Genomic DNA, 117,874 nt, shown 5'->3' with positions numbered 1-117,874 from the left:
TGAAGGTTTTTCCCCACACCACGCAATTCTCTGCAACACCAGCTATATGTCCTACAATTCAATTCTGACATTCTGACGTTACTGACATTCTGACATTACTTACCGGAGAGAGCATCAGATCCCACGGGTGAAGGGCTCAGTCCCGTAAGACTGCCTCCCTGCACCGCCCCCCCTCAACATCACATGCCAGCCAAAAGCCCAGGTTATCATCTGTGCTTCTGACCAACCAACCATAGATCAGATGTTCCAATGACCCGCCCCCCCCCCCCCCCGGGTTCAATTCATTTGTGAGAGCATCTCACAGAACTCAGGGAAATGCTTACTTAATTTTACTAGTTTATCAAAGGATATGATAAAGGATACAGATGAACAGCCAGATGAAGAGATATATGTAAGGCAAGGTCTGGGAGGGTCCTGAACACAGGAGCTTCTGTCCCCGTGGAGTTGAGGTGTATCATCCTTCCAGTGTGGATATCTTTGCTAACCTGGAAGCTCCCCAATCCCTGGACTATTGGGAAGCTTCCTCACATTGGCATGATCACTTACTAACCCCATTTCCAGCCACGCTCCCCTTAGGAGGACGGAGCGGGGTGGGTAGGTAGGAAATTCCGAGTTTCTAATCATGGCTTGGTCTTTCTGGTGACTAGCCCTCATCCAGGAGCCCACACAGTCACCTCCTGAGAACAAAAGATGCTCCCAGTGCTCTTATCGCTTGGAAATTTCCATGAGTTTTAGGAGCGCTCAGCTAGGAACCAGGGGCAGAGATCAATATTATTTTCTATTATCTCACACCCTTAAATAGAGCCCATCCTTGGCTAGCAACCTCCAGATGCATGTGTTAGTTCTCAAGGTCAAGGACCTTTACCTATCTTTTACTCTCCTGAGGCACCTGACATCATAGTGCAGGGCACAAAAGTGTCTGTCACTGGAACGTGCTGAATGAACGAAGAATGAGTGAAATGTGTGAATGCTCAGTAATACTTATTAAACTAGACTGGGAACTTGGTTCCCTAACTGAACAATCTTAACAACCTCCTCACTGGTGGAGGAGTCCCAAGAGAAAGCACTCCCTGAATTGTTCTTAGTTTCAGTCCATCTTCCATCTAAAAAGTCTTTCTTAGAAGAATCCACCCCTATTGACAGATAGAGTTCTTTGAAAACAATGAAACCATTCCTTTTGTTTTCCTTGAAATGGGCCTTCTTCCTGTTCCGCTTTCAGAGGCAAGGCTACATTGATAGGGATGGAGGATACTGTACACCTTTCTTTGTGTCCTTCTGTTTAAACTCTTCCCATAAAGTGTTGCAACATTCTGAGTGGCTTTTGTGTGTTGATTTTTAATATGTTTTTAATGTTTAATGTCTTTTATTCGTTGGAGCAGATCTGAGGAGAAAAATATAATTGGGTTGACGCAGATAACACTGCTGCTTAGATTTCACTATCCCTATTCTTTCATTTGATAGAGATTAAATCATTTAATCCCTGTCTTAATCCCTTTTATTCATCCTTCCTTCAGGGCAGTTTACAAATGCTTGGTGACTCAGTCCAGCCCTACCTCTTAGCCTCACCTCACCTTCACTACGCCCACCACACATTGTTGACCTTCTGAATTAATTGCTATTCCCTAAATTGCCAAATTTGCACTTCTGTTCCCCTGACCTCTATTTTATAGGTTCATCAGTTGACAAACGCATGTTCATGCAGCCGAAGTATCACCTCTTCTGGAAGGTGAAACTTTATAACATCCATCCCAGAGTGAATTAGGTACCCTACCTCAGCCCTCCTGCCAGCACGCATCCATATCTCTGTCATGGCCCCTACACAATAATTGTAATTGTTGGCTTCTTTTCCCTCTTCCTACTAAACTCATTCTATGTGAGTTACCAATAGACAGGAATTATGACTTCCTGAGCACCTAGCATAGCACCTGCCACATAGAAGGTCCTCAAATATTTGTGGAATGAATGAGAAAAGAAAAATCTTTAAAAGAATATGAACTCTTAGAGCACTCATGAAAAAAATCTCACAAATATAAATGGTCATTTGGATAGAAAGGGGTAGCAGACAGATTTTCAGCCTTAGAAAACAGAAGCCTGTACATAGTTATTCATTAGTTTGTTCATGTGCTTATGCAACTAGCAATCTTGATTACCCATGGTGTACCAGGAACAGTCCTGAGCACTTGCTTCAGAGGGAAGTGACCTTTCAGCAGAGCCATAAACGCTCACCAAACTTTCATTCCTTTTCCTGAACTTTAAAAGCTAAACTACTTGGTCCATTCCCCCGTACATGTGGTCAGTTCTCGCTGATGGAATTTGAGCAGAGGTAGAATTTCACTTGTGGGTCTAGGCAATTAAGAAGCGGTGAGTCCTTTCCCCACTCTCTCCTTCTTCCCATTCTTTGACTACCTTAGACCATTGCTAAAGCTGAAAATGCAACCAGATGGAAGTCCAGGTCCCTGACTGACTTCAAAGAACAAGGCTCCCCCTACCACCCACTAATCTTGACTGGATTATGGGCACCTGGGTGGCTCAGTCGTTAAGTGTCTGCCTTCGGTGCAGGTCATGACCCCAGGGTCCTGGGATCGAATCTCATATCGGTCTCCCTGCTCGGCGGGAAGCCTGCTTCTCCCTCTCCCACTCCCCCTGCTTGTGTTCCCTCTCTTGCTGTGTCTCTCTCTGTTAAAAAATAAATAAAATCTTTAAAAAAAAAATCTTGACTGGATTGTGATTGTAAGTGAAAAATAAACTTTATGGTATGAACTACTAACATTTGTGGATTTTTCCCCCCAGCAGGTAACTTTATATACCCTGATTAACACAGTCATAAATGACTGCATATAGATTAAGACACTAGAAAATTGTTGTCTCCTGCTCTAGGCATTGCATGGGAGACATGGAACATGAAAATCTATCAAAGGTATTAAGGTCATAGAGACTTTAAGTTTGTCCCAAGTGGACAAATAAATATCTTTATGGATACACAGCCCTCTGTGCTCTCTCTCAGGTGGCCACCAGATCAGAATGTTGACATTTTGGGGCACCTGGGTGGCTCAGTCAGTTAAGCATCTGCCTTCGGCTCAGGTCATGATCTCAGGGTCCTGGGATAGAGCTCTGCATCAGGCTCCTTGCTTAGTGGGGAGTCTGCTTCTCCCTCCCCCTCTCCCGCTGCTCATGTGTGTGCGCTCGCTGCTCTCTCTCTCCCTCAAATAAATAAATAAAATCTTTAAAAAAAAAAAAAAAAGAATGCTGACATCTTGACCTGAAAGCTAGCATAGAATCAGATTCATCACATCATCTCCATCATCTTTTTTTTTAAAGATTTTATTTATTTGAGAGAGAGAGAATGAGAGAGAGAGAAAGCACATGGAGGGGGGGAGGGTCAGAGGGAGAAGCAGACTCCCTGCCGAGCAGGGAGCCCGAAGCGGGACGCGATCCAGGGACTCCAGGATCATGACCTGAGCCGAAGGCAGTCGCTTAACCAACTGAGCCACCCAGGCGCCCTCATCTCCATCATCTTTATCAGCCCTTGTGAATCTCCTACATGCACTTTGAAGAACTTCCTTGAGTGAGCTGCAGGAGGTCCAGTGTCCCTCAAGTGGAGTACAGAGTTGACTCTTGGACAACACGGGTTTGAATTGCACAGATCCACTTATACATGAGTTTTTTACAGTACAGCACTGTAAATGTATTCTCTCTCTCTCATGATTTTTAGTAACATTTTTTTCCTCCAGCTTACTTCATTATAAGAATATAGCATATAATATATATAACATACAAAATATGTGTTAATTGACTGTTTATGTTATCAGTAAGGCTTCCAGTCAAGAGTAAGCTATTAGTAGTTAAGTTTTGGGGGAGTCAAAAGTTATACCCAGGGCGCCTGGGTGGCTCAGTTGGTTAAGCGACTGCCTTCGGCTCAGGTCATGATCCTGGAGTCCCAGGATTGAGTCCCACGTTGGGTTCCCTGCTCAGCGGGGCGGGGGGGGGGTCTGCTTCTCCCTCTGACCCTCCCCTCTCTCATGCTCTCTATCTCTCATTCTCTCTCTCTCAAATAAATAAATAAAATCTTTAAAAAAAAAAAGTTATACCCAGATGTTTGACAGCTTAAGGGGCTGGCACCCCTAACCCCGCCTTGTCCAAAGGTCTACTGTTTGTGGAGAGATATAAAATAGGAGTGAGAAGATAAGCTCTGAAGGCTTAGAAGAGAGGTTGTATGTTAATCTTCAGGACACATGCTGAATAAACGGGACTGTTTGCAGTGGGGTGAGTTTCTTCCTTTTTCTTTTCCTTCTCCCGTCATCGTTCCTGGGTAACTAGTACCCACTACAGCTAAGGAAAAAGTGGGAACATGGCTGGTCATAGATGTTCCACCAAGAGACCTAACATGATGGAGGCCTCCTTCCTCAGTGCCCTTGCCCCAGAGTCCTTCCCCAACACAGGACCATCCTCCCCCTCCAAACCCTGTTAATCAATGAAACTTCATAGCACCAAAGGCTGAGGGTTTCATGGAAGCCTAAATGAAAAATATTCAGCCCCTAGGACAAGAGCAATAGCACCAGTGAGATCAAAGGATGGTTACAAAAGAGGATAGGAAAAAAAAAAAAGACGATAGGAAGAAAGAGAAGATTCAGAAAAAAAGAGGATTTTCTACCAACTATAATATCAACTCACCTGGATGGAAAGCTAGTCCAGAGAGGATGAAAGACAGGTAGAGCACATCATGTGGACCTGTGTCAGGATTCCAGAACAAATGCCCCCAGACTCACTGAATAAAGCGAAGAGATATCTAAATCCCTACTTCCTGTGAACTCTGCATGGGTTGGAAGAAATGATTCGAACCTGAAGAAAATGCTCTGCATTCTTCTGGACTCCATGTACAGTGGCTTACACTGTGCCAACTTGCTTAAGCTGAAACTACATTTTCCACAATTTCTTTCTCTATATGGTTCTATGTTAAGAGTGACCAAAAGAGGAATTTGGACAAGATTTGGAAGGTACAAATGAAACAAAGATTTTACTCTTGAAAGATTCCCATGATTACAGGGGCAGAAAAGCAGAGATGCTGTCAGGTTCTAGCTTGTCCTTGCTCCCCATGTCTTACTCGTCTTCCTAACCACTGGCCGTGCTGACTACCTGAGTCCCAGGCCCACATCCAAAGCTTAGCTGGGGATCTACAGAGCTGACAGCTGTCCAAAGACTTTTCCATAGCTCTTCTGTGGATTCTACTTGAGGGGCTAGGTGTGCCCAGCTTTCTAGATGCATTCTGAGTTCTGACCCTCTAAGTTCACCTACACCAGGGCTTCTTGGGGGCAGGTTAGACTTTGATCTTTCAATCTCACTTCCAGACCTTTATTTCCCCCGTTTCTCCCACAGTTCTGTAAGATCTTATTCTTACATTAGTAATACTCTAATGGTTCCGCTTCCCTGATGGAAGCCCTCTGATTTGCCATGCATGTACTTGGCTGCCCAATGGGAAGATTACATGGATTGTACCTTTCTTCCCTTCCCCTATGAAAGACAAAGTGCTGGTGTTATATATAGGACTACAAACATTTGGGTAAAATTACACACTGGGAGAGATCTCTCCAAGAGAGGGTAGTTATTTAGTTGTCTTCTGGTATGACTCTACTGTAGTATAGAAACTAACTCTCCACTTTTCAAACTTAGAAACTTGCTTCCTTTCCCCTTTAGCATTCTAAGTTAAACTCTGTTGAAGAAGAAGTCTCAGTCAAGCTCACTAAGGGCTGAGCTAGGCAATAGGGTCTATGAATATTAATAGGGCCTATCCCTGAATATAGCATGAGGAAGAGAATTGTTGCAGGTCCCAGACATTTCTATCTTATGGTGCAAACACTGCACCCTGCAGAAACAACCACATGGGAGGCTGAGTGATCATCAGAAGGTTGCTTGGGGTGGGAAGCAGAACCAAAACTAAAGGAGTTAGGAGAAATACCGAGTGATTAATAGCAGCAAGTTATGATAGCCATCGTCAATACCACAGAACAGACTGGCCTGCCACAGTTGCAGACAAGCTGTGTGGTTTCACTCACCAAGGGTACAGTCCTACCTATACAACTCTCTGTGGTAGATTACAGTCTTGGCCTCAGTTCTTCAACCCTTACTGTACCCAATGTCTTTGCCCTGACTTTGAATTTCTTCCCCTCAAGGAGTGGAATATATTTCCCTACCCTTTGACTATGGGTTCAGCTATTTGACTTGCTTTGGCTAATAAGGTGATACAGAACCAAGAATGCGAAAGTTCTGAGCTTAGCTGAAGAGGCCTCGCATGTTTCTGCTTACCGTTCTGCACTTCTGTCAATGCCATGAGGATATTTTGCCTGAGCCAGCCAGCTGGTCCAAGGAGGATGAGAGACATGGAGTGGAGTCATTCCAGATAAGCCCAGACTGGATGAGCTAATCCCCAGCTGACCAGCAGACACATGAGAAATGAGAGATGATTGTCATCTTATGTCATGGCAAATGGGGACTGTTACACAGTAATAGTTGCTTGACACACACCCCCAACCGTGATTTTTCTCTCTCTCTTTTTTTAAGATTTTATTTATTTATTTGACAGAGAGAGATAGCGAGAGCAAGAACACAAGCAGGGGGAGTGGGAGAGGGAGAAGCAGGTTTCCTGCAGAGCAGGGAGCCTGATGTGGGACTCGATCCCAGGACCCTGGGATCATGACCTGAGCTGAAGGCAGATGCTCAACGACTGAGCCACCCAGGCACCCCCCAACCGTGATTTTCTGTGGTGAGGTGGGGGAGGTGCTCCCAGCCCACTGTGGCCCCAGAGTTCCATGCCAGTGTGCCCAGGACACCCTCCAAGTCACTAGGGGGCACTAATTGGGCCAATAGTAAGTAAGAGGATTTGGCCCCACACCTTCAGTAAAATTCTGTTTGACATTTTCTATCCTTTTGGCCAGACATAAAATCTAAATATCTGTCACAACAGGAAAAGAGAAAGATTTCAAAACTCTTCGGAAGACTACGTCTGAAGATTAGTGGTTGTTTACAAATGCAACTCAAACTCACTATCTGAAATAAAATTTGAAGCCTATCATTTGTGACTTTTGTTTTCATCAGAGTTTTAGGAAAACTCATCCGCCCAGCAAAATCCCCAGGCAGTGTAGGATGCCAAGACTTTCTTTCCTTCTCTTTAAAATTGCTCCAACTCCATAAGGGAAATTCATGAATAAATGTGGTTGGCAGATGAACCACATATCCAAAGATGTATTCTTATGACAATTGCATCTTAATTTGTTAGTTCGAAGTATGCATTGATCTTTATATAAATTAGAGGCATTGGACGGAAGGGGAGGTGTCCTCAAAATATTTTACAGTCTTTTTTTTTTTTTTCAGACATTCCTTCTTTCCCCATGACTCCCTGCCTTTCGCTAGCTTCCCCCACCCTTCTACTTTACGAGGGGATGGATGAAATTGGGATATTTTTTGAGGAAACGTGGGAAGTCTGCAACCCATTTCCTACTTGATGTGAGCTTCACTTACCAGAAGGAAAAAGAAAAACAAGGCAAACACACTTCCAGCAAAACTGGACAGCAGTTCCACGGACTGGCTTTTAAAGAGCTATTGTATCACTCTGTGAGGTGACAACACTCCAGGGACAGGCCGGGGTCTGTGAGGGCCAGTGAAGTATACTCTCCCATTCCTAAAAAACATCCCCTCAGGAAACAATTTGGTGTTTCCTGCAAAACATGAACTAGCTTGGCAGTCTGACCAACTCATCACCCCTGTTCATCTCATACCACATGCCTGATTAATAACAGTAACTAGTCCGAGAACATAGTGAATACAACTTCAATAGGAAAAGGGGGCAGGAGAACAAACAACACCCTTGCCAAATGGATACGCATGCACACATGCCTACACGCTTATACGTATACTTAGCATAGACATATACTTAACATATAAAGCCACTTAAAAATGTTGAGAAACATAAAATGCCTCAATCAAAACCACTTGAGAACAGGGTTAAAAATTACTTCCCCCCTCCCATCCAAATACATTTGGAATGATAATAGCTGCCATTCTCTGCTGACCTATCATATTCCAGGCGCTGCGTAATGGCGGGTGTGTGTGTGTGTGTGTATAAATATATATATATATATTTTTTTTTTTTTTTAATTCTTGCAACAACCCTGCAGAGTGGGGATTATTATCTAAACTTTATAAATAAATAACTTTTCCGAGATCACAAGGAAGTGATGAAGGAGTCAGCATTTGACCCCGAGGCTGTGTGTGACTCTAAAGGTCAAGCTTCTTTTATTAAATCACAGGCTTGGTCAGCAAACTGGGAAGTCCAGACATAGGAGTTATGTTTATATAAATCCAATTCATTACTTAAGGCCCATTGAAATCGCCATCTCCTCTATGAATTCTTGACTTGTTCTAGACAGAACTCTGATGGTTACAAGAAACAGAAACCCACTCAAATTAGTTCAAGTGAAAGGAGAACACAGTATTCTGAGCAAGGAGACAAAAGGAACAAACTTTTTCAGGAATCTCAATGAATGAGCCCCAGGAAGGACAGGACCCAAGATAGACCAGACATGCCTCTCATCTGCAGTGTGCTTCTTTCTGCACACCTGCACATCCAAACCCACCTCTTAGAGTCTCTAATCCCTCATAGCTGCAATCTGCACCCAGTCCCACAATGGCTGCCTTGAGGGCAACTCTGCTAGACCTTTGAGCTCAGGGCCCATGACCCCAAAGGAAGTAACTGCATGTCCCTTTCCAGATTCCTGCCATCTGATAGGCTCAGCTCAATGTTTCCACACACAAGACACAGGTTGCTGGCTGGTCTTCCTCAGCTTACAGTTAGGCACCCTTGGGTCAGATGTTGACCTTGGCCCAGTCAGAGGCAGTGGGGAGGGAGGATCACATGATCTGCTGCTGCACCTCCTGGGCAGGGAAGCCCCCTGAAATCCAGTAAATGCTCAGCCCTTACTCTCCTTTTCTTTACAAGGCTGGCTTATGCGCCTGCTTTAGCACTCAATTTTAAGTTGCCTCCTCTTGTTCTCCAAATGTCTTTTATCTTCCAGGCTCCTAGAGAACCACATCTTATCTCTATGTTGCAATGCCTCGGGGAGTGCTAAGAACACAGTGGACACTTAAACATTGTTTGCTTTGTTAGAGTTCATCGTGGGGCAGGACAATGCAGATGACCAAGAAGAACGTCTTCCCTCTTTTCCTCGCCCACAGAAAGACCAACAGAACTAGAAAGAGAATATAAAGTGTGATCACAAGTCTTTAACCTCACTGGCTTAGCTTCAGCCTAGTGGAGAAGAAAAAGAATTTGACCCTGAGCACACAGACTATCTAGAGGTCCTTCTAACTCTTATTTAAAAACCATCCAGGCCAATAGCTCTGAACCTAGAATTAATGCTTCCATGTAACATATCCTTGCTCTGATTCCATCCGTTTATCACCCATTCAGAGAAGTCTACTAGAATTGAAATAAATGCCTCTTCTGCTATTGTAGCGGTAAGTTTGATTCTGCTCCAATTTGCAAAAAGAAAAAGAAAAAAAAAGTAAATAGTTTCAAACCTTGGTATTCAATTACTGGTAACAAATTACTGGAAGCCATGCTACAATTGGCATTGTAATTGAAAGCTGTTAATGTGGGACATTCTGCTGCCAATCACTGAGATGACGCTAACTGTATCAATGAGGATACTGTCAGCCACAAGTAACAAAAAGACCCAACTGAAATGGTCATAAAAATAAGGAAATGTATTAATTTGTGGGGTGGCTTAAATCATGTTCATAATTCTTTGAAATTCCTCTCATCAAAGGTTGGGCTCCATGTCCTCTCTCCTTTATGTAGGCTAACCAATAGTGACTGGTTGACCAAGAGAGTACTATGGAAATTACAGAATGTGGAAGTAAGGAAATAGGACCTAAAAAGCAGTACAATTTCTACTTGGCTGTCTTTGGGTGCTTGCTCTTAGAATCCAGCCACCATGCTCTAAGGAAGCCGCAGCAGTCTGTGGAGAGACCCACAGGGAGAGGCCCACACAAAAAGAACAAAGGGCCAAGACCCTCAGATCCGATGGAGCCATCTTGGAAGTGGATCCTTCAGCCCCTGGTTGAGCTGCCCCAGCCGACACCTAGTGGAGCAGAGACAGCCTTCCCCACTGAGCCCTGCCCGAATAGCATTCAGAAGCTAAATAATGATAAAATGCTGTTGCTTTAAGCCTCCACATCTTGGGTGGGCTAACCGGAAAGGAAGTGTAAAGGTAGGGGGGACTCCAGAGTCATTGCTTTAGCAATCCCATTGTGTACCATTGAATGTTTCCCTCCCTTTTGCTCTGCTCTAGATTACATAAACTTTATCCTAAATCAACTTCCCTTATGTTTGTAGAACGGCTTCCAGGGACAATCAGACCCTCTTTCTTCAATTCAGATGAGTGGGAGAGAGTGAATTCCCCCAAACTTCTCTTGGGAGATCAACTTTTCCAGACGCCGGCAAACATCTCTCCCTATCTCTTTGGCCAGAACTGGGTCACATGCTCATTCTTGAATCAGTGACTGGTATAGAGAACGAGATAACATTTTGACTGAACAGGCCTACCCCTTAAGTTGAGATCAACTTCCCAAACCATACTGCTGCTACTAATGCGATAGCATTGATGTTGGGAAAGCCACTTCACTGATTGATCTAAGACTTCCGAAAAGAGGGTCCAGTACATGGGAAAGCCCTCATGTTGTGACAGACCCCATATATGATAACTAGAAAAAGATTCACAGGGTTGGAACTGTCCTGAGTAAGTTACACAAGAACTAGCTTTGTACAGATCGCGAAGGACTTAAAGTCTACTTTCTAAACCCATTGACTCAGAACCCTTCCTTTGTCCCCTGTCCTGGCATCTCCCACTTTTATCATCTGTCTCTCCTTTATCAGCCATCTGCATATTTACACCTACTCTCTGGCAAAGGTTGGCCCAGCAGGAGAAAAAATGCACTATTCAATTTCTGGTAACTTTATTCCAATCTCCCTCAGAAGACTAACCCCCCTGAATAGGAACATGTTGGTGTCATAATTTTTCCTATTTTTGCTGATAAAATAATTAAGGCTTTATGGCTTGGGCAGATTACTTCTCCCTGCATCTATCTATTCAAATGAGAAGTGAAAAGAGTCGTCAGAAGATTGATAACCTTTCCAGCTCCAAGAATCTCTGCCTTCTGCCTCCTGTCCTCTCCAAGATGGCCAGCGCCATGCTTGAAAATCCATGTCATTTTGTGGCAGTCATGCTCTATGCTCTTCTTTAGAGTCACCATCTCCCCATCTTTAGTTTGCTTTCACTGCTCTGGGCCATCTCCAAATTCTGCCTTCCTTCTTCACTTCCAGGACTAAATGTAACAAGGATTCCTTAACTTTTCTACAGGGAGATTTTCCGGCTCATAGCTATTGGCATTGTGCTGACTGCTTTAAACACAGTACAATGTTGGGATGGAGTCCAGAAAATATTTAATTTCTGAAAATTGAGTAGGATAATTCTTGGGGAAAAAATACATGTGTGGATTAAATTTAGGGTGCTCAAAGTAGACATCTACCTAGAATCTGATCCTAAGAACCACCCTGTCCTCCACTTCAAATGTGTACTTCTAGGGGCTCCTGGGTGGCTCAGTTGTTAGGCATCTGCCTTCGGCTCAGGTCGTGATCTTGGGGTCCTGGGATTGAGCCTTGCATTGGGCTCTCTGCTCTGCAGGGAGCCTGCTTCTCCCTCTCCCGCTCCCCTCTGCTTGTCGCTCGCTGTGTCTCTCTCTGTCAAATAAATAAATAAAATCCTTAAAAAAAAATGTGTACTTCTAGAAGTGGCTACTATATTTTCCCAGGATGTCACCCCCTCAGTCAGAGTTCATTGGCTCACAAGAAGGCACCTGAACCAAGGAGTGTCCACCAGAATCTTTCTCTAGAATTTTTTTCTCCAAACTATAACCAAGAAAGAGCAGTCAGTTCTCTTTTTAGTGATGGAAGAACTTTTGGTGGACATATCTCCAAGGGAGAAGTCAACATACAATAAAATAAAGTAGATATTCTGAGAGAGGTAAATATGGTATAAGAGGTTCCAAAGGCACAAGATTTTTTGGTTACATTCATTCCTGAGGGAAGATGCACCCTGTTTTTTCCACTGTTCTAGTACACAAGCCATACTGGGTATAAACCCACAAATTACATCTTTTGTCTAAGTTAACACATGTTTAGTTTCTGTCACTCAAACACAAGACACTTACCGTGAATTCTCAAAAAAACTAGGTCCCTACAAGATTCTTTGGAGCCGGGTCTTTGGCTTTTTCATTTGATAGTGATTTACATACATTTTCATTTGCTTTGCATGCTCACCTCTCAGTATTTGTTTAAGGCATAGGGTACTGGAAAAAAACATGGGATTTAGTGGCAGAAGACCGGAGTTTAAATTCTGGCTTTAATATTTTTTGTGGCAGTGCAAGGACCTACCTGAGACTTGATCTCTTTCCTGCAAAGTGGAAATAATAATAGTCTTTGCCCTAGCAACCTCTCAGGGTCATTATGATGATCAAAATAAGAAAATGGGAAGGGACAGGTCATATTCATCTTTGCACTCCTAATGTCTACATAAAGGGTTGGACAATGGTGTAGATACTGAACAAATCTTCAATGAGTGAAAGAAAAAATATCAAAGCACAAAGCATTCTGTACAATAAAGCACTATTTTAAGTATGAATTGAAATGATTAAGACCATTTCACAATAGTGGAGTGTATGTATAAAGATTTATGTTGGCAGGTTAAGTTGATCTTTGGGCTGAATGACAATTTTGTAACTTCCTATAAGCTTCCTATAAACCAGATGTGAAGTGAATGGAAACTGTGTCCAGTACCCCTCTATTCTCTTTGGTTATTCTCCCTCTGTTTGGTCCAGACAGGGTGTCAAAGTCTCTGGTCCTAAGTTCTAAAAGTGGCCAATGCTTTGGAGCTGCTAGATGCTGTTGCAGAAACATCTAGATGGTGATAATGGTGAAGAAAGTGGTTATTAAAATGATCTAAGGCCCTTTCACTTATGATAATTAGCACATAAACTTAACTCTCCCTCTGGAGCATCAACATACCTAAGGCTCCTACCAAACTCTCAGGATGGAAATTGCCCATTTGTGACTCCTCTTTCCCTTCCTAAATGCCTATTGCAAAAGTATACAAGGAAGACATGAGGATTCAAGAAGCACCGTTACCTGGGGCCATTCAATGTAGGGGCAAACAGATCTATACACTGTATTATAATACAGCAGAGTGTGGCCACCAATGTTTATAATGATAGTACTGAATCATCATCAAGTCAAACTTTAATAGTCTGGCTACCAAGACAAGAAAGTGGGTAAAATTTAATTTTTAAAACCCACCAGAATGACTAATATTAAAGGTTTAGTGCCTCAAAAGGTATATTCTCAATTATCTGAAACACAGCTCCCAAAATGATTTATTTTCCAGCTATTCAAGAGGGCCTTAAAATTTGGGGGTATCTTTGCTCATTCAATAGTTCAATAAGTTAGTTGCAGGTAGTAGATGCCCATAACTTAAAGCTCCTAACCCTTACACATTGTACAGTAGGTGAAAATGAACAACCTTCCAATAGTAAGTGTATGCTGTTGGGATAAAAATGCTTTGCCCCACTAACTTTGACTTCTTCCATTTATAAGGGAAAATTTATCTTTAGCCAAATTTCCTACAGCAAAGATTGTTGAAAAACAAATGCATTCTTGTGGGTTTTAGATATTTTTGTAAATCCCCACCAATAGATCACTAACTTATTGTTAATTGTTTGAAATAAATTATCTCCCACTTTCCTACCTTAATAGATATAATATTATAAGTGTGCTTTAACCCCTGCTGTACCGTACAATGAACCATACAGAAGAAACTTCCTTGGCATATTGAAGGAGCAGTGAGAGGGCCAGAGCGACTGGAGCAAGAGAAAGAGAGGGAGAAGGGGAAACCTGAGGACAGAGGCGCACAGGGCAGTGTTCAGGGTAAAAGAGATTGCATGGGCCATCGTAAAGACTTTTGCTGTTATTCTGAATAGGCTGAGAAGCCACTGGAAGGTTTGGAGTAGAGGAATGACATGAACAGATTTAACTTTTATTCGGATCACTCCAGCTGTTGGGTTGAGAGGGGATAGCAGGGAGCAGGGGCAAAGCTGGAAGCAGAGAGACTGGCTAGCCATCTCACCATAATGGAGGCATGAGAGGAGGGTGGCTGAGACCAAAGTAACAGCCATGAAGGTGATGGGTGTGCAGGCTGAATGACAGAACACGAGGAAAGACATAGCACAGTGACTGGCATGGTCAGTCCCCAGTAGATGAGGGTTATTATTAGTATGATGGCTTTCTGAGCCCCAAGACTCATCAATAAATGGTTGGCTGGTCAAGTGACAGATCCAGCTGCGTGATCACAAGTCAGAGTCAATGTCAGGATTAGAAAAGGAACTTTTTGAACATTTCTACAAAGATCAGCCAAAATGAACTGAAATTGAGTCAAAACTAAAGTTTATGCTTCCCCTCCTTGAACTGTCTGCTTGGATCATTTAAAAAATTACACACACACACAAACACATATACATACATATGTACACATGAAAAACCTGTGATCAAAAGGGTTGTTGAAATGTTGCAGTTGCCCAGAATCCAGCCTGGCCTTGCAGCACTCATAGATATTAAAAATCATTTCTAGGCTCTTATATTTTTTGGTTTAACAAGCACAAGAGGCCATGAACTCCAATATCTGAAGCAAACGTGTTAAACATCTGGGATCTGGCGTAAGTTTCTCCTGTGGGATGCATTGTTTGTGCAAACTTTTATTGAATAAAAAAAAAAAAAAAGGACTGAGTTTCAAAATATTCGTGTAACCTAGTAAGAATATTTCTCTGAAACCAGAGTCAAAACACAGAGTTCTTCAAACCACCGAATAAACTTAATTTAAAATCAGGCTAGATATCAGTTCTTAAAACAGAGAGTGTCTAAATGAAATCAAGCTTACGGATCCCGAGCCCTCACGCTAACAAGAAGATGGCTCGTGTAAATTAAGTGGATTTTTCCAGGTTAATGGCTGAGGCTCACAACCACTCTCAGAAAGGCATGGCAAGATCTGTCACTTAAACACAATTGATCTTGGGCAATTTACTTCACCTCTGGGCTTGGTTTTCCTTATTTCCTATAAAAAAAAAAAATTGGGAAAAAAAATACTGCCCCACAGGTCTTGGAAATTTGTAAGCATAAAAAAATAGAATACTAAGGGTGACAGAACTTGTAAAGCTCTCTAAAAATAAACACATAGAAGAGGAAATATAGACAGGGAAGAGGAAGAAGTAGAATGTAAGAGATTGTTGTTAGAATATGGGAGAGATCAAACCAGCTGAACAAAGCTCTGAAAGAAGAAAAGCTAAGGGGAATCTTCTGGAACATTCCTCAAGGATGGGACAACCTCTCATATTCTTTATCTCCCCAAAGTGCCCAGGGCAGCATCTACTGACTGACAGATGGACAAGTCCTTCTGATTTCTACAACCCATACCCTGAGCATTCTAAGGATGGATGCAGGTAAAGAAGCCCACCCCACAGTCTGTCTCTGGCAGGCTGAAGAACAGGAAGTAGAAAAGATATATGTCTCCCAACAGGGGAATACGTGTGACTCTTTCAGTCCACATCTCCCTTCTGAGAGGGGCTGCCAGTCCTTACAAAGTATTTTCATGCAGCTGAGCATCAGGAGGGGTTTGGCCTGAATGGTGGGCTGGAGGGCTGAGTTTGAGAGTTGGGAGTTCTGCATCGTACGGTAAGATGGATTTGGAGTTTGGGGACTTCACAGGCAGAAGGGATGTGGAAGCAGGTTGAGCATGGAAGAGGGAGCCAGTGAAAGAGCAGGCACAGAGAGCTAAAATGTACATTCCTCTCCGTCTCATGTCCCCTCTCAAATCCTCGATAAAGCGGACTACACACCCAAATGAAAATGTTGTCTTAGCTTCCCATGGGTGCTGTAACAAAATACCACAAACTTGGCTGAAAACAACAGAAATTTATTCTCTCACATTTCTGGAGGCTTGAAGTCCAAAATCAGTGTGTCAGCCGAGCCAAGCTCGCTCCCTCTGAAGGCTCTAGAGAAGAATCCTTCCTTGCCCCTTCTAGCTTCTGATGGCTCCTGGAAATCCTCAGTGCGTTTTGGCTTGTGGCCACATCATTCCAGCTCTGCTTCATCTTCACATGGACTTCTTTCTCTCTCTGTGTATCTTTGTATGTCCTATATTTTTCCTGTAAGAACATTCATCATTGGAACTAGGGCTCACCTTATTCCAGTGACCTCATCTTAACTTGATTAAATACATATCCAAAGACCCTATTTCCAAATAAGTTCACATCCTGACGTTCCAGGTGGACATGAATGGAGCAGGGAGGACACTGTTTAACCCACTAAAGCGTTGTTTCATCTTGTCTTTGTGGAAATCAAGCAAGAGGCAGAGTTTTATGTCAGGGTCAACTTGGCAAGGGACTGGGTTGGTAGTAAAAGGCCTTGTGAACCAAGTGAATTCAAGAGAAGTTCAGTGTTCGGAATCAGAGGTGACTATGAAAATGAAAGCTCCTCCGCCTCCCATGGGAATTTTCAGAAATCGGCAAGGCGTTTGGAATTCCATAGGGCATGGAATGAGGAGTTCAAGGCAATATTATCTAGACCTTGCAGACCAAGGAGACCACAGCTGGCTTTTGGGTTGCCAATAAAACAAAGACACCTGTGAAAGGAGAAAACAGAGAAGTGGAAAAGAAGAAAGAACAAAAGCAAAAAAAGGTAGGGAGATGAGTAAGACAGACAGATGAGTCTTTGAAGGATGACCAAGGAGAAAGAAGCACAAGCTCTTTAGAGTCGGGGTTAAGGATCTAGCACAAGATCTGCTATATAAAAAATACTCAAGATATCTTAAGTTTGGGGAAGAAAGAAAAGAGAGGGTGTAAGGAGGGAAGAAGAGAGAGGGGAGGGAGGGAGGAATACAGAGAGAGAGGGAGGATGGAGGGAGAGGACTCACGGCAGGCATGGCAGGCCTCATGCCCGATCACCAAACCTTGCCTCTGCCATCACCCAGAGCTGTCCATGCAATGGCTGCCTACTCATGGTCCTACATTAACTTCAAAGGCCAGAGCACCACACGGGAAGCTTTTCTACTTCTCTCTCTGTTATCACTGATCCTTAGACTAAGAGGTAGCTGTCCATTTCCCACCCAAGGCTTCTGAACTCTCCTTTTCTGATGAGGCATATTCTATCTCAACTCTAGTTGGAGCTGCACACTTCTGGCCTCTGTGTGGTCTCTTCAGCCCCTCACAGTGCCAGAATTCACCTTTACTGAGTCTTGTGAAATGACATGAAAGTACCCTCAATTAGTGAATGTTCTTCAACACAAAAGGGCAAGGAGCGTCCTGTGGATTAAGTAAGTAGCTTTCAGATTACTTGAGATACAAGCAGTTAAGATGGTTTAGGACGGTCTAAGGTGAAAAGAGCTAGAGCAGGAATCAAGGAACCTACATGCCTGTCTACCACCAGGTCAAGGGGGCTAGTCCATCCCCCAGCCTCACCTTAGATCCTTCATTGTAAACAAAGTAATTGGAACTTGTGACATAATCTCTAAATTGTTTCAGACCTATATGGGGCATTATCAATAAAATTCAATAAAACTACCTCCCTGGTACATCCAGAGGGTATTGGATGAGAGGAAATGTTGCTAGAAACCATATTCCCAGTTTGTAGAAAGTGAAGATGATCTTGGGGCACCAGGGTGGCTCAGCCAGTTAGGTGTCTGACTCTTGATCTCGGCTCAGGTCATGATCTCAGGGTCATGGGATCCAGCCCCGCATCAGGCTCTGCCCTCAGCTGGGAGTCTGCTTGAGATTCTCTCTCCCCCTCCCCCTCTGCCCACCCCACCCTCCACCCTCCTTCTCATGCATGCGTGCTCTCTCTCTCTCTCTCTCACTCTCTCTCAAATAAATACATAAATCTTAAAAAAAAAAAAGGAAGTGAAAATGATTTCAAATCTGAAATGAAATAGAAATTGCTAAGCGTATGCTTATGCAAATGGGGCCGCTCTGGTCCTCCAAATTCCAGGGAACTGTTTATAAACTGAGTTGTGGCTCAGGCGAATGGCTTAGATATTTATAATATTTGAGGTGAAGAAAGGCATGGGCAATTGCTGCTTGCTAGGATAATAGGGAAGAGAAACACCAAGCATTTCTACGTGCATCATCTTATTTCTCAAAACAACGAGGTAGCATTATTTCCATTTAACAGATGGGGAAAGTGAAGTTCATAAAACCTCAGCAACTTAGTCCAGGTCACAAGCTGGTAAGTGGCAGAATTGGGACCCAAATCCAGCTCTGTTCAATCCCAATCCCAGTGGTCCCCCTGCCTCACCAGACTGATACAATTACACCCAGGTGTCTGAATTTTAGAGAGCAAAATTCCTATAAAGAACCTGAGTGGTGTCCAGCTCACTCTTCCATCCTCTGGTGTAAAGAAAGCAGACATGCTTTGAATTGAGAGTGATGGTTATCTGGCCAGGGGCCAGAGCAAAGAGTTCTGTGAGAGCAGGGATTCTTAACCAGGTCAGAGCCAGTAACAGAGTAGAAGCTGGATAAAGATTTGTTGAGGAGTTGTGTAGGAGCACCTGTGTGGCTCAGGTGGTTAAGCATCTGCCTTCGGCTCAGATCATGATCTCAGGGTCCTGGGACCAAGCCCCGTGTCAGGCTCCCCACTCAGCGGGGAGTCTGCTTGTTCCTCTGCCCCTCCCCCTGCTCATGTTTGCATTCTCTCTCTCAAATAAATAAATAAAATCTTTTTTAAAAAAAAAAGTTGAGTAAATACAGGATTCAGGGTTAAAATTTTCTATAAGGTCACAAAAGAAGGATCTCAGGCTCCAAGAGGCCACATGACTTGCCCGAGGTCAAGAGAACCTAGAAGAGTTCTTTCTTTTTTCCAGAGAGAGCTGGGAAAAGAACCAAGGATGTCTAGACTTCCAGACTAGAGCTCTTCCCACCACATTACCATAACTCCTTAGGTCAACAGAATTTTTCCTATACATTTAATTAAATGCAGTATACTTTGGGGGAAAATGAACACTAACCTCCAACCAAGAACATTTATTTGCCTAATGGGTTAACTAGAAAATGACTCTGCTGCTTCAGGAAGCTACTAGGTGGCATGGTTAGTGCAATTTTCAGTTTTCATGTTACGCTATGAGTCACTTTTGTTTACCGTAGCATTCTTTCCTCATATGTGGTATGTGCAGACCATAATCACTGAGAATAGACACCCCATCACTCACTCAAGGAAGTGACTGACTCTCTGTGAGTGGATGACTGAACGTATTTGATCATCGAGGTCAAAGACCGGATCCTCCATCAAGGTCAAAGACTGGATCCTTGGGTTTCTCATCCCCAAGGGGCCACCTTCTCCTCATCCCCAGGGCCACTTTTCAGAAGGACCCTCAGAACTCATCAAATTCTCTCTTTCCACACACACACTTCTGACCATCTTTGGAATACCTCCAACTGGATGTCTTACAGTCATTTCAAGTTCTGTCCAAGGTATACGTGTCATTGAGACCTATGTATTTACTCCACTGTATGTAAATTATACCTCAACAAAAAATAAATAAAATAAAATAAAGAAGCAGGCTTAAAATGGAATTCATCTTCCCCCACTACCGACACTCCTCCTCCGGAAGTATTTTTTAACCTGGTTCCAGGGGTCCCTTAGCCTCCACATCTAGTATGTCACCAAGACCTATTGCAATTCTCTTGAATTTTTCCCCTTTTCCTCCATTTTTCTCTTGCCCTTTTCCTCCATTTTCTCTTGCCGGTTTCCACAATCACATTCACTCACATGACACTGACCCCCCCCACTTTGTGCCAGGCACTGTGCCAGCCCTTCAAGGACACCGTAACCTGAAGGAGTTTGCAGTTTCTGTGTGGTAATCACAACTTTGGAGATGCAGGTAATGCACAAGGAGCGATTCACTCTACACAGAAGAAGGGGGTGGGGTGGCAGGGCAGCTGGAGTGTCAGGCACGGGTCTGGAAAACTCCTAGAGGAACCGACCTCTGAGGGGAATGTTGACAGATAAACAGGCAACTGCCAGGTGGGTAAAGAGGAGAAATGGCAAGGAGGACAGCTCTAGCAAGAACATTTGGAGAGACTATATAAGCCTTTCAGGTTGGGGGGAGTTTGCTTCTGAACTGATTATAAAAGAGGGCAAGCGGTGGGAGAAGGAGCTGGGAAGCAGGCAGGGACCAGACCGTGGAAGGCTGTGTCAACCACGTTCAGGTGTTTGAATCCTTAACCTGTGGGCAGAGTGAAAGTCAGCAGAGAGTTTCAAGCAAGAAACTAGTCAGCTTCACTCTTTAGAAAGATCAGTTTAGAGATAATGATCTCTTATGTGAACAACCGCAACAATTTTCTTGACTTCTGCCTCCCCCATCTCCACATACCATTTCCAAAATGTTCTTCCTAAAAATGAGACCATATCCCTTCCCTAGTTAAAAAGCAAAACAAAGTGAAATAAAACCCCTACAATAGCTCCCCGCAGCAGACAACAGCAATTCCCAAACTCTAAAGAAAATTGTTCCTGGAGATGCTGATAGTTGTTCTAGCAGGGGACACGTATCCCTTGCAAATAAGTTTGATTAACTTTTATACAAAATTAAACATTTTTATTGCAGAACTTCTCAGAGCCTTTAATTTTCTTTTTTTTTTTTTAAAGTTTTCATCTATTTATTTGAGAGAAAACAGAGAAGGGGAGCATGAGTGGGGAGAGGAGCAGAGGGAAAGGGAGAAGCAGGCTCCCCGCTGAGCAGGGAGCCCGATTCAGGGCTCAATCCCATGACCCTGGGATCATGACCTGAGCTGAAGGCAGATGCTTAACCGACTGAGCCACCCAGGTGCCCCAGAGCCTTTAATTTTCTAATGTCAATTGTGAATCTTTAAAGAGGAGATTCAGATTCCCCAATTTATTACACAAGTGAACTCTTCCATCTGAGCACTGGCTAGCACCTCCACGGACTAGTGTTCTGTGAAGTGATGGCCTCTACACTAAGTCTGAGATCAATTAGATGAACAGAGACATAAATAACCAGGCCTCAACCTCCATCACTCCCTGCCATACACATGTCTCTTCATCCTCTGCCCTGACCACACTGTCTTCTAGAACCGTTCCCTTCCTATGCTTGAGGAGTTCTTGGTCATTCTTTAAGGCATAGCTGAATATCAACTCCAATGTGAAAAAGTGGTGTATGGGTGACAGTTGCAAGGATATACAAAAGACTAAAAAGACTAAAGGCTGCTGTCCATAAAACCACACTGTGTTTCTTAAATTCCACATATGAGTGAAGAAACAAAACAGATGAACATAGGGGAAAGGAAGGAAAAAAAGATGAAAACAGAGAGGGAAGCAAATCATGAGACTCTTAAAAAAAAAAAAGATTTTTACTTTATTTGAGAGTGAGAGCATGAGCCAAGGGGAGAGGCAGAGGGAGAGGAGAAGCAGACTCCCCACTGAGCAGGAGCCTGACTTGGGGCTCAATCCAAGGACCCTGGGATCATGACCTGAGCTGAAGGCGGACACTTGACTAAGCCACCCAGGCACCCCTAAGAGACTCTTAACCATAGGGAACAAACTGAGCGTTGCTGGAGAGGTGGATAGGGGGATGGGGTAACTGGGTGATGGGCATTAAGGAGGGCACGTGATGTAATGAGCACGGGTTGTTGTATGCAACTGATGAATCATGAAATTCTACCTCTGAGACTTAAAAAAATAATAATAATAAACAAAAAGCTGCGCTATGTACCATTTTGGAATTGTTTGGGTGAATAATTCTGTAATCTGTGAAGAGTGCTAGACTATGTTTTACAAAGAAAGGGAAGGGCTGTTGCTGGCACAGAGACCCTGGTCTTTGGAAACTGTGCACTGTCCTGTATTTAAAGGGAGTCTGGTTTTTCCCAGCCTCTCTGCTGCAGATTACATGAAGAATCTAGGCACCGTGTCTAGCCCCTAGATGCCATGATGGACTAGGGACAAAGAGAGGGAGGGCTAGAAAGATCTTTTTTTAAATGTATTTCTGGGAATGAGTGGGGGTAGCCTGGCCCCTGGACAGGGGGTGTTGGAATGAAGGAAAATGACCCTAGAATGGAGATACTGGAGATCAGAAGGAACCCTGAGAAGGAATCCTCATGAAGAACCACCACAAGGAAGACCCAGGGTTGGATCACCAGATGAAGATACTTTCTTTTTTGTGCAGGGACAACAGGAAAAGAAGCAGCAGCAGCAGCAGCAGCAGCAGAAGAAGAAGAAGAAGAAGCAGCAGCAGCAGCAGCAGCAGAAGTAGAAGAAGAAGCAGCAGCAGAAGAAGCAGAAGCAGAAGAAAGAAGAAGAAGAAGAAGAAGAAGAAGAAGAAGAAGAAGAAGAAGAAGAAGAAGAAGCAGCAGCAGCAGCAGCAGCAGAAGAAGCAGAAGAAACAGAAAAAGAAGCAGCAGAAGCGGAAGAAAGAAGCAGCAGCAGCAGAAGCAGAAGCAGAAGAAGAAGGAAGAAGAAGGGGAAGGGGAAGGAGAAGAAGAAGGAGAAGAAGAAGAAAAGAAGGAAATAGTCCTGGTTCTATTCAGGAAAGGGATGCTCTGGAGCCTGGGGAGAAATTCTGTGTGCTGGGAGGAGAAGACAAGAGGAGCTGGAAGAGCTGTACTTTGCCCCTCAGACCCTGCTGTGCTTTCACTGGATGGGTCCTAGCCCCTGACCCCCTCCTTCTGACTTGGGATGGAGATCCAATGGTGGCGGTGGAGGGACAAGTCAGAGAAGGGAAAAGGAGAACGAAGAGAGGACAGGGAAGAAATGGGAAGAGACAGCAGAGGGGCAAAGAACTCCCCCCAAGCCCGTGACCCCACTGAGAAGCACAGCAAGCAGGTGGAGTTGAACCTCCGGAGGAAGAGTAAGACCACCAGCTCCACGTCTACGCTCCACCCCTTCTTTCCCACCTCAGCCTTCAGCAGGCTGTTGAAGAGCTGAGTGAAACCTGGTGAAAATTAAGAATGAGAGCCGCCTTGAAGCAGTTTCCCAAGATGCAAGCACGTAGGGAATGTTTGTGAAGAGCCCAGTATTTATTAGGTGAGTATCAGCAGTCTTAGCTGGAAGGAGCGACCACCGCTCCTCCCAGGCCTGCCCCATCTAGAGACGTTGCTCCAAATGAGGCAACCCGCTCCTTTTTGGTGGGCCTTATTGTCCCCAGATCCTTATAGAATACTGGGAACTCTTTACCACCTACTTGTGAGAAGTCCTGACTCGTATGATGAAAAAGATGCTGTGGAATTTTTTAAAACCAGTATGGAGGACCCTAAGAAGATAATACATTCCAAAGTCCCAACAGGGAAAAAGCAGGAGGCCGGGGGGCATCTAGCTCTCCCCAAATATGCATAAATTCTGAGCGGAAAAGATCCTCGTGACTAACCATGATTTTCCTGGAAGAAGTAGATTATGATTTTGATACTGCCTCTGCACGTAAAAGTTCAGCGGGTTACTGAACCGGGCGTGGGTCTGCTTTTCAGAAAGACTGGCAAGATGCTGTGTGGAAATGCCAGGCTTGGGGTGGAAATCTCCATGGGGCATTTTTCAATGCAGAACCAGACAAAAACAAAACAAACCCAAAACATAAGACTACAGGTTACTGTAAAGAGCTATGTTATTTGCAAATGACCCAGCCTTGTATCACACCCACGATGGCTGTTTTGGTAAACATTTTTAATAGCAGGGGGATGTTGTATGTCACAAATGTAACAGCAATCCAGGCTCCCCTTTACAGATAAATTACAAATGGTTTCGTACAATGAAACACAGAAGAACTCAAGGCACCTGTTTTAGAGTCTTCAGAGTTGCTATCTGGTGACACAAGCCAGTTCTGCAACATCAGATGCATTCTGTAGAAGGGTGAATAGCAAGAATTAGGAAAAAAGGCTAGGTTGAAACCAGAACGATCCTCCCCAAACAAAAATTACTTCTACATGACATCAAGCCACCCAATGACTCTCTGGCTCTAAATCAGTCATAAGTAATTAATTAATTAATCTTGATAAATGTGTCATAACTGATGTAGGAAAGAACATCAGGGTTCAAAGCCTACAGCCAAGAAAGAATTCCTGAGACGTCTTTGGTGCAAACACGTGATTTTATGAGAGCACGGAGACAAGACCCCTGGGCAGAAAGCTGCAGCAGGGTCATGAGGAGCGGCCCATTATGTACTCAAGTTGGGAGGGGTCTAGGGAGAGGGTAAGCCTCCCAGATATTTTGTAAGCAAGATTTCCAGGACCCTGAGGGGCTTGCTATTGTTAGGAAAGGCCATTTACTACTGTTTAGTAAACCCTCAGTCATGAGACCCTTCAGGTGTATATCTGTGGGCCATATGCTTGGACGATGATTGCCAACACGTTATCTGGGGGAGGGGGGGTTAGAGATAAAGAGTTTCCAAAGGAATTTTTATATGTTAAAGTAGACTTACAGGATCCTTGGGGGGGGGGGGCAGGCTAGGATTGCCTTTGGCCCTTAGCAGAGTATTAACATTGAGGCAGTTGAGTCCCTAGAGGAAGGTCACTCTGCCTGTTTCAAGGACATGTCAGTGGCTGTAGGTAGTCAGGAAACTTAATAATTTTTCTTCTGCCTTTGTTTCCCACATCAATAATGACCTTGATGTTTGCATTTATGTACAATTTTCCACTACCTTCATTTTACATTATTACTCAAGAATATCCCAAATTCTGGGGCTCCTGAAGGGGAGGGTTCAGTAGGTTGGCCGTCTGCCTTCAGCTCAGGTCATGATCCCAGGGTCCTGGGTTGGGCTCCCTGCTCAGCAGGGAGCCTACTTCTCTCTCTCTCTCTCTCTCTCTCTCTCTCTCCCCCCTCTCTCTCTTCCTCTGCCCCTCCCCCCCGCTAGTGTTTTTTTCTCTCTCTCTCTCAAGTAAATAAAATCTTTTTTTTTTTAAGATTTTATTTATTTATTTGAGAGAGAGAGAAAGAGATAGAGAGCATGAGAGGGAAGAGGGTCAGAGGGAGAAGCAGACTCCCTGCTGAGCAGGGAGCCCGATGTGGGACTCTATCCCAGGACTCCAGGATCATGACCTGAGCCGAAGGCAGTTGCTTAACCAACTGAGCCACCCAGGCACCCAAGTAATAAAATCTTTAAAAAAGAATAAAAAAAAGAATATCCCAAATTCCTGAAAAAAAAAAAGTGCTGTTAGTCACTGCCTGTGAACATGTAATTCCCCTCTTTGAGAAGACACCAATATCGGCAACTTAATAGATGATTCCCAGGTTGAAAGCTGTTTTCTCACCCCTATAGTTTATTTCACTGATGGCTGCAGGCAAAGATTCATAATGAGGAAGTATTAGCAAGTCAAAGATTCTAACTGGCACTGTCCTCACAAGAGCTGCCAAAGTGATAATAAATCTTTTTTTTTTTAAAGATTTTATTTATTTGAGAGAGAGAATGAGAGATAGAGAGCATGAGAGGGAACAGGGTCAAAGGGAGAAGCAGACTCCCTGCTGAGCACGGAGCCCGATGTGGAACTCGATCCCGGGACTCCAGGATCATGACCTGAGCCGAAGGCAGTCGCTTAACCAACGGAGCCACCCAGGCACCCCAAAGTGATAATAAATCTTGCCTTTCTGTGCTCCCTTTGTCCTGAAGCCTCTTGGCTTTTTGTTCTCTTTAATCTTTCAGTTGCTCACAGATTCTAATGAAGACATCAGCCCTTTGTTAAATAAAGGCACTAAGAAATTCGAGAACAAAAATATCAGTAAGAAGGAAAACTCTGTATGTTTGTGGTTGATGAGCATCAGCCAGTTCCAAATTAATGAAGAGCTTTAACAAATGTTTGCTTTTTTTTCTTTTCTAGAAAAGAAAACACCGCATTTCAAAGTATAAAGTCTGTTGGGGCGCCTGGGTGGCTCAGTTGGTTAAGTGTCTGCCTTTGGCTCAGGTCATGATCCAGGAGGGGCCTGAGGTCCCAGGACTGAGCCTGCATTGGGCTCCCTGCTCAGCAAGGAGTCTGCTTCTCCCTCTGCCCCTCACCCTGCTCATGCTCTCTCTCTCAAATAAATAAAATCTTAAAAAACAAAAACTAATAAAAAAGTACAAAGTGTATCGGGGCGCCTGGATGGTTCAGTCAAAAGTCTTTTTTTTTTTTTAAGATTTTATTTATTTATTTGATAGAGAGAGAGAGAGCGAGAGCAGGAACACGAGCAGGGGGAGTGGGAGAGGGGGAAGCAGGCCTCCCGCTGAGCAGGAAGCCGGATGTGGGACTCGATCCCAGGACCGTGGGATCATGACCTGAGCCGAAGGCCGACGCTTAACAACTGAGCCACCCAGGCGCCCAAGAGTCTGACTCTTGATTTCAGCTCAGGTCATGATCTCAGGGTCTTGAGATCAAGCCAGGGGTCAAGCTCCACACTCAGCACCTGACTCAGCTTGAGATTCTCTTTTCTTCCTCTCCCCCTGCTCATGCTCTAAGTAAGTACATAAATAAATAAATAAATAAATAAAATCATTAAAAAAAAAGTTCTCAAAGTACAAAGTGTATCAAAAAAGAAAGAAAATTTTCACCTAACGATTGTTTTCTTTCAACGTATTTAATAATTGTAGGCTGAGGCATCTTATACTAAATTTCAAATATGTATCTCTAGATGTTCATAAGAATTTTTAGTTGTATAAAATAGATGTCTTAATAATTACGACAATCTAACCAGCTGCAAAAGGCACCGATCACATTGTATTTCCATTTTGTCCCACGGGCTGCATAAACCCTTGGGAAACTATCTTATTTATATAGTGTTATCGGTCTCATTAAGCTCTCTGAAGCCAGAAACTGGCTGAACCAAAGTTGGGTGGGTGGTTGCTCAACCAAAGCACGTCCCCCTCTAAAGACAAAAACCTTCTGCAAACAGGATTTCATGTGTTGAGAGTGGAGTAGAGAATACCTGCTCCTTTGTCGTGTCATCTCTCTCCGGGCTCATGGCTTACCCAGCTGAAGAATTTATGCACATTACAGTAAACAATCAGGCCACAAAAATATATTTATAACCACTGCAAATGAAGTAATCAGACCTACTTAAATGTTTTCACCATCTGGAAAAATAACACCTCAAGGGCCCAGACAGTTACCTAAGAAAATTTCTAAGTCCATTACCGAGGCCTGAGAGGCAACAGGTAGGTGGATTCCATGCCAATTAGAAAACGTTATGATTGGCAAACCACTGTGAAACCCTGAAATTGCAGTTTAATGGAAATGCTGGCTGTCATCCCCCAAGTACATTTCAAGGAATCACAAAGCTTTAGCCTGAGAGCAGCTGAATGGATGTTTTCATCCATGTTGAACCCAGAAGATTAGGAGCTAACACAAGGACTTTTGCAGGTGTCCCAGCCCGTAATCCGGTGCCCCTTCTACCAAAGAACCTTCATTCTTCAGGACCTGATGAAGCGGTCCAGAGCAGGGCTTGTATGACAGGCTCGCGGCCCAGCTCGGGGATGAGGCAAAGCCGACAAGCACGGAGTCCAAGAGTCCAGGTATCTGAGCCCAAGGGAAAAGGCAGCCCCATCAGACTCCGGGGAAGAACAGAGACTTCTCGTTGCTTCTCTGTGACTCAGAGAGCAAGCTTATCCCCAGTCTTGTGAATGTAAGATTTCCCAAGGGGTGGGGGAACCCAACAGCTTTTCCGGTCCTAGGAGCCTCTATAATGATTTCCCAAATGTTTTGGGTTTGGCCTTATGATACACACTTTGCCCCAGGGCATTTTCCCCTTAATTTTTAGGCCCCAGTGCATTTTAAGGTAAATTGATCCCACATGCTTCTGATTCATTTACACTGACCTCATCAGACCATGTTTGGAAAGAGCCAGCTGAGGTCCAAGAAGCCCTTTGAGCCTGCTTTTATGAGTCTCTCGGTGCCTTTTTTTTCTTAGAAGCAGGAAGCCACATTTTGACGTGGACAAATAAAAGGTGAGCTCCAGAGACTCGGGTCTGGTTCCAAATGAGGCACCTCTGAACCGATGGGTCCTCAAATCATCAAGACACAGGCTGCCTTCCTTCCTTTCCTGACATTAAAGGAAACCTTACCCTTGTGCTGGGTTGAGCCGAAGTCGGAAATTCAGAGCTGCCTCGTGCCGAGCTCACATAAACCATCAGCATTCCAAACTCCACACCGATCCCTGACACCCAAGCCTCCCACACGAGGGGAGCCCCAGGCTTACGACCACCTCCTGCTCTTTTGCTCTGCAGAGAGCTGAGTGGGGGCCCCAGCGCTGGCAAGCCTGTAGGAAACTGTCCTTACTCTTCCAAGCAACGAAGCCGAGGCGTTCTGAGCCGTTTGTTGTTGATGTTGTTAGAAACATCCCTTGAAACTGACCGCCCGATGGGAAGTGGCTTGGATGTGCTTCATTTTAGTTAGAGAAAAAAGAACCACAGCCAACAGCAAAGTCAGGTGTGTAGTAGTACGGGTGAGAGAAATGCCATCTGGGCGCAAGGGAGCCAAAGATGCTCTTCCCTCCGCTGAAGACCCAGCTGTGAAGGATCCATGAAACCCCTACTTGCACTGTTGACTCTCTTTGCCCTTGCTTGGGGTTCTGAGTCTTGAAGGAAAGCCAGAGTCCCCGATCAGAAAAAGGATGATGAACCCCTCATATAGCCAAAAAGATGCTGAGGGCAAGGTGACCAAGTCAGGGCCATATTTGTCCCCCCTCGCTTTACGGGGTTTATAACAATGCATTCTCAACTCCAGCTATTTACTAGAATTTTTAAAGTCCCAAAGCCTGGGCCCTACCAAAAACCAACTAAACCAGAATCTCTGGGGGCAAAGCCCAAGAAATCAGGTTTTTTTCTTAAAAGCTCCATGAGTTATCCTACTATGCAGTCAGGGATGAGGACCACTGATTTAAAGTAACGTGAATACACTTGTGTTCTGGAAGCATACCTAGAAATAATCTACATGCCAGAGGGATGGGTGTTTTCTAATTGAATGAAATAGGATTCAGGCTGATGCTAGCCCCTACCTTTCCCCACCTGCAGCCCTCTGCCCCGCCCCCCAACTCGCCTGAGTTCTAAAGGAGCTCTCCAGGGAGTGTTCAAGTCAGTGCACAATCAACAGGTTTAAAGAGAACTAGAACCAAGCCCGAATGCTGAGCCATCTATGATAGTCAAAATGAACCAAACACAAGATCTCTTCAAATATTTAATCAGTTTAGAGACCTCTGCCTTCCAACCCAGTTGGGCAAAAATTCTAAAGAAACATGATCAAGGGGTCCTTGAAGAAAACACTGGGGTAAAATGGAGAGGAGACTGGGTTTGGGAAGTCAGAACATAACATGTATCTTAAGGCCTTTTTAAGGAATCCTATCACTTAATTTTAAAAAAAAAATACTCAAAATGCACAAGAAAGGATTAAACAGTTATACAAATTTAAGGACACCGATAACTTCTTTGATGGCCGAAAATGCCACACATGGTTTGGAAATAGACTCTTTAAAAACCCTTAGACCCTGCTGGGGTTTCTTTCCATAGCCTTCTCTGTGCATACAAGAAGCTAACTAGCTACAGCCAGGGGGCCCGGTGAGCTCTCTGGGGGCCTCGGCAAAGAAGCGATCGGCAAGGGACAGAAAGAAGGCGTGGAACAGGTGACAGGAAGCTGTTCACAGTCTTTGAACATGGACTCAGACCCCAGCGAGCCTAATCTATTTCCTTCGAAAAATATGAAAAGAAACTGAAGGCCTTGAAAAATCACCGTCGATCTCAGGTCAGGGTGCCAATAATACTTTCCGATAACTGCGTCGTAAGAACTAGGGGAAGCATGTCCTTCAGAGTGACGGGTCTACCATGCTACAGGCAGGCTCAGGACATCGGGGCCGACTCCTCGGGAGACGGTCAGCAAGAAAAGCGTAACATCTGTCCCACTTTACTCTCCCTCTCGTTTCTTCTCTTCTCCTGTCCCTTGGTGCTGTTGAGAGGCAGTGTCAGCGGCCCCCCAGCCCGGGGCTCAGAACGGGTACTGGGACACGTATATCCGCAGTCGGATCACGGAGCTGCCTCTGAAGTTGATGACGGTGTTGACAGTGATCATTTCCAAGTCCAGCTGGATGTCCCTTGGCCCTTTGATGGGGCGTGTCATCACCAGGGTGGCACTGATGGGACCGGTTTGCTGTGGGCAGAACCGGGGATACCAGTTAGATAAGGCCTGGCCGACGTAAGGGGACAGGTGAGCGGGACCCCAGAAGCGCTCAAGCAACATGAGAGAAGGTTGGTGAAACCTGTCGGTTTGGGGGGGGGGGGGGGCCGCGGGTGGCTCTCGTGCAATCACCAAAGCAGAGGGCCAGGTGATCTGGCCGCAGCCTGCCTCTGCAGCCCCAATCTGGGCGCTCCCCCTACAGCCCTGCAGTCAAACTGGACCCCCTTGGTGCCGCATTCTCCCTTTGGCTTTGCCCACGTCCCAGCTGGCTTTTTCCTGCTAACTCTCCAGGGCTGCCCTGAACTGTCACTTCCTCTCCAGGGCTGCCCCGAACTGTCACTTCCTCAGAGGAGCTTTCTCTACTTCCCCCAACCTCATTCAGGTCACCCTGGGACCCTCTGCCACTGCGCCCAGTCTGCCTAGGGTGGAAGGTTCTCATCGCTGTGCATCATCGTCCACACTAACAGGTCTATGTCGGATGTCTAAGTCCCTACCAGACTACGAGCTCTGTAAGAGCCAGGACTGGGATCAGGTTTTTCACCGCTGTCCTCCCCCAGAACCCAGCCTGCTGCCCGGCACACAGTAGGTGCTCAGTAAATCTTATCTTGAATGAAACAATGAGGAATTGATGGAACTAACCGCATGTCATAGGGCTGTCACTTCATTGCTCGGGGGGCTCAGCTCTATAATGAGGGTTTGTACCAGATCACCAGTTCTCAAGCAAACAGCCTCCAAAGCACCTAGGACATTTTTCCCTAAACTAACAATTCCAGGGACCCATTCCAAGATTTTCTGCTCGAGTGGATGTTTGGATAATGCCGGGGGAAAGTGTAATTTGTTTACAGGCCTCCAGGTGGTTCTGACGTGCAGTCCCTGTGGGAGCTCCCATTAAACACCCTGTGGGTCCCTCCAGCCTCACCACCCCGTGATCCTAGTGCTATGGCCCTAATGATTTCGTGTGAGCTCTTCTCCTCCGCTGACTCTTGCTCTAACACTTTTGAGGAGCTCAGCAGGGAGTCTGCTTCTCTGCCTGCCGCTCCCCCTGCTTGTACACGCTTTCTCTCTCTCTCTGACAAATACATAAAACCTTAAAAAGAAAAAAAATGAGAAGCGCTGATCTAGAAGCACAAGACCCAATCTGGGGACACTGGCTGTCATATTAAAGGTATGTCTCATTATTTCCCCATTTTCTAAATAAGCAAACCAAGGCCCAGTGAGGTTAAGCCATTACATAGGGTCACCTAACTAGTAGGGGGCAGAGCTGCCCAATCCCAGGCCTTTTCCATGGCACACAATTATCAGAAGAGACTGGTGTGTGTTTTACTTCTTCTCCCTAGCACTGCCCTTCAGGAGGGATGCTCACGGGTCCGTGCAGGCCAGATAGTGGGCTCCTGGAGAGGACATGGAGTGAGAGAATGAGGAGATGCCGGGCTATCACTTTCTATAAGCTGCAGAGCCCAGCACAGTGCCCAGAAACTGAAAGCAACAGGCTTGCAAAATCAAGAAGCCTGGCTTGCTGAAAGCCACACCAGGTGTTTTATCTGTCTCCATAGAGGGAGGGCTCCCCATAAAGATCCGACATCCCCAAGAGCTGCCACAAATACAAGGGCGGGGCAGGCGGGTAGGTGCTGGCCAGGTACTAGGACCTCCCCTGTGCACTGGGCTATCAACAGCCTGACACCCATGCAATTTCCTCTTGGCATCCGCTGCCTCTGTTCCCGTCAGCATTGGCGCAATTGGCACCTCCTTACGCAGAGGATCGCTCGGACTTCCTTGTCGACTCTTGCAAAACCTTGGAGCACCGGGCCAGCATTTCAGAAGGGACAGTCACACAGAGAAATGCCCATGGCATTTACATATACAAACATCTCACCAGCTTTCACTGTTTGCATCAATGAAGGCCAAGGGTCGAGGACCTTGAGCTGTGGGCAGCCTTCAGGAGGGAGACCTGCAGAGCCAAGGTCCAGGAGGGGACTGGAATGACTGGGACCTTCCAAGTTGTTCAATTGGGCTTTCCTGATAAAGATCTCCGGAGGGTCATTGCCCCTCCCATCTGGAAGGAACCCTAGAGGTCAGCGGGTCTGAGGTCCAGCCGGGGCCAGATCTGCAGCAGCCTGAGGAAGGCCTGCCCATAAGCCCATGGGAGGATTCAAGCACCTGACAGGGGAGCTGGGGCAGCTACCTCCACTACTCATTGGGCTTTTAGGGCATAGTCAGGGCATTGATGAAAGAGGCCTCCCGAGAGCCCCTGCTCCCTGGGAGGCTTCATGGTCATTGATGCAAAATGATGCTGATGTGGGGGGGTTATGATCCCAGGCGTTTGGCCATGACCTTTCGTACATCTCTTATTTAATCCTCATGACCCTACAACGTAAGTAGGTGAAGTACGCTACAGAAAGTCACCAAACTAGCCCATGACACCGGAGTATCTGAACCCCCCAAATCCTGCTCTGACCACTACGCTCTGTGATAAGGTCTCAGGTCCTCTCAATTTCCTGACCACCCACCGCACAGACTCTACGGAAGAATCACCCCCTTACACGTAAATGTTTGCCTGGTTGCGTGTCCCCCTCCCCACCGGTGTGGGTTCCTCAGGAACGGAGGCCACATCCTGTTTGCGCCTGGACTCTCAGTGCCTGACTCAAAGCCGCATATGACATGCTGCTGAATTTATGTTCGTGCTGGAAGAAGGGATGAGTGCGGCCAACTGCAGCGAAAGCAGGTTGCAAACTGCCCACCGACGTGTGTCTTCTTGGCCTCGCTCTCACGCTCAGGGCTGTTCTCAATCAACCCACAGGACGGCCCTGTCTGACTCAAGCAAGCAAGTCAGCTTCCCTTGGACCTGCCACCTGATCCACACGTGTCATGGAGGAAACGTGTTTTGGCACAGTCTGAACCCCATGACCGTGCTCCTTCTTCTGGCCCTAATTGTGTCCCCAGGGCACCTGGCCAAGGCCAGTCAGTCACCAGTCCTCTGTCCAGGGCTCTAAGCGAGACAGGCTGCCAACCGTGCTTGTGAAAGGGGCATGTGGGCGTGTGTGTGTACACATGCCTGTGTGTGCACGTGCGTGTGTGTGGTTTGCCTGCTGTGTGCTTGTAACACACTCCGCGAATCTCAGGGTGGGGAAGCCTGAATGGCCCTCGAGCCCCACCTCCCACACCATGCTCCAGTCCCTTGGGCCGCGCTGCCAAGGCTCCAGGGCACGGGAGCTCACGGCCTCCCGACAACAGTAGCAGCATCCGTCACAGCAAAAACAACGCTATTGGGGGGGCCTGGGGGGCTCAGTCGGTTAAGCGTCTGACTCTTGGTTTCGGCTCGGGTCATGATCCCAGGGTCGTGAGATCAAGCCCCATGTTGGGCTCCAGGTTCAATGTGGAGTCTGCTTGAGATTCTCTCTCCCTCTCCCTCTGTCCCTCTCCCGCTTCGGCTCGCGCTCTCTCTCTCTCAATAAATAAATAAAATCTTTAAAAAAAAGAAACAACATTATCAATACAAAATAACTAATACTTATTGAACACTTCTACTATTACTAGAAGTTAAACTACACTTTTCTTGTTATCTCAATTTCTGCTGAATCCCAAAGCTAGAAGAGTAGGGGAAAAGACCCCACATCCTAAAGGGAAGTGTTAGAGAATGTATAGATTTTGATACCCATCTGCCTGGGTGTGAATCCTGCTCAGGTGCTTCCTAGCTATGAGACCGTGGGCAAGTTCCTCAGCCTCTCTGTGCCTCAGTGCTCACATCTGTAAGTTGGGACGGTCGCGCAGGCCCTATGTCACAGGACTGTTGGAAGGATGAAGGGAGTGATATATGGGAGGCAGTTGGCGCGATGCCTGGCCCACGCCGAGCACTATACAGGATTTGCTGCCGCTGCCGTTTGGATAGTTCCTGTAGCCACGACTTGCAAAGCAGTGGTCCAGCCTGATCTGTTTCCCTCACTCTCACCGCCATGTTGCATTAAACACGCTTACCAGCCCCCACCTCAAGCCAGAGAACTGTTCAGGGATGTGGGTCCTCTGGTGTTAAAGGGTGCAGACAGTGGTGCCTGACTCTCTCCTGGAGAAGTCTACACATGACAGCCCAGATACCCGGAACCATGGTGGGGGGAGGGGCTGCTGGGGAGCTGCCTGTTGGCGCACCTGCTCTGCTGAGGCGCCACCTCCCCCTCCCCATCCACGGAAAGTCTGGGTGAGACACAGCACCAGAAAGAGGGTGGGAAGTTTCAGGGTGGCAAGTGGCCATCAAGGGGCCTGACTGCCCACACCAGAGAATGCAAAGTGCAAAGTCTTCAGGGAAATCTCCAAAGAATCCACAAAGCATCCCTGGTAAGCATGAGCGTTTGAGTCTCGGTTCCAGAGACCGCACCAACGTCTGCTTACAATGGCAACAAGGCAGTAAGACCCCGGTCTCCCTAACGCTCCCCTCCCATCATCTGCACTCCTCGCTCTGGTCCTGAAGAAGGAACCAGAGGCAGCACGGTCAGTAGGGGGACGGGCAGAGGAAGTGGGCACAGAGGCCAACCACCCCTCCACCCCCGCCCCACCCCCGCGCAGGGGAAGGGGGAAACTGTACACTGAGTGAGAGACTGGGAGGTTGAAGTTTCCACTGAAACCAGCTTGGACTTGCTACGGCACCCAGGTGTGCACAGGTTTGGAACTGAATGTTTCACCTCTGCCGAATCCTACGTGCTGGATAGAAACAGTCACCCTGTGTTCCAGGCGCTGGGCTGAGTAGATAATGTCATCTAATCCTAAAGTAAATACTATTATTATCCCCTCTTTACAGATGTGGAAATTGAGGCCCGGGGAGGTTAGATGATGTGCCCAAGGTCACACAGCTGGTGAGCTGTGGAACTCGAGTGAAGCAGGTCAGCCTGGCTCCAGAGCCCATGGAGAACAACTATGGGTGTCCCCTGGTGATGGAGCCACAGCTTGGACAGACAGGAGTGTGGAAGGCCCGCCTTGTCTGGCAGGTATCTCCCTGTCTTCCTGTCCCCATACCCATGGCTGCACAGGGCCCCCCTATGGAGCCTGTTTTCTCTTCCCAGGTGCAGCCAGAAAGAGAAGCCAGGAGTCTAAATTCCTTCAGCCTTGGAGTCCTGACAGCCTCTTCTGAATAAATACTAAAGAATGAGGGCCCTTCCCAATGTCCTGAGAGGGCACAAACATACAGCTCAGCTTTGTTGAGTTTCAAGGGTTGACAATGTGAGTCCAAGAGGAAGCCTCCAGGAAGGGTCCTTCCTCCTGCCCACTTCACCTGTAGGACAATCTGCTCCCCGCCCCCCATCACTGGGTACCTCTCACAAGTCAGCCACACGGGGAGCATTTGGGTCTAAAGGGTTTTCAGCAGGTGGTGTTCTAGTGAGTGAAATCTTGCCCAGGCAAGGTCACCTTCCGAGGATCTGCTTTTCTGCTTGGGGGAAAAAAAAAACGCGAAGCAAGAGGTATCACATGGTATTTTAAATCCCCAAAAGGGTCATCTTTGCGCCCTATGGTTGGGACCCGCTGTGTCTGTACAAACGAGAGAGGCCAAACTGGAGGATGCCAAAGGGCTAGGCTTACATTCCCAAGGGCAGCAAGGCCACCGCGGCTCACAGGATGTGGGTTTCTGCTGGACAGCAGGGAAAAGGCCGACATAAATACAGCTCTAGCCTTCTCATTTTACAGAAGCTCCTCTACTTTTAACTCATTCCATCTTTTCCCAAAGCCTTTGGCCCCACCGCACTGGTCTGTAGATGTTGGCTCCATGGGCTATGTTATTACACGTGACCTGGTCCTGTTAGGGTCTTGCCAAAAACTTATTAGTGAGCATACAGACAAGATACCAGCCCCTGGGACCTTTTCTAATCTGTTCTAACCGGGGCTTCTGACACTCCCCTGTTTTTAGACCATCCCAGCCCCAGAGGCAAGGACTGGAAGATTCTGCCTGGGGAGAGGGAGAGGGAGGTGGAGACCTCAGATAACGCTGTCCTCTCACAAGCCCTGGGGGCGGGCGGCTCCCTTCAAAGTGGAGAAGCTTCCATGGGCCTATAGATCCTCATAATGCCCCTGGAGGCCTGCATGCTGTATTTGTTAGAAATGCAGGTTCCTGGGTAGAGTGGGCTGAATAATGGCCCCCAGAGATCTCAGGCCCTGTAAATAGATCCCCAGAACCTATAAATATTAACTTCTAAGAAAAAGGGATCTCAGGGGTTGCCTGGGTGGCTCAGTTGGTTAAGTGTCTGCCTTCGGCTCAGGTCATGATCCCAGGGTCCTGGGATTGAGCCCCTCATTGGGCTCCCTGCTCGGGGGAAGCCTGCTTCTCCCTCTCCCACATCCCCTGCTTGTGTTCCCTCTCTCGCTGTGTCTCTCTCTGTCAAATAAATAAATAAATAAAATCTTTAAAAAAAAAAAAAGAAAAAGGGATCTCAGCCTGTGATTAAGTGAAGGATCTTGGCGCGGGGAGATTATCCTGGGCAGGCCCTCAATCCAATCACAAGCAGACGGAGAGAGACAGGGAGATTTGACACACACAGAACCAGAGCAGTGTGACCTCAGAGGCAGACACTAACGGGAGATGGCCACGAGCCAAGAAAACGCTGGCCGTGGCCAGAAACTAAAGGAAGCAAGGAAGGGTCTCTCCCCTAGAGCGCTGGAGGAAATACGGCTCTGGGACACCTTGGTTTCTGCTCGGTGAACGTGATCTCAGGCTCCTGGCTTCCAGAACGGCGCAAAAATAAACTTCTGTTGTCTTAAGCCACCAAGTTATGGTAATTTGTCACAGCAACAATAAGAAACCGATACACTAGGCCCCAACCACCGTCTTCTGAAAGAGATTCTCCGGAGAGGAAGCTCAGGAATCCGTTCTTTGGACAAGTGCCCCAATTCACACTGAAATGTGAAAAACCTCGCTCTAAAGCAGGGGTCTCCAAAGAGGAGCGGCCACCCCAGGGTGGCAGGCCAACATGAAGTTCAGAGACGTAGGGGCACAGGATTATGTGTGTGTAATTAACAAAGAGGCAAGTATATTTTAGGACGTGTGTTCTAAAATGTTTTCCTGATATGCTATCCAGTCAAACTTCCTACGATCACAGAAATGTTCTTTATCTGAACTGTATGAGCAGCCACAGATGACCACTGAGCACTTGAAATGTGGCTAGTGCCACGGAAGAACCTAATTTTTATTTCATTTCATTTGAATTCATTTAAATCCCAAAAGCCACCATGGCGACTCTGCTGGACAACACAGATGGCGCCCACTTCCCGTGAGGCAAGCCTTTATATTTGCCAGTTTCTGGAAGCACGTAGTAGGCAATAAATATTTGTCAAACGAGCGAATGGATAACGAAATGTGAGTGCCTCCTCCAGGCAGGACAGAAGATTGCATCTTGGCCTAACTTCTCATGATGCAGAAGATGAGGATCCGGAAGCTCATAAAAGAGAAGCAGTTTTCACAAAGCTGCCCAGAAAGTCACAGGGTTCAGAACCTCGAAGTCCCGACTCCCACCCACTCCCCTCCTCGCTCTTCACACCCGCCCCTCCCTAGTTGCTCTCTGAGCTGTTCCTAGAAGCACGCGCCGGGCTAACAACACAAGCATTGTTAAAGACGGTGACCATCCCCTCTTACCCGCATATAGAATTCTCTGCCCTCATTCCCAGACTTGATCTGGAAAATGTAATAAGCCCCAGGGTAGCGGGTCGTGGCTTGCATTTGGAAGATGTCAGCAGGAACGGAGCGTCCTGACACCACATCCATATCCCGGTACAGGATGGTAAAGGGCTGGTCTCTGCAGCCAGGATTCTCAGCAGGACACATACAGCGGCTGTTGGGAAGGGAAATCATGCGAGAATGCGATAAATCCTTTCCAGATGCTCCTTGTACCTACTTCCTCCCTTAAAACACTGAAAAGGAGGCCACCCCATTTTTATCATCTGAATGCTGTAACTGTAGATCCTCTCTGCCCCCGGGTCTCGTCTAAAAACTCACCAGGGTGTAGGTGAGCTCTCTGTGTCCCGGAGAGTGGCCTATTCTGACCAATCAGATATTCCTGCTACTAGAGTATTAACCTTAGACGTCTGGTTTGCAGAATACTGGCACATTCTCTAATGCACTTTACATCTGTCATGTATTTACTTGGCAAAATGCGTCAATGGTCACATCGCCCTTCACTTCCCCAGACATACATACTCATAAAAAAATTCTAAAAGTAAGAAATCACATGAGATTGACAGGAACTGGGTGGTCCTTGGACATTCTCTGTCGTACTTAGCACGGCCTGTGGAGAACACCACTTCATCTTTTCATTTGATAAACAAGAGCTTAGAACTCACTAAACTCACTATAAGACACGGTGTTAGACACTGGAATTGGAAGGGTCAATAAGATCGTGACCCCAAACAGTGCATCTTCTAGTAGGGGAAATAAATCAGGGACAAAAATATCTCTACTACAAACGGCTAATTTGAAACGCTAGTAACAACATTGTCATAACATGAAACCATTGACTCTCTTTCCCAAGGAAGGCCTGTTGTAGACGCCCCTCGATGTCTCCCTAACCACCCAGATCTCTCACCTCACCCCTGAGACTTCCCCTAGGAGTCAGAGTTCACAACAGGATGAGGTACCTCTGTAGGTACGTTGCCTTGATGGGCAGAACTGGGAGTCAGCCTTGTCTCGTTTCTGTTGCTCTCCCCAAACCTCTGCTCTCTCTTCAAAACACTGGTTGGTTCTATCTCCAAAATACAGTCCAAGTCCAACCACCTTCACCACCCCTTTTATCACACCCTTGTCGTTCAGGCTACCATCGGGTCTCACCCAGCCCTCTGGGATGGCCTTCTGATAGGTCCCTCCCCCTTCAATCCATTACATGGCAGCCAGAGCGCCCATGGTCAAAAAGCCAGATTCTGTCTCTGTCCTGATGGAAGATTCTCCAGTGGTCACCCCTTGCAATGTGAGTAAAAACTAAACACCCACTTTGGCCTGTAAGACCTATGGGGTCTGGCCTCTGTCAATTTCCCCTGGACCACTGCCCACTTCACTCACCAGGCTGCCACAATTGGACCTCCTCTGTTCCCTGAAGACCTCAAGCTCTCCACCACCTTTGTAGCCTTTGCACGTGCTGTCCCCTCTGCTCTTTTCCCATTCCAGCCCAAAGGTCACTTCCTCGGAGGAGCTTTCAGACTCCCCAGTCTAGACCGAGGCCAAGCTACATTTTCCTTTTATAAATTCCCATTCCTCCGGCTCATAGTACCTATCCCAATCTGTGGTTATGTTTTCATTTATGGGACAATTTGCTTCATGTCTTTCTCCTCCACCATCAGGAGAGCAAAAACCACGGTGCCTGGCACAGGCGTCGGCCACGTAACACGAGCTCGGCTAACACTGAATAAAGGAACGTGTAAAAATAATTTCTGAAGTTTTGTTTTTTAAGGCCAATCAAAATAGCCAAGCCAAAATGTCCCTGGTGGCCAAATGGCCCCTTAAAATGTCACGTGTCACACAGAAAAGAATTGCTTCCTAAATTAAGAAGCTTGGAGGAGGGCCTGATGACGGAGGGCAGCTGAAGAGGATCACAAACAGCTGGGGGAGGTGGCACTGCGGCTAAGATCTGAAAGACGGGGCGGGCCCATCTGTGTGGCGGTGGGAGTAATGCCTTCCATATGGCAGAAGTGGGTGCTCGGAAGTCGGGAGGCTGGCTGCTCCAGGGTGTGCGTAAAGGTGAGGGCAAGTCCCATTCAGGTTGGCAGGGGCACGGACACACAGACAAGGACATGAGCTGGAAGGGGGTGGCGGGCGTCAGAAGGAACAGGTCCTGGAGGCAGGCAGTTTTCAGCGGCATGCCACGGACCTCCTCGGCCACCCTGGCTCGGGGCTGTGCATTGAACCGGGTCAGTCCCTGGCTACAGACAAGGGCAGCCCGGAGGATCCCAGGGAGAACCAGCCATGGGAGCCGGGAGAGCAGCCTGACACTCCACTCTGCCCCAAAGGACCCTGGAACCAGAAACCAAAGTGTTGCTAGAAGCACAGCTCTTAGCATCGAGGGAAACTGTCTGCAAGGACCAACCCCCCCACACCCCGCCCGCCCCTGCTTTGTCCTCTTTTGCCAGTTTTTGTCTGGAGCAGGAAGCACCCTGGTAAGCCATGAATGGCTCTTAGATGCTGCATTCCTAGAGGACAAGACAGAGGTGTTTGATTCATCCCTTTCTCTCCAGTGCAAGGAATGGGCGTTGCTCAGGGTAGTAAATGTGTCACTGGAAGAAGGGAGTGCAGACGTACCTGTTTGCGTGCGTGTGTGCATGTGTGTGTGCATGCGTGTGTATGTGTGTATGAGTGTGTGGTAGGCAATAGGCCAGGCAGGGGCACTCTCCTCTACACCACACTGGCAACCTCCTGACCCAGGCCCCTCACTCATGTTCCCATTTCTCAAATGACTTACTTATCGCTGATCCGCAGATAAGGCTCCTCGCAGCGGATGGGGTCAATGCACTTGAAGCCCCCCTGCAAATTGTAGCAAGTCTGCTGCAGGTTACACGTGTGGTTTCCGTGCTCACACTCGTTGATATCTGAAATGCAGATAAGAGGCTGAAACAGGACAGCGCTTCCCAGGTGTGTGTGTGTGGTGGGGGCAGCCTGGGTCTTTACTACAGAACTGCATTGTCCGCCGTGATAGCTACTGGCCACAGGTGGCTACTGAGCCCTGGAAATGTGGCTAGTGCAAGGTGAGATGTGCTGTAAATGGAAAAGACACAGAGATCTTGGCCACTCGGTACAAAAAAAGAATGCAACATCTCATCAATAGTTTTTACACTGAGCACATGTTGGGATGATAATATTGTACATGTGTTGCATTAAGTAAAATATATTCTTAAAATTAATTTTACTTGTTTTTTTTTTTTTTTTTTTAATTCTTATATGGCTCCTATTTGTAGCTGACTTGATATTTCTATTGCCCAGCACTGCCATGGAGAATTCTTGCTTGGTGTTCAGGTAAGGTAGGTTCAAGGAACTGAAATGGGTCAGTGGCTCAGCACCTAAGCCTCTCCACTGGCCCCAGTGGCTGGACCAGGGGCTGGGAACCAACCCAAGCAGCCAATCTGAAGGAGACCTACCGTCTTCACAGCCTGGGGTCCTGACCCTTTGAGGGACACACAGTCAGACGCGTGAGTTTCCCTGGCTTCCGTTCTCTAGGGAACCAGTAGAGAAATGCTAACTAGGCTACCCTCCAGGGGCCGTGACAAAGCCTGGACCATGGTCCATGAGTGGGGCCAGGCCACAAGAAGCCTTGGTTGGGTCTGGAGGAGTCCTCTGAGGGGGTCACAGAGATCCGCCTGGGAAGATGGACAGGCCACCTCTACCTGTGGAGTTCATGACAGAAGCGAGAGTCCCCATTGTCCTTTCTGAGGCCAAAGTATGGGTCACAGGATGGGAAGGCCAGACATCCTGGCCAGAGCCTACCACTCTGGGAGCCACTGGAACCCACTCATGCCCTCATCCCTGCCACCCTCCCTAGATGAAGACATCCAGGTGACCCCCTGAGCCAGCCCCACCTCACACCTCCCCCAGCTAGGCCCCTCTGGACAGCCTTACCTTGGCAGCTTCGGTTGTCATCCAAAAGAATGTATCCAGGGGGACAGGAGCAGAAGTACGTGCCGGGCTGATTCACACACTCGTGCTGGCAGAGGAACTCAGAGAAGCTGCACTCATCCATATCTGGGGGTGACAAGTCACACCTGCTGCTTATAATCAGACTACCTGGGGATGGGGGCTTAGTGGTTTTCTCCTCTAACTCTCACACCCTCCTGACACATGTGACAGCACATCTGTGGCTACAAAGTTGCCATTTTACTTCTTGCACACTCAGGTGACGGGGAGCTCACTACCTACTGAGGAGGCCTACCGACATTTGGACAGCTCTAATTGTTAGCATGTTCTTCCCTAGAGGGAGATGAGATCTGTCTCCATCAAACTTCCCACACGTCTACCTCTGGAGCAGCTACATTATCTATTCATTACAGACTCATTTTGCCCAGTAGGTAAATGTACCTTCCACTTCTAGAGGTGGGATTTGTTTGCCCACTGGAGTTTTCTGGGTGCAGAGCTCTTCTCCAAAACCCAAAAAAACATTCCCTTGGCCCAGTCTTCTGAAAGGGCAACTTTACCAGTGTCAATGGCCCTCTAATCACCCCAAAGTTGAGAAACAATATTATTTCTAAAGTCACAACTGAAAGGGACATATCCAGGAGGCCAGGAATGTCCATTATATTAAAATGTCTTTGTGTCCAAAAATCTCCTGGAAAGAGAAAACTCTGGAGTGGCCTGGGGTGGGCGAGCGTATCATCCCTGGGTGGCCCGCTGGCCTCAGGAGGTCGCTGGGACCTGGAAAGCTAGAGCTGGGCCACCCTCCGGCTGCAGAGGTGGGGATGTGAAGGAAGAGCCATTGACCATGTTGGCCGTGGCAGCCAATGCAGAGGGCGGTTCCAAAGAGCCAGCTCTTCACTGCACACAGAGTTTGGCAACAGAGCCCCCGTTTGAGCCTCATTCGATAGGCGCGCCAAAGAAAACATGTTTTTCTTTCATTTATTGTTTCCCGAAAACTTGCTTTCCCTACTTTCCCCATGTGACATGTCCTCGGATTGCTCTTTCACTCACAGACCACTGGTGGCTGGAATCACCCAGGGAGGGTGTCAGCGCAAATAAGGCGGCTTCCCCACCGCCGGCTCATTCTGGGTGTGACCTGCCTAACTGCCTCTCCCATCAGAGAAGGAGAAACTCCTTCCCGTCTCTCCCAGGGGTCTCCAGGCAAGGGGTTCAGAGCCAGCGGAACCAGGATGCTGATGTGAAAAGTTAGAACATGCTCAGTGAGGCAAGACATGCTTCTAGCAACTCCCCTTCCCCTCCCCTGGGACCTTATAGGGTCCCAGGGTTCAGGCCCCAGCCCATCAACAGAGAGTGTCCCCCTTGATCTTGGTCATGTTTGTAGATTCTGGTCCATTACCTCCGGTAGAAGTAATATAAACCTGCAGCTCCCGAGTGCTTGTGATGTACCAAGGGCTGGCTTCAATGTTTCACATGCCTCATCTTTTTTTTTTTAAGATTTTATTTTTAAGTCATTTTAAGTAATCTCTCTACCCAACGTAGGGCTCAGACTCACAACCCCGAGATCAAGCGTTGCACACCCCACCGACTGAGCCAGCCAGGCGCCCGGTGCCTCATCTGATTTAATCCTCACCTCAGCCCTATGAAAGAAGCGCTATTACTAGCTACGTTTTACAGAAGAAAAATTGAGGCTTACAGAGGTTAGGTAACTTGACTAAGTTTGCAGATAACGAGTAAGCAGGAAAGCTGGGATTTGAAGCCAGCCAGCCAGCCAGCCTCCGGATCCTATGACAGGTCAGCACAATGCTGCAATGTCTCCCTGAATGATCATGCTCAGGACTTAAAATCAGTGGATTTGAGGGGTTCCAAGGTTGGGGGCATCCCCTAAGTAGGACTGGCTCCAGGGCAGATGTTGAAGGCAGCACCCACCTCCACCTCCTGTTGGGTAGGGAGGGGCCCTAATGGGCCAGGGGTCACTCTAAGTCTTAGAAATGGGGGCGTCGTGGTGAACGTGGGGAAGATGGTGATTTCAGATAAAGTGCGTCAACTGAAAATCCTTGCCACACCACCAAGGATGTACACTCTCTGAAAAGCCAGAAGTCTCCCACACTTACACCTAGAAAAAGTCAACTAACATGGAACGACACTTAGGCACACAAGCTTTTTTCATCTTTACGACCACCTTATTGCCTTGGCCAAGGAAAGAGCTAGAATTTGAACCCAGCTCCATCTGGGTCCAGTCACCCTCCTATACCACCTCTGCAGATGGTCAATAAACACCTGTGGAGGTGCAGAAACAACTAATTTTGTCTCAACAAATATTTGTGGAGAAACAAAATAATCCCATCTCATAATGCTAAATGTTCCGCTAAACGTTCCCCCTCTTAGGCCCTTGGCCCAGATTCCCCAAGGAGTGCCATGGGAGGAACTGAAATCTAGGAAGAAAGTAGCTTTCCATGCCTGAAGGTATTTGATTAGTTTCTGGGACTGACATTTAATCCATTTAAAGCTCTCTCTGCAACTGCATACTTGGGGCTCCAGCTCTCTGGGGCCCCAGGGAGAGGTGCTCAGTTGTTCAGAGAATTCTGTCCCCAGAACACCCCAGTCCTCAGTGAGGCTACTAGACAAGTCTCATTCATGACCTGGGTCAGTTCCTGTCACAGTGAAACCCAGGATTAAGAAACTTTCCGTTCAGCAGGACAAAAAGATTTTCACGCCTTAGGGTACGGTTCCCTTATTTTGAAAAACACAGTAAAGCATCGTTAATTTGGACTGTGCTAACTCACAGCTGCTCATGATGCCAAAAGTGGATGGAATGGAGTTTACTTTAATCCAGTATTTACAAAAAAACAAGGAAAGAAGGAAGAATGGAAGAAAGAATGAGCTGTACATGGCTCTGTGTGGGATGCTACGGGGATTTATATGAGTAAAATGCCGTCCCTGTTCCCAAGAGTTTATAAGAGTTTACGAGTTTCTTGTTACAGGGTTTAATAAGAAAATTAGAGTTCACAAGAAAGCACTGGCAGAGAATCATAGCTTCTTGGTCTTGGAAGGAATTTATAAAAGGTCAGCAAAGCCACCATATTATGTTCTCACAAATTATTAAGAATTAATTAATGCAATGTTCAATCATTCGTTCACTGCCTTGAGAACCGTTGATCGTATGCACGTTATGTGCCAGTCCTGGAGCTAGGCACGGATCATTTGTAGAGATTTTAGAAGTTCACAAAGTATTTTCACTTACCCATATGATCTCACGCATTCAGTGCCCCTGCCGCTACCCTGTGAGATTCGCTATTATACCAATGTCATTTCCCTGGACAAGTACTATCTATGCTAGCCCCAGGACTTGTCAGTGCTGGGCAGGGACAGATAATTCAAACCAACTCACAGAATTGGGCAGCTCCTTTCCCTCTTCAACCCCATGTCAGACCCTAAAAGGCAGCTCTACTGGTTTTTTGCATTAAGGGTCAAATGACAAGGGAGGGGACTCTACTCCACCTTTTGGGAAGTGACTCGTCTCTGCTTTGTGTGCCTGTGACCCCACTGGACTGGGAAATATCCCAAACTGAGGATGTGTCTGGGAAAGGAGAGGAAACACCTGTAAAGGAAGCCCTTGTCCTCCGCCCCTCACCCCTGCACCCCTTGGACAGATGGAAGTCTCCAAATGCCAAAGCCCATTACCACTGCAATGAACACCGTCATCCTCAAGTTCATATCCTGGATCACAGCGGCAGATGAAAGAGCCATAGGTGTTGACACAGGTTTGCACACAGGGGTTCTCAGTGGCACACTCGTTCACGTCTAGGGAAAGCAAACGCACATACATCACTGACCATTCCCACAACAGAACATCCCCACTGACGAGGCAGAAAATGCACTGGCAACAAAATCTACTGGTACCAGGAGACCAGATTCACAGGTGCCAACGACCTTCATCCGGGACCTCTTAGATCTAGAGCCCAGACCCCAGAGTGTTCACCGGAGGACCAGGGTCTCCATTCACATGTCCCTCCTTGCTCACAAGTTGTTCACAAGTTGGGCAGGGTAGAAACAACTCGTACATACATCCTGTCCATGTGGATGCATGTACACACATACCCCTCCTAGTTAGTCCAATCCCCACAGGATTTCCAGGCAATATCGGCTCTTTCCCATCGTCTGATGCTTTCTATCACTGATTAGCTCTTCCCTCACGCCTGTTGACTTTGAAGTTTCAGGTAAACAGATAAACAACCATGACCATTCTAGTAATAACTCTTTTTATTATTGCTATGGACTGAACTGTATCCTTTCCCAAAACTCCTGTGTTGAAGCCCTAACCCCCAACGTGACTGGATTTGGAGATGGGCACTTTGGGAGGTGATTAAGGTTAAATGAGGTCATACAGGTGGGACCCCCACGATGGGATCAGTGCCCTTATAAGAAGGGACACCAGAGAGCTTTCTGTAACTCCCTCTATCTTGCGAGCACACGGTGAGAAGGCAGCCGTCCTCAGGCCAGGAAGGGAGCCCTCGTAAACACCTGTCCATGCTGGCACCTTGATCTTGAAATTCTCACCTCCAGAACCAGGAGAAAATCAGTATCTGTGGTTTAAGCCACTCAATCTGGTATTTTGTCACAGCCGCCTGAGCTAAGACAATTACTCATAAACAATGTCACTCATCATTACAAAAGGATCTCACACTTACCAAATCCTTACAAGGACCACTGCCCCATGTTACAAGTTCAGTGGGTTAGGGAGAGGACCACAAGGCGGCACAGGGAAATTTTTAGATAATGGAGTATTTCATCATCTTGAGTGTGGTGCTGGCTGCATGGGGTATACAGATGGGAAAGTGTATGAAATAACGTGCCTTTAATAGTGCAGTTCATTGTACATCAAGGATACATCAATAATCTTAAGGTTGTTTGAAGGTTGGGAGGTGTGCCCAAGTCCCCGAGCTACCAAGAGCACAGCTGGAACCGGAACATGAGTCAGGGGTCTTTCCATAATATCTATGAGTCATTTATTCTGCATAGTTCATCGGGATGAGGAAAGAGAGGGGAAGGAGCCCCTTTCTCCACTGGCACTGGCTGACCCATTTTAAGCACACCCTCTCCCAAGCCCCATATGCCAATGACCAAAGTTCCAGCTGAGAGAATTTCTATCTCCTTCAAAGTCCAGGTAAACCTCTTAAGGCTCTGAATAGAGATCTGTGTGTTTTCAGAGTGAAAAGGCTTCAAGGGGAACAGCTTGAGAAGCTTTTCTTCACGGGGAGGGCTAATCCCATGCCTACAAAGCTCCTGCTTCCTTAGAGCTGTCGGTGGGGGGAAGGGGGAAAGAAACAGGGCTCTGCAGGGAGGGTCCAGCGAGGCACCAGTCTCCCCGACAGAGCTTGGAGGCTCTGCACCCCAGAAGCCAGGAAACGCCCTGGCGGGGAGCCTTTGAGTCAAGTGCAGGTAGAACGGAACTTCTGGGCATTAGGGCTGGTGTCCTTGGCTTTTGACCACACGCTGACCACGCCAGGATGAGGGAGCTCGGGTCTTGCTCTCTTGCAGCTCTTAGCTGCCTCTGCAGAGCAACAGGTCCCCCTGGGACCTCTGCCCCCTGGGATCCACATGTGCCTAAGTGCCCTTCTGAATCGTGTGGTTGCAGGCCACACCCCACTCCAACCTGCTGGACAGGAAGCCTGGAGCCTTGGTTCTCTGAACTCTGCCACCCCCTGGCTGCATGACTCTGGCCCCGCTGCTTAATGCTTCTGAGCTTCGATTTCCTCCTCTGCAAAGCAAGGTGACATGCACCTGCCCTACCTATCTCCTCAGGCTACTGTTGGGGTTCAGTGAGATTAACAGACGTGACAATGCTTCAAAGAACACAAAGCACCCTTCCCTGCACAAGGTGTGAGGATTACAAAAGAATCAGTGGAGAACGTAGCACCCTGTGGCACCCGTGGACCCTGCTGATGCAATATCCCCGTGGCTGGGTGCCCGTGTCCAGGCCTTAGCGTGCTGCTGGACTTGGCACTGGCCGATGGGTCACCTGCTCCCCTTCACAGGCCTGTCCCTGAGAGGACTGAAGGACACTGGGGCCTTTGGGCTCTGCTCTGCACGGCTGTTCCTTGCGAGGTGCTGGAAGCACCTTGCCAGTCTCTGGGGGGAAGTCTGGGCTGGCACTTCCAACCCCCCGGCCTGGGCACAGAGAAGCCTGCATCTGCCCTACGTCACTTCTCAAAACAGCAAGGGAACCAGGGGCCTGTTCCCTGCTCCAGGGGGAGGGAAGGGCCCCTGTTCTACCAGCTCCCTCTACCTCTGGGCCCCGACTCAGCTCTCAGAAGAAAATTACCTCTCTTGGCAAGACGAATACAGTTGAGATTTCTTGGAACAATTAGCAGAACCAGCTTTGGAGGAAAGACAAAAGAATCCAGGATCAGCCCCTTTAATGCTGATGCCTTCCTGTTTACCCAATGATTTAGATACGATTAAGCTAATGGAAACATAATATCCTCCAACTAGCTGGCTCAGAGCCTGCCCGCCAGACCTCAAATGGTGTGACAAGGAAATGGGCCCTGCAGAACCTGGTGGCCGGCTCCAAACAAAGACCTCATTCTGAGTCTCCGGCGCTACCTCCGGACAGAGCCGCTGCCAGGGGCTGGAGGCCTGGGTGGGGGCCGGGGGCAGGGCGGGCAGGACTTGCACGAATTCCTCGGGCCTTGAGCCCCCGTTTACTTCCTGAGCAGAAGAAACCTTCAAGTGGAGGCTGCAGAAGGCATGCGGCTTGCTTTTCTCGCGTATCAGTATTTAAAGTGCTCGTGTAAAACTCAGAAAATGCCTTTGTTTTGGGGCCTGGCTTGGCCCAGTCAGTTGAGCGTCCAACTCTTGGTTTCAGCTCAGGGCAGATCTCAGGGTGGTGAGATCGAGCCCCACGTCAGGCTCCGCATCAGGCTCTATGCTGGGCGTGAAGCCTGCTTGAGATTCTCTCTCTCCTCTCCCCCTGTCCCTCCCTCTAACCCCTGCTCACTCACTCTCTCTCCCCCTCAAAAAAAAAAAAAAAAAAAAAAAAAAGCCTTTATTTCACTCTGTTTTTGTAGGAAATGCTGACCACCCCTCTTGAGCATCAGGAACTGAACTCAGACTACAGGACATGCGTGAAAATTTCCGATTAGCCCAGAAAGCTGGCAAGGCGACTTGTGGAAAGGAGACACACAGAGAGAAGCAAATCCATGAAACCATAAGCCCCAGCTGCCGGATGACTGGGGTTCTCTTCTCAGCAGTACTCAGAGCACTTTTTGAGATGTTTCCCACGGTGACCTGGAGCGGGAGCAGACGCTAACCACGTCAATTTTTGTCAGACTCCGGAGAAGACAGGATCTCGCATTTCACATCGTGTGCAAGGGCTCATTGGCCTCGCATACCTTGGCAAGACCTTCCATCCTCGTTGAGGGTAAAACCAGGGTTGCAGGTGCAGGAATAGGATCCAGGAACATTCGCACAAAGCTGCTGGCAATAGCCGTAGCGACATTCATCAATGTCTGGAAAGAGAAACGCTAGCAAGGTGAGACATTTCTTCCTGATCACCAGTGCCGCACCCGGCATCATGACCACCCATCGCTTCCAGGGCAGGATCAGGAGGAAGGAGAAGACAGTACCGACTGAGTGTCAGGGACGGCAATACCCTCTGGAGTCTAAGGCTCAATCCACTTACAACCCTCCCTGACCCATCTCAGTCCTGTGAGCACCTGCACCTGTCTGGAAAGTTCTAGAAGAAATGTCTGCCTTGACTGGGTTACGGGACAAGACAGCCTCCAAGATTTTATCCAACTCCAATACTCAAAGCTAAGCTTTATCCAACATCAAGAGTCCACTCAAAGATTCTGTAGAAATGTCACATGGCCCTGGGAAGGGAGAAGTTGATTTAAAATGTAAGAGGAATCCACAGCCTTGCTCCAACAGGCTCCTCCCCAGCTCCGTTAACAATGATCTGTCTAGGGCTCAGGAACAAGAGCAAGTGTAGGCCAGGACAAGCAGGGCAGCATGGCAGTCTGGAGACCTATGATCCAGTAGCACAAGGATGCCAGAGTTCGCCTTGAATCTCCTGCTTGCACCAGAGCAGACATAAAACTCCGGATAAACACGCCTCTCCCAAGCCATGGCTGGCCTTTCCCGAGCAAGCAGCTCCGGGGCTGAATGGGGCCTTTTAGCAGAGCTGGGCAATATGCCCTCCCTGCTGACATGTACCAGTCAATGGGGAGCCTGATGTCATTGGGAAAGCACTTCCCAATACCCCAGGTTAATGGGCTGATGGACAAGAGAATTCACTCCTCTGGGATGGGATGCCTTGAATGGGAAGCCTATACAGATGGAGACCCAGTCCTCACCTATACGAGTAACCTGCTGTGACCAGTTGATCCGACTGCAGCTATAACTGGTTCTTATCTTATCCCCACCTCCCCCAAATGTTCCCTTCTCCAGGATCCCAGTTCCTTGGAACCAGAGTCCAGCCAGGGCTCTGGAGACCAGTTCCGATTCTGTCTCTGTCCCTGGCTTCTACCACCCACTGCCAGAAAGGACCCCTTCTCCCCCTTAGCTAGTGTTCAGCCCCCTCAGAGGCTGTGCCCTGCCCTTGTGATTCTGTTTTATATCACACCCGGCCCACCACACTGCCCACTGAGTGCTCTGCAGCTCCTGCTGGGAAAGCACACTGACTAGTGCGGCCGCTGGTCCCGACCTCTCCCGGCATGCAGCTGGGCACGTCACTGAGGCTGGGGAGGTCTTCACTTCGGATATGAAGCGTGAGCGGGTTGAGCATGTGGCACCACGTTAGGCCTCCAGGAGCATCCCTCCCAAAGCTTCAGGCCCCGGTGGAAGAGAACAGCCCTCCCAAGGAGAGAAATGTCCCAGTTGCTGGCCCCCCTCACGAGGGGAAGGGTTTCCCGGCCTTAAGGTCTTGAAAATGGAGCCTGTGTCCCGCTCACCTGGTCCTCCCTAGCGCTCCCTTGTGGTGAAAAAAAAAAAAAACTGGCCTGAGAGAGAGGAGCCAGATTTTTGTTCAAAATGTTCCCCCTCTTTGAGTCTCAGTTTCCAACTCTATAAAAGTTGGATGACATAATATCTAACATCCCTTCCAGCTCTGAGGGCTGACATATTAGGTTCCTGTACAAATAACTCACTCACACTGATCTGCTTATGTTCAAATCAGTGGCATCAAATTTTCCGTAATAGCTGAGGCTGGTTAAAATGCACAGTGACCATCATATTCACAAATGCCCCCATGTGCAGCCAGCTCTCCGGTGCACGCCTGGAAAGAAGAACCAAGCCAAGTCTATTCTGGCTTATCAGGCCCCAGAGATGCTTCAGACAGGGCTCTAGAGCAGACCGACACTCAAGTCAATCAAGGGAGTCTTGGAAAAAAAGAATCTTTTTTTTTTTTTTTTTCCATGATGTTGTTTGGATATGTTTCTCCACTCGTCCAGGACTGATTTTCGGGCAAGAGAACAGCGTCTTAGAGAACTTAAACTGGTAAGGCTTTTCCAAGAAAACACAGCATAGAAATCACACCCTAGAAATAGAATTCAAGTGACAGCTAGAGATTGCTATGAATTCATTCTCTTGGCTAAACCAAAACCAGAGGGGAAGAAAGGCAAATAACCCTCCAGTAAAAATAAACAGAGAGATCATATAGCGGATGCCAACTGCAAGGGACAAAATTCTCAATTGGTGATGACTGACTCCTTCAGAGTAAAAAGACCACAGCTAGTGTGGTGGGTGGGTATTGGGAGGAGGTGTTAGAATCTACTGATCCACATTTGAGACTTGGAACATTTCTGTGACTAAGCCAAGTGTTCCCTTCTCTTGGTATGATTAGTATGATTGCTAACTAAGAGAGAAAGGAAGCAGGTCTAGGCAAAATCAAATATGAGCCCTTAAAACTTACATTCAAAAACTCTGATAATGACATTGACAGTGATGGTCACACCTGATTTGAAGGAGCAGTGCAAGCTCCATAGACTTCCACCTCCCTACCCCCCCCCCCAGAAAAGCCCACTGCCCTTAGGCCACCCAGTTATGCCCCCATTTCACAATACCCCTGGCGACCATTAACTTCCAAGAGTCTCTGCGAGCCCCAGAGAGGTGTTTACCTAAGCACTGGCCTTCCAGAAGCCAATAGCCATCAGTGCAGGAGCAGGTATACCCTCCTTCCGTGTTGATGCAAATCTGGGTAGGATTGCACTGGTGAGAATCCGTTGCACACTCGTCCACATCTGTAACACAGAAATATTCCGGAAAACGTCACCTACATTTATCCAGAGCCCTGGAGCCACCAGGGGTGCGGGCTGCTTGCTTGTCCTTCTGGGAAGGAGGTGATAATGTCTACAGGTTACACCCACGGAGACGGACACACCTCCCTGATGGATACCACTAGGAGATACTGACCTTTTTGGAGGGGGCAGACCTAGTCTGCTCCCCAGAAATCCACAAAAGAAAATGGCCAAGAAGAGAACACACATCCTGGGGGAGTCTTCTGACATCCCTCCCCATCACTTTCTGAAAAAGGTCACCTTGATAATAACCATGACTTGATTTATTTATTTTTTTTAAAGATTTTATTTATTTATTTGAGAGAATGAGAGAGAGAGAGAACACATGAAAGGGGGGAGGGTCAGAGGGAGCAGCAGACTCCCTGCCGAGCAGGGAGCCCGATGTGGGACTCGATCCCGGGACTCCAGGATCATGACCTGAGCCGAAGGCAGTCGCTTAACCAACTGAGCCACCCAGGTGCCCAGCCATGACTTGATTTAGAAACACGTTTTGTCTTAGGTGGATTCATGCAGGTGTTAAACAGGGGTCTCTTGTGTACCTGCCCAGGAAACACCTCTGAGAACATAACAGAAGAAAAATAAACGTCTCCCGCCAAAGGAAGCTAGGAGTGGACCGCTTGATTGTATCCTTCACGAGAATCGTTCAGCCTGCGGCTCCTGCACCTTCCCGAAGCTTCACAGAGCCCTGCAGCCTTCCTCCTTGCTCCAGAGCTCCTGGGACTGATCTCCTCCTGCCCTCTGCTCAACACTGGGGCTCTCTGCACAGCTGAATGCCCCTGGCCGTCTGTCTGGCAGTGTACAGGTACCTATGTCCAAGTCAGCCCCTTCTCCCTAACCAAGAGCTTCAGAGCATAGAGACCAACCTATACGCATGGCACATTCCTCAGGACATCCGGTGTACATACTATGTATGTACAGCCCTCAAAACTATTTCAATGGAAACAAATCCTTCTGCCCTTTCTCCCTGCACTGCACTTGAGAGACAGTACCCGACATCCTATAACAGGACCTCCTGACACCACACACTCTCACTTCCACCTGGAGGAGGACTCTTTCCGTAAACATGCATCTATTAATTCACTGCACGGGATCCATCAAGCGCCCCGGATCCCACGTCAGTGCCTCCCCTCCTTGTCAGCCTCCCTTTCCTATCCATACTTTAGCAGGGCACCTGCATTTCTCTCCCCTCACTCCTGCACTCGGGGAGGCCTCAGCTACATCTTCTCCCTGCCTCCTCCAAAAGGACCACACGCGGTAGGAAACAATATTAAAAGCTACTCACCGAGCATGTGTAGCGTGCGTATGCGGCACACACGTCACATGTATGTGTCGTGCGCACATGTACTATGCACATGTGGTCCGCATGTCGTGTGTGTATGCAGTCTGCCTATATTGTGTGCACAGGTCACGTGTATATAGGACACGTCACAGATGCTACCATATTTATTCTCACAAACCCTGCCAGGGGGACTCATGACCCCCATCTTACAGATGGGAAAATTGTGCTGATACAGTGAACAAGTACCAAGCCAAGAGCTGAGCCCAGGTCTCCCTGCCTCCCTGCCTCCAAACCCCTCTGTGCAGGAATAGCCGAGGTCACATCACCAAGGCGGGTTCAGGTGACACCACTACAGTCCACCCCCACCCCCCACCCCCCCCCCCCCCCCCCCCCCGGCGACACGTCAACACCGATGACGCCAATCAATCCCCGCCCCACCCCAAATGATCAGCGGTCTGGGCATCGCGGGAAACCAGCCTTCAGTCCTCTAAATACGCAGCTTCCAAGAACCCGGCTCCAAGGTGGTGGCAGCCTCCGCTCCACCCCAACACGTTGACAACGTGCAGCCTCCATGGCAAAAACCCAGCCTGTTCTTGGCTGCAAGAGCTCCTGCCTCTGCCCTTGGCCTCCATTCCACCCTCAGGGCTGCCCACCCAGCAAAGCCTCCCAGGGGAACCAGAGAATAATGCTTGGCCAGCAGCCACTCATGCTCCAATCCCTATCGAAGACTCTGATCATAAATAATGCCACTATCGGCCAGTGCATAGTTACATTTTTCTGGCCTGCAGTGATGGATGGCAGCCCTACCCTGGGAACAACAATGCCTCAGGAATTTGCACGCTTTTTCCTGCCTTGAGGGGATTAAAGGGTGAGAGGGACCCAAGGGAAGAAGAGCCATTTGACTTGGTGATAGCAAGTTCCCAAGACTCTGTGTTTGTGTAACTCCCGACACACACAATGTGCCGACGGACTCCCGCAGAGAGAAACCGCCCTCGTACCAGTGGGCCCGACGGGGCTCCCCAGGGGCATGTGGGGCCTGAAAGTACGCAGGTGTGCATGCACACGCACACACGCACGTACAAAACAGTCGAGCCTAGGAACTACATCTTGAAAGTGCATTTTTTGAAACACTCCACAGCTTTTACTGAGTTAAAGAATTAACTCGATTCAACGGCAATTCTATCGACGTACGTTCAAAACTCTATACATTTTCCACTTTCACTCACCGAATGGATTGTCAATATATACATATTTTTTTGAGAGCCCTCTAAGTCCCCGGAGTTTTTTGGAGGGTGTGTCTTACCTTTATATCCTGAAAAACATACCTGGCGTGAGGCTGTGTCCATAGTAAATGTTCAGTAATTCTTTGGTGAATGAATGAATTGAACAGACGAGCAACAAACATGAATACCTTTAAGCCCCCCGGACAAGTTTCCACAGCCAGCGTGCTGGCAAGACCGTTTCTGGTGTGTGGACTTTAAAGACAACCCACAACCAACCCCCCTGAAAACCACCGTCAGCTTACACACCTGGTGGAGCAGAAACTAGAATGTTCTCACCGTGGGGTTCCGCCGGGGCTGAAAGACTCATCACACATTCCAGCTCACAGATGAACTGCTTACATTAAATACATTCGACTTAAATAACAGAAGGAAAAATACATCGAACCACCCCAAGGACATTCTTTGGCAAAGGGTCCCTTTCTGCATCAATGGAAAAGTACAAGTTACAGCAACCTGAGTAAGTGTCATTATCCCCGTCTGCAAACCGCACCTGCTAGTTCCTTTCCCATGTGATACGTAGGAAGACTCTCCCAAGAAAGAATGCTCGGTTCATTCAGTCCTTTACTTACAGATTCATTCATCCTTTCCGTTCTACTGTGGCTCTCTGTGTCCCAGACGGAGGGTCTCCTTAGAGTCCTCTGCCCCCTCCCTGCCTCGCTCCTGGGAGCTGTGGCTCTGGTCAGCTGCCCAGGAACCTGGACAATTCCACCAGAGCATCCGTGTCTCCTCTCTCCCCAGGTGGCGCAATGTCTGTCCCCTCTCCACGTGGCCAGCGCCCTGGCAACCAGAGGAGAGAGCTCGCTCCCGCCTCTAGAACCTGGTGGCGGATCGAAGCCCCAACCCTGCACCTGCCCAGGAAGAAACTGTCCTCTGCTCTGCTGACCTGTGCAGCTTTGTCTGAGCTGTCACCCCCTCCGTCAGACGTTCCCAGAGTGGTCTTCGATGGAAATGTTCTCAATCTGAAACAACTGCTCACTCCGGAAGGTCATCAAGATCAGTCACCTCCTTGCCACCCTCTCAGGAGGCCGCAGGCCGGACTGGGCTCCCAGGCCTCAGGCCAGTGGCCCACATATTAGGGATACTGGTTGAGGATTTCATATCACTAGCTATGTCTCACATCCCCGGCCTGATGGAAAGCTTCACATGGGCAGGTGCACTAAGACAAGGTGAATAAAGGATGTCTGTCAAGGTCAGTTGGGATCTCACAGTGACAGCAGATGGAGGAACTGGCCCCAAGACATCAGACGGCAACTGCCTGACAACCCAGACGACAAGACAAATGGACTCTTTCAGGCTGACTCGAGAAACACCGCAGGGAGGGACCACAATCTTCGTGTTGGTTCACAGGTTCTTCTATAAAGAGCTCTATCAGCAAGCATAACAGACTAAAGGTACTGTCATAAATCGGTTTGAATATAAACAATATACATATGCATGCCAGCTCTTTATCATATTTGAAAATACATGCCATATACAAAGATGCATTTACACGCCCACATTTATTCCCGAGAGTTAAAGGGAAAATACTTAAACGGTTTTCACAGCACATGTTCTAATTGAAATTAAAGGTCCTTTAAAAACTGTAAAACAAAACAAAACAAAACCCAATGATTCAGCCATGCCCACGAGAAGAACATTTCCTAAGCTCTTCTGCCTGCACCAAAGCCTAGGAGGGAAAAAAAGACCAAAGGGCCAAGACCTCCCCAGAAAGGGCTAGTGGGTAAAAACAATAACTTCGGGGGCAGGCAGAGCTGGATGTGAATCCAGGCTCCCACCCTTGATAACTAGGTATCACTGAGCAAGTTCATTAGGCTCCCCGACCCTCCTCAGGTGTTCTGCTAAATAGAGCTAAATGGAGTTCGTAAGTTAATGCATGCCCAGGTCCTATGGCCACCTCCTGGCACACAGTAGGTGCCCAAGAAATTTTAGTTCCCTTCCCCAAGTGAGGTGCTATTTCTAACAGCTGTGAAAGGCAGGGGATGCATGGCCCCTGCCTCGGCTGGCTTTGTTCTGGGATTCACCAAAGACACCAAGCTGACAGCACCGGGGCTCAGAGGGCTGTAAGCATGATTAGCTCTATCGTAACCAGACCCGGGGACTTTTCCCCCTAGAGCGGTAGACACGTGGCAGGAGACTGGGATAGAGTGAAAAAAAATAGGGTAGGTATATTCCTTCATGGGGCCTCAGTTTCCACCTCTGCACTTTGGCATCTATGGGTCCATCTACGATTCCACAATGGCAGATGTCCAAAAGCCTAGGAGTATGTGTGTCCCACCTGAACTCCAGAGCCAATGTGATCAACATTTACCCCACCTACGCTCCTCCCTCTTTCCACGTCTTCTGCTCGCCAATACTGTGAACAAGCAAGGGGTCATCCTCGTGAACCCGTGTGCACAAGCTCAGAGGAATGTCTCTGTTCTTGTGTGAGAACAGCCATCAGCCAAAGGGAAACATTCTCACTTGGTGACACTGGGAGAAAACATCCAAAAGTATTTGGAAGGCAACACCTTTCCAAAGGCCTTTTTTGGAAATGGCAAAATCATTTCCTTGGTAGTAAATTTTTACCCAGTGAAACAACGTGTTTTCCCAGCCCATTTTTGTTCCTTCCTTGCTCAAGCTAATGGGGCTTGATAAGAAAGAAGAAAGTAACAATGGCACATTCCTACGCCTCCAATTGAAGCCAGTCTCAGGCCTGCTGCTGGGCTGGGTCAATGCCATTTTTCAGCGAGACAAGCCCAGCCAAGGCTGGAAGCTACACAGGATCTACTTCCCAAACACCTGCTTAATTAAAGACCTCAGCGTTTGAGAACTCGCTTGTTGAAATCCCAGGACATCTGCACTCCATGTGTTTTATTGGTCCTGGGCAACAGTCAGGAACCAGATCTTTCTGTGTTTACAGCACTCTTCTCAATGCTTGATACTACGCTTAGAATACAAAGCTTGCTCATGTTGCGCCGCTAATTAGGCAACAAATATGTGGTCCATTTTTCCAAACAATAACAACAAAATCCTTTCCTCTTGGATGAAACCAGCTGGAATGCAGGTTCCCACCTCTCTGTGGATTCTCTTTTTCTATCCATAAAGTGAGAGCTTGGAGGAGAGTTCTGGAAGGCCCCTTCTAGCTATGACCTTCTACAGAAACAAACTATGCAACTAATGGAGAGCACATTGTTTGGTCTTGGGTAATTATTTTCATCAGAGTGCTTGGTAAACATCAGCTGACTTCAGCTGCTTTCAAAATGGGCAGAGAATTGGCCAAGCCCATTCAACTTCTGCCAGCGTATGAACGGTCACTGCAGTTGTCGGGGGGGGGGGGGCGAGGAAGGGATGACACATATCTTCCCTCTTGAGTGTCAGGCATCAAATTGTCCCGACAGCAAGGAGCCAAAGCTGCTGATGGCCAGCCTCGACGTGGTATTTTTTTTTAAAGGGCATGAAGCTTTAATTATTACCATGATTGGAAACCAAGCAAACGTGGAGCTCAAACTAGATTTCCACTTACTGAAATTCATGCCATTCGTCCATCAACAGAGAAGGATTTTTGAACCTATACAAGCCAGTGGTTCCCAAACCTAGCCACCCAAGAGAATTGCCTGACTCAATCAGAATGTCTGGGGCTGAGGCTTGGAAAGCTGTTTAAAGTTAGCTGCATGATTCCAGTGCAAAACCGTATCTGGAACTTGCCATGCCAGACCAATACTTCTCACACTTGCATGTGCATATGAATCAGTGGGGAGCTGGCTAAAATTCAGGGTCTGGTTTGGTAGATTTCTGCATTTCTAACAAGCTCCGGGGCTTGCCAATGCTGCTGGCCCCGGGGCCACACTTTGTGCAGCAAGGGGCTAGATTCTCGTGAGTGATATTTGGTTCTGTATCCATGCAGCCTGCTCAGAGTTTCAGAGGCTCTTCAAGGAGCCCAGGAGAGAACTAAAGTGTTCAAATATCAAGCCGACGATTCCTAACTGGGTATTTCTCTACGATCAAACCCACAGGTTACCATATCCTATTAGGATTTTAGAGTCTTACTAAACAAGTTTGCAGCTCAGTCTACACCAGACCAAAGGCTCTCCTGGTACACAGAAGCAGCCGTTATTCAGTTCCACCCTGCAGTGTTGGAGTGCCTTGGGTGAAAGCATTGTGTGCCTTCAGAAGCCCTGGCCCGCTTCACTTAGCCAGTGGTGTTTGATTTCCTATGAGTAAACTCAGTTTCCCAAACATTAACAAAGTTCTTAGAAATACTGATTCAAAGTGATGACAAAATGTGCAAAAGATTCCAATTAGAAGGGAGGACAGTATCTTTCCTCTGAACGCAGACCATCCCTTTTCCATAAGCACGGTCTAGAAATCCTACAGCCCTTGAATCTTACCATCTTTGCTGCGTCTCCCCACAGGCTCTTCCTCCTTGACCCCTCTGAGCCTATTCCTGCCCCACATCCTGACTTCCTTGTCACCCTCAGTGCCACGGTCTGTGATCTCCTTGTCCCCGATCCTCTTCTGATGCCATGCTTAAGGGCATCACTGTTTCCTAGTATCCCAGGCTAGAAACCTCGGGCATTCTTCAGTCCTTCCCCCAACTCCCTATTCTCACACAATCCTCCTGATGGAAATCTTGCAAATTCCCTTCTTTCTTTATGTCTCCCCTGAAAGACTCCAAGCCTTCATGGTATTTTCTCTAAATGATTGAAATAACTTTGTTACTAGTCTGCCAGCTTCTAGTCTCTCCCCCTGATGGCAAGCTAAACGCAACCTCCAGAACCATCCAAGACACAAAAATGATCATGTGGCTCTACTCCTCAAAATGTTATAGCCCCTCCTTAGAAATGTCATAGCTTCTTTTGGCACGTCGGCAACCTAGCACATCAGGCCTACTTCCCTACTCCAACATGTGCTAAGCACATCTAGCTTTACAGCCCTTCATATTGTAATTCCGTAGTTAGCTGCATATGGCCCATCTCCCTCTACCAAACTGAGAGTTTCTTGAAAACCAGAACTGGGTCTTATTCACCTCTGTATCTTAAGCTCCTAACACAGTGCCTGGCATGATGGAGAGAGTATGGAAATAAATTATATTTGAATGAAGGAACTTCATTCTTGGAGTTTTCTGAAAGCAAGAGGGAAAGTGCGTTAGGCCACAGGGCATCAGAAGAAACCAGTTCAACCATCCATTCCTTTTGAGGCCTGTATCTCAATCCCATGGGTTGAAGGCTATCTGGCAGACAGCTCCAACTCCAGTAGAGCCTCAAGCCTCAGCCTGTCGTGCCTGGGCCTTTATTTCCACCCCAGGCTTTGCCCAGGGCTGATTTGAGCGTGTCCTCAACCTCCAAAGGCTTTGACACGCCATGTGCTTGGCCTGACGGAGTAAGCTATATTTCCTCTCTCCTCCTAGAGAGCTGGATGTCCAGTCAAGGACAAAGTTTATTTTCAACAATCACTAGAAGGAGGAACATCAGAGGAGGGAAAAGCGACACCTTCATTCCGGCCTGAAAATGGGCTCCAATGGGACCTCTGAGGGCACAACCAGGAAATCCAATCCATTTTTCAGGTTCAGGACAAAACCCTCAGCCTGGGGCTGCCTGTGAGAATGCCCAGGTGTGCAAACTCACCCCAAGGAATCAGCCTATCGTCAGCAACACACACTCCCTGCCAGGTCACTCCCAGTGCCTGATAACGACATCTTCAGGTGTTTTGTTCCCCACACCTGAGTTCAGAAACCCTGCTGCCACTTCTGACTCCATCACTAACTAAGCAGGGTGCCACTGTGCATGTCACTGACCTTCTGCATTTGCTTTCTTATCTGTGAAACGGGGCCGCTACACCTGCCCTCCTAGTGCTTGCAGGCCAGTGGGGAAGACTGCCATGGAGAAGAAACAAATGTGTGGAGGGCATTGCAGGGGGCTATGAGAACACAGAACGGGGAATGTCCCAAATCTAGGAGGTGAGGGCAGGTCTTGACACTGAACAATGATGTAGAGGAACGGTTCCTTCACATACACCTAATCTGGCATCCTGAGACAAGGGAGGGAAGTGACAGATGGCTCTTTCAACGTAAGAAGTTACAAGCAAGAGGCCAGCAGGTGATTAAGAATCTAGATGTTTCATCCTGGGAGCAACCTACTATGTCTCCTCTGCTGCCCCCACCCCTCCACCCTGCTCCCGTCTCTAGAAGACAACCCCAGCACACCAGAGAATAACTCTTAAGGCTACAGCTCAAAGAGAAGGTAAAACCTCAAGGCAAGGAGGAAGAGGGGATAAGCACAGAGAGACCAAAGGGGTTGGGAAGAGGGTACTAGGGATGCTGTCTCCTGGCTGAGGGGGCGCCGCATGTCCTGAGAGTCTAGAAGTGAAGGCCCCACCCCAAACAGCCCAGAGCCATACCTGCTCCCCACCACACTCTGGCCTGGGTAAGAGCTGGATTCTATCACTTGCACCTAAAATAAATATTTGAACTAATTAAACACTTCTCCGAATTGCATGTTTACCCAGCCCATGGAGTAAAAGCTGTCCTTTTATCGCCACCCTTCTCTGGTCCCTAGCAAATCCCTGGATTTCTCTAGTGTGGAAGGCAGGGAAAGGAAGGAGCTACACGTGGGGCCAACCAACCAACTGACCTGCCAGACCACTGTGGCACCCTCCATAAAGAGTAAAGTGCCCAAGTCCCAGTGGCAATAAAAAGCTAAACAGGATTCATTTAGGCCGCATATATTCACCACGAACCAATACTGCTGTAGGTACTAGGGATTCAAAGATAAATGACACATGGGTCATGTCTGTTTAGTTTAGTAGGGACCAGATAATTCCAATTAAATACGGTAAGTGTCATGCTGGAGCAAAGAATGGGGTCGCTTCCAGGAGGAACAGACTTCCTGGAGCAGAAGACATTTGGGTGGATCCAGACAGATGATGTGATAGAGGCCGCCACAACTGGAGACTGTCGTCCAACATCCATTCTCCCAACTAAAGGCTGTATTTTTCAGCTTCCCTTACAGTGAAGTGGGACTATGTGACTAAATTCTGGCCAGTGAAACATAAATAAAAATAATGCATCACAACTTCTGAGTCATACTTTAAAATAACGAGTGTGTGGTCCCCTTGTCACTTCTCTCCTCCCTCTGGCTGGAACGTGGGTATGATGGTGAGAGCCAGGACAACCATCTTGGATCCAGAAGTGAGAGCCACATATTGAGTTTGGCCAAGCCACTCTACCCGCCCTGAACTACCTGCCTCTGGACTGTACCATGAAGGAAGATTTACATTCTCTCTTATCTAAACTAGTGTTTTGAAGGTCTTTTTGTTATAGCAGCTTAGCTTGTAACCTAATACAAATGAATAGGAGTTAGCCAAAAGATGGGCTCCCCCGTGGCCCTGCCCTCCTAAACCGGATGGGTGGATGCACACTGGCCTGGAGTTTCCCTGCGACCCTTCCCTGATAAACCTAAAGGAACTAGAAAAGGGGAAACAAACAAAGTCCAAAGTTAGTAGGAGGAAAGAAATAATGAAGATCAGAACAGAAAGAAATGGAAGCTAAACAAAAAATAGAAAATATCAACGAAACTAAAACTTGATTCTTTGAAAATATAAACAAAGGTGATAAAACTTTAGCTAGACTAAGACAAGAGAGAGGACTCAAATAAATAAAATCAGAAATGAGAGAGAGGAAGCTACAACTGATACCAAAGAAATACAAAAGGTCATAAGAGACTACTATGAAAAATTTTTTGTCAACAAGTTGGACAACCTAGAAGAAATGGATAAATTCCTAGAAATATGTAATCCTCCAAGACTGAATCATGAAGAAACAGAAAATCTGGATAGACTGAAACTAACAAGGAGATTGAATCAGTAATTCAAAACCTCCTGACAAACAAAAGTCCAAGACCAGATGACTTCACGGGTAAATTCTACCAAACATTCAAAGAAGATTTAATACCCACCCTTCTCAAATCTTCCAAAAATTGAAGAGGAGAGAACACTTCCAAACTCATTTTATGAGGCCAATATTAACCTCATACCAAACCCAGACAAGAACATCACACCAAAAGATTACAGGCCAATATCCCTGATGAACATAGATGCAAAAATTCTCAACAAAATATTAGCAAATTGAATTCAACAATACATTAAAAAGATCATACCCCATGATCACATGGGATTTATTCCAGGGATGCAAAGATGGTTCAACATTTGCAAATTAATCAACGTGACACACCACATTAACAAAATGAAGAACAAACATCATATGGTCATAAAATTCAACATTCATTGTGATAAAAAACTCTCAACAAAGCAGGTAGTGGGGACATAACATAATAAACATAGTAAAAGCCATATATGACAAACCCACATATAATATCACACTCAATGGTAAAAATCTTAATGTTTTTCTTCTAAGATCAGGAATAAGACAAGGATGTTCACTCTCACCACTTTTATTCAACATAGTATTGGAGGTCCTAGCCAAAGCAATTAGGCAAGAAATAAAATGCATCCAAATGGCAAAAGAAAAAGTAAAATTGTCACTATTTGCAGACAACATGATTTTATATATAGAAAACCCTAAAGACTCCACCAAAAAAACTGTTAGAACTAACAAACAGGGGTGCCTGGGTGGCTCAGTCAGTTGGGCATTCAACTCTTGATTTCAGCTCAGGTCATGATCTGGGGGTTGTGGGATCAAACCCCACATCAGGTTCCATGCTCAGCATGGAGTCTGCTTGAGATTCTCTCTCTCCCTCTCCTTCTGCCTCTCCCCCTGTTCATATTCTCTCTAAATAAATACATAAAATCTTTTTTAAAGAAAAGAACTAATAAACAAATTCAGTAAATTTGCAGAACACACTATCAATATACAAAAATCTGTTGCCTTTTTATACACTAACAACAAACTAGCTGAACAAGAAATTAAGAAAACAATCCCACTTTCAATTTCATCAAAAAGAATAAAATAATGGGAAATAAATTTAACCAGAGAGGTAAAAGACCTATACCCTGAAAACAAGACACTAATGAAAGAGATTGAAGAAGGTACAAATAAATGGAAAGATATTCCATTTCATCGATTGGAAGAATTAATATAGTTAAAATTTCCATACCACCCAAAGCAATCTATGGTTCAATGTAATCCCTATCAAAATCCTAATAGCATTTTTCACAGAAATAGAACAAACAATCCTAAAATTTGTATGGAACCACAAAAGATCCTGAATAGCCAAAGCAATTTTGGAAAGAAGAACAAAGCTGGAGGTATCACACTCCTTGATTTAAAACTATATTACAAATTATAGTAATCAAAATGATGTGGTATTGGTATAAAAATAGACATATAGATCAGTGGAACAGAACAGAAAACCCAGAAATAAACCCAATGTATATACGGTCAATTACTTTATGACAAAGGAGGCAAAATATAGAATGGGGGAAGGACAGTCTCTTCAATAAATGGTATGGGGAAAACTAGACAGCCACATAAAGAAAGAAAGAAAAAGAAAGAAAGAAAGGAAGGAAGGAAGGAAGGAAGGAAGGAAGGAAGGAAGGAAGGAAGGAAGGAAGAAAGAAAGAAAGAAAGAAAGAAAGAAAGAAAAAGAAAGAAAGAAAGAAAGAAAGAAAGAAAGAAAAGAAAGAAAGAAAGAAAGAAAGAAAGAAAGAGAAAGGAAGAGAGGAAGGAAGACAGAAAGGAAGAAAGAAAGAAACTGGACCACTATGTTACACCATACACAAAAATTAACTCAAAATGAACTAAAAACTCGAATATGAGACCAGAAACTACAAAACTCCTGCAAGAAAATATAGACCATAAGCTTCTTGACATGGTTCTTGTGATAATTTTTTGGATCTGATTCTAAAGACAATGATAACAAAAACAAAAATAAACAAATGAGTTATATCAAACAAAAAAGCTTCTACACACAGCAAGGGAAACCATCAACAAAATTTTTTAAAAATTAAAAAAAAAGTCTACTGGATAGGAGAAGATATTTCCAAATCATATATCCAATAAGGGGTTAATATTCAAAATACACAAAGGGCTCATATGACTCAATAACAAAAATAAATAAGCAAATAATCTAATTTTTAAATGGGCAGAGGATCTGAATAGACATTTTTCCAAAGAAGATATACAGATGGCCAATGGGCACATGAAAAGATGCTCAACATCACTCATCATCAGGGAAATGCAAATCAAAACCACAATAAGAATGGCTGTTATCAAAAAGACAAGAAATAACAAGTGTTGGTAAGGATGTGGAGAAAAGGGAACCCTGAAGCACTGCTTGTGGGAATATAAATTGGTACAGCCACGATGGAAAACAGTATGGAGGTTCTTCAAAAAAAAATTAAAAATAGAACTAACATATGATCCAGGTCTACTTCTGGGTATTTATCCATAGAAAAGGAAAACACTAATTTGAAAAGATATTTGCAACCCTCTGTTCATGGCATCATTATTTACAATAGCCGAGATAGGGAAACCACCCACGTATCCATCAACGAATGAATGAATGGATAAAGAAGTTATAGCAGGGACTCCTGGATGGCTCAGTCGGTTAAGCGTCCAACTCTTGATATAAAATAAATAAGTCACGGGGATATAATGTACAGCAATGTGACACTAGTCAATAATATTGTATTGCACACTATGTAGCTTTAAATGGTGACAGAGGGCAACTAGACTAATCGTGATCATTTCACAGTGTCCCCAAATATCGAACCATTAGATTGTACACCTGAAACGAAAGTCAGTGAGGAACAGCATGTACAAAGGCACAGAGGGATGAGAGGTACAGCATGTTCAGAGGATCAAGAGCACTTACCACGAGCAGATGGGAGGGGATTCCATTTGTAAAAGGGTCACATGCCATGCTAAGGATGCTGGAGGAGGAGGAAATGGGAGAAGGAAGAACTGGAAAGGGGAAAAGAAAAGAGAAAAAGACATAGAGACGATGAGGAGGAAAAATAAAAACACATCCATCCTCTCTGCATGTGGGTACTTGTATGGGCTCTCAAATGATTCCCTCCAAAAGCCCTCGCCCTTTGCGGTTCTGTAAAACCTAGCATTAAGTTTTATGTTTTGATGAGCTCTCTGAGTTCGCTTCAACCAGAACAACTTGACCTCCATACATTTGTTTAAAAAGCACAATAAGGTGAGACTGAAAAAATGTGGTCCTTGATTCTAAATGGTTGAGTCAGGAGTCTGTTCATAAGAGTCTGCCCAGCTGGGTTCTTAAATAATGCTTTTTTGATAAGAGTTAGTAGCAGTCATGAAGGAAATTCTCATAAAGAACAATAAAGACAAATGGCCCCAGGTAACTCCCCGTGACCACCACATGTCTCTGTGCCCCTCTGCCACAGACTTGCTAGAAGTCGTCTGCAATCACTCCTCTACCTCCGCACCTCCCACTCTAACTCACTCCCGTCAGACTTCCAGTTATTTAATCCTACTACAGCCTCTCTCCAAGGTCACCAATGATTTCCACAATGTCAAATCCAATGGCTAAGTCTTTGTCCTTACTACTTCTCAGCATTCTTTGGCACAGTCAACCTCCCCCTTCTTCTTTAAAGATTTTCTTCATTAGAATTCCATGATCCTCACCCTCCCCTGGTTTGGGAACTTCCCCAAGGTTACCTTGGTAGTCAGTATGGATGGGTCAGGACACAACACAAGCCTTCCTTTTGAGCCCAGTCTGCTGTCAACCCTCACACCCTAGCTTACCCACAGCCTTGCACAGACAAGTCAGTAAGTATTTGCTGAACTAAAAAATGCTGCCAATGGCAGAATATTACAACAAAAAGGAATTTAGAAATCATCCAGTCCAATGTTTCTCTACCTTGAATATACATCTGTATCACCTGGGAAGCTCTAAAATATATTATAGAAGCCCACCCTAGACCAAATAAATCACAACCACTGGAGAGGCTCAAGACAGATTTTAATGTGCAGCTAGATTAACTACTGATCTAGCCCAATGGTGTGCATTAGAATCACCTTTGAGGCTTGTTTTTAAAAATTAATAGAGATCTTGATTCAAGAGGTCTAGAGAGAGTCCCAGGAATCAGTGTTTTTAATAGGCATCCCAGCCGATGCTTGTGTAGGTATGCATACTTGCAGAAACACTGGACAAGTCCAACCACAAGACCAAGCGACTTGAAAGCAGGATCTACATTGTATGTATCTTTGTAGCCCCCTACTCTAGGCATAGTGCCTGGCACAGAATATTCATTCAAAAAAACTAGTTGCTCACCTCACACTCATTAGGATGACTGCTATAAAAAGGAAGGAAGGCAGAAAAGAAAAAAGAGAAGGAGGGAGGGAGGAAAAGAAAGTATTGGCGAGAATGTAGAGAATCTGGACCCCTCATGCACTACTAGTGGGAATGTAAAATGGTGCAGACACTGTGCAGAGCAGTACGGTAGCTCCTCAAAAAAATTAAACATAGAATTACCATATGATCCAGCAATTCCATGTTTAGGTATATATACAAAAAACTGAGTGGCGCCTGGGTGGCTCAGTCAGTTAAGCGCCTGACTCTTGATTTCAACTCAGGTCCTGATCTCAGGGTCATGAGTTCAAGCCTCGGGTAGGGGCCTACTTAAAAAAGAGAAAGGAATTGAAGACAGGGTCTTGAAAAGATGTTTGCACACACATACGCACAGCAGCATTATTCACAACAGCCAAGAGGTAGAAGCAACCCAAATGTCCCATCGATGAACGGATAAACAAAATGTGGCATATACATACAATGGAATATTATTTGGCCTTAAAAAGGAAAGAAATTCTGACACATGCTGTAACATGGATGAAACTTGAGGCCATTACACTAAGTGAAACAAAGCCAGTTACCAAAAGACAACTTTTGTATGATTTCACTGATAGGAGGTCTCTAGAGTAGTCAAACTCATAGGAACACAAAGTAGAATGGTGGTTGCCAGGGGCTGGGAGGAATGGGAAATGGGCAGTCAGTGTTTAATGGGTATAGAGTCTCCATTTTGCAAGATTTAAACGTTCTGGGGATCTGTTTCACAGCAATGTGAACAGACTTAACACTTGAACTGCACACTTAAAAATGTTTAAGATGGTAAATTTCATGTTCTGTGCTTTTGCCACAATAGAAAATTTAATACCTGTAAATCAAAGCCTATTTGCTCACTTAATTTCATTCTAAATTGTATGAATTGTTTCTACCCAAAGGCATAATCCATCTGTGATCTGAAATCAAGTCCCAGTTTAGAAGCACACGACAGGTTCCTGAAGAGCTTAACCCTTAGCCCCAACAGCCCACGTCTACTCTGTAGCCCCCTTCTCCACAATGGAATGGAGTCTTGAGTCTCCCTGCATGGGAGCAGAGAATCCCGAGAAAGGGGCTGGAGCAGGCGAAAGACGGGCGTGTAGAAGAGATGAGGAGGGAGGCAGGGAAGTGGGGAAAAAGACGGCTAGACTATGACATGGTGCGTCTCGTAGTTTAGCAACTCAGTTCAAAGGATGGCACAGTTTGGTGGCGATACGGGCTTTGGAGTTAGATCCGTTTCAAATCCTACTGCCCCATTTTTTTTTAGCGGTGTAATTTTAAACAAGCGTTTTTCTTGTTTTTCTCTTTGTCTTTAGCTTCTAAAAGCCTTGGGTTTCTGGCTTTCCCCATGGAACATTAACTCCTGGGGTTTGGGGAGGATCCTGTGCAACTAAAGCCTTTAAATCAGCACCTGGCATGGAAATGGCCCTAGGTCAAGGTTTATTGTTACAGCTTCATGTCAAGAAGGAGGAGAAAGAAGAAAGGAAAGAGGGAAAGAGTCTACCTCCTAAAGGAAGGGGAAAAAGAAGGGATCGAAAGGCAGGTTCTAGTCCAGAACCTTCTACCAGCTCAATGGTAGCCTTCAAGCAAGTCTTTCTCGGCCTGTTTACTCCTCTGAGGAGCAAGGTCTGAGGTCTCTTCTATCTGGAAAGGCTGATGAATCTGAATCTTCTATGCTCCAGATGAGTTTCCTATCGTCCCCACTGTCTGCACCTCTTACCTACGCAGAGCTAAGGAGGCCCTCTGGAGGACGCAAGAGGAAAAGACATAAACGTGGCTAGAGATGCCCACAACTTGCCTCCGCATAAAAATGAAGAGACAGGACTTTGCAGACCAGACTATTACAAAGTAGGGAGAAAACTCAAGGTAAGGGGGTGACCTGGATGAGGAAGGGCTTCTTACCTGATGCCACTTAAAAAGTAAAGGGAGGGCCGACTGGGTGGCTCAGTCGTTAAGCGTCTGCCTTTGGCTCAGGTCATGGTCCCGGGGTCCTGGGATCCAGCCCTGCATCGGGCTCCCTGCTCCGCGGGAAGCCTGCTTCTCCCTCCCCCACTCCCCCTGCTTGTGTTCCCTCTCTCGCTGTGTCTCTCTCTGTCAAATAAACAAAATCTTAAAAAAAAAAAGTAAAGGGAGCACAACTGAGTTACCAGCTTTCTAATCAGTCGAGGTCAAGTGTCTATTCTATCAACCTATTACAATGGATGGCCATTGTTACAGTATATGAACATTGTTTTAATATGTGCATGTTCTTGCAATATATAAATCTTGTTATTACATATAAACATTGCCATCTTTCCTGAGATTTACTCTGAAATAACAATGTTTTAATATTTCCCTCTATCTCTCTTTCAAGACCTGTTTAATAGGCATCTTCGAAAGGCTTTCTAAAAGCTTAGGGAGACAGAGAAGTTAATGATTCACTCTTTTCTCCTTCATGCGCCAAAGTGGTATTTATTCAAAAGGGAGAAAATGTACTCATCAAAACAAGGAATGTTCATCCATTCATTCATTTAACCAATATTCAGTGACCAGTGCAGAATGGATATGCATTTTTCATCCTTTGTCTTCAGACGCCCTTTTAGAAACAGAATTCAAATGTTTTTAACTACCTATATTCTCTTAGGCAAGTCCAAGGTACTACCCACCTGTTATTTTAACGGATAAAAATGAAGTGGAGATGGTTAGCATATAGAACAGTAAGTATACATCGGGAACTCAAAGAGCTTCACCACTAACTAGGTTTACGTCCATTTTGCCTATTTACTTTCAGGGATTCAGTGAGATAAGAATTTCCCCTGGAGATGTCATTTTACATGCATTTCTAGAGACTTACCAGCAGAGAGGAAGTACTTTCCTCCAGGTCACAGGAGAAACAAATGGGAAACCAATTACCTAGTCCTAGGTAATTTAAGACTAGCTCCAATGGGCTCACACTCCCGATTTTGCAAGCATCCTCTCACCCACCCACTCAGTGTCTGCTTCTCAGGCCAAAGGAGGAAGGGAGTAAGATAGAAGACAATTTTGGAGGGCCATTAAATTTTTGGTGCTTATTTGCAAGGCTACTTTGTAATATGGAATGGACAAATTGGCTGAGCAGAAAGAGGTAATCCCTTGAATGCGTGGTCACTAGACATTCATTCGTCATTCATTAGATCAGCAAACATTTACCAAACAATTTCTACATTCTTGGCATTATGTTAGGCACTGTGGATACCAGAGTGAATAAATCATATTCCAGACAAATTTTGCAGAATCAGTATCACACAGATCGTACTCCCTATTGACAATGCAACTAAGTATAAATCAATAACAAAAAATAAATAAACCAACTCCCATAAATGTGTAAAATTTAAAACTCATCACCAAACAAATCATGGATCACAAGAATTAATCACAATAAACCAGAAAATTCTTAGAACTTAATGATAATGAAAATGCTACATATCCAAACTTGTAGGACACAGAGAGAAATAGATAGTCTTAAATGCTAATATTAGGAAAGAAGAAAGGTTCAAAATTAGTGGGCTAAGCATCCAGCTTAAGAAGTTGGAAAGGAACAAGAAATCCAAAAACTTAGAAAGAAGAAGGTAACAAACAAAAGAGCAGAAATTAATGATGAAATAAAAAGCAAAAAGTGATAAAAGAAATAGAGGTGAACACAGCCAAAAGTGGGTTTTTTGAAAATGACTAATAAAATGAATATGACTTAAAAGTATTTTTTTAAAAGGGCACATATTAGGAATGAAAATTCCAACAGAACTACAGATCCAGCAGAGATTCAAAAGATAATACAAAGAATGCTCCCAAAAGATGCAAATTAATCTGAAAACTTAAAAGGACAAATTCTTTTTTTTTTAGAAGATTTTTAATTTATTTATTTGACAGAGAGAGGGAGACAGCGATAGAGGGAACAGAAGCAGGGGGAGTGGGAGAGGGAGAAGCAGGCTCCCCGCGGAGCAGGGAGCCCGATGCGGGGCTCCATCCCAGGACCCTGGGATCATGACCTGAGCCGAAGGCAGATGCTTAATGACTGAGCCACCCAGGCGCCCCAAAAAGGACAAACTCTTAGAAAAACATAACTTTGCAAAATTGACTTAAGAAGGAATAAAAAGGGGCGCCTGGGTGGCTCAGTTGGTTAAGCGTCTGCCTTTGGCTCAGGTCATGATCCTGGAGTCCCGGGATCGAGTCCCACATCGGGCTCCCTGCTCGGCAGGAAGCCTGCTTCTCCCCTTCCCACTCCCCCTGCTTGTGTTCCCTCTCTCGCTGTCTCTCTCTGTCAAATAAATAAATAAAATCTTTAAAAAAAAAAAAGGAAGGAATAAAAAGTTCTAATTGTCCCATAACTGTTGAGGAAATTATATCCATAGCTAAAAATCTTCCCATTAAAAAAACAAACAAGCCGGGGTGCCTGGGTGGCTCAGTCGTTAAGCGTCTGCCTTCGGCTCAGGTCGTGATCCCAGGGTCCTGGGATCGAGTCCCACATCGGGCTCCCTGCTCTGCGGGAAGCCTGCTTCTACCTCTCCTGCTCCCCCTGCTTGTGTTCCTGCTCCCCTCCCCCTGCTTGTGTTCCTGCTCTCGCTGTCTCTCTCTCTGTCAAATAAATAAATAAAATCTTAAAAAAAAAAACACAAGCCAAAAAACAAAAACAAGAGACCCTGATGATCTTTTGGCAAATTCCAATAAACTTTCCATGAATAGATCATTCTAACCTTCCAGAGAATAGAAAGGGAAGAATATCCACTCTACCAAGCTAGTATGTTGATATCAAACTCAGCGTCTGATTTCAGCTCTTGATTTCAGCTCAGGTCATGATCTCGGGGTCACGGGATTGAGCCTCGCGTGTTGTGCTTTGAGCTCAGCTGGGAGTCTGCAGGAGATTCTCTCTCTCCCTCTCCCTCTGCTCCTCCCCACACTCACACTCACTAAATAAATAAATAAATAAAATCTTTAAAAAAAAAGGAATGTGACAGGCCATTTTAACATATAGACATCGAGGAAAATATCCTAAGTAAAATATTAGCCAAACAAATCTTGCAGTGTGTTTTAAGCAAATTATACTATATCATGACTAAGTTGGTTATCCTAGGCATGAATAAAAGGTGGCTTAATAAAACCTATCAATGTAATTCCCAACATAAGCAGATTTTTAAGCATATAATTATCTCAATAGTTGTAGAAAAAAATCATAAAATTTAACACCCACAGATTTTTTTTTTTTAAAGAAAGAAAACTCAGCAAAACTCATTCTTAATGAAGGGTCATTACACACAGTTCTTTTTTTTTTTTAAGATTTTATTTATTTGACAGAGAGAGACACAGTGAGAGGGAACACAAGCAGGGGGAGTTGGGAGAGGGAGAAGCAGGCTTCCCGCTGAGCAGAGAGCCCGATGTGGGGCTCGATCCCAGGACCCTGGGATCACGACCTGAGCCGAAGGCAGACACCCAACGACTGAGCCACCCAGGCACCCCCATTACACACACAGTTCTTATACCATCAGGAAAAAGACAAGGATGCCCACTATCACACCTATATTTAGCATTATTCTAAAGGTACCAGCCAGTTCAGTAAGACATGAAAAATATATTAAAGGTATAAAAATTAGAGAAGAAATAAAACTCCCATTATTCATAGATAGCATGATTGCCAAAATAACCCAAAAGATTCTACAAAGATTTGGAAATAATAAGAGAATTTCACAATCCATCTGGGTAGAAGTTCAATATTCAAAAATAAATTGCATTTCTATATACTAACAACAAAAGGGAACCCTGAATTTTTTAAAAGGTACCACTCATAGAGCAACAAATACTATAAGATTCCTAGGAATGAATCTTGATGAATATGTGCAAGACTTGTTTGGAGAAGATTATAAAACCTTATTAAAAGATATTAAAGACCTTAAAAAGGGGAGAGATTTGATGTTCAAGGATATAAAGACTCAATAAAGTATAGGTATCATTTCTCTTCAAATTTAGCTAAAGACCCAATAAATTACAACAAAAATCTCCACGGAGTGTTTTTGTTTTTGTTTTAGGGCACTTGGCCCAAGAATGAAGACATTCCTGAATAAGAAAGTACAGGAACCTGTCTTATTAGACAGTAAGACTTACTATAAAGCTATAATAATTAACGCTGAGTAGTATTGGTGCACAAATTGTCAGTGGAAAAGAACAGAGATAACAGAAAAATACAACACAGGTGGGGAACCCGGGTGGCTCAGTTGGTTAAGCATCTGACTTTCGATTTTGGCTCAGGTCATGATCTCAGGGTCATGAGATCGAGACCCGAGACAGGCTCCATGCTGGGTGTAGCCTGCTTAAGATTCTCTCTCTCTCTCTCTCTCTCTCTCTCTCTCTCTCCCTCTGCCCCTCCCCTCCCTAAAAAAAAAAATACAATATAGATGTGGACTTGACAGGTAAAACGGGGGGCATTACAAAGTAATGGGGAGAGAAGGAACTATCCAAAAAAAGGTGTGGAGGTAACTAGTCATTGTCCATACAGAGAGAAGTGAAACTGGATCCGTGCTTCTCACCATATACACAAAATCCAAATGGATTCAAGATTTCTATGTGAAAGGAGAGACCTTAAAACTTTTAAAAGACAATATAAGAAAACACATTTATAATCGAAGGGTGGGGAAGGATTTCTCAAACAAGCTCTCACAAAAACACTAACTACAAAAGAAAAGATTAATAAACTTAACTACATTAAAATTGGGAATGTCTGTTGCTCAAAAAACACCATAAAGATAATGAAAAGATAAGTCACAAATTGGGAGAAGATATTTGCAACCTATAAATTGGAAAAGGACTGGTATGCACATATATAAAGAGTTCATACAAATCAGAAGTACAAAAAGGAAAGAATTCAATAGAAAATTGAGCAAAAGATAGGATCAGACAATTTCACAAAAGAGACACAAATGGCCAATACATATATTAAAAGATGATTAACAGGAAGACAAATGATAAGAGACTCTTAACTCTAGGAAACAAACTGAGGCTTGCTGGAGGGGAGGTGGGTGGGGGACGGGGTGACTGGGTGATGGGAATTAAGGAGGGCACATGATGTGATGAGCACTGGGTGTTATACGCAACTGATGAATCACTGAACTCCCTCTGAAACTAATAATACACTCTATGGTAATTAATTGAATTTAAATAAAATATTCTTAAAATAAAAATAAAAGATGATTAACCTCATTAGTAGCCTAGGAAAAGCAATTAAGAGCATGAGGAATAAAACATTTTACAACTATAGATCAGCAAAAAATTAATAAGTCTGTCAATACCAAGTGTTGGTGAGATTGTAGATCAAAAGAAACTCATCACTGCTGATTCATGTGCAAACTGGTGTAACTAGTTTAAGAAACAATAAAGCATTATTTTATAAAGTTGAAATTTCCATACCTTATGGCACAGCTGTATGGTACCCAGAAGAATATTCATCACATTATTCTTTGTAATAACAAAAAAAAAAAACTAAAAACAACCCAAATGTCTTTTGACAAAAGAGGGAATCAATACCTTGTGCTACAGTATGGCCTCAGAGCGAAGAAGCAAAACAGAGCAAAAAATAAACTGCAGCTACACACAACAACATGGATGGGAATCTTAGAAACATAACGCCAAATGAAACAAACAAGCCTCTGAAGACCTTGGAAGGAAATGCAAGGGGTGATGGTGGAGAAGCCCACAGGTTCTTAGGTTGGGTGCTGGCTTCTCCCATGTGCACAGTTAATAAGCTTCTGGCTTACATATGTCATATAATTTTGTGTATACAGCAAATATTGCATAAATCTTTTCCACAGTTCAGCTTGTGGCTTACTAAGACAGACTGACAACAGCTACAATACATTCTGATAAATAATGGACCAATTTTTTAAAAATGCTCTGGAAACAATTAGTCGTATAGATTTTTGTTAAGTTTTTATTTAAATTCCAGTTAGTTCACTTACAGTATAATATTAGTTGCAGGTTTACAATACAGCGATTCAACAATTTCAAACATCACTCAGTGCTCATCCCAAGTGCCCCCTTTAATCCCCATCACCTATTTCACCCATTCCCGCCCCCGCCACCTGCCTTCTGGGAACCATTTGTTCTCTGGAGTGAAGAGTCTTGGGGGTGCCCAGCTGGCTCAGTCGATGGAGCGTGCAACTCTTGATCTCGGGGTTGTGAGCTCAAGCCCCACATTGGGTATAGAGATTACTTAAAAATAAAATCTTTTAAAAAAAAGTCTGTTTCTCGGTTTGCCTCTCTAGTCTTGTAGATTTTGTAAGAACTAAGGGCTCTACTGCATCACTAGTAATATTAATAATAATATTGTGAGATAAGCAGGGCTGGAGTTGTTATTCCCATTTTACAGAAGAGAAAACGGAGAATCAGAGAGTTTAAGACATCTGTCTAATGTCACACAGCTAGTGAGGGGCAGAGCTAAGGTCAGACCCAAATATCCTGGCCCCAGCCGTGAGGTCTTTCTGTGGAGGCTTCTCCCTTAAACACTCATAGGAAAGATTCTAGTCTATTTCTGATACCTCCGTACTGCACTCCTAACATGATAGTGGTCCATCTTCAAAAAAGCGTTATTCCATTGCTCTTAAGATTTTCTTTTCTTGGGGCACCTGGGTGGCTCAGATGGTTGGGCATCTGCCTTCGGCTCAGGTCATCATCCCAGGGTCCTGGGATCGAGCCCCACATCGGGCTCCTGGCTCAGCGAGGGGCCTGCTTCTCCCTCTGCCTCTCTCCCTGCTCATGCTTTCTCTCTCTGTATCTCTGTGTCTCAAATGAATAAATAAAATCTTAAAAAAAAAAAAAAAGATTTTCTTTTCTCAGTCTTGGGGCAATGGTGAATCCCTGGGCCATCATTCCAGTTTCAAAAGCTCCTGGAAGCTATCCTGCACTTTGTAAGTGACCAATGGGGCTTTTTTTTAAAAAGGGCAAAAGTTAATAACTCTAATGAAACACATCTTAGGGAATATATGGCTACATCTAGCTACGCATCCTACTCTATTGAACACCTTCTAACGTCACATGCTCTGTATACATTCTCTCTTCTAATCCTCACAGAGAAACTTCTGAGATAAGCATTATCCTCATTTTACAGATAAGAAAGCCAAGGCTGTTGCTAAGATTTACTGTAACAAGAGGCCAAGAGATCAAGAAGGACCAACAGCTCTGCACATGTGAGCAGAGGCATTTGGAGGGCATGACCAGCAGGATCACCACATTCAAATAAAATGGGATCAGAAACACACAGGTGCTTTGATGTGGGATGAGGATGATGGTTAAACACGGTAATAATCTACCACTCTTTGTTTTTTTTTTGTTTTTCCTAAGGGCAGGAGGCGAAGGAGAGCAGCACCAAGGATTCAAGCAGGGCACCAGGCATTTCTTGACTCAAGCATCGTAACAGCCTGATGTTTCTATAGAGGATTCATGGCATTATCTGCCTAACAACTTTTAACGATAGGGAGAGTTAGTCGTCTCTGAGGGGCGGTGTGTGGGGTGGCGTGGGTACTTGCGTCCCTGAGAACAGGTGGGTGGCACAGATGACGGCTCAAGGCCCCTTCCTTCTCTACTAGTGATCATCCCCTAGTGTCATGGAAGGGTGCGTGGAAAACGTGTGCAGAACCAGCCGGAGAGTGCCTCCTTTGTTATCTGTCACTGTTGGCTTACAACAAACTGATGGGTCTTCTGTTTCTTCTGTTTCCATGTGGAAGCCAGGATCCCAGGTACGGCTCTTGCCCACTCAACACCCAAACTCCCTTCGTGTGGTAACAATCCCACAATTTTCCTTTGAGGAACCCCCTTTCGGTGCATGCATTCTAGGTAGCTTTTGATCCGCTACGGGCTCCTGGGTGGGACTTCCTTGTGACGTGGTAAATCAAAGCCTCCCATGTTGCCGGCCGCACTGATGAACTCAGGGATGGGCACATGAGCCCTGTTGGCTTCCAGAGCCTCACCACATCCTTCTGCCGGAATTCTAGGGATCAAGCCATTCTCTCTGGGTTCCTAAATGGATAAAACAAAAGCCTGCAGCTGCCAGGGGCTATTTCTTGGGAGAGCCTTTCCTGAGAATGAAGAAACCTTTGTATTTGGAGACAGGAGATAAAGAGAGGAAAACACCCAAGTCCATATGCTATCACTTGAACCCTTAGATCCCACCATGTCTGAGGCTAATTCTACCCATGGATTTTTCAATTATGAAAAAATAAATGATATGGGCATGTAGGGGTTTGTGTACGTGCATGTGTATGTGTTTTGTTATTTCATTTTGTTGCTTAAACCACTCTGAGCTGGGTCTCTGTTACTTGCAACCACAATGAATACACCTCGTGTAATCAAATTGCCCTACAGCTTTATTGAACTGCAGAGTCCTGATATTGGCATTCACTGTCAAAAGCTAGAGCACCAAGAGTAATATAAAGTGAATGCGTTTCCTAGAAATCTCTGCAGAACACATCAGTCTAAAGTAGCTCTTCCCAACCGTTTCCGTGTCGAGGCACACAGAAAATTCTAGAAGTGTGTAAGGCACAATGGGGAGAGCAAAGGCGACTGGGCCAAGGATTCAGGCATTCCAAGTCCCTGCCAACCATCCCAAAAGCTGAAGGGACCAATTTCCAGGCACACCCATCTCCCAGGAGCTAGGTGGGAAGCCTTACTAGAGGAAAGTAAAAGTGGAAAGTGGGCGAACATGCTTCAGAACAAGTCCTCAAGTGAGTCTGCTCTTATCAAAATGAGTGACCTGCCTTATCTGACAGTACATTCTTCTTCCTCCATACACCATTCTGGAACAAAATGCTTTTAAATTATTAGTGTTGTTTTTCGAAATCCCCCTGCCAAAACCCAGCTGTTTCTGCACAGTCAGGCTTTCTGGGGTGTGCGGCTGTGGATTCGTCGGAAGGACCCCTCACTCTGCTGAAACTGCTTTTGCTTTTTACAGCAGACCCAGACTAGCAGCCAAGAAACAAGGGGACAGAAGGTCACTGGACTGGGGGTGGAGGGAGGAGTCTCCATAGAGCTAGGCCAAAAGAATGCCATTATTCAAGAAATGATTGAAGAGTTTCTTCAAGACTGGCCAAAGGAGTCATTCTCTTTGAACTCTGGGGGTTTAAGAATGCCGAGCACCCAGTCTGCAGATTCCTACATTGACCCGTTGTGGTCAAAGACAGAAGGGTGGAAAGAGCTTCTTTTCTTTATAAACCCAGGAGCTTGACTTTGTCGATGAGTGCAGAGAATCCAAGGAAAGGCATGTTGCTGTTGTTGTTGTATTAACAGCAACATCTTTCTGTTTATCCAGCACTTATTACCCAACTGTCTTGGACAGCTGACCCATCAGCAAGTTCAACAAACACTACTGAACCCGCTCTATATGCAAGACAGGAAGTGAGGAGTATGAGAGAGACAAAGACACCTAAGACATGAGGCTTTAATATGTAGGGAGCACAGACACATTTCTAGTTAAGTCTAAGGTAGATGATGCTAAATGCCCCAACAGAGGTACAAGCAGCATGTAGTAGAAGAAATCATGTATGGGCTGGTCACTAAGGACAAGAAAAAAGAATGGCTGGGGCACCTGGGTGGCTCAGTTGGTTGGGCACCTACCTTCGGCTCAGGTCATGATCCCAGGGTCCTGGGATTGAGCCCCTGCTTCAGGCTCCCTGCTCAGGGGGGAGTCTGCTTGTCTCCATCCCTCTGCCCCTCCCCCCACTCATGCACGCACAAGCATGTGCTCGCTCTCTCTCTCAAATAAATTAACAAAATCTTAAAAAAGAAAAAATGGCATTCCAGTGATCTCTGCCCTCAGAGGGTCTGCTGAAGGAACAGGACTCTGTCATGTTATGGGCCAAACTATATCCCCCCAAAATTCATATGGTGAAGTCAAATTGTGTCCCTCAAGATTCATACACCGAGGGGCGCCTGGGTGGCTCAGTCATGAAGCGTCTGCCTTTGGTTCAGGTCATGATCCCGGGGTCCTGGGATCGAGCCCCGCGTCGGGCTCCCTGCTCGGCGGGAAGCCTGCTTCTCCCTCTCCCACTCCCCCTGCTCGTGTTCCCTCTCTCGCTGTGTCTTTCTGTCAAATAAATAAATAAAATCTTAAAAAAAAAAAGATTCCTATACCGAAGTCATAACCCCTAGTGCCTCAGCATGTGATTGGATGTGGAGATAGGCTCTTTAAAAAGGTAATTAAATTAAAATGAGACCATGAGATGGGTCTTAATCCACTGTGACTGGTATCCTCATACAAAGGGGGAATTCAGACACAGAGGTACACATAGAGGAAAGCTGACGGGAAGACAGCCTTCTCTAAGCCCAGGAGAGAAGCCTGGAATAGATCTCTCCCTCACAGCCCTCAGGAGGATCCAACTCTACCGACACCTCAATCAGACGTGACCCATGTCTAGCCTCCAGAACTGTGAGAAAAGAGATGTCTGTTGTTTAAACCCCGCAGTCTGTGGTATTTGCTATGGCCGCCCAAGTACACGCCTACATTTTGTGTGCTTCCCCCTGTCCCTGAACATCGCCCACCCTGGAGACTGCCCCCCAACCTCCCAAAGGGAAGTGGACCACCTTGCCCTCCTCCCTCCCCAAAGTGGTCTCAGAGCTCTTGTTGATGAGACCCTATTAGTGTACATGTGGCTCATTGCGCTTGATTCTAGAACCCCACACACTCTTCATGGTCTGTAGGCCGCAGTGGAATGTGATCCTGGCAAGCCTTCCCTCCTCATGAGAGCTGAAAGCCAAGTTGTACTATCTATTATTGTCTTAATACTTTCCATTTTATTAACCCCACTGTGGCTTGTCTGCCTGCCGAAGTACCAGGGTTTCCTGCCTTTTTATCCCCCTGCCCCTATCTTCAGAAGGAGATAATGCTAGCAGACGAATTTGTTCTACTTACGACTCTTTATGGAGCTTGAATGTGGAAAGGACAGAAATCTATGACTTACAAAGACGGTTAAGTGTGGTGCATCCATGTAGCTGCGCTGGGGGCAAATACTTTTGAAACAAGACGCTGGTTAAGGTTGCTGAGGCCTCTGCCATGAGTTCATTTTAAAAAGATAGTTCATTTTGTACCCTCACTCACCTTATTCTGACAAGCACTAGCCTGACTAAACTTAGAATATCAGAGTGAGGGCGCCTGGGTGGCTCAGTCGTGAAGCGTCTGCCTTCGGCTCAGGTCATGGTCCCAGGGTCCTGGGATCGAGCCCCGCGTCGGGCTCCCTGCTCCGCGGGAAGCCTGCTTCTCCCTCTCCCGCTCCCCCTGCTTGTGTTCCTGCTCTCGCTGTGTCTCTCTCTGTCAAATAAATAAATAAAATCTTAAAAAAAAAAAAATATCAAAGTGAACACGGGCAACCGAATCAGAGATCCTGCCTTGTTCATTTGTTATCCCCAGTGTCTCAGCACACATGCTGACCTGAACTAACCTCAGAGATCATCCACCTCTTAAAGGAGATGAAACCCACAGAGAAGTGACCTGCCCAAGGTCACTCAGCTTCCAAACCCAGCCTCTTTCTGCAGCTAAGCGCTGTTCCCTGGGATTAGGAATCCAGAGACCTTGGGCTTCATCCCAGCTCTGCAGATGACCCGAGAGGAAATCCTGGGCAAATTACATCTTATCTCTGATCTCCCGGTTTCCCAAATGAACCATAAATGTCTCTTCTCTGTGTAGACTTCCTTGACTCCCTTGGGCAGAATTAGTTGCACCCATGATATACAATCCAGGATGGCCATGCGGTCGTCTCCACAAGAATTGGCAACCTGGCCCCCACAAATACACCCACACACCCACACACCCACTCCACTTCCTGTGGGTCCTCGAAAGAGTCCTGCCCCCAACTGGAGGATGAAGTGTCAGCCGGCTGGGCCCAAGCCCACCCTCAGTACTCCCTGGGTCCCAGCGATACCTTCAGGGAGTCTATAACCACCTCATCTCATCTCCAGCTCCCTTTGCCAGAAAAGATCAAATTTTACAGTTAAAACCCAATTCCAATCTGGCAACATCTCAACTTTGTTCTTTTGAAACTAAAGGGGAGGAGGCCTCAAGACACTTGAGGGTTCTGAAAGTACCAATTTGGGAATTATGAGAAGTGTTCTGTGCAAATCAGTCATAAAATTTTAATTCACTTACTCAGAAAGTTCCCAAGAGACTCACAGCTGTGGCGCCTTGGCTGGGGCCCATCGTTTGTGAGAACATGGTGCTGACAAGCCCAACATCAAGGTTTTTTTCCCTTTGTGCCAATCAGCTCGTCACAGAAGAAAGCCCGGAGCCACGGTCAGAGCCTGCAGTCCCTCGCTTAGCCTCACCACAGCTTGCTCTCCTGTAATTTGCCTCAAGACAGAAGAAGGATATATGGGCTTTTCCCCACCTGATGACAGGTGAGCTGAGCACCAAAGTTTAAGCACAGCCCCAAGAGGGGCAGACTCAGGCACCCACACCTGGCTGGATGTCCTGTGGCTTTTGGTTGGACTTCTGACAACACTTTGAGCCCAGAGAGTCCAATTCATTCACCTGGGATTTTAATTGTCCATACAATCTGTACTAAAAATTCATAGTGACCTTTAGAAAAAGCTCAAGCATGAGAAAAAGTCAAAGAAAAAGATAACAGAGGAGAAGCGATCAGACTGAGTCACTCCCAGGGTTTCTGTCAATGTTTGACTTTCTTCCTTCTTAGGTGCGGGATGATTACAAAGCAAGGAGTCCCAACCGCATCTTCAGTCAACACTCATTTAACAAATACTTACCAAGCACTAATGATGGGCCAGGCACCGGGGGTACAGCAGAAACAAAATAAGAGGTGGGCAACAAATACAGCCATGACACAGAAAAACAACCTAGGTGTCCATCAGTGGATGAATGGACAAAGAAGATAGATATCACATCTTCTTTGTGATTGATGTATGATTGATATATATATGTGATATATATATATGACTATTACTCAGCCATAAAAAAGAAAGAAATCTTGCCATTTACAACAACATGGATGGACGGCGAAGGCATTATGCCAAGTGAGATTAGTCAGAGAAAGACGAATACCACATGACCTCACTTATATGTGGAATCTAAAAAAAAAACAAGCCAAACAAACCTAAGCCCATAGACACAGAGAACAGATTGGTGGTTGCCAGGGGCAGGGGATGCGCAAAATGGGTAAAGGGGTCAGAAGGTACCAAGTTCCAGGTATAAAATAAGTAAGTCATGGGGAGGTCATGGAAGTGCGGTGACTACAGATAACACTGTATTGCATATTTGAAAGTTGCTAAGAGAGTAGACCTTAAAAATTCCTATCACCAAAAAAAAAAAAAAAAAAAAAAAAAAAATTCCTATCACCAGGAAAAAAAATGCTGTAACCGTGTTGCGATGGATGTTAACTAGACATGGGGATATGATATATACAAATATGGAATCATTATGCTGCACATCTAAAATTCATATCATGTCAATTACACCTCAATAAAAATTAATTAATTAATTACAAGATAGTTATCAATCAGTGGTTCTCAAAAAGTGTGGTCCCAAGACCAGAAGCATTAGCATCACTTGAAAACCCAGGCCCCCACTCAAACCTACTAAATCAGTAGGGATGGGACCCAGCAATCTGTCTGAAGTCCTCCAAATGATTTCACGCACACTCAGGTTTGTGACAGATAATAATGGTAAGGGCTGCGATGGAGAGTGAGTGCAGGGTTACTTTGGACACAGTGGTCAAGGAAAGGCTCTTTTAGAAGGTGCCCTATAAACTGAGCTAAAACCTGAAAAGAGGAGAATGAGCAGCAATGTGAACAGCCAGAAGTCGAGTTCCAACACAGGAAAGAGCAAGTGCAAAGGCCCTGAGGTAGGGAAGAGCCTGATATGTTTGAGGAAGAGAAAGGAGGCCAGGGTAACCTGTAAATAACAAAGAACAACCTGTCCAAAGAAGACATCCAGATGGCCAACAGACACATGAAAAGATGCTCAACATCACTCATCATCAGGGAAATGCAAATCAAAACCACAATGAGATAGCACCTCACACCTGTCAGCATGGCTAAAATCAATAACACAGGGAACAACAGATGTTGGTGAGGATGTGGAGAAAGGGGAACCCTCTTGCGCTGTTGGTGGGAATGCAAACTGGTGCAGCCATTCTGGAAAACAGTATGGAGGGTCTTCAAAAAGTTGAAAATAGAATTACCCTATGATCCAGCAATCATACTACTAGGTATTTACCCAAAGAATACAAAAATACAGGTTCAAAGGGATACATGTACCTCGATGTTCACAGCAGTACTATCTACAATAGCCAAATGATGGAAACAGCCCAAGTGTCCATCAATTGATGAATGGATAAAGCAGATGTGGTATACATATACAATGGAATATAACTCAGCCGTAAAAAGGAAGGAAATCCTGCAATTTGCAACAACATGCACGGGCCTGGAGAGTATAATGCTAAGCAAAATAGGTCAAAGACAAATACCATATGATTTCACTCCTATGTAGAATTTAAGCAACAAAACAAAGCGGAGGAATAAAGGGGAGGGAGAGAAGGAGGCAAACCAAGAAACGGACTCTTAACTCTAGAGAACAAATTGATGGTTTCCAGAGGGGAGAGGGGTGGAGGAGATGGGGGACACAGATGATGGAGACTGAGGCGTGCACTTGCTGTGAGGAGCCCCGGGTGATATATGGAAGTGCTGAATCCCTATTTGTACACCGGAAACTAGTATTACACTGGATATTAACTAACCGGAATTTAAATTTAAAACAAACAAAACAAAGCGCATCCAGGGCATCTTATGGGAGGAGCGGGGTCTGAAAGTCAGCAAGCCTACACTCTGGTCGGCCTCTTCCACGGACGAAGGAAGGGTTACTGGGGACAGTCACAGGGCCTTTCCAAGTACTCTGTGAAACGGGGAAAACAATCCTGAGTCTACTTACTGGGCTGTTTGAGAATTCAGCGAGTGACTGGATGGGAAAGCTTTTGGAAAAGCCAGAGGCAGTGTTCAAGTGGGAATTATCCCATTTAAGGGAGGAGATTAAGGATATAACCTCAGGATCCAGCCTCCCATAGCAAAAAGCCAACCTGGTCCCTGGCCACCGCCTGCTCTCTGGAGCTAAGTAAGATCGAGATGGTTCTCTAACAAGGGTCTGTGTCAGAGGGCTGAGGTGGGGGATTTCCCAGAAAGGCCTGATTGTGAAACTCTTAACATCTTCACCCCACTGGTCAATCTAAGAGGATGCCTGGCTTCATGAGGAGCTTGTGTTTTACTCCAGCTGCTTGCAAACTCTCCCCAGGTGTTACAAAGACACTGCCAGATTTCCCACGAACGGGCTATCATCACGGTCAGAGCCGATTTCATCACCATCCCTGGAGGCTCCTTTTCTGGAGGGACTCAGAGAAGGGCTCACCTCCGCCTCCGGCTTGCAGGAAGGCTCCAACCAGGACTCTGAGAACATGGGGGTGATTGCATTAAGAGATGGCCCAGTAATGAGCTCCCCCCCCCCCCCCCGCCCCGCCTGAGCTTAATCTAAATGCAAAATCGCTGCCTCGAGGGGAAAGATACTATCTCCAGAATCTACCTGCTTCCAGAAGCTACCCTTCACCTCGTTGTTGTAAGTAAGCTACCCTTCACCTCAAGTCATCCTGAGTGGTCAGGGCTGGAGAGAGCCTCAGAGACTATGGTCCAGGCCTTCTCGTACAGATGGGGAAATGGAGCCCAGAAAGAGAAGGGATGGAGCTGCCATCACCCACTGACCTTGTGGCAGGACTAAGATCAGATGGAGACCCCAGACCACAGGGCCCCTCAACCAGGAAGCTTCTTCAGACAGAAGCCACACCCCTCCCCCACTCAAAAACCTGTATTCACAGAACAAAGCCCAGGCCGTTGGCATGGCCTTCAAGGCCCCCCCAGTCTAGTTCCTGCCACCTTTCTCAGCCTTCTCTCTCCTTCTGTGCCTGCCCCACCCCCAACCCATGTCCACGCTGCAGCCGAATGGGCAGGTGACCACTGGGCTCATGACCAAGGCTGTCCCTCACCAGTATTCCTGCCTCCATGTCTGTACTATAATGTTTCCTCAACCCAGAAAGCCCTTTTCCATCTCCCACGTGAAAACCCTACCCAATCCTCCAAAGAGTCTCTTAATGGGCATCACACCCATTCCCAGAGCAGAATTCCTATTCCTTGTGGGCCCTCCTCCAGCACCTGGCAGTACTGCGCCCACCACCTCTTGAACTTGGGCTCCTGTAAAGATTCTCATGGGGTTATGTACCTCCCCCACCCCCGCCGCCAACCCCCACTCACCCCCACTCAGCTGTGAGATCCAGAGGGCAGGGATGGAGTCTGACTCATCTTTATATCCCCTCTGAGCACTTGGCAGTGCCTGACCCAGAGAAGTGCTCAGTGACTGTTTCATCAAAGGAATGCACAGATGAGCTACACCTGTCTTTATGGGAGAGTTCTCTGACCCCCAGCCAGGGCCAACGAAGCACGGCCAACCTGCTTTTGATGTTGTCCCATGACACTGGGCGACAATTAACTAGTATGTGTTGGGCTCCCTCTTCCCTGCCATCCCACCCCAACTCCTGGCCAGAGCGCACGCTCCCCAGGGCAGCGATGGTGCCTGACTGACCTTTGTTGCCCAGCACAGATCTCAGCACATAAACGATACATGAATGAATAAAGTCCATTAATGATAAAACTAACCTATTTGGACAACCGAGACATAACAGATTTCCCTTGCTCCTTTCAATCCTATACACACAATTCACCACGTAAGCTTTTCTGCTTGTTCAACAAATATTTATCAGGTGCTACAAATACAACAAGTTCCTGCTGGATAGAGAGTTGCTAAGTAAATAATCCCAAATGTCTATGTATCGTAGTTTTGGGGCATGAGCCAGAAGACACAGGACGGGATGCTGTGGTCACTGCTAAGTTTGCCCTGAGTTTATCACTCGCCCTAGTGGTCCCTGTCCCATCCTGCTTCATTGTGGTCACAGCGGTCCTGGTGGAGATGGCCACCCCTCACCCACCTCAGATGCAGAAAACAGATGACTTCTTTCTCCCCACTGGGAAGGAAGCAGAGTCAGGTTTTTTGTGTCTTTGCGTTGCTTAATATAATCTCCCCCAAATTATTATCTCCTGCTTCCCATGGGAACTGTTGAAGATGCCAATTTCATACTGATTCCGGATACAAGTCTGTTCTGTCTGACCTCATTGATTCCTGGGGGATGTGTTGAGACCTGTGAAATATGTAAAAGCTCATAAATCAACTCTGGCTGGCGTTCTGCAAATGTCTTCGTTTGAGAGAAAGTCAGACGGCACTGACAATTCCCCCGAGCCTCGCTGCTTCCCCAGCCCTGACCCGCCCACCATCCCCCGGAGTCCATGGATGCTGGCTGCCTGGGGCAGGGCCCAGCACTGGCTGTCCCCATCTCCCCTCTGGCCCAGCTCCGACGAGCCGGAGGGGAATGGGAGGTCAGTCCTTGACATCCAGTCTGAAGTCTGAGGCCCTCTGGAGGGAAGGAATCCTGTGAATGTCCTCTCCCAGCCAGCCCCCAAGGAGATGGCCTCAAGACCCTTCCCCAAGCATGCTCCTTTGCTTCCAAGACAAACAGGAGCCTTGAGCTCAGGGGGTGTGCTCGAGTGAGTGATGAGAGGTTAAGTTAGGAAATGAGCGAGGGCTCCTTTCTCACTGCTTGTGTTTAACAGTGCACACACTGCCTTTCCCCGCACTCATTCATTCGTTCATTTGTTTGTTCATTCATCCATTCATTCGACAATCATTTATTGAGAGCCCACTCTCCCAGATGCTGTGGATAAACAGTGGATGCTGGGGCCATACCTGCACCCAAGAAACCTTCCAGCCCCCACCACGCACCCCACCCACGGCCCCAAGCCCCGACCCCCACATCCTCAGGAGGGCACATGGGCACCTGCTGCCCTCTGCCACACACCTGGGGGCTGCCCGGAAGCTGTGAGCTTTCTGCTGCCAAGAAAGAGGGCAACAGGCCTGCTGGGGAAGGTGGTCTGATGAGGGGTCGGCCCAGCCCACCAGCCCTGCCCCAGTCACAGCCTGCCAGCCAGTGTGGTTTAGAGTCCGCCTTTCTGCCCGCACGTCCATGTGTCCAGGGAAGCCAGCAGCCAAAGAGAGAGGAGAACACACATACCCATGTCACTCCTCCTCGGAGCTCCCAGAGCTGAGAGCGCCCCAGAGAAAGGATCAAAGGCAGCCTGTCTGGCTGAGTGGGGTCAGAGTGGAGAAGGGCAGTCATATCACCAGTCACAATCTGAAAGGCAGTCCCTCTCCATCTCCCTCCCCTTCCACTCTCCCTCCCCAAACTTCCCCACCTGGGCTAAGCAGCCCCTTCTCCCCCCCGCCCCCGCCCCGTGTCTCCCGCTGTGGCTGGCTAAGGATTGGTAAGATGTGCAGCCAACAAAGCTGCTGTTCTTCCACGAGAGCAGAGGGAGAGGGAGGGACAGCAGTGACTGTTTAGGGGGTGTGCACCTGACTATGGGACACTCCGCATTCCTTTGCTAAGCTTCCAAACAACCCCACAAGATGTGTGTTATTATCCCATCATGTAGACGGGACCCTCAAAGGGTCTAACACGCTGAGCCGGGCAACTGCGCAAGGATAGGATTTGAACTCCAAATGTCTGAATCTATAGCCCATGCTCTTCCCCGCCCCCATTTTACTAACTCCCACTGCTCTTTGGCCTGATGACCTCTCCCTCCAGGTCCTTCGAAAATAAAGATCTCCTTTCTTTCCCTAACAGCAGGTGTTATAACTTGAGCCTCTCAGAGGATATTTACATGAGACCGTTGTCAACAACATTAAATGTGATTACGTATGTATTGCTTTAATCACCTTTCTTGTACTCAACGGGCACACACTCTATAAAACGAATACTTCGTATTCCTATGCTATTTTGACTTCATCTCATTTAATCCATTTCTGATAGTACAACAAAGAGCTCCCAAATCACTCTGTTTCTTGCATCATGCTGGGGTGAGGGCAGGAGCCACAGATGCCCTTGTGACACCAGGCACACAAGCAGATAAGAGCCACAGAGAATATCTATGGAGGCTGCCAACATAGGAACAGAACCTATGCAAGTGAGGCCGTTCTAGAGTTGGCCAGTGGTGTACTCAATCCCCTGACATCAAAAGAACATTTGAAAAGAAATCTACCACTAGCCTTGATGACAAAAGAGAAGATACAATCACCTTCTTCCATCTCAACGCACTTGGAAGCTTCACACCTCTATGGAAGCACCACAGGATGCACCTCCCACACATTTAAAACACACACGGCTATGCGGTCCGATCAGCCCTGGCCCCGACAGCTAACGGTGCCCTGCTGCCCTCCAGCAGGCCCTCTCCAGAGAGCCGGTCAGACACCCACCTTAGCCACAACCGTCAAGAGCAGAGCTGAATCAACCTGCTGTTGAAAGTTCACACTTCTCCAACCTCTTGCAACACCACACCACTTGCTTGTCACACACAACTGGCTAATTCCAGAATGGAGCATAATTGAAAGAAACAGGACCAGACCAAGGAACATAAGGTGAGAGCCAAGAAAAATGTGTAGGTCATTGAGAAAATTGCTATGCTAGGCACTGGGGACGTGCCTACGTCACAAAGGCACCAAAGGGCTGGGCGGGTCCCATAGTGGGTGCCCCATCCCCCCCACCCCCGGTGTGGGGGCCGGTCGGTGCACCGCACCTCCTTGCCACCGCGGGCCAGGGCCGGTTCCCAAAGGCGGCTGCAGCTGTGGGTGGAAGGGACTTCCTCATGCACGGAGGACAGACACAGTCCTGGCAGATGTCATTGAGCACGTGTGCTGGTTGAAACCCAGAAGTCGAGAAGGGCCACGTCACGGAGCAATCCGGATGAGAACACACGAACGGAAAATCCAGACTGTCTTCCTAAGGACTGGGAAGATTTAGAAAAGCAGAACGTTCTCGAATTGGAGGAGACCCGAGAGGTCATCTCCTCCAGGAAATTTAAGCCTTTGGTGTGCACGCCACGGACCTGTTCTACAGATGGAGGAAGCCCATGGACCCCTTCTCAGAAGAATGCTTTGAACTGCACGAAATTAAATTCACAGGGAAACCAATTATATTGGGAGGCAGTTAACAAAATATTTTTAAAATAAATGTGTGATGTAGGAATATATAGGCTTCTTCATCAGGGCAGTGCATAACAAGATGGGACAGCAGCTTACTATCTTGGACAAATCTGAAGTAGCGATTAGTGAGAATGATATTTCAAAATAGGCCAAATACTTCAAGACACTTCAGAGGAACTGTTACAGCTGTAACGCGGCGTATTAATAGCTGTGTTTCTCCTGTTAATACTGCCACAGGGACCGCTGAGGGTCATACAGCTTATTGCCTCCAAAATGGACAACAATGACAAACTTCCCTAGAAGTTAATGGGAAAAAACGTGACAGTGGAGCCCCCGAATTCTAGCCGCAGACCCCAAATTAAGACCCTTACCATCCTCCTATCCCTTCTTTTTACAGAAAGGCCGAGTGCTTTCTTATGCCCCACAGCTAATAAATAGCAAATCTGTTCAGTTATTCTCAATGTCCTCTCTGGTCCCTTTCCCCCTCGGTCTGCCTCACTTTAGGCTTTAAAAAAATTGGGGAGGGGGTGGTGTTTTTGTTTTTAAACAAAAATAACACATCCTTCTAATAGATTCGAACAATATGGGACTTACATTTTAAAAATTAAGTTTTAACATTTCTTTTTTTTTTAAGTTTTTATTTATTTTTTTAGTAATCTCTACTCCCAACGTGGGCCTCAAACTCGTGACCTCGAGATCAAGAGTCACATGCTCTACGGAGCCAGCCAGGCGCCCCTTAACGTTTCTTTAGATGCAGTTCTATCTAAGAATAGACAGATGGACTACAGCCTTGCTTGAAAAGTGTGGTTCTGGGACCAACAGCATCACATCACTGGGGAGCTTGCGAGGAATTTGGAAGCTCAGGACCCCGCCGCAGATCTGCTGAGGCAGAACATGCATTTTCCTGGGAGAAGAGCTGTCCTGATACTTGCTGGAGTCCCTTCTCTGCTGAGGTCTCCTTGGAGACCCCTCATGCCAACCAGTGGCTAGAATCCAACCCTCAACTCTCCAAAAGTCATGCGCTATTAAACCTAATTCCAGGGGAAATAACAAACGCTAATAGAATAACAGCACTAGGGATTTGGAGCAGGAGAATTCATAACAGAATGATTGGACTTGAAATAATGAAAACAATAATTATAAGAACTAACCCATTATTAGCCCTTACCACAAGCCAGCCTCCACGCTAGACCATTTATGTGCATACCTCATTTAATTCTTACAGATATCCTATGGAAGTTGGCACGGCTCTCCCCTCTTTACAGATGGAAACACTGAGATTCGGAGAGGCTATCTGTCCCAGCCAATGACTGGGAAAGACTTGAGGCAAGATGGGCTGCATGTGGACAACCTCCCTGAGGCCCGGTTCACAAGGACGGCGGAAGCAAACCCAACTGTGGAGCCCCTGCCTCAAGCCTGGTCCCATTTCCTCCCAGGCCTGCCTGGCCCCAGTGCCCTCAGCAGCCAAAGGAACCGAAGGAACCAAGTGGCCTTCGCTTCCTGCATTTTCCTTCTGGTCTCATCCCTGAGGATGTGGTTTCAAGTTACAGCCCAAACCTTTATAAAAAATAGGGAGAAAAGCCCGCAGGAGCCTCCTCATGGGGGGGCTAAGTGAAGTTTCCAGGTGCTCCTGTCCTTGCCTTATCTGCTGGGAATGAATGTCAGGTTGGAATGACTTCCCACTGCTTGTTTCACAGTTTAAATAAACCCAGGCTTTGCTGGCTTCTGGAAGCGGAATCTGACTGAAATCTCATAAGGGAAGGAACTGGGCAACATTCTGAAAGTCTCCAAGGTGGGTGTGTACCATGCTCAGTTTTCGGTCATTTTAAAGGTTTTAAAGAATGAGGCTTTCAGTACATTTTCAGACGCTTTGAATCTTTCTACAGGTTATCATCGCAAGACCCTAGAGTCTTTCCTGATGAACAGTTTCCATTGCGATACCCCGTGCAGACACTGGACAAGGTATTTTCCCACATTCTCTGAGTCAGACCTTGTTGTTCCCATTTCAGAGATGAGGAAACTGAGACCCAAGGCTCACAGCCAGGAAGTGGCCAAACCAGGGTGAGAATCGAGGCCAGTCTGACGTCCAAGTTCCAGCCCTCTCCACTGCAGAACGCACAGCCTTCCCACCTCTGCTTTCTCTTCACCATCTTGGGGACCTATCACAGGCTACCCAGTATTTCAGCTGCTTCGTTTGCATCTAATCTCCCTTCCTTGACGGTAAGCTCTGCAGAGAGCCCCATGGCCATGCCCAGACACCCTGCCTCCTCAGTGCCCAGGCCATAGCCTGGCACCAGCAGGTGCTCTGTTACCATTGGTTACATTCAACATTAGGTGAATAAAAACTGGCTGGCTTTCAGGAACAATAACTCAAGAGAAAGCCTCAGGCTAGCACCATCCATCTTCCAGAAAGATCCATATGTGTGGCTACCTGACTACTCAAGCGCTTTGATCAATGACAAATCCCCGGGCCAGAAAAGAGAATAAAGGCATTGCTCATAATTTCACAAATGACCAGAAGAGCCCCTGAAGTCCCTGGGCTCTAGTAAAAGACTGCTTGCTCAACTGCAGAACACTCCGTGAGCATCTGTCACCAGTGGAGTCCGTAAATTTGCCACTAAGCCAAGTTGATCGGCAAAGCCAGAACTAAGAATGTCTGCCCAGAGAGGTGACAAGGTGAACTCCAAAGGGGATAAACACACATAAATAGGTGACATCCACATTCACGGACCTTGGCCGAAGGTACTGTTCTCAGAAGCAGTGTTCTATGGTAGGAAGGTTCCTGAGTGGGGGTTCAAACCATGGGTGCTCCAGCCCCTCAGCTCAGCTCCCCTCTTCCTGAGCCTTCAGCACCCACACTGTAAACCCCACAGCATCCTGCCTCTTCAAAGTCTTTTGGCCAGCTCAGACCTCTTGATATGTGCTTGATTTTACCTTTTGTCTGCATCTTGGCTGCATCCAGGTAGGTAAGACTTCCCTGGAGCAGCCCTTTCCTCCTTGAAGACTAACCATGTCCATCTGGCCCTCCAACGCCAGAGAAGCTGGCCACCGATCTCCCAAGGGCCCAGGATCTGGTGGACACATCCTAACCAGCCCTGAGTCCCACACAAGCCAAGATGCCAGTTTTCTTGACGACACAAAACTTTCTTGACTCACGGGCTGCAACTCTTGGGTCACTGTTCACTCCGTAAGTGTCCCGGGTGACCCCGATTTACATCTAGGGGTTGGGGGACTCAAACCTGAGGCCAAATTTTGTTCCAGAAGGAGGAGGGTCTAGTTGCCTCCAAAGCAGAGAAGTCGAGAAGGAAACTCAGGGATACCGGGAACCTGTGCACTGAGTCTGGCCCTGCCTGGCCTGCAGAGATGAGCCACAGTCTAATCTGGACACAAGGGAGGAAACTGCTTCTTTGAAACTGGGTATAAAACTCAGAAAAAGGAAGCCACGGTGAAAATATATGTCTTGTCTTGTCTTACAGTTCATGAGGGGAACACAGGGCAGAAAGAGTACAAAAGAGCAAGGGTGGCACCTATGAAGAAGTCTGCCAAAAAAAAATTAATTTGAATTGGATCAGGTCTCTAGATCTAACTATTACCAGTTTACAGAAGAACAGAAGGCATGAAGGAATATGCTAAATACCACCCCCAAAACGTGATCAGCAAAATCCCAAATATAAGGAATTCTACAGGACAAACAACTCTGCCTCGTCCTCAAGTACATGGCAAGAGAAACAAAAAAGATTAAGAGACATTTAAGAGACTTGTCAACAAAAGGCAATTTGTAGACCTTATTTGGATCTGATTCTAACAAACCAATAAGAAAAAAAAAAGACATTTATGGCACGATCAGGGAAATTTGACCACCACCTCGATATTTAACGATAAATAGGAATTACTGTTGATTTCTGTAGGTTTGATAATGGTGTTGAGATTATTTTTTTTTTAAAGAATCTTTTATCTCTTAAGAGATACATCCTGAAGTATTTAAGGATAAAGTTATATGATGCCTGAGATTTGCTTTAATTAATCCACTGGGGGAAGAGTAAAGACCCAGCAAGGCTGGGTCTGTGCTGATAACTATAGAAACTGAGTGATAAGTAGGTAGTGTTCATTACGTTCTCTGCTTTTGTCTAGGTTCAGAATTTTACAGGACAAAAATTTTAATTACCAAAAAAAAAAAAAAAAAAAAGGGCAAGAGAAGGCCCTCGTGTTTAATCAGGGCTCCAACACAGACTCTCTCAGAGGCTCTGAACAAGACTTAAACTTGCCGAGCCTCATCCAGAGCCTGAATGGGTGCAAATCCTGGCTCATCCGCAATCGCTTCGGCTGGATTTCCTAATCTCTTCAAATGGCACCAGGACCTTAGGACAAGTATAACAGGAACAACGACAGTCCTACCACTCAGGGTGTCAGGAGGACTAAATGTGTTAATTCCCATGTAAATATCCCAGCACCCGGCAAAGGGGAAGCGCTTTGCTCTTATTACCACTGCTGTCATCACTCTTGTTCATTAGTTTCATCTTGATGGGGAGGAGGAAAAGGCTCCTTTGTCCCTCCTAGGACACCCAAATTTCAGAAATGTTTCCCAGTTCTTCCCAATCACACACCGCTGGTTCCACGCTTCCTCAAGCTCAGACCAGCATTCTCCTCCCCCAGGTGGTGAGAACCCCGTGCTCACCTCCGCCTCCTTTGTTAGCAATGCCCCCTCCTGGTGCCTTCCCCCCCTTCGGCCATCTCTGCGCCTAGCTTCCCTCTGCCTGTTCTCAAGCCCACCTCTCGCATCCTTGTTTCTGGAGGGAAGCAGACTCCCTTCCTGGTCCCTTCTCCAGCCCCTCCCCTGTGACGCCACCTCTTACAATGCCCAGAAGGACCTCTGTACATCAGGAAACCATGGGGTGCAGGGAAGGGAAGTTAGAAAGGACTCAGGACTTATGAATGCATAATGCTGAACTTTTTGGAAATGGATGGGCCCGGTGCCAGGCCTCACTAGGGTTCCCTGATTCTATTCTTCTTACAAAAGGGCCATTATGAAGGCTCCGCATCTCCCGTGTGACAGGTTTGGAGCCGTAAAATTGCACGACGTCATGGGGACCAGGAGATGAATAGGTTTCCCAGCCCCATCCTTCTTCTCAAGGGCCCTGGGATCCTGGAAAGGAGTCTGTGGGAGGGAGGGGGCCACTGCAGGAAGCCGTGCAGCAGCTCCCAGCTGTTCCTCAAAGGGGCCTGTGGGATCACCCCAGACACCAGGCAGAGCACCCTGAGGCTCCCTCCGAAATCCTGGAGTACCCCGATAGGTTATCACACCCTCTTCCTCACTTCCGGTCTTGCACTCGGCGTATCCAGCCCCACAGGACATCCTGGAAGAGGAGCTCCACCCCAATCTTTCCTTTTTTTTTTTTTTTTTAAAGATTATTTATTTATTTGAGAGAGAGAGATTGAGAGCATGGGCGGGGAGGAGGGGCAGAGGAGAGGGAGAAGCAGGCTCCCCACTGAGCAAGGAGCCCGATGCGGGCCTCGATCCCAGGACCCAGGGATCATGACTTGAGCTGAAGGCAGACGCTTAACCAACTGAGCCACCCAGGCGTCCCCCAATCTCTCCTTCTCTTCTCCTCTTCTTTCTTTTGGGGATCATTTTTTTTCTACCAGACCAGAGAGGTCATGTGGCCGAGTTAGGAAAGTAGATACTGGTAGTCAGTCCAGTGGCCTCCCACCCTAACCTCTGTCATCGCTAACTTGTTGGGAGTCCATGCTCCCTTCCCTAGAAGATGAAGAAGCAGAAGTTCAATTGGTAAAGTCCCTTCCAGTTACGGCGGTCCTGCTGTGTATTTTAAGGAAGTACGCTACCTCCTTCTCCACCAAACCGCATCCGTGGCTTGACTGGGCCCCACACTCTTTGCCTCTGCCCACTCATCTATATTCAGAGCGACCATCAACCAACTCTCCCCTCCCTCCCCACCCCTCCTTCTCCCTCTCTCTCTTCCTCCTTCCCTCCCCCACCCCTCTCCCACACATACACACCCCATGTCCCTTGTGACCAGTAAGAATAAAGAAGTTTGGGTCCAGGTGCATCCAATTTCCCCTTGCAGCTCTGAAGGACACTTGTTTGCATACTATTTCCATGTATCCAGATGGAAATGCACACTCATTTGCTTGGTATATAGAAGACATTATGAAATAACCAACCCAAGCCTCTCTAACAGCTCAATACTTCAGAGCCCTGAAATGGGACCAACAAAGATCTCACCAGGTACACCAGTGGTCTCCAGAACTTTTGAGGTATGGGAAGGAAGTGTCAGAAGTTCAAAGCACATTTATTTTTATAACATCTTCTAAAATGTTCTAGCTTTGAATGTACGTGTTACACTCCTCAAACCGTATTACTATAACAGAGTATGTATGTAATTTATAAATGTGTATATCATGGGCGCCAGGCTCAAAAAGATCTCGGATATGAGGTACATGATCAAAAAAGTCTGGAGCCATCATCACTCTAGACCATCTGCCAAAGCTGGAAACAGTCACAAAGGGTTTTGGTCCAACCATCAAAGCAACCAAGGAAGGATCCCAGGTAAGCCTCTGCCAAGGCCACACTGGCCAACAGACACCAAAGCTCACTAGGGCACCGGTCAAACCACTTGCCAACCCCTTTGGGGCCTCATGCCATGTGGGGTCTCCTTCCTCCCAGAGGTCTACTCTTGCTGTGAGTTCTCATCAGTGAGGCTCATTTTAGCCAAAAGAACATTGGCACCCACCCAAGGAACCCACTCTCTTTCCAGAACCGTTGGCCATGGCCTTCAAGACTTCTTTTTATTTCAAGAATATCCATTCCATTCAAGGGTGAGAAGTGTTGAAGAGAAAGTGCTGGTCCTTTCTAGATCTTCTCTCTGGGATTCACTAAGTTAAACCAGATGCATTTATTATTGAATGGAAAAAATATAAGCTCAGTCTTTAAATAGATAGATGATAGAAAGACAGACAGATGAAAATAAAGAAAAAACAAATCGGCTTTCTGGGGGTGCCTGAATGGCTCAGTCGGTTAAGCATCTGCCTTCGGCTCAGGTCATGATCCCAGGGTCCTGGGATGGAGCCCCGCATCGGGCTCCCTGCTCCGCGGGAAGCCTGCTTCTCCCTCTCCCACTCCCCCTGCTTTCTGAGATTCCCCGAATCGGCTTTCTGGATGAGAACCATGATGTGACAGCAATCTAAGCTACTCTTGGGTGGGAGGGTTCCCGGGGACACAGGCCGCTAAGCGGGAAGGAACTCTGTAGAAAGTAAGTCGTTGCTTCACAGGTTAGGACTTCATCATTGCCGGATTAAGACTTCCCCAGAGCGCAGAAGCCTGAGACTCTGGGCTACTCACCCACACACTGGTTGCTTTCATCCATCTGATATCCAAAGCGGCAGATGAGAGGCCTCGAAATTGTGGGGTAGTTTGGAGCTGAGAGCGGTGGGGCCGCTGCAGGATACGGACTTGAGTAGGGGTTCGAGTAGGGGTTCGAGTAAGGCCCTCGGTACACTGGGTTTGTTCGGGGGATGCATAAATACCCGCCGTTTTGGTTAACACACATCATGTCTCCTCGGCAGGCCTCAGGGATGGTCCGGCATTCATCAATATCTGGAAACGCCACAGAAAAGATGAGGGTTAGCGGCTCCCTGGCCATGCCGTGCATGGTGCCTACTTCAGCCAAGGATCCCAAAGCAGTCTACCAACATCTGCTCCCAAACACGGAGGGCAGTCCCTGGCTCATCACTGCAGCGACGCTCAAACGTTGGCTAAACTGAATCACATTGACCAGCGTCGCCCAAACATCAGCCATCAGAGACCACATCACAATTCGAGTCATAGCCACAAACCCTGTATTATCACCCACATGTGAAACCCAAGTAAACACTGCCAATCAACATAAATAGAAAGTAACAGTAAAAATGAATGTTTAAATACTAAAAGGGAGCATGTATCTGTGAGTGTACCATCTAAAAACATCCCAGGTGCTCCCATGTACCTTTATGACACTCGGGAAACCCTGGGATGGACCTCATAATTATTCCCACTTCTACTCCAAATAACAGCTGGGCAGGGGAGAGAAAGAGTCCCTTGCATCAAGAAGACAAGGCTTGGCTGAGAGCTAGTTACTTGTGAAGACAGTGGAGGCTTACTGGCAAGTCAGCTCACACGGTGCCAGCCAACAGGACCGTGTCCAGCCAGGCTGGTGTTCTGCTTGTTGGGCCTGGAGCGGGGGAGGTAGGTTCCCTAGAAAATCGGCCTTGCAAGGAGTGGGGCAGGGGATGCCTGGACTCTGGCTCCAGCACGAGCAGCCCACTGCCTGAGCCCACACACTGGGCCCTCTCACCAGCCTTGGGGTCGCTCCACGGGGAACGGCAGGCAGGGGGAGACATGCTCACCCCAGCCAGCTCATCCAAGACACGTGCACCAACTCCCAGCTCAGGAAAGGGAAATGTTGAGGCTCAGGTGCCCCGTTCTCTAGCGGTAAGCCTGAGAGCCTCCGGAAGTCTGGTGGGACAGAACACAACGGTTGCCACCCTCTCATCTCCTGGCCCATACTCGTCCCCCAGCACTTCAAATCCAAGTGCCAGCCTAGACTGTCCAGGGCAGGGTTTTGTTCCTTAGCACTCGTCACTTTTTGGAACCATCTCTCCCCCTCTGGTTCTTAGCTGATATGAGCTCTGGGAAGATAAATGATCTGGCTTCGATCAAATATAATCAAAAAGCTAAATACATCCCCGAGGTGGGAACAAGTGGGGCTGACTTACTAGCTTTTTTTTATATGCTGTGCTCCATCCACAACGAACTACTCTATACTCTAAACGTCCTTTCCATCCCTGGTCTTTGGTTCTGTGATTCCTTCCACCAGGAAGGCCATTCCTCAGGATTCCACTCATCCTTCAATGCCCCATTCAAATGTGGCCTCCATGAAGGCTTTCTTTATTGACACTCCGTCTAGGTCTACGTCTTCCACTAGATGACGTACTAGGAGAACAGCCCCCAGAGGTCAGTCCTGATCCTCGGAACCTGGGACTGCATCAGGTTACCTGGCAAAGGAGAATGAAGGGAATTAAAGCTGCTAACCAGGTGACCTTGAGATGGGCGTGCAGGAGATTGCCTGGGTGGACCCAGTGTAATGACCTAAGTCCTTAAAAGCAGAAGAACTTGAAGAGGCAAGAAGGGCTGGTCAGAGAGATGTGACAATGGAAAAAGAAGAGATCCAGAGCCCATGAGGGACTTAACTCACAGTGGTGACTCTGAAGATGGGGGGGGGGGCGGGTGGGGGGGGGGGGACCATGAGGCAAGGCATGAGGAGGCCTCTAGAAACCAGGAAAGGCACTCTACTGACAGCCAGCAAGGACTCGGGACCTTCAGTCCTGCCACCGCAGGAAATGGGATTCTGTGGGAACATAAATTGGTCCTGCCACTACAGAAAATGGTATGGAAGGTTGTCAAAAAATTACAAATAGAACTACCCTATGATCCAGCAATCGCAGTTCTGGGTATTTATCCAAAGGAAATGAAAACAGAATCTCAAAGAGATGTCTGCACTCCCGTGTTCACTGCAGCATCGTTCACAAGAGCCAAGGTGTGGAAACCACCTAAGTGTCCGTCAGCAGATGAATGGATAAAGACGTGTTTATATCAAGATACACACACACACACAACGTTTGTACACACATACTCAATGGAATATTATTCATCCAAGAGAAAGAAGGAAATCCTGCCATTTCCAACACCATGGATGGACATTATGCTAAATGAGATAAGTCACAGAAAAGCAAGTACCGTGTGATCTCCCTTATATGTGCAATCAAAAAAGCCAAACTCATAAAAATCGTGAGTGAAATGGTGGTTGACAAGGGCTGGGGACTGGGAGAGGCTGGTGAAGGGCACAAACTTGCAGTTGTAAGTCAAATAAGTGCTGGGGAGCTCATGGGCCTCATGGTGAGGATAGTTAACAGCACTGTACTAGAGACTCGAAAATTGCTAAGAGAGTAGATCTTAAATGTTCTCACCGTAGGAAAAGAAATATAACTATGTGATGTGAGCGCGGTGTTAGCAAAGGCTCTGGTGAAGATCATACTGCGATATGTACGTGTATCAAATCAACAAGTTCGTGCACCTTAAACTCACACAATGTTATGCATCAATCATATCTCAATTTTTCTAAAAAAGAAAGTGAATTCTGCCAATAACACCCATGAGCAAGGATTCTCCCCTAGAGCTTCCAGAAAGAAACAAAGCATTGCTGGCACCTTGATGTTAGCATAGGAAACCCCAATAGAGCTTCTGACCTACAAATAATTATAGATAATGATAGATAACTTCTAAGCTGAGCCGTGAGGTACATTTTTGTTGTTTAAACCACGAAGTGTGTGGCAATTTGTTACAGCGCCATCAGAAACTAATACAGACGGCGAGCCCCTTGGGGACATGGATCAATCCTTGCTCATTTTTGCCCCCTCATGGGGCTGGCCACAAAGCAAGTAATTGATAAACGGGCATTACTGACTTCAGACATTCTGTGGCACTGTTTTCTTCCATAATCCAGGCCAATACAGATTTGATAATATCGAGCAGCAGCTGGGAAAGAAACAGCCCCACCATCGGTCTGTCACGGAAGGCCCCCCACCCAGTGCAGGATCCTCGGTGGCCTCGTACCTAAACACTGTCCTGACGAGCGGTCCAGATCGAAGCCGTTAGTACACTGTTGCTGCAGGGAAGGAGAGAGGAGAAAGAGGTAAGGTCGTGCTCCTTACTTTTATTTATTTATTTTTTTACTATAAAAGTATTGTAAGGACATCACAGAAAGTTCGGGAAAGTTCGGGAAAAGGAAAAAAAAAATCCGTAAGACCAAGATCTGTATTAGAAGGCCTATTTGCCCCCCTTCGTTTTAGTATTTTCTTATAATCATTTTACACTTAGCATTATGCCTTGAACTCCCCCCCCACACCATTGCTTCAAAACCCCCAATATCTGCAGATTTGGGGGCTGTTTCCTGCTCTGCTTATGAAGAACAGGAATCATCACATCTGATCCACACAACGAGGCACATCCTGTGTTCATCTCTTTCTGGGAGTGGGTATGACTGCTTTCAAGGGCAATCACTCTCTTGCTCTGGGTGCTATTTGATTTCCCTTTCTCAGGGCCCCCTGTGAGTGCCCTGCCCCCTGTGAAGTCCCCTAACCCAACCCTCTCACCTGAAAAGCTACACAGCGATGCAGCCCGTTTTTTAAGAAAAGGAGTATTGGGGAAATCCCCCTATTTCCGTCTCCCCGAGACAATTACACAAAGATGCTTCCAGAAATAGACAGGTCTCAACAGTCTCTGAGGGTTGTGGTCTTCACGTGCAACCTGTGTTTACAACTTTATGGCCTTAGAAAAATGTCATGGGGGCCAAAAGTCCGTGGGCTTCTGGGGAAGACCCTGAAGATAGACATTCTATAGGAACAGGCAGAGAAGGAATGTATGACTTTGGGAACCCCATCCTTGGCCTTCTCTGCACCTTCCAGGGTTTGGCTTCCCCACGCTGTGGGCTGGTTTTCGGAGAGGATGGATTCAGCCTGCATGCATGGGAGTGGGCTCAGGAGTCTTAGGGCCTTGGGGCAAAAGAAAGGGAGCAAATGAGCCAGAAGGCTGTTGTCATAAAGCTCGGGAAACTAGGAGACCGGAGTCCGGGCCTGGCTCACCAACTAAGCACCAGCGAGTGTTCTAGTCCACCAGCCTGCCTGGCTTCAGCTCCTCACTAGAGCCGCTAGTCACAGCTTCCTATGCTCACCTGTAAAATGGGGGTAACAGCGCTTAGTTCTGGGCAGCTGCAAGGACTGGATGGGTTCATGTATGTGGAGTGCCACCATGCAGTAAACAACAGGACTGGGACACTGTCCTCTCTGGGCCCAGATGTCACCATCTGTCACTGTGAGGCTGGATCAGAGGACTCCAAGGGCCCTCCAAGCTCTAAGTCTCTGTTACTCTTCCCAAGATCCTTTCTATCCCTAATAGCCTGAATCCATTTTGAAATTCTTACTATGAAGGGAAAAAATATTCCCCCACCTGCCTGTGGCCCCTTCACCCTGCTCCAAGGTGAGGCCTCATTCATTTGTGAGCCAGAGACAGAGAAGCCACTGTGAGTTTGCAGGAGGGATGTGCCCACAGTCGCAAATATGGCTTCATAAAGTCTGGGCGCTACAGGCCTCTCCCAGACCCCTGCCGGAGCCTGACTCCCCCACCCCCTGTGCACACTCCTGCCAGGGGGCTCGGCCCAGAGGTGGGACCCACCTCCTCCAGCCGGGGATGCGTGTCTGCGGGAGATACACAGACCCACGGGGGCTACATGTATGCAGGGCACAACCACCCAGAAGCCCTAGAGCACCTCTGACTTTTTAACATTTACCATAAATCAAGTCCCAAAAGACACAAAGGAGGCAGTGGATCCGATTCAAAGTCTTGCATTGAGAATGAGAACTCAAGTCTCAGCCCTGTCCCCAAGGCAGGGGTCAACTTCTCAGAGCCCAGCCTTCATCTGGGCGCACGGCAGGGCTCAGCTTCGGTGAGCTGTAAATCCTGGGATTCTAAAACGCAAGACTGGACCCCCTCACCCTGATTTTTAACACACTTCTAGGTAAGAAACAAAATTAAAATCCTACCTGTGCATTCCCAGGACTCGGAAGACAGAGGGCCAGAATGGTAACAGTGAGGATCCTGCAGGGAGCAAGAAGTCGAGATATAAATGCCCAAGGTACCTCCAGAATCCAGGGCTGGGGACAGAGATCGCGGGCTGCCCACGTACTTACAATGGGGACTCCACGTTGTGTATATAATTGGGGGGCTGGGGTGCTCCCGAGGTCAAAGCAGACTCCAGATACCCCCAAACATCCCAAACAAAACCATGTCTCTTCTACTGGTTTTATATGTTGGGATAGTGTGTTAGATGACATTTTTTTTTTTTAATAAAAGGTCTTTGCTACTTCAAAGACAAAATCTAAAACCCACCACTGTGGCGTGACCAACGTATGCACCAGCTGCTTTGTCTTTACTTCTCGCAAAGTTTGGAATGTCTTTATTCCGAAAGGGTAACAGAGTGAATGAGACCACAGCCTCCTCAAAAGATGAAAGGAAAGTGCCAACGTGCAGCATTTGAGTTCTATGGAAGAGAAGTGTCTCGGGAACGTCTCCTAATCCCAGAGCACGCTTCACAGAGGCCCCAGTGGCAAAGAGGGGCCGGCGGACCTGGGCAGCAGGGAGAAGAATGGATGCAGAGGGAGACCTTAGGAGGAGGAGTCCAGAAACCGTGGGTCGGGCTGGCTCTCCATTCACAAGCCACCGAACTTCTCTGAGCCTGAGACTTCCACTCTTCCTCCCCCACAAGCTTCTATCCAATAAAACCGTGGTTGCCAATAGGCTTTAAAAATACAGTGTAGACAGCACCTCACACCCATCAGGACAGCTATAATCAGAACAGCAGAAAACAACAAGTGTTAGCAAGGATGCGGAGAGATTGGAGCCCTTGTGCAGGGCTGGTGGGGAGGTCCAACAGGGCAGATGGGTGCCGGCACCCCAGAACATTAAAACTGGATTTACCCTATGATCCAGCAACTCCACTCCTGGGGAGATACCCAGAAGAAGTGAAAGTAGGGATGTAAAGAGATATCTGTACACCCCTGTTTATAGCAGCATTATTATTCACAATAGCCCAAAGCTGAAAGCAGCCCAAGGGTCCATCAACAGGTGAATGGATAAACCAAGTGTGGATCAGAATATTATTCGGCCTTAACAAGGAAGGAAAGTCTGGCGTAAGCTACCCCGTGGATGAACCTGGAGGACGTGATGCTAAGTGAATTAAACCAGTCACAAAAGGACAAATACTGTAGGAGTCCATTTATATGAGAGACGCAGAACAGTTAAAATCCTAGAGACAAAGGGTAGGATGGTGGGTGCCAGGGGCGGAGGGGAAGGAATAGGGAGTCAGTGTTTCACGAGCACAGAGTTTCAGTTCTGCGAGATGAGAAGAGTTCTAGAGATTGACTGCACAACAACATGAAATGTACTTAACGCTACTGAACTCTACACTTAAAAATGATTATGATGGTTTAGGGGCGCCTGGGGGGCTCAGTCGGTTGAGCATCTGCCTTCAGCTCAAGTCATGATCCCGGGGTCCTGGGATCGAGTCCCGCATCGGGCTCCCTGCTCCGCGGGGAGTCTGCTTCTCCCTCCGCTTCTGCCCCTCCCCCCTGCTCATGCTCTTTCTCTCATTCTCTCTCAAATAAATTAAATCTTAAAATAAAGATTTAATTAAAAATTTTTAAAAATGAGGGCACCTGGGTGGCTCAGTTGGTTAAGCAACTGCCTTCGGCTCAGGTCATGATCCTGGAGTCCCTGGATCGAGTCCCGCATCGAGCTCCCTGCCCAGCAGGGAGTCTGCTTCTCCCTCTGACCCTCCCCCCTCTCATGTGCTTTCTCTCTCTCTCAAATAAATAAATAAAATCTTTAAAAAAAATTTTTTTTAACGATTATAATGGTTTAGGGGGTCCCTGGGTGGCTCAGTTGGTTAAGCATCTGACTCTTAGCTTCAGCTCAGGTCATGATCCCAGGGTTGTGGGATTGAGCCTCGAGCTGGACTCCGTGCTCAGTGGGGAGTCTGCTTGAGAGTCTCTCTCTCCCTCTCCCTTTGCCCCTCCCCCTGCTCGCTCTCTCACTCTCTCTCTAAAATAAATAAATAGGGCGCCTGGGTGGCTCAGTTGGTTAAGTGACTGCCTTCGGCTCAGGTCATGATCCCAGGGTTCTGGGATCGAGCCCCGCATAGGGCTTCCTGCTCAGCGGAAAGCCTGCTTCTCCCTCTTCCACTCCCCCTGCTTGTGTTCCCTCTCTTGCTGTCTCTCTCTGTCAATTAAATAAATAAAATCTTTAAAATAAATAAATAAATCTTTTAAAAATTATTACCATGGTTTAAAAATATCTATGTAAATGAAGAGCTATTTAGCGCTATTATTGTTCAGTTCAGTAGTGATTTATCCGAGCAACTACTACTTGCAAGCATGGGCCCTAGACAGAAGAGCAACAAAACTATGACCCAATCGCTGCCCTGGGGAGCTGGCTCGAGAACCACCTGAACTGATAACGTCGATATGCACTGGTAAGGGCACTAAGAGAAATACCCAGTGAGAGCCATGAGAGCCGAGCTGGAGGCAGGTACAGGAAGGTCAGAGACGACTTCCCAGAGGAGGTGATCTTGAAGACCTGCTACTATCAATATACATCTCCACTTTATAATCCCTCCCTTCATAAAAAGAATGTTCGATAGATGACAAAGCTGACTCAATCCAGGACACAAGGCTCTGAATTAGCAACCCTGGGTAGTTGGAGGGCCCTGGAATTGAGCTGACATCCTCCAGGGAGAACAGAACCGTGACGTTGTGCTAGAAGACACAGGCCCACTTCCTTCATCTAGTCCCCGATCAAAAGAATAAAGACCCTGAGAGTCCACACATTTTCATTTCATCTGAGTGCCAGTGTGAGCCAGGTTCTAGAACGCCAGAGACAGCTCTGACCTTATAAAGGGCAGAGCCAAATCCCAGGGCTTTTTGATATTTGCGATGGCTAGATTTATATCTGGAAGGAATGGAAGAACAATAACAAATTTATTTTCCAAGCTGTATATTATGAATTTCAATGTTTTCCTGTTTCTTCACATGAAGTTTCCTTTCGCTTGGTTATAAAACCCTGTCTCGTTTATGTTGGAGACAGAACAGCCTGACTGAATGCAGTGGGCTCCAAGAGCTAGTGGAAAAGGCATGCTAACCCCATTTCTCCCCCGACTCCCCTACTCCCAGTTCCCTTTGGCTGGAGGGCAGCCCTGGGACAGGTCTCCTCGGAAAGGTCCAGCCTGAAGCCCGGCCTCCTGGAAGAACCACAGCTGAGTCCTGGGGACCAAGTAAGTTTCAGGCCGATGGATCGAGAGGGTTTTCCGAAAGTGAAGGAACCCACGCCCTGCTGCTCTCTCATAGTCTCCCGAACAGTTACACCTTGTCATGAAGAACTCCAGAAAACTCTAAAAATAAAGGAACTATAGAAATTCTAGGGGAGACTTGGATGCTCATAACTGGTCCCTGGAACTTTCAAAAACAGGTGGGTCCACCCATTTTGTGCACCAGCCTACAGTGTAAGGAAAGCCAGAGGGGCCAGCTGAGTCTCAGGGCTATCTGTCAGAGAAGTGCCGGTCCCCAGTACAGGACCACCCTTGCCCCCCCGACACACAGTTCATCTGTCTAAAGCAGCTACATTTTTAAGAGTTCACTAAAGACCGTGCAGATATAATCTGGATAAAGTTCTTCAAGGTTTAAGGATTCCTTGACTGAAATTGCAATTTCCTTAAAGAATAGCAAAACGTTTGCTTACATGTATTTCTGTCTGTAGTCCCCACTTTTCATTGGCTTGAAACTTCTGGGTCGCATGCCCTTTGTGAATCCCACACAGACATAGAGCAAATCCAATTTCAGGATGTTCGGCTAGCCCGTCCGCTTGTCCAACAGCCAATGCAGCAAAATGATTGCTAATGAACTAGTAATTGGTCTCCCAGCTTTAGAAATACATATATATATATATGTATATATATATACATATATATATATATATATATATATACACACTAAAACGACACACAAATTTGCTGCCCTTTCAGAAAAGAAAGAGTGAACATCAAGCTCTGAGGTTTTTGCAAACTTCTCTCAGATGCTGCCTTCTGAAGCCGTATTATAAAATACCCACTCCCAAAAGAAGGCTTCAAGATGGAAATTACAGAGGCGCAGCTTTTTGTAATTAACAGTATCATTGCATCACTAGCTAATGCCTTTTCCAATATCCTGACACAGCCTGAATCCCAGCCATAGCCATTTTCCACCCATCAGGTTTTTAGTAAGGTTTCCAGACCCTGGAGGAAAAAAGTCCTGAGCAGGGGGGAACCTACCTTTTTAATCCTGGCATGTCCAAGATGTGTGAGCAGGAGCAACAAAGGGGAAAAAGAAAAAGTTGGCTGCGCAGGACCTCGGAGCCGGCCCTGAACTTCGGCTCCCTCTGGGCCCTTGGGGCTCGCCCGTATTTTATTCCAGGGGGACGAGCCAGTCGTGGGGAGGACAAGGGGAGAGCCTGGGTCCTCCGAGCCACTGGAGAGCCCACAGAGAAAGCACCTGGTTTTGCTTAGCCCTTTTCAGTAATTCAGCATTAAACCAATTGGAGGAGGAATTTTAAAAATGAACACTTCATTTTCTAAGTATGTTAAACAATGCAAATGGGGCCTCAGTCTGGACACAGCTGGTTCAGATTACAGCGCTCACCAACTGGCTAGACTCCTCACAACAATCTTGGGGCGTCTGCCAGGACCCAGCGCTCGGCTGGGAGGAGAGCCGCGTCCCGCCGCCCCGCCGGAGCAGCCGCACTCGCGCTCCCCGCATCTCTACCGGAGGCGATTGGCGGGCAAGTGCAGGGGGGCGGGGGGCTGGGAGGTCCCGTTGACCCTTTACTTCCCACCCAGCGAGGACGGCGCTGCCCCGGGCGGCCGGGGCGGCCAGGCCGAGGCGGGGGAGGAGGATCCGGCACCCTAGCCCTTGGGAGGCTGGGGACGCCCGCGGAAGTCGTCGTCCCGGAGACGGACGACTTGAACTCAGGACAGACGCAGCGGCCGGGCCCCGAATCTGAGGGTGTACTGGGGAGCCAGACCCAGCAAAGCAGAGGCTTGGGGGAAGCCACGGGAGACTCACGGTTTTCTCGAAGAAGGGGTGGGGAGCACGAGGGGGTGGGGACGAGGAGGACGATGGAATCTGGCTGAGGCTGATTCTAGACATCAGCTTGTGCAATGCAAACCTTCCCGAGGCCACGCGCTCCGCCCGGCCCTCGTCCCCTGATTCTCGGGGGGACACGTTCCTCCTTTAATGAAACGGTGGCCAGTCACAAATCCCCACGCAGTCCACCTTACCGGGACTCGGTGTCGTATTATAGATCTCAATAAAGCTGGAAAAAATTATAATTTTTTTAAAGTGTTCCTTGGCTCGAAAGGGATTTTAACAAGTGAAATGGTGATTTGAAAAGACAAAAAAGGACAGTCGGGGAAAGCAGAATGATGGATAAGAACCTAAAAGCATTATGTTCAGTGTTTCACGTTCATTGTATGGGGGGTGGGGCGGTTCGAATTATTTCTTTTTCTTCCTTTCTTTCTGTTTTTAAGCACCGGAAACTTTTCGTGAGATGAAGTTTTACCAAAGACACTATTCTAGAAAAGACCATCGTGGGATTGGCAGTAGTCCGAGCCTCTCCTTCCCCACCTGCATCTTCCCTTGGGCCCATCAACAAAACCCTACCTACAGCTGGAAAGGCCCTGATGAGGTCCTCTGTCCTCACCGTAACTGTATGCCATAGGAATGAGATCTCTATTTTATTGGCGTGGGATTAAGAGAGGTTAGGTAATTCCCCGTGGTCACACAGCTATTCACTGACACAACTGAGACTCCAAAGTCTACATAGTTAGCCTTCTCAAAGGCCGTCTTTTTAGTAAGTAAATGAAATCCTACTCTAAAAATGCATATGGGGCGCCTGGCTGGCTCAGTCAGAAGAGCGTGCTACTCTTAAATACAGGATCATGAGTCGGAGCCCCGTGTTGGGTGTAGAGATTACTTAAATACAAATAGAATCGGGGGTGCCTGGGTGGCTCAGTCGGTTAAGCGTCTGCCTTTGGCTCAGGTCATGATCCCAGGGCCCTGGGATCGAGCCCCATATCGGGCTCCCTGCTCCGCAGGAAGCCTGCTTCTCCCTCTCCCGCTCCCCTTGCTTGTGTTCCCTCTCTCGCTGTCTCTGTCAAATAAATAAATAAAATCTTTAAAAAAAAAAAATACAAATAGAATCGTTTAAAATTATAAAAATAAAAATGCATTCAACAAAAACGTCAGGATACTAATAGTTGTCAAAGCTGATGTCTACTATACTATTCTATTTACTTTGTATATGCTGAAAATTTCCCATAATAAAACATTTTTTTAAATACATTATATTTACAAGGTTGTTCACTGATCCCAATTGCCGAAGTTTATAAACAGTCTTAACATCCATCAGTTAGTTGGACACCAATAGGGTTAAACAAAGGAGGGACTTCCGAAACCGGACTGTTGTGCAACCAACAAAAAAACCTAGATACGTTAAGAGTACATCCTGGACGAGTCCTTTTACATAGAATTCTGAATGAGGTAGTGACTTCGAGGGGCACTTCTGGATGCTGATAACATTCGAATTAGTAATCTGGGTCCTGGTTACACAGAGGAGTGTCCACTTAGGATTCATGAAGTCTTATGTATGTTATACTTTATTATTTTTTCTAAAAAAGGACTGAACCAGCTCCTTGTGTGCTTAATATTGAAGGATTTCCAGCAGAGTCAAAACGGTAGAATATTGGTAATTTTATATAGCTCCATAGAATATATTAGTAAGTGTAAAAGCAAATTGTAGAAGTGTGTAGCGCATGTCACCATTTGAGAAAAATATATATATACACAACTTCTTGCTTGTGTATATGAAGGATACATGAGAAACGGTTAGCATAGTTTGTCTCCTGGGAAGGAAATTGGGTAGGCAGCTGGGGAAGAGAAGTGAAAGGAAAATTTGCTCTTCACTGCTCACCTTTTGGTAAAATTTGAATTTTGTACCATGAGCATGTATTACCTATTCAAAATATGAGGTTACTTTAACTTAAACATATATTAGGGGCGCCTGAGTGGCTCAGTCCGTTAGGCGTCCGACTCTTGATCTCGGCTCAAGTCATGATCTCAGGGTCTTGAGATCCAGCCCCCCGTCAGGCTTCACATTGGACATGGAGTCTGCTTAAGATTCTCTCTCTCCTCTCCCTCTGCCCATCCCCCAACCTCTCTCTTTCTCTCTCTCTAAAAAAATAATAAAAATAGGGGCGCCTGGGTGGCTCAGTCGTTAAGCATCTGCCTTCGGCTCAGGTCATGATCCCAGGGTCCTGGGATCAAGCCCTGCATCGGGCTCCCTGCTCGGCGGGAAGCCTGCTTCTCCCTCTCCCACTCCCCCTGCTTGTGTTCCCTCTCTCGCTGTGTCTCTCTCTGTCAAATAAAAAAAAAAAAAAATCTAAAAAATAATAAAAATAAACATATATTCTATTTACATAGCGCTATTTGGGGAGTAAGAAGAGTTTTAAATGACTAGTCCACGGACCTCACTTATAGTATCAACCTTCTTGAAGGAAAAGGAGGGAGAGAAAATCAATATGCCTGTTTTCTACAAATTGAGCAAATTGAGGATCTTGAAAGCAAAACTGTCCAGGGACCCATCTTGGACCAGAGATTGTTTCCATTTTAAAACTCCAAGGTTGGGGCGCCTGGGTGGCTCCGTCAGTTAAGCATCTGCCTTCCTCTCAGGTCATGATCCTGGGGTCCTGGGATCAAATCCCACATCGGGGCTCCTTGCTCAACAAGGAGCCTGCTTCTCCCTCTGCCTGCTTCTGTCTCTCTCTCTCTCTCTCTCTCTCTCTCTGAAAAATAAATAAAATCTTTAAAAAAATAATAAAAATAAAAATAAAAAAATATAAAACTCCAAGGTTGGAAGAGGGGAGAGAGTTAGGCTTGCAATGAAAGACTTGGTCTTTGTCTTGGTTTTGCCACCTACCTGCTGGATGACCTTGGATGAAGCACTTAACCAATCTGCCTCTCGGTTTCCTCATCTTCAAAAAGGAGATAATATTTACCTCTCAGGGTTGTTGTGAGAATAAAATAAAAGTTGGTTATTCTCATGATTGTCACTGTGTCCAAATCCTTATCCTATACAATCCCCTCCGAAATATCTTTAATAACTAGCGAATTATGCACTTCCACGGACAAAAGGGAATCCTAACCTCACTAAACAGCCCAGGTCACCATTGAACAGCTCACAGTGTTAGAAATTTCTGCCTTGGGCACCTGGGTGGCTCAGTTGGTTAAGCGACTGCCTTCGGCTCAGGTCAAGATCCTGGGGTCCCGGGATCGAGTCCCACATCGGGCTCCCCAGTCGGCAGGGAGTCTGCTTCTCCCTCTGACCTTCTTCCCTCTCATGCTCTCTCTCTACCATTCTCTCTCTCTCTCAATAAATAAGAATAAAAAAAATTAAAAAAAAGAAAGTTCTGCCTTGAGTTGAACCCAAATCGGCTTGCCTATATGATTCTCCCCTCTGCAGCCCTGGGCTACCATTCCCCCTTCTACGTGGCTACAGCTTCCTTTTCGTGAAAACAGCTCCCCCTCCTAGCAGTGCTGGTGTCCTCTTTCCCAGGAGGAGCACCCCGGGTTCTTTTAAGGGCTCCTATGTCACGTGACTCTGCCGCCAAACGCTTGGTCTCCTCCTCCGTGGCCACATCAGCCTTTTGGTTCAAACTGACTTGGCATCAACAAAAACAACCCGTGGTACACAGGTTGCTAACACCCTCTTCTTCGTCCCGTGTTTGGACTGCGAGTCCCCCTTAATGGAGAACAAGGTCATCCACGTATCCTCTTAAATCGTCATCCATTGTCCAAGATCTTTTCCAACATTAATTTTACTATGTAAAGTATGGTATCCCTCCCAGCTTTGACAACTACGTGTCTGCTGACTGTGACTTCTTTGACTTTATCAGAGTCATCAATAAAACACTAAGACACGGGCTGGAGTGAGTGCTCTGTCCAGGTTGGTCCCGATCTGCTTCTCTTTCTTCAACATTTTGGGGCCACTGCTGATTGTCTAACTTGGGGTGTCACCAGCTTCTCCCACTCAGCATACATAGCCCCATCCACAAAAACTTGGTAAGAGGCCTTGTCAGATGTCCTACTAACATCAAAACACATGTTATCTACAGCATTTCCCGATCTAGCAATTCTGTTTTAAAAAAGGGAATGAGGTTTGCTGAGCATGAACTGCTAGGGGACCCTTGCTGGCTTCTTAGGGACCATCACTTCCCTAAGTGTTTTTCCTTTTTTAGTTGCTACATCAAAATCCCAACATCTGCCCCTCCTGCCATCATCGGAATCAAATACAGTTAGAGCTATGACACAACTTCACAAAATGTACGTGGTAGTGAACATCTAAAAGTTTATCATCTACTGAATGGGACCTTCCTGGCCCAGTGAAGCTCAAGGTCCTCACTGTGCCATGGGTTAGAAGACAGATGGGCTATTTAAAAAAAAAAAAAAAAAAGATGACATTCAAACTGGGGGGGGGCGGATTTCACAAAATTATACATTTAACGATATATTTTAACTATTAAGTTGTTTAATGTTTTACTGTCCAAAAATAATTACATCACAATGTCTTTCTGAAAACAAAAGCAAAACAGGGAAGACAATGTTATTGAATGTCTAGATCATGCTAGAATCCACACAAACCCTCTCCTTTGACCGCCATAGTAAAACTATGGCATTCTGCAGATGAAGACAAGACCCAAAGAGATTAGGGCCACGCAGACAATAAACCCAAACAAACAAATTCCAGCCCAAACCAAGCCTATTTGGCTCCAGGGTCCTCATGCTTTCCAGTTACCAAGATTTGCTTTCTCTGACTTGCTGGTTACACGGCTGATTGCTTCCTAGCACCCCGCAAACAGTCTAGAACTCCATAGGTCCTCCTGCCATTACCTTCTCTCCTTTTCTTAGCATGAATAAAGCCTTTCACTTCCTGTATCATTCAAAGTTGGACCCAAAACAATCAGGAAACTAAAATAAGCACCAAGTAAGGTGCTGGGCAGTGGCTCCATGGTGCAGGTCTTCCCAACCTGCGGAGGGGGAACTTCTCTTGTCCGAGTGCCCCTGTGGCTCCCCACCCCCGCTCCGGCTCCTCAGTGAGTCCATGTGTCAGCCACCTCCTCACCACCTACTCCCACCTTAGCCATCGGACATCTGTCCATGCCCCACCATTTACCCCAAATGGTACTTCCTGAGTTTTCCAGTGATCTCATGGTCAAATGCATTCCTCCTCCATTCCTAACTGTTCGTCTGTCCCTTTGAAGAATTTGACCATTAATGACCCATCTTCTCCTCTCTTGTGTCTAAGACCTTAAGTTATCCTGGTTTTCCCACTATGACTCTGACTGCATTTTCTCCAGCCCCCTTTTTTTCTCCCTCCACTAACAGAAGGGTCCCCCAAAGTTAGATCCAGATTCTGTACTCTTTCCCATTACCCTCCTGGGCATAGTCACTGGTCCCAGAGCTGTTATGGGACATAGGTCCCATAAACATTCAATTATGCTGGTGACTCTTGAATAAAGCCCCCTCACCATCCCTGGCTTCTCTCTTGCTCATGTTCAACTCCTTCTGGACTACTTCCCCAAATCCATTTCCTCTCCTGACTTACCAGGCACCACATCAAGGAGATAAGTTCACTCTCTGTGAACTAATAAGTAAGTCAAAAGGACTCCATCCTAGTGGTAGTTTATGGTTGGGTGGTGGTGGTTTGTGTTGATTTTTTTTTTTTTAACAGAAATACCTCAACAGTTACGTTTGATGACAGAATGATATGTGTTCTCACATTACACTCTGCAGGACGGTGGTCTAGGGCTACTCTGGCAGCTGTATCCCTTTAAGGTATCAGAGATTCGGGCTCCATCTATCTTGCTGCTTGGCAATCTCTAGAGTGCTGACCTCCTTCTACTTGGTCCAAAATGGCCCACCACCACCACACTCACATTTCAGGAAGTAGGATAGAAGCTGATAGTAGCGGGCGCCTGCGTGGCTCAGTTGGTTAAGCGACTGCCTTTGGCTCAGGTCATGATCCTGGAGTCCCGGGATCGAGTCCCACATCGGGCTCCCTGCTCAGCTGGGAGTCTGCTTCTCCCTCTGACCCTCTTCCCTCTTGTGCTCTCTATCTCTCATTCTCTCTCTCTCAAATAAATAAAATCTTTAAAAAAAAAAAAAAGAAGCTGATAGTAGCATTCAGCTGCAAGGGACGCTAGGAGATGTAGCCTGTGTCCTGAGAGATCACGAACCGACTTACTTAAGAATCTGGAGTTCTCTTACTGGGAACGCAGAGAATGGACACCAGAGGACAAGCAGCTGCTTCCGCCAGAAACCCTCAGGAGCATCAGTTCTGTCTCTACTTTCCTTGCCTGTTTCTATTCCTATAGTAAAGATAGTTCTCCATTGTGGGGCGCCTGGGTGGCTCAGTCGGTTAAGTGTCTGCCTTCGGCTCAGGTCATGATCCCAGGGCCCTCGGATCGAGCCCCGCATCAGGCTCCTTGCTCCGCGGGGAGCCTGGTTCTCCCTCCACCTGCGGCTCCCTCTGCTTGTGCTCTCTCTCACTCTCTGACAAATAAATAAATTCTTAAAAAAATAAAGAAAAGAAAATATTGGTTCTGTTTCTCTGGAGAACGCCAACAAATATAGGACCCTAAGTAAATCTTTAACCTTCTGAGCTCCAGGTTTTCAGCTATAAAATGGGGGCAAAAATAACAACATGGTGCTGTAATAAAGATAGTGTTCGGGCTCCTGGGTGGCTCAGATGGTTAAGCATCTGCCTTCAGCTCAGGTCATGATCCCAGGGTCCTGGGATCGAGTCCCACATCGGGCTCACTGCTCCTTGGGGGCCTGCTTCTCTCTCTCTCTCTCTCTGATGAATAAATAAATAAAATCTTTAAAAAAAAGATAGCGTTCATAAAGTACCTAGCAGGTGCCCCTCCCCCCACTCCATCTCTCTAGAGCGCAAGTAAGTTTGCACTGGCCAAGGGAGGGCGCAAAGAGGTTTCCCCACCAGTCTTGAGAAGGTTAAAAAGGGCATTGCCTGGAGAAGGGGACCTAGTCCTGAAACTTATAAATCATTTACTGTAACCCCTTAATTTTACAAATGTGAAAACAAAAGCCCAGAGAGACTCGTTTACTTGGGATCAGAGAATTAGGGGCAGAACAGAAATTGAAACTCGGATTTTCAGGGTTTCTTCCCTGATGACTTGGGATTCTCTAACTGTACTTTAACCAACTTGTTCAAAGACATCAGAATTTTCTGCACATGCTTGGAATTCTCAGGAAATTCAGCAAATTGTAAAAACACCTGGGTTTTTCTTGTGGATTATTTTCACTGGCCATGGTTTTAACATATAACCGCATGTAAAATACGGGATCTCTACTATAAAAGACTTTAGGCAAGCACACCTTCTGCCATGGGGCCCCAGATTTGCACTCAAGAAAATAGCTAACGGCAATCATCTATTTGCCATCTCTATTTCATTTTTGTCTCTGTTTTCAGACACTTGTGGATTGAGTTTAGGGCAAACTTAATATGACTTCACGATGGCATGATGTTCAAATTATCTCATTTCCTATTCACAATCCACCTAAGATTAGCAGTTCCCAAATTCCTCAATTAATCAGACCAGTAAAATCAGCACCTTCAAAAATTAGAGGGAACGATATCTGTCAACTTTGAATTTTGCCAAAATAAAATTAAAAATTTACCCGACTATCCTATAGGTCATATTGCACAAAAGGAAGGACTTTTAACAGCAAAGGACAGACCTTGCAAGCCTCTCTATATATCCAGATGGGATAGCAAATTTTTTTGTTTGAGAGAGAGGGAGAGAGAGAGTGCGCAAGCAGGGGGAGCAGGAGAGGGAGAAGTAGGTTCCCCACTGAGGTCACGACCTGAGCTGAAGGCAGACGCTTAACCAACTGAGCCACCCAGACGCCCCTGGGATGGCAAATTTTAACAATAAGCCTGGAGAATTCAGGAAGGGAAGCAGCATGCATTATTTGATCATCTCTGTTGTCCTCCAAAAAGTAACAAAATTGACTCCTTACTTGTTAGTTTTAAGATGTGCTATGTGAAAAAGCTTTCAAAATAAAGAACAAGGAAGACGGGCGCCTGGGTGGCTCAGTCAGTTAAGCATCCGCCTCCGGCTCAGGTCATGATCCTGGGGTCCTAGGATCCAGCGCCGCTGAGCCAGGAGTCTGCTTCTCCCCCTCCGTCCGCCTGTTGCTTCCCCTGCTCATGCCCTCTGTCAAATAAATAAATCAAACTTAAAAAAAGAAAGAAGAGAAAAAAGAAGAAGGTAGCTGGCAGCGCATCCATGGGCTCATGATGCTGCTTTCTGTTTTCATGAAGTCCAAGTTCAAAATTTTCTCGAATAAAAAGCATCGTTCTTTAGGAAATATGACCCAGTGTTAAGATTTGATAAAGCTGCGTATTGTGTACACAAGTGTCTATTCTGTACCCTTTGAATGTACTTTTTGTCCTTGCCATCCCTGCTTGGAAGTTTTTGTGGGCTACATCCAACATCTGGGCCCACACAGTTTCTTCTGATGGCTTTTTTCCTGAGCCTGGGTCACACCTTCTTCTTTGCCTTACAATTTTTTCTTGAAATCTGGACAATTTGTTTGATACTGGAGCAAGTACGGTATTCCGCTGTAAAAAAAACCTGATTCGATTTAAAAACTGAGGAAACCGGTCTCCGCCGTGGGAGAGAGCAGCTCCTGGCGTCTCTGGTGTTTTTATATTCTTTTTTTTCTTTTCATCCTGTGCTCTGGCTTCTCAGAGGTTGCGGCTGCGTGGCCTAATGGCCCGCAGAGCCCGTGCGGCTTCCATCCCCGGCCCGCGGCCCTGGGCGCAGACCGAGAAACGCTCTAAGGCCAGTCCTTCCTTGGCTTTCTCAGTTCAGAGTCTCCCCGCTTCGTTCCCACGGGTCGGCCCCTCGCCCTATCTGGAACTGCGACCCGAAGAAGGGCAGACTGTCTTTTCACCATGTCTCCTTCCAAGTTCAGCACTTTTAATGGACAAAGTCGCAGTTTGTGCATAGTCTACTCCCGCGCACCCACCCCCCCCCCATGCAGCCCACCCCCTCGGGCAACAAAGCTGCTGGTTTGCATGATTAGCTTTTGCTAGCTTTTCATGATGGGCTTGGTGCGAGGAAAACTGGGAGGTTTGGGGAGCCCCAGGCAGGAAGGCCTACAGACTCCTGTGGTTCTTACCGGAAGCTCTAGGTGTTTTTCAAAAATCAACAATTTTCAGTTTCTTGCCTGTTTCTGGTCAATTACCAGGGCCCCCAAAAGGTTGTTTTTGACCATTTTAGTTTCCTACTTTTTTTTTTTCTTTCCAGGGAGGGATGGGCAGACCTCGTCAATTTCTTGCCTGTTTCTGGTCAATTACCAGGACCCCCCAAAAGGTTGTTTTTGACCATTTTAGTTTCTTTTTTTTTTCTTTCCAGGGAGGGATGGGCTGACCTGTCCCACTGCTATAGCCAGATGTCTCTAAATATCCTTATTGTCTATTCTTGAAATATCTGACACACAAACACACACACACATTAAAGGATGACAGCAGAAAATTATTTTTCACCAAGTCAAACTAATGGCCCAAGAAGGGGGGTAAATAAAAGGGGAAAGACTTCTAAAAACTGAAGTCTTCGTTTCTCCAGTGGCAGTTCTGTGGAGAATTGATGTTTACCCTCTTGAATATTTTCCAGTACAGGAGCTGCAATGGGCAAGGGCAAGCGTGGAGAGAGCAGCCCAGGTTGAGCCCGCGCCTCGGCTGCTTCTAGGAACACATCTACACGTGGTGTGGTAAATGCTTTAGGGAGACGACTTTGAAATGATCCCAAAAATTCCAAAAGACTACACATTCCATGTAAGTTTTCAAAAATAAAAAATTACCTCATTAGTCTAGAACTTGTGACTCCATCACCGTCACCCTCTTTATTCACAGAGTGCCTGAAAATCTTTTTTTTTTCTTTAAGAGTTTATTTATTTGACAGAGACATAGCGAGAGAAGAGAACACAAGCAGGGGGAGTGGGAGAGGGAGAAGCAGGCTTCCTGCCGAGCGGGGAGCCCGATGCGGGGCTCGATCCCAGGACCCTGGGATCATGACCTGAGCTGAAGGCAGACGCTTAACGACCGAGCCACCCAGGCGCCCCTGAAAATCCCTTTTTTGAAGGGATTAATGTGCTACCTCACAGATGACAGCACGGGTTCTTTAGAAACACACCTCAGTGGAAGGAGCTGCGCAGGAAACCTGAAGCAAGTATCTAGGACTCTGGTTTCCAAGTCTTTTCTTGAAAGGAAATCATGTTTCCCTTTCACCATCTGGGATGGACTGGCCTCTGGGAAGTGTTTGCACTTGCCCTGGGTCAGGAAGGGCTTGAGGCTGATTGCCCATTGCTAGAGGAAAGTGTCTCACAATACAAGGTCCTTCAACATCTAATTGCTGTGTATTTTATTTTATTATTTTATTTTATTTTATTTTATTTTATTTTATTTTATTTTATTTTATTTTATTTTATTTTATTTTTAAAGATTCCATCCATCTACTTGAGAGAGAGTACATGAGAGGGGGGAAGGTCAGAGGGAGAAGCAGACTCCCCGCCGAGCAGGGAGCCTGACACAGGACTCGATCCCGGGACCCCAGGACCATGACCCGAGCTGAAGGCAGCCGCTCAACCAACTGAGGCACCCAGGCACCCGTATTTTATTTTTTTAAAGATTTTATTTTTAAAGTCATCTCTCCACCCAACGTGGGGCTCAAACGCACGACCCCGAGATCAAGAATCGAACGCTCCCCAGACTGAGGCAGCCAGGCATCCCCAAATGCCATATATTTTAGAAAAAATGATGTCGCTTACATTTCTAACAGGCCAAAGATATCTGGGAAACAACCTTACGAAACTCTTAAGTTCACGGTATTTTCAATCGAGACTTAATTTCTGAGGGTCAGAGGATGCTGGAGTTGAACAGGAGAGGATCTTGTGAAAACAGCCACAGATGAAAATGATCACAGTTATGGTA

At 46.6% G+C, this 117,874-nt stretch overlaps 1 protein-coding gene across 2 annotated transcripts; it reads right to left on the bottom strand.

Annotated features, from left to right (window-relative positions):
- Positions 1 to 29,276: 29,276 nt before the first annotated feature.
- On the bottom strand, positions 29,277 to 106,523 carry FBLN5 (fibulin 5). 2 transcript variants are annotated; one of them, XM_035728017.1, is made up of 12 exons: positions 106,077 to 106,205; positions 105,509 to 105,689; positions 101,761 to 101,815; positions 99,776 to 99,827; positions 96,467 to 96,721; positions 51,967 to 52,089; positions 49,243 to 49,359; positions 45,533 to 45,652; positions 41,840 to 41,962; positions 40,689 to 40,815; positions 37,880 to 38,075; positions 29,277 to 30,246 (listed from the first exon to the last, which is right to left on the bottom strand). In XM_035728017.1, exons 2-12 carry the CDS (start codon positions 105,562 to 105,564, stop codon positions 30,085 to 30,087), a joined length of 1,386 nt encoding a protein of 461 aa, XP_035583910.1. In that variant the 5' UTR covers positions 105,565 to 105,689; positions 106,077 to 106,205; the 3' UTR covers positions 29,277 to 30,084. The 2 variants fall into 2 exon arrangements, with proteins under 2 accessions (XP_035583910.1, XP_035583911.1); XM_035728018.1 differs by lacking the exon at positions 105,509 to 105,689 and having other exon boundaries at positions 106,077 to 106,523.
- Positions 106,524 to 117,874: the final 11,351 nt, after the last annotated feature.

The sequence above is a fragment of the Zalophus californianus genome, chromosome 6, assembly GCF_009762305.2.
Source record: "Zalophus californianus isolate mZalCal1 chromosome 6, mZalCal1.pri.v2, whole genome shotgun sequence".
NCBI classification, from domain to species: domain Eukaryota; kingdom Metazoa; phylum Chordata; class Mammalia; order Carnivora; family Otariidae; genus Zalophus; species Zalophus californianus.
The sequence above is the reverse complement of the archived record's forward strand: the minus strand, read 5'-3'. Positions and strand labels throughout refer to the sequence as shown.

Excerpts from the sequence above, each read along its gene's own strand:
- FBLN5 (XM_035728017.1), bottom strand. The coding sequence starts at position 105,564 with ATGCGACCCAGAAGTTTCAAGCCAATGAAAAGTGGGGACTACAGACAG. Across the intron at positions 99,828-101,760 it reads CGAGTCCTGGGAATGCACAG|CAACAGTGTACTAACGGCTT; the intron begins GTAGGATTTTAA and ends CCTTCCCTGCAG. Across the intron at positions 41,963-45,532 it reads TGACGGTGTTCATTGCAGTG|ATATGGATGAGTGCAGCTTC; the intron begins GTAATGGGCTTT and ends TGTCACCCCCAG.